At 33.1% G+C, this 143,888-nt stretch overlaps 15 protein-coding genes and 1 pseudogene across 18 annotated transcripts; 7 read left to right on the top strand and 9 right to left on the bottom strand.

The window, feature by feature from the left end:
* Positions 1-28,596: 28,596 nt before the first annotated feature.
* LOC128039624 (uncharacterized serine-rich protein C215.13-like) lies at positions 28,597-30,481 on the bottom strand. The gene is made up of 2 exons (XM_052627795.1): positions 29,813-30,481; positions 28,597-28,819 (listed from the first exon to the last, which is right to left on the bottom strand). Exons 1-2 carry the CDS (start codon positions 30,346-30,348, stop codon positions 28,795-28,797), a joined length of 561 nt encoding a protein of 186 aa, XP_052483755.1. The 5' UTR covers positions 30,349-30,481; the 3' UTR covers positions 28,597-28,794.
* On the top strand, positions 30,347-32,769 carry LOC128039834 (uncharacterized). Its single transcript, XM_052628499.1, has 2 exons — positions 30,347-30,357; positions 30,411-32,769. Exons 1-2 carry the CDS (start codon positions 30,347-30,349, stop codon positions 32,767-32,769), a joined length of 2,370 nt encoding a protein of 789 aa, XP_052484459.1.
* Positions 32,770-46,007: 13,238 nt separating this feature from the next.
* LOC105796563 (glycine-rich cell wall structural protein 1.8) lies at positions 46,008-48,353 on the bottom strand. Its single transcript, XM_052628492.1, has one exon. The coding sequence runs from the start codon at positions 48,351-48,353 to the stop codon at positions 46,008-46,010; it is 2,346 nt and encodes a 781-aa protein (XP_052484452.1).
* Positions 48,354-51,057: 2,704 nt separating this feature from the next.
* Positions 51,058-54,282, top strand: LOC105796562 (uncharacterized). The gene has a single exon (XM_052628491.1). It carries the CDS (start codon positions 51,058-51,060, stop codon positions 54,280-54,282), a length of 3,225 nt encoding a protein of 1,074 aa, XP_052484451.1.
* A 3,196-nt stretch (positions 54,283-57,478) lies between these two features.
* On the bottom strand, positions 57,479-61,535 carry LOC105796567 (uncharacterized). 4 transcript variants are annotated; one of them, XM_052627967.1, is made up of 11 exons: positions 61,352-61,535; positions 61,153-61,236; positions 60,831-60,926; positions 60,646-60,721; positions 60,448-60,543; positions 60,253-60,326; positions 60,075-60,153; positions 59,803-59,957; positions 59,269-59,359; positions 58,701-58,908; positions 57,479-57,946 (listed from the first exon to the last, which is right to left on the bottom strand). In XM_052627967.1, exons 1-11 carry the CDS (start codon positions 61,403-61,405, stop codon positions 57,877-57,879), a joined length of 1,083 nt encoding a protein of 360 aa, XP_052483927.1. In that variant the 5' UTR covers positions 61,406-61,535; the 3' UTR covers positions 57,479-57,876. The 4 variants fall into 4 exon arrangements, with proteins under 4 accessions (XP_052483927.1, XP_052483929.1, XP_052483930.1 ...); XM_052627969.1 differs by having other exon boundaries at positions 57,479-57,945; positions 59,803-59,940; positions 60,046-60,153; positions 61,352-61,532; XM_052627970.1 differs by having other exon boundaries at positions 57,479-57,945; positions 58,760-58,908; positions 59,803-59,940; positions 60,046-60,153; positions 61,352-61,532.
* A 2,387-nt stretch (positions 61,536-63,922) lies between these two features.
* Positions 63,923-66,406, bottom strand: LOC105796074 (classical arabinogalactan protein 9). The gene is made up of 3 exons (XM_012625710.2): positions 66,182-66,406; positions 64,684-65,355; positions 63,923-64,304 (listed from the first exon to the last, which is right to left on the bottom strand). Exons 1-3 carry the CDS (start codon positions 66,246-66,248, stop codon positions 64,270-64,272), a joined length of 774 nt encoding a protein of 257 aa, XP_012481164.1. The 5' UTR covers positions 66,249-66,406; the 3' UTR covers positions 63,923-64,269.
* A 3,333-nt stretch (positions 66,407-69,739) lies between these two features.
* On the bottom strand, positions 69,740-71,524 carry LOC105795599 (40S ribosomal protein S5). Its single transcript, XM_052627966.1, is given in 5 exon segments — positions 69,740-69,933; positions 70,055-70,258; positions 70,422-70,451; positions 70,453-70,676; positions 71,214-71,524. Coding segments are annotated over 5 exon segments (618 nt in total). The 5' UTR covers positions 71,319-71,524; the 3' UTR covers positions 69,740-69,878.
* A 5,580-nt stretch (positions 71,525-77,104) lies between these two features.
* On the top strand, positions 77,105-83,595 carry LOC105796561 (26S proteasome non-ATPase regulatory subunit 1 homolog A). Its single transcript, XM_012626304.2, has 13 exons — positions 77,105-77,480; positions 78,193-78,262; positions 78,952-79,057; positions 79,263-79,374; positions 79,451-79,619; positions 79,808-80,283; positions 80,380-80,515; positions 80,599-80,847; positions 81,078-81,298; positions 81,386-81,644; positions 81,788-82,020; positions 82,114-82,633; positions 82,948-83,595. Exons 1-13 carry the CDS (start codon positions 77,326-77,328, stop codon positions 83,269-83,271), a joined length of 3,030 nt encoding a protein of 1,009 aa, XP_012481758.1. The 5' UTR covers positions 77,105-77,325; the 3' UTR covers positions 83,272-83,595.
* A 1,102-nt stretch (positions 83,596-84,697) lies between these two features.
* On the top strand, positions 84,698-85,237 carry LOC105795598 (uncharacterized). The gene has a single exon (XM_052628490.1). The coding sequence runs from the start codon at positions 84,698-84,700 to the stop codon at positions 85,235-85,237; it is 540 nt and encodes a 179-aa protein (XP_052484450.1).
* A 2,738-nt stretch (positions 85,238-87,975) lies between these two features.
* LOC105796560 (uncharacterized) lies at positions 87,976-89,495 on the top strand. Its single transcript, XM_052627965.1, has one exon. The coding sequence runs from the start codon at positions 87,981-87,983 to the stop codon at positions 89,280-89,282; it is 1,302 nt and encodes a 433-aa protein (XP_052483925.1). The 5' UTR covers positions 87,976-87,980; the 3' UTR covers positions 89,283-89,495.
* Positions 89,496-105,652: 16,157 nt separating this feature from the next.
* LOC105796556 (protein PHR1-LIKE 3) lies at positions 105,653-108,861 on the top strand. Its single transcript, XM_012626300.2, has 6 exons — positions 105,653-105,987; positions 107,153-107,229; positions 107,413-107,467; positions 107,995-108,073; positions 108,156-108,225; positions 108,317-108,861. Exons 1-6 carry the CDS (start codon positions 105,798-105,800, stop codon positions 108,755-108,757), a joined length of 912 nt encoding a protein of 303 aa, XP_012481754.1. The 5' UTR covers positions 105,653-105,797; the 3' UTR covers positions 108,758-108,861.
* Positions 108,862-108,989: 128 nt separating this feature from the next.
* On the top strand, positions 108,990-111,665 carry LOC105796553 (uncharacterized). Its single transcript, XM_012626297.2, has 3 exons — positions 108,990-109,854; positions 109,940-111,276; positions 111,404-111,665. Exons 1-3 carry the CDS (start codon positions 109,197-109,199, stop codon positions 111,461-111,463), a joined length of 2,055 nt encoding a protein of 684 aa, XP_012481751.1. The 5' UTR covers positions 108,990-109,196; the 3' UTR covers positions 111,464-111,665.
* LOC128039711 (cytochrome P450 CYP749A22-like) lies at positions 111,646-113,710 on the bottom strand. Its single transcript, XM_052627959.1, has 5 exons — positions 113,355-113,710; positions 113,044-113,267; positions 112,745-112,971; positions 112,290-112,668; positions 111,646-112,195 (listed from the first exon to the last, which is right to left on the bottom strand). The coding sequence occupies exons 1-5, from the start codon at positions 113,626-113,628 to the stop codon at positions 111,755-111,757; spliced, it is 1,545 nt and encodes a 514-aa protein (XP_052483919.1). The 5' UTR covers positions 113,629-113,710; the 3' UTR covers positions 111,646-111,754.
* A 2,504-nt stretch (positions 113,711-116,214) lies between these two features.
* Positions 116,215-119,467, bottom strand: LOC105796558 (cytochrome P450 CYP749A22). The gene is made up of 6 exons (XM_012626303.2): positions 119,368-119,467; positions 118,549-119,106; positions 118,224-118,447; positions 117,373-117,605; positions 116,915-117,293; positions 116,215-116,835 (listed from the first exon to the last, which is right to left on the bottom strand). The coding sequence occupies exons 2-6, from the start codon at positions 118,808-118,810 to the stop codon at positions 116,398-116,400; spliced, it is 1,536 nt and encodes a 511-aa protein (XP_012481757.2). The 5' UTR covers positions 118,811-119,106; positions 119,368-119,467; the 3' UTR covers positions 116,215-116,397.
* A 13,235-nt stretch (positions 119,468-132,702) lies between these two features.
* Positions 132,703-134,699, bottom strand: LOC128039710 (cytochrome P450 CYP749A22-like; annotated as a pseudogene).
* A 3,844-nt stretch (positions 134,700-138,543) lies between these two features.
* On the bottom strand, positions 138,544-140,508 carry LOC105796557 (cytochrome P450 CYP749A22-like). Its single transcript, XM_012626301.2, has 5 exons — positions 140,201-140,508; positions 139,893-140,116; positions 139,589-139,821; positions 139,139-139,517; positions 138,544-139,042 (listed from the first exon to the last, which is right to left on the bottom strand). Exons 1-5 carry the CDS (start codon positions 140,472-140,474, stop codon positions 138,602-138,604), a joined length of 1,551 nt encoding a protein of 516 aa, XP_012481755.2. The 5' UTR covers positions 140,475-140,508; the 3' UTR covers positions 138,544-138,601.
* Positions 140,509-143,888: the final 3,380 nt, after the last annotated feature.

Here is a 143,888-nt window from a genome sequence, read left to right as displayed (position 1 = left end):
CGAAGTGGCTAACCTCGAATTGCACTTCAACTATGGCCCTAACCAAAATCTACAGAAAATGATGCTCATGTGGCCCACATGGCCTAGCACACACCCTATGGCCCACACAGCCTACTTAGCCTAGCTTATGTGACCCACACAGCCATGTGGCATCGATAGTGAGTTTTTTGATTTTGCCTTGTTCATTAATTTTCAAGATTATCATCATACAGCTGACTATTTCTGAAACACGACGTTACAACACACTTTCAGATCCTAAAACAACAATCAAAATAACTAATTAGCAACCATATCAAATCCGGATTAATCACTCAGCCTTTACTCGATTAGAGTATTCGATCACAGCCGTTAGGGCTTGTCTACCATAGCAACAACATACCCAACAAGTCCTTAAACTGTAGTATAAGATTTCTTACCCAAAGGCGCAACACTAACACTCAATTCACCGACGGAGTGTCTGTCACAAAATCTCCACCTAATAGAACATAAAACAATTAGATCACCCGATTGGCCAATTAATCAAAATCATATATCTATCACCCTTGGAGAGAACACGAAAACAAAATTCCTAAATGAAATACGTGGAACTTACCAATGATAAATCGACCGTAATGAAATGTCAAAAGAGCAGGGGACAGCCAAAAGAACTCTAGGATTAGCAATAATGTAATCAAAGGTAAGAGGAAAGTAGAAAAGAGAAGGAAAAATGACAGAAGGGATTTTTTCCCAGGAGTCAGTATAGCAAAATGGAAATAAATGAACATGGGAGAAGAGGAGAAAGAATAGGGACGACAGAATGAGAGAAGTGGGAGAGAGAAAATCGTGAGGGATTGTTTTGGGGAGAAAAATTAGGAGATTATCTCTCCAGTCGCACAAACTCCTTCCTTGATATCATCAAATTAGGTTGTTTTGAATTCAAAATCTGACTCAAACAATGAGCATAATGAGCATGGACAACACAGCAAAGAGGAGCAAAAAATAATTTCATTTTTTTCACGCCACAAGATTCATGAGACCAATTGATAAGCTAAAATTTTATCACTAAACCAACAGGCTTATCCTTGTTAACAAACTAACAAGAATAAAAAGATAACCCTTACAAGCCAAGTCAAATATGGATTCAAAAATTAATAAAAAAATTTTGAAGGAAAGAGAATTGAACACAAGACCTCAAACACATAACTAAAACACTTCACTACTAAACCAAATCAAATTACTTCACAGATTCCTACAACATTTATCCCAAAAACAAGACGTGACCACTCTCGACTTACTAACTAAATTTTTGCTAATCCGATTTTTGAGATGTGACAAATAAGATAGAAAATTTCAAATTAAGAAACTATCCTAAGCAACTAGTCCCATCACCGAAACATGAAACTTCTATTAGTGTAAATCGACGTCCCATTTTGAAAATAATTTTCTATTAAGATTGAAACATTGATAGTTGGCTAGATGATTCAGATTTCACTTAATCATTTCTACTCAAACAATCACATTTTCCAATTTTAATTAATTATTATTGCCATTATTTTACCACCTATTTTTACCGAAGCAATTTTCTAAATAAAATTTCAATCTACTTATGATCAAAACATGCATCAAATCCTAAGAATTCATCCGAGTTTGATGGTTTTATAAATTACTCCCCAGCCTGAAGAATCTTATTAATATCATCCTTGAACAAATAACCAATTATTTTAGTCTCAACTTAAGATTTTAACTATACACAAATATGACTACAAATGATTATTATTTTAACAACTCACATGATATATTAAAGTAATAAGGTAAACATTTGATACTTTTTTTAATTCTACAATCAAAATTTTAAATTTATCATGTGTTCTATTTATTTTTTAATTTTTACTACACCTTATATACATTTTAAATCAACCCAACCTTACCTATGGAACTTTTAAATTTCACTAGCATTGAACCAAATATTTTCCCAAACAATAAATACACAAATATATAAACCAATAAGCTCGAGTAAATATATAATGTATTTGAAATGGATAAATATATATACCCCAGGATCTGTAGGCTAAGATTCAATCTAGATAAAGCCAAAGTGCCTAAAAATGAAAAAGTTGGGTTGCTGGTGGTGGTGGGACGAACTGCTTCCTTTATTGGATCGATTCACTATTGTCGAATCAAATTGAATTTGGTTCACCTAAATCCAGTCGGCTCAGACTGACTCGGGAAGCTTCACCCAAAGCTTCAAAATAGTGCATTTAGCACCTCAGAAGAAAATTAGAAAACCTCCTTTGGCTAATATGCTAAATGAGACACCAAAATGATCCACTTTTCCTCCGACTCCTCCTCATTCTTTCGAACAAGATGACGAAACTTGAGACTAATATTTCGAACAAGATGACTCTGATCTAGCTTTGGTGACCACTTGATCGTCTTGGTTTCTAATATGCTTCCCTCATCATCTATTGTCCTCTTTGGACCGCCAGGACTTGAATGAAGACTACGATTGACTCCAATGAAGCATTGGTCGAAAGTAGTGGTTTCTTTGTCTCCCCTTTTCATTTTTCTTCCTTAGATACTAACTTTGGTTTTTTTTTAATTCCATCTCTTCCTCTGTTGCAGGTTTAGGTTCCGGGGATTGTGGGTTATACGGGTTGCAATGATATAGGTAGGGGTGTTCATTTGGTTAACCGACCGACCTTTCAAAATCTTTAACGGTTAACCGAACCGAAATTTTTTTGGTTAATTCGGTCGGTTAACCGAAAACCAAAAATTATATTTTTTTATTTTTGGTTAAAAATTAACCGAATTAACCGAATTACCTAAATTAACCGAATTGAATCCCTACATAATTAAATTATTTTTAGACTTTTAGACTTTAGTTTTAGTTTTAGTTTTAGAATTTTATTTTTATTTATTAAATTATTTGTAATTTTTATGATTGGGTTGGGTTGAATACTTGGGTTTGGATTGGGTTTAGGTGAATAGTGGGCCTATTTATATATTATAATTTTATTTATTAATTTTTTCGGTTAAACCCAAAAAAATCGGTTAACCGACCGGTTTCGAACCGAATTAACTGTTAACTGAAAAATTAAAAAATAATTAACTGACCCCCGACCGAAAAAATTCGGTTAACCGACCGATTAACCGAATTCGGTCGGTTAACTGAATTTTTTCGGTTTTACCCGAATTTTGCACACCCCTAGATATAGGCTTGTAACCCCCCAAAATTCTTTAGTTTCTGGATTTATATTTGTGTTAAGTAAGGTGATCTTATTTAGTGGTTAAGTATTATGTTTATATGACCGAAGTTCTGCCTTTTAACCCTTTTTCTTGAATTTTGGTATTTTTATTTCATCACCTACTTGTCAATGTTAAGGTTATCTTTAATATTTTGTGAACGGTTGGTAAGAACGAGCTTATTGGTTTGATGGTTAAGCATTTTCCATTGCTGATTAAATTCAAATTTTTAGTGGTCGGATAGGATAATAAATTATCAGATTTGTTAGGAATGAGTAAGTTAATATTTTATTTTTTTTTGAAAAAAAGGAAAATATCCCTAAAATTACTCCCCAAGTTTACTGTCGAACTCCCCACAATTGTCATTCTCTGCATTTTCTTTTTTCCATTTTTATTTGTTGTTCCCCCCACTCCAACATTTTTCTTTTTGTCTTTTTCCTATTTTTTCAATTTTTGAAATTTCACTATTTTCGATTCCTTTGGCCGTTGTTTGTTTTTGCCATACCTCAGTTGTGTTCTCTGATTCTATACTGTTGTCTTCTGCACCATGCTTTTGAGTGTGTAGTTCGTATTTCTACCTTTGTGTAAGTATCAAATATCGTTCCTTTGTAATACTATTTTTTTTATCTCTTTTCATGTGCAAGATAGGTGATTTTGGTTATTCAATGTCTTCATTTCAATTCTTTCCGCGGATCTTTTAGGTGACGATTGTGGAACGAGTAACCCTCCGATGAATTAGGTGCTAGTTGTTCATTTTTTCTTCGAGGTAAATGACCAATTGCCTTTGTTACGGGTTGATTCTTCTTGTTAAGGCTGAATGTCTAACGCTTGTGGCTAAATTAATGATTTGGATTTGAAATTTCGTTGCTAATCAGCTTGTTTTGAATGCTAGTTTTAGGGTTTGGAAGTGTGCCATAGTGTCATTTTTCAAAATCATTAGGTGTGTGACCTAACCCTACAAGATTTATGTGTGTGGCGTTAACTCAAAATTTCATAAAATAGTGAAAAATTGAAACTGTTGATGTCACACAGCTGTGTGAGCCACACGGTCGTGTGTTTGGTTGTGTACCAGGTTGTGTGGGCCACAAGTCTGGTCCGTTAGTGTGTGTGGGCTACAAGAACATGTGGGCTTGTTTTGAGTAGATTTTGTTGGGCCTTGCTTGGGCCGAATGTGGGAAATTTTGGAATCTGATTTATGAGTATCCTGTCAGTATGTTTGACCATGTTAAGCCGTAACTCTGTATGTTTGTATATTGTTATAAGTATGTTTTCGATCAATAAGACTCAGGGAAAGGTAAAATATTATGCTTATGTTCTATTAACTTTTATGTATGAGTACATATGGCGATATGCTTATTATGATTTTGCATATGTATTGGGGTGGGATATGATTATGTGATGAAGGAAGTCCAATTCTGGCAGTTTATCTGCACTATAATTCTGGCGGTATACCTGCACTATATATTTTGCCAGCACAGCTACATATTATGGTGCGATGAATGGATGAGTTCTTGTAGTCCTATTTGGTGTGATTGGTTTGACGGAGTTGGTGTGTAATGGATGGGGGTATAATTTTCTGTATGACATTGCTGTGCTAAGCATGTTATAATTTTTGTTTTGTTTGTTTTGATATGTGCATATGTGCATAGTTATGTAATTTGATTATGTTTATTTGTTTCTGACTGCGGGCCAAAGCACACACTGAGCTTTATAGCTCACCCCATTTGTTTAATAATTTCAGGTAATCCTTGAACTTAGGATCTAAAGGCGAACTATATTTGTGGTTTTGGGATTTACAAAGTATTTAGTTATTTAAAATTCAGCATGATTTCTGACAATTAAAAATTAAGCTCTCAATTTTCAAAGTTAAACAAGTCTAAGAATTTTTTCGCTACGAAATTTTAATCGGGAATATACATTTTTACAAAGTAAGTAAATAAAGTCAATTGCATGGCATTTTAATTAAATTGTGTTTTATAAGATGACATTTCAAAACCCTCTTTCACACCTTTCGACTATCAAATTTTCTTACCAAAAGATTAAAGCAATTTTTTATAAAAATTTTTACTTTAGAATAAGTATGTTTTGAAAACAAACGATCTAAGTTTTGATATAATAATGTAACTTTCAAGATCCAACCATAACATTTAGGCTGGGTTTGGGGTGTTATAAGGCTAGTTTCTATTGTAGGTCTAGGTGGTTTAAGGACTTGGGGTTGAGCAGTGTTATGGAGGTTGATGGAAGGTGATAGTGCTTGAGTGGTGATGGTTGTTTGTGTAATAGAGATGAAAATGAAGGCTACAATTGGGGGATTTGCGGGTTCAATAGTGAGTAATGGGTGAGTTGAATAGTTGAGGATTTGGCTAATGGAGAGAGGGTCAAAGGTGAAGGGTTTTGTCTTCAGATGAGCTTGGAGATGGTGGAGATTAGTAGTGTTGTGAGTGGTGGCTTAAGGTGGTGTTGAAGTTGGTGCTGGGCATAGTGATGGCAGGGATGATTGTGGTGTATGGTTGGAAAGGATAAGGTGTGGGGATTTAAGGTTTTAAGGATGATAGATGTGAAAGTATTGAAAGGTTGATAATGATGAAGGTGAAAGTGATGATGGATTGAGATGATAAGTACCTCGCCTATTTAGGTATTATTACCTTTACTTCACTATGTCAATACTTCATTGATGATGTCCTCACTAAACGCAGTATTTTGCCAAGGTCGGGTCTCATGGACATATGTATGCATAACATGTGAAGCACTCTTTGATCTACCTCATCAATGATAGGTGTTGGATCTTCCTTTGCATAACTCATATGTGCGACATTGTCTAGTCCCATCGCCACCTATTTAGAAAGGTACTATGGTTCCTAAGTGGCAAGACCCAAGTCTAAGATATGTTCGACCTTACCTATAAGTACTTGTCTTTAGTCTTTGGAAGGGGCCTCCTGCTTCTCTATTTGTCCTTTATCCTTCACTAAGTCTAACAAAACCAAAAATATAACCTTTATTTTGTGGCTCTCAATACACTCTCCACTATTTGAACCGCCACTTCTTCCTTCTACCTTATATTCTCTTAACAATTTGGCACAATGAGCATGGATTGACATGACCTTTCTAGATTAGAATGTCCCCGAAGATTCGAATATTACTACATATCCTTCTACCTAGCATGTTGACTAAACTAGTAACTTGTAAATAGCTTACCATCCATTTATTGATGTTTATGGAAGCTGGTATCACCAACAACCTTGGCATACCGCCAACATTGACTCTTTTCCCACCAAATATTCGTCTAGTACCCGTATCTATTGAATAAGCCACCCAAAATTCTCACTCCAACCTTAACCCCTATTTGCAACAAGTTTTGGAATTATAGAAGCAAATGAGGGCCCCGAGTGGTCAAGTGCTCTAACAGAATTTAAGACACGAGCAACAATACCAATATTACCAAGACCAACTTCAACAAAATAATAAGACAATAAGGGAACCAATTAAGGGTAGGTCAATGCCCTTTTTCTCCTTTACCTCTTCAATTTCAAAATTAGCAGGATGAAGCTATTTTTTCTGTAAATGCTAAATTTTTTAGGCATAACTGTAACAACCCGGTTTTGACCCTAATCGGAACAGTGGTTTCGGGACCACAAATCCGAGTTTGAAAAATATTTTAATATTATTTTATGTGTTTATTATGTGTGAATTTATTTGTGTGAAAATTTCGTGTGAAATTTTATCGTTTGTGTGCTCGATTTTATAAAAGGACTTAATCGCGTAAAATGCAAAAGTGGCTAGCAATTTGTTAAAGTGCTATATTGCCATGGCTTTTATAATGTGGGTCCTTATGTTGATATTATAACATTGAAATTTTGAGTGGACTTTTATGGACATGGTTAGTTAATTATTAAAGTAAAATCATTAAGGTTAGTTTTGTAAATTAGTTAAATATGTTAATATAATAAAACATAAAATAAAAGCCATGCATGTTATTATTTTTTTGGCCGAATGTGAGAAGAAAAGAAAGTCATTTACCTTGTTAAGGTTTCGGCACTTTCAAGTTTGGATTAAGGTATGGATTTAGTTCAGTTTTTGATAATTTTTATGTTTTTGAGATCATTGCTTTGAATACTTTAAAACCCATGTCTTAATTTTGTGAATTGTTGATGATTTTGAAATGTGCCATTGATTAATGCTTGAACATTGTGATGGTTGATGATGAAAAATGAAAGAAATGTGATAGATTAACATGTTTTGTTTTTGAATTTTTAGTGAATTTGAGAAATTAGAGCTAAATTGTGAAAATGAATTTTTGAGGGATTAAAATATGAAATAAATGAAATGTGTGGATTTGTATGAAGACAAGGAATATTCGGCCCTAGCTTAGTGTGGGCAAATTTTGTGTATTTTGTGTTTTGTGCAAAAAGGACTAAAATGCAAAAAGTGCAAAATATTAGGGGCAAAATGGTAATTTGCCCATTTATGTATTTTTGGACTTAATTGAATGTTTTGATGAATAAAAAGGTTAAATTTGATTATGTTTAGATCAAGAAACGAAGAAAACGGATTTGGATCGGGGAAAACGAAAGTAATTGAATAGTCGATCGTGTCCGCTAATATCCGAGGTAAGTTGACTAGCTATTTAATGTTAATAATTCAATATATATATATCTATGTGTATGAATATCTAATGTATTTTTATGTTAAGGTATAAAAAAATATACTTTGATTAATTAAGTTGATATATGGATGGCTTATATGTGTACACTTATATTCGGCGATATTAATATAAGTCTAATTAAGCTTTGGGATTAAATGTAGTTAAGAATGGTGCATAGATGGATATAATTATATATACGTATATCTATATGTTTGAAACTTCATTTGGAAATATTTGATGATATGAGGGCTATAATTGCAAAAACAATTTTCGAATATGTATATCTATAATTAAGTATAATCTTTGAGTTTGATTAAGGGTATATATTGTATATACTTAAATAATTTTGAATGAATGTCTCTGTGTGAATTGAAGAATATATATATGTATATTTTGAATAAGTTCGAACATATTTCAAAGTTTAAATGTTAAGTATATTTATATATATGGAAATATCGAATAGGTAATAATATACATATATAGTTATTTCAGTATAAGTGTAAGTATATGTAAAGTTTTGTATTAAATTTAGTTAAGTAGCAGGATATAAATATGTGTGAGTGCTTATGAAATTATTAAATGTTTGAGCTGAATTAAAGATAAGATTTACAAAATCTTCATTGATTGATTATGGTGTACTACGAATATGTGATTGTTGTAAAGAATTATTTGAGAAAGTACTTTGTATATGTGAAATGAAACTTTCAAGTTTAAAACCTAGCAGGCTTAAGGCCGGTGAAATAATTCGGACTTTAAGTCTAGTAGGCTAAGTGCCGGTGATCTGAGTCAGGTTATCAACCTAGCAGGCTGATCTGAACCAGGTTATAAACCTAGGAGGCTAAGTGCCGGTGATTTGAATCAGGCTATAAGCCTAGCAGGCTAAGTGCCGATGAATATGTTAAATTAAGTGATTATATGCAATTGATATATATATATATATAAAAATATATAAATGATTGTGGGTTTTATATAATGGATAAGTATATGAACATTTATTTATATGTATTTGATGAGCATATAAATGTTTGGATCTCGTGTTTAGTGAATATACACATATATCAATTGTTATGGAAATTGTTGAATATACATGTATGCATTCGGCACATGTGGATTAGAAATAAACATGTGCATTTGTTTCATGTAGATGATAAGTAAAAATATAAGCTTTTGACATATGTATTTGAAAGATCATAGATATGCATTCGATGAAATGCAAATGATAAGTATATTAGAAATCAATATATGCAATTAATGATTATGTCTGTAACTTGATTATAAGCATATAATGTTTATACATATGTTCGTTTATATGTATTTTAGATATGCTATAAACTTACTAAGCGATAAAAGCTTACTTTGATTGTTTTTGTCCATTTGTTTTATAGATTTTGGAGTCACGTTACGAGCTCGAGGATCATCAGCATAGTCTATCACACTATCGACTTCTTTTGGTATTTTGTTAAAGTTGAACTCGATCTTATGGCATGTATAGGCTTGAGTATGTTTTTGGTTAGTTTTGGATTATAAAATATAAATAGCCATTCGAAAATGGTTTAATTTCCATGTTTGTGACCAGTTTGGTTTAAAAACGGCTTGTTCATGATCATTTTGTTTAAATTGGGTTTTATGTGTTTTCGAATGTGTGCTTTGTTTAGTAATGCCTCGTAACTCTAATCCGGCGACGGACGCGGGTCGGGGTGTTACAGTAACCCTTGCTTAGAATACCAACCAAAGAAAGTCAATATTTAACAACACTTGTTGTAACACACCTCGCCCGACCTGATCACCGAGTCTGAGCTACAGGATGCCACATTCATTGTCGGAGCAACTACCGTCAATTATACAATAAATATCATTCAAACATGCAATTATATGATAAACACATTTACACACTACACCAAAACAGGCTTTTAGCGGCATTTAAACAAAAAATGCCTCAAAAGATAGAGTTTTAGCGGCGCTTAACAAAAAATGCAGCAATAAATGGTTATTAGTGGCGCTAGAAAAACAAACGCAGCAATAGGCCTTCATTAGCGGTGTTTTCTTTAAAACGCCACAAATTTTTTTTGCAAAACGGCTTCGTTTTTTGGTTATTTTATTACTTTTAGTGGCGCTTATTAAAAAACGCCACAAAAGATTGGGATATAGTGACGTTTTGAGAGAATTGCCGGTAAAGATAAGTAATTTGATAAAAAAATTTGAGCAAAACGAAACCGTTTTATTGTTTCCTTTTATTGCTTTAGTGGCGCATTGTAAAAAAAGGCGCAAAAGATTGGGATTTGGCGGTGCTTATTAAGAAACGCCGCTATAGATCACTAATTTGTGGAGTTTCTTTTAAAAACGCCGTAACAAAACTAAGCAAAACGGCTTCGTTTTATTTCAGTATATTGCTTTAGTGGCGCTTTAAAATAAACGGCACAACAAGTCGTGGGATTAGCGGCGCTTGACCGAAAAGCGCCGCAAATATTTCAGCAATACGATATCGTCTGCTTTTCTTCTTTGGTGGAATGTTCGTTAAAACGACGCCGCTTTTGATTGTCTCAAAAATGCCGCAAAAAAAGAAATAAAATTTTAGGTTTTAGGAATTAATATTTAAGTTTTATCGTATACGGTTTGGGGTTTTAGGGTTTGTGGCACAATATTTATTATTTTAGGATTACAGTTTTGTGTTCTGGGCTTAGAGTTTAGGTTTTGGGGTTTAAGGTTTAGAGTTAACATTTTAGCGTTATTATCGGGTTAGTGTTTACGGCTTATAAGATAATGAAATTTACTGTGTTAGGGATTGATGTTTATGTTTTACGATTTAGCGTTAATGATTTAAGGGTTACGATGCAAGGTTTCAATGTTTCAGATTTATGGTTTATACGAGTTTAATATATATATGTTATATATGATGAAACAGTTTAATATTGTATACGAGCATTCGTTTGTTTTCTAAAATAGAGCTTAAATTTAAAATTGTAAGACATTATTGGGATAGTGTCAATAATTTATAAATTTGAATGTTGGTAGTATTTAAATAATACATATATACTTACATAAAATGGAAAATATTTATTAAGATTTGTACAATAAAAATAATATGTTAAATCTGTGTCATATTTTTAAGCTATTTTAATTGAAATAAAATTAATAATTTCATATTAATGCATCAATTTAAAATAATGTCATAACATTTATCCAATTTTAAAATCTATTAAAAATAAAAATACTTATAAATAATGACATATAAAAGATTATAAAAACTGAATAATTAGTGGCGTTTTAACTTAAAACGCCGCAATAGATAGGATTTAGCGGCGCTTAAACAGAAAATGCCGCTATAGAACAGGAATTTGCGGCGCTTCTTGTAAAAACGCCGCAAATAATATAGCAAAACGACTTCGTTTTCCTTTCAGTATATTCCTTTAGTGGCGTTTTGTTATAAAACGCTGCACATAGTTCTGCAATACGACATCGTCTGCTGTTCTTCTTTGGTGGAAAGTTCGATAAAACGATGCCGCTTTTGATTGGTTCTAGTCGTATTAGCGGCGTTTTTAGCAAAAACGCCGCAAAAAAAGAAATAATATATTAGTGTTTAGGGATTAATATTTATAAATAATCGTATACGGTTTGGGGTTTTAGGGTTCATTGCACAATGTTTATTATTTTAGGATTACAATTTTGACAACATGGGTTTAGAGTTTAGGTTTAGGGCTCGGGGATTGGGGTTTAAGGTTTAGAGTTTACATTTTAGTGTTAATATCAGGTTAAGGTTTACGGCTTGTAAGATAATGAAATTTACTGTTTTAGGGCTTGATGTTTATGGTTTACGGTTTAGTGTTAATGATTTAAGGGTTACGATGTATGGTTTTTGCGTTTCAGATTTAGGGTTTATACGACTTATGGTTTAGGGTTTACTGTTGTGGGTTTTAGTGTTTAATTACTATTTTGATACAAAAGTCAAAAAAATTTCAAATACTTTATGTTTTGGACTTCTTATTATGTCATTATTAGGTTTAGAACTGACAGGATATAAAACATATATATATATATATATGCATGGTACGATATCATATATATATATATATATGTTATATATGATGAAACAATTTAATATTGTATATGAGCGTTATCGAGTTGCTAAAATAGAGCATAAATTTAAAATTGTAAGACATTATTGGAATAACGTCAATAATTAATAAATTTGAATGTTGATAGTATTTAAATAATACATACTTATATAAAATTAAAAAATTTATTAAGATTTGTACAATAAAAATAATATGTTAAATCACGTGTCATATTTTTAAATAATATAATTGAAATAAAAGTAATAATTTCATATTAATGCATCAATTTAAAATAATGTCATAACATTTATCCAATTTTAAAATTTATTAAAAATAAAAATACTTATAAATAAAGAAATATAAAATATTATAAAAATTGAATAATTAGTGGCGTTTTAACTTAAAACGCTGCAATAGATAGGATTTAGCGGCGCTTAAACAGAAAACGCCGCTATAGAACAGGAATTTGCGGCGCTTCTTGTAAAAATGCCGCAAATAATATAGCAAAACCACTTCGTTTTCCTTTCAGTATATTCCTTTAGTGGCGTTTTGTTATAAAACGCAGCAAATATATTTATAAATTTTAATATTGATAGTATTTAAATTGATAGTATTTATAAATTTGAATATTTATAAATTTATTAAATATTTATAATTCAAAATAATATATTAAATCTGTACCATATTTTTAAATAATATTATTGAAATAAAATTAATAATTTCATATTAATGTTTCAATTTAAAAGAATGTCATAACATTTATCCAATTTAAAAATCTATTAAAAATCAAAATACTTGTAAATAAGGTGAATATTTAGTGGCGTTTGTAACCAAAACGCCGCAAATTCTAATTTAATAATTGAACAAAACGGCGTCGTTTCATTGACGAGTTTAGGGTTCAGTGGCATTTTTTCTCAAAGCGCCGCAAAATCTGTAAGATTAGTGGTGTTTTCCTTTGAGCGCCACAAAAATATTAAAAACTAAACGGCGTCGTTTTGATGGGATATCAGTTTTGGGGTATATCCCCGCACCCAGCCCCAAATCCCCTTCTTCAGTCAAATCCCTAAGTGTTTCAGCAGTATCTCCGATTTCCCCTCATTCGTTTTCTTCATCTCTTTCATATTTCTGTTTGGGTGTTTCACTTTCTTGCAAAAAAACCATTAAAAAGTCTTCATACATTCTATTTGTTGAAAACATTTAACATTATTTGCGGCAAAGAAGAGGGAGAACGTCGAGGAACATCATTTAAGGTTCGAATGTCAGATTCTGCATTCTGTGTATTTATACATTAGGTTTTGTCGTATTTTTTTATTTTGATTTTGCTTTGTTATTGGTTGGTGATACTGGAATTAAAAAAAAATTATTCTCTATGTTTAGGGTTTTGCGGTCTTCGACTGTTTTGTTCATCCTCCTGAAGGTACATTACTGCTTCGATTGTTCATTTATTTTGTGAATGGTTTCATTGGTTAGGAACTGATTTTAAATTGTTTGTGTTTAGGGTTTCATTTCAATGCATTTCATTGCTTTCATTTTAGTTTTCTTCATCGTTCTGAAGGTACAGAACTCATGCTTTCATTTAATTTCATTGCTTTCATTATCAGTGTAACGGGTTAAATGGCTTGGACTAAATGTTAAGATTCCATTTATTCTCTGTTGGTGTCGGTGAAATCATTTGGTACTGTTTTTTTAGTATGAAATTTTGATGCCTAGTTTAGGGTTTAATTTATTAATTTATAAAATTGTTCTGTTAAATGTGGTGCAGCCGATTACATTTCCAGGTAATGAATTGGATTTTTAAGTTGAATTTTATTACGCCATGTTGTTTTTTAGTATGATTTTTAAGTTCGATATATATACTCTTTGTTTGTTTGTTATAATTGTCTTTCATCCATTTTGAATTATTGTTTTGAGTGATTATGACATTTTTTAATCTTAATTTTCATGTGGATTAAATCCAACCTCTAATTGATTTTACTACTTAACTGGGGTTTGTCTATTTCCATATGTTTTTCTCAGTTACAAGTTATCACTATTTCTTAATTTAATAATGTGTGTTAAAATATAATGTTGGGTTCCACTTTCATTTTGTGGTTTGTAAACTATGAATTCGGTTTGTAAACTTTCGATTTATGGTTTGTAATCTGATTCATAATCTGTCCGTTTACAATTTGCTTAAATCACAAGATGTACCTCATGTGTTAGGTTTTATTTATTTGAAATGAAATATTTTACTTAATTGGTAACAGTTTGCAATGCTTAGAAAATGAACACAGAATTTTCATAGTCTCTCTAGCATGTTAATATTTTCCAGCAGCAACTTAGAAAGGAATATGGTTTGCTACATTCGTGCAAAAAAACGCAATCATTCGTGCCAAAAACGCAATAAATTTTGGACAGAAATATTATATAGTAAATGTTAAAATTTATATTCTTTTTATATATTACATATATTAATATGGATATATAACCTATATTTCAATTTTTGTAATAATAACATTTTAAATTTAAAAAATAATTGTAAATGATAATTTAATATCTATTAAAACCAATATTTTTAATATATCACCCCATATATGGTATGGGTATATAACCTATATTTAAAACTTATTACTATAAAATTTATAAGTTTTCTAAATAATTATAATTATTGTTTTAATATCTATATAAGTTTTCTAAATAAGTTTTCTAAATTTATTAGTATTAAATTTATAAGTTTTCTAAATAAGTGTTCTAAATTTATTAATAATAAAATTTATTAGTATTAATTTTATAAGTTTTCTAAATAATTATATATTTTAAAACTTATATATTTTATAATATATATTGTTTTAATATACATAACCAAAATAACACAAATTTAACAATCATATGATAACTTATATATAATTTTACATAATACATAACTTACACAATCATTTGCTTACGTAATACCAAAAAAAAAATGTTATAAACTCATAACTTACATAATAACTTATATATAAGCTTGCATAACTTACATAATAACTTACATAACTTATATATAAGAACATAATAAATTACATAATACATAATAATATAATACATAACTTATATATAAGCTTGCATAACTTACATAATAACACATAACTTATATATAATAACATAATAAATTACATAATACATAATAACATACTACATAACTTATATATAAGATTGCATAACTTACATAATAACTTACATAACTTACATAACTTACATAATACACCACTTACATTCTACACAACTTACATAACATATACATAATCTGAACTTACATAAAATACAACTTACATATCTTACATAATACATAACTTACATAATACAACACTTACACAACTTAAATAACTTGCATAATGCATAACCTACATAACTTATATAACTTTCACAAAATACAACTTACATATTTTACTTAAAACTTATATAATACATAACTTACATAATACAACACTTACACAACTTAAATAACTTGCATAATACATAGCCTACATAACTTATATAACTTACATGATACAACACTTACATAACTTACATAGCTTACATAATACATAACTTAAATAACTTATATAATACATAACTTACATAATTTACTTAATACATAAATATATATCATATCATAACTCATTTAATTTTAAATATAAGTGAACAACTTACGTACCCTTGTATTTTCTGGTGAAAATCAGACTTCAACAATTAAGAAATGGACCGGTCTTGGATTAATTTGTCAAGGGTAAGCAACAGTTATCGAAATGGAGTTCAGAGTTTTCTAAATTTTTCATTTCAACATGCAAGCCAAGAGAACATGATTCTTTGCCTGTGTAACAAGTGTGTCAACATAAACTGGCATTATCGTGAAGTTGTATACTAGCATTTAATTGTTGATGGGTTTGTTCGGGGTTATAAAAAATGACTTTTTCATGGAGAATGCCCACCTAGTACTTCTTCTTCAATGATGGACGTATCTTATCCTGGTCCTGCTTACCATCAATCCGTTGCAGGGGATGACATGGAAGGTATGTTGCGGGATGCATTTAATATGCACAGCCATGGTTTTCAGTCGTTCCCAGCTGACTTTGTGGCATCTGATGATTGTAATGTTGGTGTAAATGCTTTTACCGAGCCGGGAATAGGTGTACCTCATGAAGAGCCGAATGGAGAAGCGACGAAGTTCTACGCACTACTTAATGAGATGAACAAAGTACTATATGAGGGATCAAAATTCTTAAAAATGTTTTTCTGTATTCGCCTTTTCCAGTTAAAATGTTTAGGAGGGTGGACCGAGAACTCTTTAACAATGCTGTTAGAGTTTTTGAGGAATATGTTTCCGTTTGCAAAAATCCCTCAATCATGCAAAGATATGAAGAAAATGATAAAAGATTTAGGTCTTGGGTACAACAAAATCCATAGTTGCCCGAATGACTGCATGTTGTATTGGGGCGATCGGAGAAACCAATAGTGCTGTCATGTATGCGGCCAATCACGTTGGGTAAATAAAAACACAAAAGATGGGAACGACGATGAAAATGATGCACAACCAAGAAAGAAGCTAGTCAAGATTTTACGGTATTTTTCACTGATACCAAGGCTTCAAAGGCTTTTCATGTCGTCGAAGACAGCGGAGTCAATGACGTGGCACCATGATGGATGAACTGATGATGGATTATTAAGGCATCCGGCAGATTCTTTAGCTTGGAAATCATTTGACAATAAATTTCCAAGCTTTGCAAGCGATCCTAGAAGTGTGAGGCTTGGCCTAGCATCTGATGGATTTAATCCTTATAAGATCATGAGTACTGTGTACAGTACTTGGCCAGTAGCGCTTGTTCCTTACAATATGCTTCCATGGATTTACCTGAAGCAATCTTCCCTTATCTTATCTATGATTATCCCTAGAGAGAAAGGGCCCGGGAATGATATCGACATTTATTTACAGCCACTTATTGAAGAGTTAAAACAATTATGGGCTGGTGTCGAGACATACGATGTGCTGAGAAAGGAGAACTTTAATTTACGTGTAGCTTTGATGTGGACCATTAATGACTTCCCCGCTTATACCAATTTATCCGGTTGGAGTACCAAGGGTCGTTATGTGTGTCCTTGTTGTGCTGCACAAACATGTTCACAATGGTTATACAATGGGAAGAAGTTCTCTTACATGGGGCACCGTCGGTGGTTATTGGAAAATCATAGATTTAGATTTCAGAGTTCAGCATTTGACGGTACTGAAGAGTTCAGAGAAGCTCCTTCGCAGACAAGTGGATCTGAAATCTTGTTAATGTTGTAAGATATGAATTTCAGTTATGGGAAGATGAACCTACTGGCAAACACGCAAAGAAATAGAAGATCAAATGATGAAGCTGATGATGACTCCGATAAAGAGGATGATCCTAATGAGGCGGACTTGTGGAAAAAAAATAAGTATTTTTTTAGTTGCCTTATTGGGAGCATCACCTTTTACGACACAATCTTGATGTTATGCATATTGAGAAAAATGTCTGCGAGAATATTGTCGGTACAATTTTGAATGTAGACGGAAAATTAAAAGACAATCTTCAGAGTCGACTTAATTTAGTTCACATGGGAATTTGACCTGATCTTCATCCGAATCTACTTTCGAATGGGAAATATTGGTTGTCGCCTTCTATTTTCTCAATGTCGAAGACGGATAAAGAAGTGTTTTGCATGGTGTTGAAGGATATAAAGGTTCCGATGCGTATGCATCAAATATATCTCGATGTGTTAGTGTTAAAGATCGAAGACTATATTCACTAAAATCACATGACTATCACAACTTGATGCAAGATTTACTTCCAGTTGCTCTACGATGTTGTATTTCGAAGAAGGTGACGTCTTGTATAATTGAACTATCCAATATAATGAAAGCTATATGTGGCAAAGTTTTGGATGTTCAAGAACTTCAGAAGGTACAAGATCGAGCCGCTTTGACTTTATGCAACATGGAAAAAATCTTCCCACCTTCCTTCTTCACAATTATGGTTCACTTGGTAATCCATCTCTCGCATGAACTAATTCTTGGTGGACCCGTTTTCTATTGATGGATATATCCCATAGAAATGTGTTAATTACAATTTTTAAAATTTTCCTTCATTCACCTATATGCCTTTAATTACAACTTTTGATAATGTTGTATATCGTGTTTAGGTTCCTATCCAAATTAAAGTCTTACTGCCGCAACAAGCGTTATCCAGAAGGATCGATTGCTGAAGGCTACTTGGCAGAGGAATGTATGACCTTCTGTTCAAGATATTTGGAAGATGTTGAAACAAGGTTGAACATACCAAATAGAAATGCTGGACTCACGGATCATAACTTCGCCGATACTTATTTGTTCCAAAGTTTTGGAGAACCAATCGGCAAAGTTAAAATTGCAGAATTAGATGATTTATCGTGGGTACAAGCACATCGATATGTTCTGTTTCACCATGAATCAATGGAACCTTTACGCAAGTAAGTTGTAAAAAATTGATAAATATTCATCAATTAAAAATTGTTTATATTCTAACAAACTAAACATATTTTTAACATAGTGAGTACAAACAAATATTGAGATCTCGTTCGTGCTCCCGAAGAACACAACATCGAGATATCAATAAGTTGTTCACAGAATCTTTTCATGAATGGTTAAGCCAAACGGTATGCAATTGGAGCTTTCATTGACAAATAATAATGTTTTCTCATAACATTTTTAATTACTCAGTTTACTTTCCATTCAATAGGTTTGGAGTGGGAAGAACATCACCGACGAAGTTAAATGGCTTTCCCAAGGTCCAAATCGGGTGGTTAAAAGATATAGTGCATTCCTCATCAACAGATTCAGATTTCATACAAAATATCGCGAGAGATTGAGGAGAACGCAAAATTGTGGAATAGTTGTTAATTCCTCAATTACAAGTTATGCTAATGCTAGGGACAATAATCCTGTCGAGGGAAATATGGAATATTTTGGACTTCTTACTGACATAATTGAGTTGGATTACTACGGCAAATGGAAAGTTGTCTTATTTTGAGGTGATTGGGCCGATGTTAATACTGCTCGTGGAATTAAGCATGATCAATTTGGTTTCACAGTGGTGAACTTCGCTCGATTGATTCATACAGGACAACAATTGATTGTTGAACCGTATGTATTTTCTTCTCAAGTCAAACAAGTTTTTTACTCAAAAGATCCAACTGATGAGGGTTGGTACGTTGTACTCCGTAACATCCCTAGAGATTTGTTTGACATGGGCAGTGGAAGTAGAGATGGCATTGATGACAGAACACAAACTTTGCCCTTTCCAGAACAAAACTTAAATGAAAACATACCTAGTACTAGTACACAATTTCAATGGGTCCGCCAGGATACGGATGAAGATATTTACGAATTATAATGTAGTAAGCTTTTACGATTATTTAATTATATGTAATATCATAATATAAATATTGGTCTTATTATATATTTCAACTATTTTATATGTCCTATTATTGTTGTAATTGTATACTAAGTTTTCAACTATTTTATTTGTATTGCAGATAAAATGCCTAGAAGAAAAGTGTGAGGGCTAAGCATTGTTCAAGGTACTCTAAGCTCGGCGGAAACAAACAGCACTGAACAACAGACTGCTATTGGATCTTCGAATGTTCCGATTACACCTGAGGAACCTATAGAAGTTCAAAGTAATCTAACATTTAATTTACATGCGTGTTGACTTATTGTTTATTTATTTTTAAAATTCTTATATTACAATATAACATTTTTCAGCTGAAAGTGGTGGGATGCGGAGAGTTCGAGGACGTACGTTACTGAGGGATTTATACGAGCTAGATCTAGTCGAGCGTGTCAATGTATACAGTAATAGCTTTGGTCAGCCTGTTGGATCAGAAGCTCACCTTTTAGTAGGATACTTGGGCATTCTAGCACGAAATGCAAATATGTCGCCAATTAACTACGAGTCATGGCATTAAATGCCCGAGAGTAACAAGAACCAAGCTCTCGATAACATTAAGGTAACAAAACGTTAATGTCATTTATAATACTTGGGTTTAAGTTTCATTTATATTTACTTTCTTAACTTGTGTTTTTTGTAGGTGAGATTTGCTCTAGAGGTCTCCGATGCTTATGTAAAGAAGGCATTGGGAAAAAGATGGAGAGACCATAAGAGCACTTTAAAGAAAGACTACTTTAAGGCAAAAACAACACTCGACGAGAAATTACAAAATGTCCCACCGGGAAAGCTGAGGTACCAGTGGGAAGAGGTCGTTAGATTTTGGACTTCGAAGAAAGGACAGGTATGTGTTACTACAAAAATCTTGTAATTATTTTGGTTTATAGTATTTACTAATTAACGTACTAATAATTTCATAACGTAGGATCGTGAACGAGTTGGAAAAATTAGTAGGCAGAAACAAAAATTCACTCACACAGCTGGGTCGAAAAGTTTTGCTTGTGTAGCTTAGGCCGAGGTATTTTGAATTTTTTAATACCATCAGATATTTATTACTTTCTATCAAATGATATTTTTACTACTGTATTGTAGGAGTTGTCGTCCGGTCAAAAAGTTAGACGCCTTCAACTTTTTGACATTACACATAGGAAGAAAGATGGAAACCCTATGACTCCTGAAGCTGCAGAAATTATGGTACGTTTGCTTAATACAATTTGACTTGTTTTAATTATTTTTAGTGTTTATTTTCTAATGTTTTATTTCATTTCTTGTAATGAAAATATTGTTAATTTATGTTGCATTTGCTTTTTTAATATATATTGTGTTCCTAACTATGTGATTTATTTATTAGGAAAAACTAAAGGATAAAAAGGCGGAGTACGAAGAGATGCCTTCCAGTGATAGTTCTGTTCATATTGACGACATTGATAACCGGATTATCACTGAAGTTTTGGGTCCTAAAAGGTATGGTCGAGTTCGATTTCAAGGATCTTTTGTTAACCCATCCCAATATTTTGGATCCAGCTCGTAACAATACATGCCTTTAGGGAGTCAGACTCAAGCTGAAGTTCAGAGGTTAAGAGACCAGATGGCTCAGATGCAAGCGACAATAGTTGAGCAAATTACACAACTTAAAGCGGAGACAGCATCGAGAGAAGCTGAGATTGAAAAAAGATATGAAGAACTCTAGCTACAATTTAAAGCAGATGCAGCAGCGAGAGAAGCTGAGGTTCAACGAAAGTATGAAGAACTCCACTTGCAGCTTAAAGCAGATGCGACAGCGAGAGAAGCAGAGCAGCGTAGAAAGTACGATGAACTCCAGCAGTAGCTTCAGAATATGATGAAGATGTTTCAGCAACAACCGCCGTCTTAGACTATCGTGTAAATATTTTTATCATTTTGAATTTTAATTATCATTTTAACTTTTAACATTTTTGTAAGAATAACACGAATTTTATTTTATTTCTTGATATTTATTATATATTATTCATTTAATTTCTAATATTATATAGATTTATTACTTTCGGTTGGTTTAGATTTGGTTTTTTCTGATTTGTTTTTACAGGAGGGCTGAAAATATAGAAAATTTTCTTTTACAAATCTGCCAAAATTAGTGGCGTTCTTAAAAAAAATGCCACTAAAAGTCATGGTCTTTAGCGGCGTTTGTAAAAAAAACGCCGCTAAAGGTCATGGTCTTTAGCGGCGTTTGTGGGAAAAGCGCCGCTAAAGGTCATGGTCTATAGCGGCGTTTGTGGGATAAGCGCCCCTAAAGGTCATGGTCTTTAGCGGCGTTTGTAGGAAAAGCGCTGCTAAAGGTCATGGTATTTAGCGACGTTTGTAGGAAAAGCGCCGCTAAAGGTCATGGTCTTTAGTGGCGTTTGTGGTATAAGCGCAACTAAAGGTCATGGTCTTTAGTGGCGTTTGTGGTATAAGTGCCGCTAAAGGTCATGACCTTTAGCGGCGTTTATTTCTAAAAACGCCGCTAAAGTTAGCGACGCTATCATTAGCGGCATTTTTGGCTTTAAAAAGCGCCGCTAAAAGCCTGCTTTGGTGTAGTGACATTATGATACACAATCAAATCTGAGCCTTAATTGAGCTTATGAAAGCTTTTTTGTTGACCCAAGCATGAAATAGGATCAAATTAAAAAGTTTTAAAACTTTAGGGCAGACATCATGACACCACTTCCTCCACGTTTTGACGTTGCCAAAACAATATGTCACGTCGTGACCTTAGGCCACTCGACGTTGCAACATAACTCATTGTCGGTTGACGTTGTGACAAGAAAGATAACTTATCTGGACAATGACTTTATTTTTGGCAAAGTTTAAGTCATTTGGTACCTATTTCAAAAATCTCATCAAACCTACACATCCTGCTCAACAATTCACCATTTTTACTTGAATTAAACCATACCAAAACATGTCAAAATAAATCTGTAACAGCCCGATTTTAGGTCTAGATGGAATAGTGATTTCGGGACCACAAATCCGACAAGGAAAAATTTATTTTAAAATTATGACATGGGTTGCATTATGATAGGAAGGTTGCATGAAAATAATGATATGAACATTTTATCGATTTAGTGATTAATTAAGGAAAGGACCTATTTGTATAAAATGTAGAATTTGAATTCTAGAAGCTAGAAGGGTTAATTAGCTATGAAATTTTAATACCCCGAAAATTACTACAGTAAGAAAGTAAGATAATATCCTTGATATGGTGAAATAAGGAAATAAAGTGATAAAAAGGTAATTGAGTTATGTCAACATTGGAAAGTATATTATGACATATTAATTCAAGAAAGGATTAAATTGCAAAAGTGAGAAAAGTTTTGTTACCCAAGAGTAAATACTCAAAATTTGAGGGGTTAAAGTGTAAATATGAAAATTTGAAGGACCAATAGTGTAAATATTTTAAGGGTGGAATAATCTAGAAACTAAGGAAGATGGATGAATTGGGACCAAATTGAATAGATGAAGAATTATGAGGGATTAAATTGTAATTTTACCAAATTAAGTGATGACTCAAGGATGGAATTTTAAAAGATCTAGAGGGCAAAATGGTCAATTAGAAGAAAGAGAAATCTAGAAAATAATGATGATGTTGGAGATATTTTAGATTAAATAAATGAATATTAGTTTATTAATATTTTAATTTGATTTTTAAATGATATTTTATTATTTTATTATTATTTTATTTAGTGTATATATATGGAAGAAAAGATGAAGAATCATCATCTTCTTCCCCATGCAACTAACGTATGACAAGAAAAGAAAGAGAAAACTTTCTTTTCTTTACAATTTGGTCCTTTACCAAAAATTCACCATTTTCACTTAGAAACTAAAAGAATTTCCATATTCATCAATAGAGAAAGATAACAAGGAGACTATGGGGAGCTAGAATATCAAGTTAGATTCAAGAAATAGAAGTTGGAGGAGGAGAAAATCAAGTTAAAGATTGAAATCAATGGCATAAGGTAAGAACATCAAGATTTTATATACTTTTGAGTTTGATATTATTGAAAAGTAGGAAATTAATGTTAAGGTAGAGTTTCATTATATAAGGTTCTATATTATTATGTTAGTAACGGAAATAAGAGAAAGTGATGGAAAATATTGAAGAGAAAGGAAAGGAAAGTGTTATAAATTTAGTTATCAACATTTTACACTAAAACAGTTTTGAGACAGCAGCAGAGTCTGAATTTGAAAATCTATAAAAATAGTATAAATGGAATTACAGGATGAAAAAATATGAAATTAAAGCTTATTGAGTCTAGTTTCTCATAGAAGAAAAGGTGTAAGCAATGAAATTGTAAATTATGAGATATAATAGGTTTTGTGAGATAAGGTCAGAATGATTTCGGGTTCCCTTGTACTGAATTTGGAAAATCATCAAAAATTGGATAAAAATAATTAGAGGCTTAAATTTATATTTTAAAATAATTAATGAGTATATTTTCAATAGAAACAAACGGTAACATCATTCAAATTCTGTACGAGGAGATAATTAATTTTTAGTGAAGAAGGGTCAGAACTGTCAGACAGCAGAACAGAGATGACTTTAAAGAATAAAATGTATTTATTCGCTAAACCAAAAATTCTGAAAATTTTATGGTAAGAATATGTGTGAGTATAGTTTTAGAGAAAATTAACAGATCTTAATTTGAAATTCTGTAGCTCAAGGTATAAATAATTTAGTGACTATGACTCAAGTGGACAGCTTTGAATGAATATATAAGTAAATGGTGAAATTATAGATAATGTTACCTATAAGCATGTTATATACATTAAGGATGTGGAATGGAGAGGAGGAGGAGGAAAATATATGATTATTCAACTAGCATGATTTTTCATTAAAATGGCCAATTTACATGTTTTACGTTCAGGGACTAAATTGAATAAATGTGAAACTTTAAGGGTAAATTTGTAAAAATGTCAAAAAGTGACCAAATTGCATGAAATGAATTGTTTTATTATTTAAATTAGTAAATTGAATGAAATATTAATTTAGATCAAGATTGGATGAAAATTGAGAAAATAGAAAATTACCAAAATGTCCCTAAATTTTGGTATTTCTGCAATTTAGCCTGGTAAGTTCGTATGAACTATATTCTGTATAATTTTAATTAAAGTGAATTCTATTTAATGGTGAATATTATATAGATATGTGTTTTATTATTGAAATTGAATTATTATTGGTAATATGTACAATTATTAGATGCAGTGAGATGATTATCGGAAGCTCGATTGTGGTTGGTAGGAAATGTTGCATTATTTATATTGTGAAGAATTATAAAAGCATGTTAATAATTTGAAAGTTTTAATAATTAATGGAATTTTATAACTCGATTTAATACGTTTACAAGTGTATGTGTTCTGGTAATGCCTCGTACCCTATTCCGGTGTCGAATATGGGTAAGGGGTGTTACAAAACCATTTAACCATTTTTATTCAACTAATTCAATATAACTTCAATTTAGCACAAAACATGCCATTTAAACTTATTCAATTATAAACCATTCAACCAACCAACTAGCTATTCAAAAATCAACATCTTATCTATGCTAAATAAATTACTATTACTATCTAGCAGAATAACGATGTGTGGCATGTGTGTAAATTGCTTAACGGGTGCTTTTTAATTATAGAGAAAAGTATAAGAGTTTTGGTTGAGTAAGTCCTAAATAAATAATATTATTTTAATAGAAAATACAAACCTACTCTAATTAGAGTAGAGGTGGTGGTGGCATGCCCTTGTATTATATTAGGGTTTTCACCTTTCACATATTATATGAGGGCTAGTTTGAGTCTCTCATGTATTGGGTCCAATTATATGTGTTTTTTGGACTTTTTGTCCAATGCTTATAATTTTATCAAACCCAAATTTATTTTCTATTACCCAATATAAATATGATTTATTCGTTTAATTTAATTAATTAATTTCTCAATTAAACAATTTTCTCAACCATCTTCTAATTCTATTAAAGTCATAACAATTTTACCATAATAGAATATATGAGGAAATATATTTAATTTCCGTATTCAACAAATTCATCTTGACTAATTAATTTAATTTCATCTTGAACTTCAATTGTTTAATTATAATTACTTTACAAGTCATTTCTATACTTAGTGAGAAAACGCATTCATTGCAGATAGTGATACATATGATCTATTTATTACTTCATCATTTTCATTCATTTCAAATAATTGGTTTTACATGTAATTCTTTTCTGGTTATGTCGAGCTAGCAGAGGGACTAATTGGACATATTTAATTAAGGCTTAAATAATTTATAATTAAGTTTTGGCTGGTCGCCTATTAACATTATTTAGTCACGAATTCTTTCAACTAAAGTATCGTGGCTGAGTTCTCCCATATTATATACCATTATAAAAGTTATTTAATACTTACTCGTCCAATGGTATTGTCATAAGTGTGTTACCCTCATGTGATATCATTAATCTATTTAGGATAGTGATGGGTGTCGATTCCACCAATATAAACCTACACCTAATTTGCAATTTAAGCAGTATAGGGAGTAGGGTTGATCCCTCAGAGACTGGGTTTACTGCAAATTGTTGCTCTCTTGACCAGATTTATGTCGGGGCAGTTTTCGTGCCCAAGAAGTTCGGGGAGATAAAATTTGAAACCTGAAATAAATAAATAAAATGTGTAAAAAGTAAAAGTTGAAAATAAAATAATAAAAAGTAGTTAAATAAATCTGAAGAAAAATGAATTAAACTAAGCTCAGCTTCAGGCATGGGTTTTTCCTCGTCTTTGAACCGATCCTCGAAATTAGATGAACTCCTCTTTTCCAATAAGCTAGTTATAGCTACCAAGGACGCCTCGGACACCAACTCTTTCTTGTGTAAATTAGTTATGGAACGTCCTATAACTAACCCTTACCGATCGAACAACTAACGAAACGTTCGTGAATTTAAACTCCGGCAGCTTTGTGTTCTAGAGGAGCCTAGCTTGAACCAATGCCCTCAACCGCGTGGGACATTTAAATCCGGTTACTACTTCCCTTGACGGAACCAAACAGTAATCTCCACTTGGCACGCCAATGTGTTCACAGAAAATCGATTAGACAATCGATGCTTTCAAAATTCCAACTGTACGTCTAACCACACTAACTCAAAGGACATCTTTTTTGACTTAGTGTTGATTTGACTTTGTGAGTTGACAAAGTCATACTCTTAATCTGAAGAAATAATAAGTACTAGAATTTAGGAGTCAAATTGCTTGGGTTCGTAACTCACGTATCTTGACGAAGTTAACACCGACCTAAAGCTGAAATGGATACTTAATAAAAAAACTTGGTAATTAAAAACTTGATTAATGACTCAAGACTTGATGATAAAATGAGCAGTGTAGTCCTCTATTTATACTAGTGACTTTGCTAAATTAAGAACCACTAGCCATAGAAAATTAAAGAAATAAAATATTCCATGATATAAAAAATCCCTACATAATTTCCCACTAAGTCAACAAAAATTTCAGCTAATTAATCTTGGAAAAATTCTGCTTTGGCCCACCTTCTTTGCTCATTTCTTCAATCTAGCCCAATTGTTTCTCTTTTGACCTCAAATTGCACCCCTGCACAAAATTCAATATAAACATGGAAAAATCAGTGGTGCACTGTCATAAATTAACCAATTTAATTACATAAAATATGTAATTTTAGCATTTAATCAGACAGTGATACATGCAATCTATTTCTCTTCTTTTTTTTCATTCATTTCTATTCATTGGCTCTACATGCAATCCGTTTTTGGTTATGTCGAGCTTGCCTCCTATTAATTAAGGCTAAAATAATTTATAATTAAGTTTCAGCTTGCCTCCTATTACTTGTAACATTATTTAGTCACGAAATTATTCTACTAAAATATCATGACTGAGCTCTCCCTTAATATATACCATTACAAAAACTACTTAATACGTAGTCGTCCAATGATTTTTTCATAAGTGTGTTACAAAAGTTATTTGGTACCAAATCCGAGCCAACCCTAAATTTCTTTTCGGGGTATTATTGCCTCGAGCTTTTTCACCTCTATGTTGCATGAAATTTCAGTATCTCAAGCTTTTCCTCTTTCGTCGAATGAGAGCAAAATGAACTCTTCAACTTCTTCGGTTGGCAGCTCCCAACTATGGCCAGAAAGTGTATCGACTCCTTTACACTTTCACTCAGAATCGATTTAAGCTCTGTGTCAATTGCTACTACTAAATCTAAGACTACTGCTACGTCAATTAGATTAGAGACTACTTCGTCCATATTCAATTCATCCCCATGATATCCGATTCCAAACTTTTGCTAACGTCTATCATCTAATTTAGGGTGGATGATGATATCGTGGTCCTAGGGATCAAAGTTGGGAATATCATGCACGACCTCTTCCCTTGGAGACAATGTCTCGGATATGTGTTGGAGCATCTTCCTTATTTGGGCCATCATATCTGACAAGTCCAATAATAGCTTGAAGTTGGATGACTTATTAGTTTCGCATGAGGGTACCTCATACGAATCACCAAGAGGCTTGTCTAAACGTTTGGACATATCATTGTCTTGGTCATATGACTCAAAAAGAGGTTCATATGAATACTCGTTTTCTCCACATCCATCGTCATCACTCCATTGGTTTGTTGAGACTCTGTTCAGCCAACTTGATTCTTGGTTATCGTACAACTTATCCCATATCTTGCCTTTATACCATTTGTATTTTTCATCGTCAAACATATCCATGATTAGATTCAATAGTCAACAAGGTAACTAAAATAACAAAAATAATGAAACAAAAATAAAAATTAGAACACTATCTAACTTGTTTGGCTTTCGACTAGTATTATTTTACAAAAAAATAAATTTAATAACAATTATCACCGTCGTAATCCCCAGTAATGGTGCCAACAACTTGACTGCCTCCCTATGTGCGAACATCCAAAGTGTAAAATCGTGCAAAAATATAAAGATAAGAGTTAAGTGCAGTTGCTGCAAGTGTACAAGTCAAATTGTAATATAAATGTGTTACAATAGAACTCTTGGTAAGTATTCTAAGGATTGTACCAAGGGATTGTAGATTGAAGAAAATCACTATTAAATCAATTACCAAAAATAATTACTAATATGATATAGTTATGAATTAGTAGTGCTAACCCCAATTTAAGATAAAAATAATAAAACTAATTAAATTAACTAAGACCAAATCTAACCCTAGGTTAAGTTATTCAGATTTGCCTATTCCTAGTTATTAATTACTACCCATGATTGGCTACCAAAAACGAAACTGATTTATCCAAGTTATTCATCACATCGTCGCGACATCCCTGTCCTCCACGTCGTGATGTCGCCCCTGCTTCACCCTTGATTTCTTCTGTCTTCGGTGTTACGACACTAGTGGTCTTATGTCGCAACATGGGCAATAGTTTTAGCCCGAGTTTACATCTTTAACTCCCGATTTGACCTACAAGACCATGGAACTTTATTTAAGTATCTAAAGTATAATTAAAAACGACTGAGAAGCATAAATTACGACTTCAAGTATGACAACATGAATATGTACTAAAATGACTTGATTTAACTACTAAACAAACTAAAATTATGTGAAAAAAGGATGTAAATAATAGTGTAATTCGTGACTGATCAACTTATCAAGTCACTACTCTCAAAACTTGCCTCAACGCCATTAATAAAAGAAAATTAAATTCAAACTTTAAATTTATTTTTTCAAAATTGAACAAATAAATAAAAATAAATATTAATTAAATAAACAATGTAAATGTAATAAAATAAATATACAAAATATGTTTGGAAATATTATTGGGATGGAAGAGTAAATTAATTAAATAAAAATACTAATGAAACATAAGCTAAATGTTGAATCCTTTAACTATTATGGAATCCTCTAAACACACTTTTTCTTTATTTGCTTTTATATTTCTTGATAAAATCAAATTCAATATTAATGGAAAAGTATGTACTATTTTTGTATAGTTGGTTGAGGAAAAGAATTAGAACAAATGTAGTTGAAAAGTTGAGTGGTTTACAATATATTTAGAGTGAATGGTGCAACGATTTCTTACTACCTTGCTTTCCGCTTGACCTTTTATTCATTCTCTTTATAGATTCAAGCTCCCACTATATATTCTTCATTTATTAATAAGGAAACCAACCAAAAGCAGAAGAAAACAAAAGAGTTTTAGATAGAAATTTTTCAAAATATTGAAGTTATATTCACCTTAGAAATCAATTATTTCAAGTCAAGTTCCAACTATGCCTTTAAATAAGATGGGTCATTTTACGTATTTTGTTATAGTTATTATTTTGTGTCTTCTTTTTTTGAATGGTCCTGCAATTGCTAATGATCATGATGTTAATGGAAATGAAAATCACCATCCACATGTTTATAAAGAAAGGCTAAAAACTAAAGGGAGTAGGAGGTCTTTAACAGTTTTACCTATAGTAGCTGGTGCACATACTGTACATCAAGGTGAGAAGGCCGTTGCTGGTGCTGCTACAACTGATAAAGCTTTCCATGGGGGTGGAGGAGCAAAGGCTGGAGTAGGAGGCGAATTCCAGAGTAGTGGAAACATTGTTGGTGCAGGAGGAGGAGGATGGGGAGGAGGTGGTGGTAATGGTGGTGCAAGTAGCAGTGACAAAAATGGAGGTGTAGGTATAGGTGGCCATGCTGGTATGACTGGTGGGGGTGGTTTTAAGTTTGGGTTTAGAGGTGGAATGAGAGCAGGACTTGGTGGAAGTGGTGGCGCTAATGTTGGTGGAGAGGCAGGAGGTCGTGCCGGAGGTGTTGGTAATGGTGCAACTAGTACAAGTGCAAGTCTTAATGGAGAAAAGAGTAGTGATGGAAAAGTTAGTGATACTAATAAGATTGAGGGTAAAGCTGGTTTTGAAGGTAAAGTAGGAGGACAAGGAGAAGTTGGTGGAAATAGTGGTGGAAGTGGTAACACTGGTGATGCTGGTAAGGTGGGAGGGCATGGTGGAAGTGTTGACAATGGTAATACTGATGCAAGTGGTACTTATAATGGTGAAAAAGGTAGTGATGGCAAAGCTAGTGCTACTAGTAAGGGTAAAGATAAAGTTGGTTTTGAAGGTAAAGTAGGAGGGAAAGGAGACGATGGTGGAAAAAGTGGTGGAACTAGCAGCACTAATGTTGTTGGTGGAGGTGTTAGAAGTGGTAGTACTGATGCAAGTGGAAGCATTGTTGGTGTAGGAGGAGGGGGAAGGGGAGGAGGTGGTAGTGGTAGTGGTGGAAAGGGTGGAGATGCAACTGCAAGTGGACATGCTGGTATGGCTGGTGGGGGCGGTTTTAAGTTTGGGTTCAGAGGTGGAATGAGAGTAGGATTTGGTGGAAGTGGTGGCGCTAGTGTTGGTGGAGGGGCAGGAGGCCATGCCAAAGGTGTTGGTAGTGGTGCAACTAGTACAAGTGGTAGTATTGGCGAAACAAAGAGTAGTGATGCTAAAGCTAGTGACAACTTTAGTGGTTCTAGTGGGGTAAAAGGACAAGGTAGAGGAGATGGTAGTGGTAATATAGACGCAAGTGGTAAAGATGAAGCTAAAGCTAAAGCTAAAGATGGAGGAAATTTTGGAGGACAGGGAAAGGTCGATGAAAATAGTGGTGGAAGTGACAGCTCTAGTGATTCTGGTGGGGTAAAACGACAAGGTGGAGGAGATGGTAGGGGTAATATAAATGCCAGTGGTAAAGAAAAAGGACAAGGTAGAGGAGATGGTAGTGGTAATATAGATGCAAGTGGTAGAGAAAAAGGACAAGATGGAGGAGATGGTAGTGGTAATATAGATGCAAGTGGTAAAGATGAAACTAAAGCTAAAGCTAAAGATGGAGGAAATTTTGGAGGACAGGGAAAGGTCGATGAAAATAGTGGTGGAAGTGACAGCTCTAGTGATTCTGGTGGGGTAAAAGGACAAGGTGGAGGAGATGGTAGTGGTAATACAGATGCAAGTGGTAAAGAAAAAGGACCTAGTGGAGGAGATGGTAGTGATAATAAAAATGCAAGTGGTAAAGATGAAGCTAAAAATAAAGGTGAAGTTGAAGGAAAATTTGGAGGACAGGGAAAGGTCGATGAAAATAGTGGTGGAAATGACAGATCTAATAATTCCGTTGAGGTAAAAGGGCAAGGTGGAGGAGATGGTAGTGGTGATACAGATACAAGTGGTAAACAAAAAGGACAAGGTGGAGGAGATAGTAGTGGTAATACAAATACAAGTGGTAAAGATGAAGCTAAAGATAAAGCTAAAGTTGAAGGAAAATTTGAAGGGCAGGGAAAGGTCGATGGAAATAGTGGTGGAAGTGATAGTTCTAATGATTCTAGTGGGGTAAAAGGACAAGGTGGAGGAAATGGTAGTGGTAATACAGATGCAAGTGATAAAGAAAAAGGACAAGGTGGAGGAGATGGTAGTGGTAATACAAATGCAAGTGGTAAAGATGAAGCTAAAGGTAAAGCTGAAGTTAAAGGAAATTTTGGAGGACAGGGAAAGGTCGATGGAAATAGTGGTGGAAGTGACAGCTCTAATGATTCTGGTGGGGTAAAAGGACAAGGTGGAGGAGATGGTAGTGGTAATACAAATGCAAGTGGTAAAGATGAAGTTAAAGGTAAAGCTGAAGCTGAAGGAAATTTTGGAGGACAGGGAAAGGTCGATGGAAATAGTGGTGGAAGTGACAGCTCTAATGATTCCGGTGGGGTAAAAGGACAAGGTGGAGGAGATGGTAGTGGTAATACAAATGCAAGTGGTAAAGATGAAGCTAAAGCTAAAGCTGAAACTCAACCTCAAGCTAAAGCTAAAGATGAAGTTAAAGCTGAAGATGAAGCTCAAGCTAAAGTTAAAGATGAAGCTAAAGCTGAATCTGAAGCTAAAGCTAAATCTAAAGAAGAAGCTAAAGCTGAAGCTGAAGCTAAAGCTGAGGCTAAAAGTGAAGCCAAAGCTGAAGCTAAAGCTAAAACTGAAGGAAAGGCTGAAGCTGAAGCTGAAGCTGAAGCAAAAGCTGAAGCAAAGGCCGAAGCAAACACCGAAGCAAAGGCTAAAGCAAAAGCTAAAATAGGAGGACAAGGAAAAGTAGGTGGAAATGGTGGTGGTGGTGAAGCTAAAGCTGAAGGAAATGCTAAAGCTGAAGCTGAAGCCAAAGCTGAAGCCGAAGCAAAAGCCGAAGTTGAAGCCGAAGCAAAAGCCGAAGCTGAAACCGAAGCAAACAACGAAGCAAAAGCCAAAGCAAAGGCCGAAGGAAAAGCTGAAGCAAAGGCAGAAGCAAAAGCCGAAATAGGAGGACAACGAAAAGTAGGTGGAAATGGTGGTGGTGGTGGTGGTGGTAATGTTGGTGGTGGTTTTAAATTTGGTTTTGGAGGAAAAGTAGAAAGAGGAGGAGGGTTTAGTGGAGCCCACTAAACCACAATCCAAATAGAGAAATTTTCTTTACGTATTTTCACAAATAACATTATTCGGTCATTTGTGTTTCACTTTATTTTTTATTTAGTGAAACCTTAAATAGGAGATCTTGTTAATCCTTGCATGCTATGTATAAATAATTTGTACCACGTATCTTCTTAATATCAATGTCAAATTTTATTTTAGAGAATTTATTTCTACTTTTCACTTATCCCTAAATTTATTACTATAAAAGGAAACCCCAACGATTATTTCGTTATTATTTTCTTTGATATTTATTATTTTAATTATGTTTAAACATATTTTGTGTGCAAAGAAACTTTTACTACGCTTTTATACAAGAATGAAGATGGGAAAATGGATAACAGAATTTAAACCCATTTAAGTGACTAACAAATGCTTTAATCATGGATCTATACAAGTCAAGGCTTGTTGCATCTGTTATTATATTAGTTTAGAGAGATTATATTGTTTTGCCTTTTTTACAATAGCCATAACTCATTACAGCTTTTTTGGAGGTAAAACTCTGATGTCCTTTGACCCTTTCCTCTTCTTTTGTTGATTATTTCAACCCATCAACCCAATTCACTAAAAACAATCTTAACAAATTGGCATCCTCGGTGGGAACCTTAAGTAAAAGCTATGGATTCTTCGGCCAAGCAATTTGGCCAAACTATTACCGGTCCTCAAACCCTTGAACCAAGATTATCCTGTCAAACAACCATCTTCAGTTGTCCAATGCTTCTCGGGCTACAAATCCACCTCCCATACAATTGTAGGAAATACTATAATCTACTTGTCTACCTATCTCGTGCCACAGTCCGTCTACTCAGAAATATCGTTAGCTTATTTCATTAGCTGGGTAAGGCCTACCAAGGATACAGCATAACCATTAATCTACATCGCCAAGTCCATTCATCAGGTATCACGGTTGCTCAAACCTGCAGCGGGTAATCCTCCTCAGCTGCAACCAATCTTGTAATCTTGAGAGCAGGCACTTTACTAGTCATATACAATCCTCCAGATGTTAGTCGTTTTTCATGGATATTCTAACAATCATCCATAGCTAGTACAATACCATCAGCTTCACAGCAACTCGATCCCACTTATAATATGCATCGCAGATCCTGCTCCTATCAAACGCATTCGAGGCGCAATAGAAATCACTAGATAAAATGCAAAAGAAATTAGAGCAACTCTTTCAAATCCACACACACACACAAAAAAAAAAACACCTCTACGCATCTCAAAAAACGTGCTAGACCTAATGAAAGCTCGACTTCTACCATGGATCCTTCACATAGAAAACCCAGAGTGTATTACAACCATCATTGTAGCAAAGGACGAATACTATTAGCTTAAAGCTGGTTATCTTGTAGAACAAGTTGCAGCCCTAAAGCAAGAGCTGAAGAGCCTCAAACAACCAATTTGGAATGAGTCTAAATGGTTAGATGCAGCGCATAATCTATTATCACTTGTTATTTGACAAATACTAGTACCAACCAAAGTAGAATTTTCATTAGACATTTGCAATAGCTCATTTAATCGAGTCAATGACCTGAATCACTTTCTAGCGATCCACAACCTTAGGAATGTCCCAGACTCCATTCAGCACCAAATATTCCGTACTGCACTTAAGGGACCAGCAAGTTAGTTACGGTACTCTGTAGCACTAGGGTCGAAGATGAACTTTGATCAATTTAGCAGAAATTTCATGGTGCACTTCAGCAGTTGCAGAGTTGTCTCAGAGCATCAGCAAGATTGATGTGAGTTACAAAAAATCAAGAGGAAAGACTACATAGTATATCAAGTGATTTTATGCAGCCACGCTAGATTTAAAGTATTTAAATAATGAAAGCATTTATTTTGAGAGTTAGGCATGGGCCCTTTGTCTATGCCCTTATGGACACACAACCAACTGGGCTCTATCATATGAAAATGGTATTTGCTAATCTCAAGATGAGGAAGTTGAGCTTGCCAAATGAAGAAGTAAGAATGTAGACTAAAGCCAAAAGAAAGACAATACCATTCAATTTTGGGTCATGGGGTAACATTCTTCCCTAGTTTCTCCATTTTTGCTCAATGAATAGCCAAAACAACTCGTTCCTTCTCAGCTTCTCTTACCAAATTGTTAAAAAAACCCTTAACCATTCCAAATAAGACAACAGGTGCTGTAAAGATCCCTGCACCAACATTTGGAAATTCTACTGCATATGCTTAGTTCTTGACCAATAATGTGTGTGAAAATATAAATATACACTTACTCTGTTAACGAACTTCATGGGCGATCTAGGAGTAATAGTTAGATCAAGAGAAAGAACCCTTCAAATCTAACTAAAGCAATACTTGCAAACTTCGAAAGGATTAATTTCACAAAAATGGGAGTGATCAAGGAAGTAAGTGACTTGACGTGCTTCCTCACCAGAAACAAGCAACTGCACATTACATTTTTTATTCCAGCATGCACTAACACCCCACTCCACACGAGAAGACTTTTTAATAGAGAAATTTGCGACCTTGTCCATTCAATAATAGTCTTTCAGGCCTACAAACATACCTAGCTGGACTTCATATTATATGAAATTAAATGGGGGATTAACCTAATGGAAGGATTCCACCCCATCTTGCAACAACAAATAAAGTAGATCAGTAGTATGTTTTAACCCTTCGGCAAAAGTTTTTTTCGATTCGTACTATACAAGTTCAGTAAATCATATTAGAATGGGTGAAGTGGAAAATGGAACCCCTTCGAAAATATGTGGAAAAAAAAAGAGATTATTGTCTCTCTTAAAAATCCTTTAGCAGTTTCTACCCTCAGCAATATAGTCCCCAAGAAGGTTTGGATCATGTCCCAAGTTCTAATAGATTCCAAGTTTATGGAACGAGGAATAACATTGACGACCATCGAAGGAGACATGTCCTGATAAGCTTTAAAATATGAAGTAGGGAAAAGAAGAAAGAGAGAGAGAGAGAGAGAGAGAGAGAGAGAAATTTCATAATTTTCGTATTCTGCTTTGCTGTTTACAACACTCGTTTAAAAGGACAACAGAAGAAAATAAGGAAAGAAACAAACAAAATAATGGTTCCAAAGTTGGTTATTACATAAGCTGACTCAGACTAAACGCTCCGTTTCATTAAGTTCCAAAACGTTACGTTTAAACTAGAACTCCAATGCACCCCGTTTAAACTAGAACTCCAATGCGCCCCGTTTCACTTACAGCCAAAACGCACCGTTCTACTGTTTAACTTTTAAGCTCATAACAATTACTTCCCTCTAAAATAATCATTGTCCTCAAGGATCAAAATTTGGAAACTTGACTTTGATCTGCTCGAAAGATTCACATCTGGCATCCTCAGGAAATGTATTAACCCATTCTACCAAAACCTTAGGAGCTGCTTGATGCCCTTTTCGTACCATGTGACGATCTAAGATCCTAGCTGGTTCTTTGATCCATGCTCCACTAACATCCACAACAGGCAGCACATTCTGCACAGGAGCTGCTCCTATATGCTTTTTAAGTTGGGAGACATGAAAGGTGGGATGCACTTTAGAACCAGGAGGAAGCTGTAGCCTGTAAGTAACTTTTTCCACCCGAGCTATTACTAGAAAAGGTATAAAATACTTGGGAGATATCTTCTAGTTCCATCTTCTTTTAACCGAGTGTTGCCTATATGGTTGTAGTCTTAGGTAGACAAAATCACCTTCCTCAAATTGTCTTTCAGTTCTATGTTTATCAGCCTATTGTTTCATTCGATCCTGGGCTCTTTTTAAACGGAATTACACCATTTTCCTAGCAGTCTCCCTTTGTTGTAAGGTCCTGTCCACATAATTATAGGAAAAGCTCCTGCTAAATAGGGTACATGATGTGGGAGAGGTTGACCATAGAGTGCTTCATATGGGGTGGTATGAATGGCCAAATGATGAGTGGAGTTATACCACTGTTCTACTAAAGGAAGCCAAAAGAGCCAATCACCATGCGTCTCTTCAGTCATACATCTCAAATATCCCTCTAAGCATCTGTTTAACACTTCTGTTTGCCCATCAGTTTTAGGGTGATATGCAGTAGAGAGATGCAACTTAGTTCCCACCCTCTTGAAAAGGTCTAAAGTGCTGACAAATCTTGAAGATGTGATTCAAGTATTTCTGAGCCACAGTCATGGCTGTATAGGGATGAGATAAGGCTAAGAAGTGTCCGAATTTAGTAAGGCGATCAATCACAACCAAAATTACAGATTTCTCTTTGGTGTTTGGAAGTCCCTCGATGAAATCCATGCTAATAGAAGATTAGGCCCTGTCTAGTATTAGTAGTGGCTGTAGCAATCCTGGTTCGGCTAGAGTCTTATATTTGCATTTTTGGCATGTGGGACATTCTTTAATCCATGCCTTAACATCTTTAGACATCCCCTTCTAGTACAGTAGAGAAGCCATTCGATTTCTGGAAGCAGAAACACCAAAATGACCTCCAATAGCACTAGCAAAAAAATGTTGGAAGATGGCCCTCCTAATTTCCTCATCATTGCCTACCATTATCTTCCCTTTTCTTCTTAGGAACTTCCCATCTCATGCATACTTGGGGTGTGATGATGACTGATTCTAGACTTCTGCACACAGTTTATGCAGTTTAGGATCAGAAAAATAGAGGGCTTGTACCTTGCTTAGCAGTCAGAAACCACAGTGACTTTTGTCAATTGCCACAGTTGACCAATAGTGATAGAATTTACTCTCGAGAGTGCATGAGCTGTAGCATTGTTTGACCCTTTTCTGTAAACAATTTCGTAATAGTATCCCAACATTTTTGCCACCCATCTTTGTTGAAAAGGGGTGATGGCTTGTTGGTCAGACAAAAACCTCAAGCTTTGATGATCTGTTCTAATTTTGAAGTGTCTCTCTACCATGTAGGCATGTCATTTCTTGACTACCAACAGCACAACCAACATTTCCTTCTCATAAATTGAGAGGTCCTGGTGCCTTACCTCCAACTTTTTGTTGAAAGAGGCTATGGGTTTGCCCTGTTGCTGAAGCACAACTCCTACCCCTAGACCTGAAGCATTTGTATATATCCACCATGATTTCCATTTGCAAATTGGGAAAAGTAAGTATAGGGGCTGAACAAAGGGCCTTATTAAGTTGTTGGAAAGCTGAGGTGGTTTGCTCATCCCACTTCCATGCATTCTTTTTGAGAAGATTTGCGAGTGGCCTAGCTAAGAGACCATAGTTCCTTATAAAATGCCTATAATAGCCAGTAAGATCTAAGAAACTCCTTAAGTCCTTGATACAAGTAGGTGCTGGCCTGTTTGCTACACATTCTACCTTTTCTTTGTCCATGGCCACAGTTCCATTAGCTACTACATGCCCTAAATACTCCACTTGCTCGGTGCCAAAACAAAACTTGCTTTTCTTGACATAGAGTTGATGCTGCCCTAGTATCTTAAAAACTACTCTAAGATGCTCCAAATGATCACTCAAATTTATAGAGAACACTAAAATATCATCAAAGAAAACCAACACTATTTTTCGCAAGTGTTGTTGAAAATGACATTCATGAGTGCTTGGAAAGTTGAAGGAGCATTAGTGAGGCCAAAGGGCATCACTAAAAACTCATAATGCCCTTCATGAGTTTTGAAGGCAGTTTTGTGGATACCAGCTTCATGCATTCTTACTTGGTGATATCCTAATCGAAGATCCAATTTTGAGAAAATTCGAGCATGGTTTAACTCATCCAATAGTTCTTCAATGATGGGAATGGGGAACTTATTTTTAATAGTCAATTGATTTAGAACGGGAGTCAACTTTAAAAACAAAAATGGAGTCGCCACCAATCTTTTTTGAGGTGTGATTGGGTCACCTTGAGATTTTAATAAAATATTTTGCTTTACTATAATAACAATTTTGGTCTACAAAATTTAAGAAAATAGGTTCAGGAGTTGGTTACGCATGAGGAAGGGTTAACACCCTCGTAACGCCCAAAGTTGGTACCGAATTGATTGTTTAATGTCTCAATGTCGAAAATTTGAAAAGATTTTAAAATACGATCCTCTTTAAAAGAAAACTTGAATAAATTGGATTGGATGATAAGACCCTCTTATTTCAAAGAAGTAAAATGTCACACTCAGTGAGTTAGAGTGCAACATTTCTAGTCCTCGAAACTAAGTTTTTTTTTTTTAACTTTTAAAACTCATGCATTTAAGTTTGAGAAGAATATTTGGTTATTTAGGTCAAATGAAAAATCAGAACTCAGTAATTTAGGGTTCAATTTCTCAAAATTTTAAATACTGAATATTGCCTTTATTTTTAGAAATCCTTACCTCAATGTAACAAAATGTCCCATCTAGTGAGTTAGGACGCAACATTTTTGAATTCCGGAGATAAATTTGGGTTTGAAATTTTTACGTTTTGATTTAAAAGGGATACTTGGTTTTGTAAATTCAATGAGGAAAATTGAAGCCCAGTAAGTTAGGGCCCAATATTCTCGAAAATTTTGGATATCGAGCATTGCCTTATTTTGAAAACTTTTGCACAAAATAATTTTAATGCTTTAATGAAACAAAATATTTTTAACAAACAAAAGGCGATGGAACGTTAATGAATAACACGGAACAATAATTAGAAAGCTAAAGTATATTCTAATGAGCATAAATAACCAATAAATACAAATAAGCGACACCATACCCACACGAGCAATAATCTCACATCACACATAATTATTTTCATCCACATTTGAAAGCTAGTAGTAAAGCTAATTTTAAAGGAAATTCTAAGCATAAAACGATGTATACATGAGAATTTGAAATAAAATAGAAATAAAGTCTAAAGAGTACACTACATAAAATACTAATATTTAAATGAATGGCAAAGTAAATGATAAGAAAATTAAAATACCTAGAGTAATACACATATATTAATTTAAATAAATAATAACTTATTATACATAACAATGTATATATATAATAATATGTAAGAGTTGAAATAAGCAAAGTATGGGCTAAAGTAAGGTTTTAAGAAGAATAAATTTTACATATATATAAAAAATAGGTTTTCGAAAAGAAGAAATCGATAATTAGTAATATGAAGTAGACAATATGTACATGAAACAAAATACCTTAATATGAATTATATGGTTATATATAAAATAACATTGCAAAAATATTATTATATAAATTTTTAAAACAAAGAAGTACGTAAAAGTGAATTCCAAAATATGGTATAAAATAAAATCATAAAATATATATACAAATTATATTGAATTTAGCGATATCTTTAAATAATAATACATAATGATTTTAAAATAATAATATATGATAAGTTTAAAACTATAGTATATGATAAATTTAAATAATATTAATGATAATTTAAAATAATAGCATATTATTAATTTTAAAACGAAAATGTATGGTGGACTTAAAATTTTAACATATGAAAAAAATGTATATATAAAAGTGTTAGATAAATTGAAAAAAAATAATGTTAATAATAATAATTAATAATAAAATATTAAATAACAAAAAGAAAGGATCAATTTGAAATTAAAATAACAATTTAGAGGCAAATCTGAAATGCATAAAAATGAAATGGACCAAATAGTAAGCTCGAAAAACAGTGGAGGGTTAAAAGGGAAATTAATCCCCTGCCCTCCAAAACGCTGCACTCCACTTTGGACCAAAATGAAACCCACAGAAAAATACACGGCCACAATTTAAAAAAAAACTACATTGAAATACGGTGCAAAAATTGAGGGACTTGATGCGCAAATATCCCTCTCCATACCAGAACACACGAATCTAGCCATGTCTGGGTTGGGTCATCAGGTCATTAGCCAATACGGCGCCGTTTTGAGGCCACTGAAACAGCCCCTAAACGATGTTGTTTCATACTCACTATAAAATTAACATTATGTTTCTAAAACATTCATTTTCTGTTACTCTTTAAAAAAAAATCAATCTTAGCTTCCTCCGCTAGGGTTTCTAAACTTTTTGGCTGTCGCCGTCAGTCCCCTCCGTCACCGACGCAATCCCACCGTAAACAGTGGTCGAGGCTACACCACGCTTGGCTTTTTAGCCCGTTTTCAAGCAAGACTAAGGCCCGATTCTTCATTGCTTAAAAAAAGCACTTTTGACTCCAAAAGCACTTTTGAAAGAAAAGCTGTGAAGAACAAGTTACTTTTGGCTGAAATTTTTTAAAATACTAATTATAAATATTTAATGGTTACATTTAAATATTTAAAATATAGTTTATATATTCTAATCAAATTTTATAAATAATATTTATTGCTTAAAAATATTTAAAATTTATATTTCATATATTAAAATATTAACAACAAGTTATAATAAATTTTTTATATTATTATTAAAATATAATAATATTAACTAATTTAAATATTATTTAAATTCATATTTGTTACTTTATAATAACATGTCTAAAATGGACATTTTGTTTCTCAAAAGCACTTTTTGACAGCAATGCTAAACACTCAAATTTTAAACCAAACTTTTCAAAAGCACTTCTCAAAAGTACTTTTTCACGGCACTTTTCAAAAATACTTTTCAAAAACAATAAAGAACTGGCCCTAAAGGTAAAGCACTCCACAACGCTCTCTTTTTTTCTTTTAGTTCGTAAATAAAAAATAAATTAAAGGTAACGAAAGAAAGAAAAAATTGGAGATCGAAAAATCACTTTTTGAAAACCTTGTTATTTTTTTCTTCCGTATTTCACTGAATTCTTATCCCCTTTTTACAACTTTGAATCGACATTTTATAGCCAAAATCGTATGAAATTACAGCAAATAAAATAAAATAAATCTATTTTGTTTTTCGTTGGCCCTTTTTGTTATTTTGCTTCTCCTTGCTTGTTTGTTGCTTCGTTCGTCTTGCAGGTACACAGCTGAAGGCGAGACGCACGTGGGGGAGGCTAGCGCACGGCGGTGGTGCAGCAAGCGCAGAGGGAAGCCTGGACTCGACTGCGACGTAAGGATTTTCAGAAACCCTAGAAGCTTCTGGGGTATCCCTCAGATTTGGGCTAGGGTTTGGGCTTGGAATTCGGGTTTGGGTAAATGGTTTTGGATTAGTGAATTTTAGGCTTGGATTTTGGGTAGTTGGGTTTGCTAATGTTGGGTCATACGGGTTTGTTGTATTGGGCTAAGTATTTGGGATTTAAATTGGGTCTGGTAAAATTTTTGTAATTTGGACTGTTTATTGGACTTTTAATAATTTTTATTTATTTATTTTTTATTATTTTGGTTTATTTATATTTGTTTTTCGGTCGGGCAAATTTGGGCATTACACCTATAATCTATGCAAAGCCTCTAGCTTCCATCTTTTTTATTCACCATCACTATTGGAGAAGCAAAAGAACTTGTGCTATCCTTAATCACCCCTGTGTGCAACATCTCATGGAAGATCTTTTCTATCTCTGACTTTTAGATGGTAAGATATATATAGGGTTTAATTTTAACCACTACACTCTCATCCTGCAAAGGAATTCTATGATTTTGGGGCCTTAGTGGTGGTAAGTCAGTAGGAGTGCCAAAAATATCAGCAAATTCTTTTAGAAGCTTCTGTAAATCTTTATGTATAGATAGAGACGATGTGGTTATTGCAAGTTGAGCTGTGGAAACCATGAGTATGGTGTAAGGGCATAGAAGCTGATTATATATAGGAAGACTCTTATTAGATTGAGTACTTGTTGACATGATTTGTATACTGCTAGGTAGAACTCCCTTTAGAATGCACAAACCTTCACCTTGACCAAACTGCATTGTCAAAGAGCCAAAATTCCAAGTGATGGATCCCAAAGAGAGTACCCATTGTATCCCTAGTACCATATCGCAACCCTTTAGTTGCAACAACATGAAGTCTGTGACAAACTTGAACCTTTGAGATTTCCATTGAACATTCCTGCAAGTTCTCCTGGTCATTAAGCTCATTTCATCTACCTCTGTCACTTTGACCTGCTCCTGCTAACAGATAGGTAATGATAACTTACTCACCAACTTGAAATCCATAAAATTATGAGTACTGCTCAAATCCACCAAGACAATGTCCTTAGCAGTTCATACTAGAGCTTCAAACCTCATGGTGTGTGGGCCTTGGGATCTCTTTATGGCATGAAAGGATACCACTGGGTCTTGAGGTTGTTCATCAAGAGGAGGATCATCTAGATGTTTAGTGTATATTTTTACGATAATAAAAATGTAATTTTGTCATTTTAATAATCGATATTTTTATAATTTTTAAAAGATTAAATCAATTTTAACAGCAGTGGTTAAAGTGTAATTTTACTATTAATAATTTAAAATTTTATAAATTATAAAGAGCCTAAATGAAAAATTTTCCATTTTAGGGGGATCAGAGCCCTTGCTAGTCCCCTAGTTCTGTCACTGGTTATAAGAATCTCACCTATTTAGGTTTTGCTACCTTTAGTTGTTCATGACAAGATTTCGTCATCCGCGACCTCGCCAAGAGCAACGCTTCAACAGGGTTGGGCTTCATGGACATACGTACTTTTAACATTTGGAGTTATAACACCTAAAATTTTTAATACAGTAAATGTTACTGTTTTGAGACTCAATGTAGTGAAATTATGAGGGAATTTGAAACCAAGTGCAGTAAATGAAGTCTTAATGAATTAATTTGATTTTTGAAAATTAAAATTTACTAGAATGATTGTGAATATGAAATTTTGATTTAAGAGATCTAATTGTAATATTTGAAAAGTATGGAGACTAAAAGGTAATTTGACTAAATTGAGGAAATAGGAGTTTATAATTATTCTTGGTCGTGAGAATCACTTTATAATATGTATTAATATGATGAATATCACTTTTAAAACTAAACTAGAAAAGATGGGAAAGTTTAGGGATTGAAATGTAGTTGTTCAATTTTATTGAGAAATATCATAAATGCAAAATTTTGCATGAATAATTACCGGTTATGGGTGATAAGTGTAAATTATGGAAAGTTTGATGTATTAAGTGCCATGAACGAAATAAAAATTGTAGGAAGTGGGAAAGGGACTAAACCGCAATTTATCCGTAAAAAGGGTATTTTGATCCTTTCACATGTAATTTATGTTAGAATTATTATTTGATGAGACCGATATTGAGTCATTGGATGTGATTAAAGCATGGACATTAAATGTTTTAAAATAGGTTTTTCTTTCTTGTGCGATTATTCTTATGTTTTATAGAATTGCTATTATTTAAATAACAATTGAATAAAAAATTACAATGTATATTATAAACAATAAGATATAATTTAGTTGAAAAAAATAGTTGTTATAAAATGTAAATTAAAATAATTTCATTATAAACACTAAAAAATTTAACAAACGTTTTAACAATATTATAATTTCCATGAATGTTAAACTATATATACATCAAATATATATGATAACAAACTTAAACAATATTTATATTCTTAAGTTAGCCGTAGTTAATGTATATGCATTTAAATTAATTTTATATCTAAACAAAGAATGCTAAATATTAATATTTAAACTATTGAAACTATTTTGAAAATAAAAAAAAAACTTTGGCCTACCTTAAATGATTGAAATATGTGTAATGTGCCTCATATTTACAAGTCGACGTCTCGACAAGGAAGAGTTGGCGTTGTGACGACGTCTCGATGACACGAAGAATGGCGTATCGACGAGGAACATGCGACGTTGTAGCGTGGCGACATGTTTCCCCATTCAATCGGGTTTTTTTCTCCTAGTTAAACTCTGATTAGTTTAGGTTATTTTAGTCGTATTTAATCTATGAATTTAGCCTATAAAAGGGATTGTTTTAACCTAGAATAATAATAATAATCATTATCTTTGAGATTGAGAGAGTTTTGTGAGTTTTGAGGAATTTCGAGTTCTAGCCAGAGCAATTTGTTCTTTCAGGATTTAGGATTGTTTGTTGAGATTATCTTCATTTTGTACTCTTTCGAGTTTTTTTCTCATATAGTGAAGTATCTTTTGCCCGTGATTTTTTGTCCTCTTTTTTCGGAGGAATTTTTCCACGTAAATATTTATGTGTTTAATCTTCTCTACTTTTACTTTTATTTTCTCGTTGCATATATAGGTCAATCCCCAACAAATCGGTATCAAAGTCTGGTTTAGCTTTCGCAGACCGACACGTTCAGAGATGACAATGAGGTTCGAAATCAAAAGGTTCAACGACTACACAAATTTTAGTTTATGGCAAGTTCAAGTGACAACAATTCTAGTTCATAATGGCTTAAAAACGGAATTTTGTCTGTAAATCCAACTTCTTTGCATCATTATCCAGTACATGTTTAGGACATCCGTATATCCTAAAATGGTTTAGGTTGAGCTTCTTGTTGTGCCACATTTTGTACGGAGTTTTAGATGCTGACTTGGTTGGCACATCATTCAGAATATAGCAAGTTGTTTGTAGAGTATATCCCCGAAAAGATACTGGCAGTTATGAATAACTTAACATTGAACAAACCATGTCAAGTAATGTTTTGCTCCTTCTCTTCGTCATTCCATTCAATTGTGGAGTTCTAGATGTAGTAAGAACTTATCTAATAGATATTCCCCCACCTCGATTAGATCTAGGTGTCTTAATTGATAAACCTAATTGTTTCTCCACTTCTGCACAAAACTCTTTAATTTTTCAAAAGTTTCACTCTTGCGGTGCAGTAGGTAAACATATCCAAATCCAAAATAATTATCTATAAAAGTTATGTAATAATGATAAACTCGATGCGCACTATGTTTTGTATATTTAAAAATATAAAAAGAACATGTGAAATAAAACAAAGGTTTATAAATTTTAAAACACATTTTACATGTTTTAAATATATATTTCGTTGTATTTAAAAATATTATGCTTTTAATTAAAGAATTATATATTTCAAAATATTAGAAAACAACATGCAATAATAGGTCAATTGAATATATAATCTCTTTGAGTTAATACAATAGAAATGTAATGGAAAATTCTTGGACATAAAATATGTATAGACATAATTAAAACAAAAAAACATGAAACAAAGTAGCAATGAAAAGAATGAGGTTTTTTCTATAATATATAATAACTTTAGGACTAAGTGAAAATTAAATATATTCTACATAATAAAGATTGACTTTGATATTAGGAAGATACGTATTACAAATTTCTCACAGGATTAAAATTATTTTTTTACAGAAAAAAACAATAACAAATAACCAATCCTCTTTTTTATAAGGATATATTTAGTAATTAAAATTTCTTTGTTTGGATTGTGGATTAGTGGCTTCCACCAAACCCTCCTCGCCCTTCTACATTTCCACCAAAACCAAATTTAAAACCGCCGCCACCAGCAAAATGCATGTGACCACCACCACCACCTCCACCATGCCCTTTAGCCCCACCATCAACATTATTGCTACCACTTCCACCACCACCACCACCACCACCACCAAACTGCATATGACCACCACCACCTCCACCATGTCCTTTAGCCCCACCATCAACACTACTGCTACCACTTCCACCACCACCACCAGCAAAACGCATGTGACCACCACCACCGCCGCCAAAATGCATGTGACTACCACCACCACCACCATGCCCTTTAGCCCCACCATCAACACTACTACTACCACTTCCACCACCATCTCCACTAGTTTTTCCTTGTCCTTCTATTTTACCTTTACCTTGAGCATTAACTTCAGCTTTGGCTTCAGCCTTACTAGAGGCACTAACTTTGCCGTTAACATTATTGCTACCGCTTTCACCACTATTTCCACTTGCCCTTCCATGCCCTCCTATTCCAACTTTAGCTTCAGCATTACCTTTTGCTTTAGCTTCAGCTTTTCCTTCAGCTTCAGCTTCAGCTTTAGCTTTAGCTTCAGCACCAGCTTTAGCTTTGGCTTCAGCTTTAGCTTTAGCTTCTGCTTCTGCTTTAGCTTCAGCTTCGGCTTTAGCTTTGGTTTCAACCTTAGCTTTATCTTCAGCCTCAACTTTAGCTTCGGCTTCAGCCTTAGATTTAGCTTCGGCTTCAGCCTTAGATTTAGTTTCAGCTTTAGCTTTAGCTTCAGCTTTAACTTTAGCTTCGGCTTCAGCCTTAGCTTTAGCTTCGGCTTCAGCTTTAACTTCATCATTACTATTAGCACTAGTTTTGTCATCATTAATTTTTGTGCTACCTTTTCCTTCTACCCCAACAAAAGCACTAGAGCTACCACTTCCACCACTATTTCCATCGACCTTTCCTTTTCCTCCAACATCTCCACCAGTAACACTAGTGCTGCCACTTCCACCACCCCCACCAACTATACCACCACCTGCACCTCCTTGCCCTCCTATTTTACCTTTAAACCCATCTTTAGTTTCACCCTTACTAGTAGCACTAGCTTTTTCATCACTACCTTTTTCACCGTTATGAGTACCATTTGCATCAGTACTACCACTGCCAACACCTCCACCTTGCCCTCCTACATTACTAGCAACACTAGTGCTACCACTTCTACCACTATTTCCACCAACCTTTCCTTGTCCTCCTACTTTACCTTCAAAACCAACTTTAGCCTCGCTCTTACTAGTATCACTAGCTTTTTCATCACTACTCTTTGCTCCGCTAAGAGCACCACTTGTACTAGTTGCAGCACTACCAACACCTTCGGCATGGCTTGTGACCCCTCCACCAACATTAGTGCCACCACTTCCACCATTATTTCCACCAAAGCCTGTTCTCATTCCACCTCTAAACCCAAACTTAAAACCACCCCCACCGGCTATACCACCATTACCGTTTCCGTGCCCTCCTACTTTACCTTCAGACCCATCTTTAGCTTCACCCTTACTAGTAGCACTAGTGCTACCACTTCCACCACTATTTCCACCAACCTCTCCTTGTCCTCCCACTTTACCTTCAGCAGCCATACCACCACCACCACCACCTCTTCCTCCTCCTCCTCCTGCGCCACCAATGTTTCCACCACCTTGAAATCCGCCTCCTACTCCTGCGTTTGCTCCTATTTTACCTTCAAAACCAGCTTTAGCCTCACTCTTACTAGTATCACTAGCTTTGCCATCATTACCCTTTGCTTTACTAAGACTACCACTTGTACTAGTTGCACCACTACCAACACCTTCAAGATGGCCTCCTGCCCCTCCACCAACATTAGTGCTACCACTTCCAACCCTGTTTCCACCAAATCCTGCTCTTATTCCACCTCTAAACCCAAAATTCAAACCACCCCCAGCAGCCATACCACCGCCACCGCCGCCGCCGCCGCCGCCACTTGTACCTCCACCACCACTACCACCACCACTGCCACCTGCACCTCCACCACCACCACCACCACCGTCACCTTTTCCACCTCCGCTTCCTCCTGCTGCTACTCCTCCTGCGCCAGCAACATTTCCACTACTTTGAAATCCGCCTCCTACTCCTATGTTTGCTCCTTCACCACCATGCCAAGCTTTACCAGAGGCCTTTGCACGTCGATGTAAAGCATGTGCACCAATTATTAAAGGTAAAAGTGTTAGAGACCTCCTATTTCCTTTAGTTTTTAGCCTTTCTTCGGAAACATACGGATGATTGTCATTTTCATTAACATCATGATTATCAGCAATTGCAAGACCATTCATAAAAAAAATGCACAAAATAATAACCATAACAAAATATGTAAAAAGACCCATCTTATCTAAAGGCATAGCCGAAAGTTAACTGACAAAGATCTTACTTCTAATGTGAATATAGTTTTAATATTTTGGAAAATTTTAATCTAAAACTATTTTTCTTCTATTCTTTGGGTTGGTTTCCTTATTAAGAAATAAAGTTTATATAGAGAGAGGTTGAATCTACATAGAAAACGAATAAAAGGCCGAGCTTAAAGCAAGGGTGTAAGAAATTATCAACTACATTTGTTCCCATTCTTTCGCTCAACCAATAATCAAATTTGATTTTATCAAAAAGAAAAAAAAAGGAAAAGAAATATAAAGGGAAAAAAAAAGAAGTATATTAGGTGGATTGAAACACCTTATCTTTTATATACACTATTACCTTGGTCTTATGTAATAATTTATCTATTTAATGATTTATATTAATCTATAATAATTTATAAAAAAAATACTCTTAATTTTACGTTGAAAAAAATACTCTTAATTTTAAAAAAAAAAATTTTGAAACACTTGACTGGTATTATATATATAAAAAGGAAACAAAGAAACAGGCCTATGGCCTGACAAAAGAAAATCCAGAAACGGGCAGCAAGTGTGGGCTTAAAAACCTACTAAATTCAAATAAACAAAATAAAAACAAAACTTGTTCTTATCCTAAACCAGTCAAGTCAATAAAGCTAGACACCACTTTTACCATATCGTTTCAAATCCACCCACCAGCCATTATGATAGCAGATTCCCAATGTTACTTTTTCTCTGCTACCTTTTATTGCAAAAGAGAGACATTTCATTTTTTTAATCCGGTGGTTTTGGCCAAAGCCTATCCTCTCCAGCGCACAACGGACCATTTCTGGGATTCCCCTCTCCAGGTAAAAGCTTTCTCCTATCTTGAGAGCCTCCGTTGCAATAGTGTGAGCATAGATGTTGTTTACTTTTGGGATAAAAGAAAACTCGATCTTCTGGTATCTACTTTTCCTACTTTGAATATCTCTGATTATTGCTCCAATGACCGATCTATCAATAATAGAACTTTGACACTTCTTGATAACCGTTTTTGAATCTCCCATAACTTCAAGTATGTTGATTCCCAGACTAATACCTAGTTTTACTGCTTGTAATCCTGCATATGCCTCTGCTGTAAATGGATCTTTTATGTTGGAGTGATGAACTACCTGCGACGCCAGGATTTCTCCTTCCCCATTCCATGCTATTAGTCCCGATGTCGATCTGAACGTCTGACGGTCAAAAGCCGCGTCAAAATGAACTGTTGTCCTTCCCCTTTTGAAAATCTGGTGAAACTTATCCGAAGAGTGGCGAGTAAGTTTATCTCCCTTTGTTGCTTCAAGTTCTGAAATATAGCTTCTAACTTTCCTTGCGATTTCAGCTCCTGACACTTTCTTTTTATCATATACAAGTTGATTTCTATTAAACCAAATAAACCAGAGACCACAGCAGAATATTCGAAGTTGCTCGACATTTCCCTGTCCAAAGACTCTAGTAAAATACTCTTAATTTTTTGTATTATTCAATCGATATTAAAAATAATTTATTAATATATCACTAATTATTATGTGAAAACTGTATAAAATGTTTGTTATGCAACAATAACAAAAATAATATTAATTAATTATTGATTAACATACTAATATATTAATGAGATGTTAATTTAGTTGTACCTTTTAAAAGTTCTAAAAAATAACATCATCAAATTATGTTCATATATATATTATTGGTTTTATCTTTTAGAATTATTATTGGTTTTTATTTTAGTTTATATAGTCTATAAAAATTAAGAATAGGTAAACTCAGTCCAATTGTGATGCTCCATATCCGGATCCAACGGATGGGTTAGGTTAGGGGTGTTACACGATCTATCTTATGGCATATCAATTATATCCAACTCTACTCAAATAGTTAATAATGTAACAACCATTCAATTTTGAATAAAATTCAATTTCACAATTCATCATATTCAACCTATCAACCAAATAGTCATTCCATATGTATAATTGCGTGAATCAATGCAATTCAAAATCAATTTCATATTTCCATCAATTTACACTATTTTTAATTTTATTCAATTTAGTCCCTATCTAAAAATAAAACATTTTGATGACAATTCAATTAAAATAATCGATATCAACTTACCTTAATATCTTACCATGCTATGTAATGCAATTTAATATAATGTGAATAATATTCAAAAAATTTTGTCCTTTTAGCCTACTCATTTAAGATATTCCCTTGGCAAGACAAGGGTAATAACTTAAAAGACCAAATAATTAAAGCTTAATTGATATACTTATTCTCAATTTTATTTTATATGATTATATAATGTATTTAACTTAATAATTTTAACATGCCAAACCCATTTATCTTTCTTTCCCTTTTCTTTATTTTGATAAAATCAAATCCAATTATTGGTTGAGCAAAAGAATGGGAACAAATGTAGTTGATAATTTCTTACACCCTTGCTTCAAGCTCAGCCTTTTATTCGTTTTCTATGTAGATTCAACTTCTTCCTATATAAACTTCATTTCTTGATAAGGAAACCAACCCAATAAATAGAAGAAAAAGAGTTTTAGATTGAATATTTCCAAAATATTAAAACTATATTCACAATAGAAGTCAGATCTTTGTGAGTTAACTTCTGATTATTCTTTTAGATAAGATGGGTCCTTTTACATCTTTTGTTATGGTTATTATTTTGTGTGTTCATTTAATGAATGGTCTTGCAATTGCTGATGATCATAATGTTGATGAAAATGACAATCATCCATATGTTTCCGAAGAAAGGCTAAAAGCTAAAGGAAACAGGAGATCTCTAACACTTTTACCTTTAATAATTGGTGCACATGCTTTACATCGACGTGCGAGGGCCGCTGGTAAAGCTTGGCATGGTGGTGAAGGAGCAAACACAGGAGTAGGAGGTGGATTTCAAAGTAGTGGAAACATTGCTGGCGTAGGAGGAGCAGCAGGCGCAGGAGGTGAAGGTGGCGGTGGTAAAGGTGTAGCTGGCGGCAGTGGTGGTGGTGGAGGTGCAGGTGGCAGTGACGGTGGTAGTGGTGGTGGAGGTGCAGGTGGTGGTGGCAGTGGTGGTATGGCTGCTGGGGGTGGATTTCATTTTGGGTTTAGAGGTGGAATAAGAGCAGGATTTGGTGGAAATAGGGTTGGAAGTGGTAGCACTAATGTTGGTGGAAGGGCAGGAGGCCATCTCGAAGGTGTTAGTAGTGGTGCAACTAGTACAAGTGGTAGTCTTAGTAGAGCAAAGAGTAATGATGGCAAAGCTAGTGATTCTAGTAAGAGTGAGGCTAAAGCTGGTTTTGAAGGTAAAATAGGACCAAACGCAGGAGTAGGAGGCGGATTTCAGAGTAGTGGAAACATTGTTGGTGCAGGAGGAGGAGGAGGAAAAGGTGGTGGTGGTGGTGGTGGTGGTGGTATGGCTGCTGAAGGTAAAGGGGGAGGACAAGGAGAGGTTGGTGGAAGTGGTAGCACTAGTGTTACTGGTAAGGTAGGAGGGCAAGGTGGAGGATTTGGTAGTGGTAGTATTGATGCAAGTGGCACTCATAGCGGTGAAAAAGATAGTGATGGAAAAATTAGTGCTACTAGTAAGGGTGAAGCTAAAGATGGGTCTGAAGGTAAAGTAGGAGGGCACGAAAGCGGTAGTCGTGGTATAACTGGTGGGGGTGGTTTTAAGTTTGGGTTTAGAGGCGGAATGAGAACAGGCTTTGGTAGAAATAGTGGTGGAAGTGGTGGCACTAATGTTGGTGGAGGGGCTACAAGCCATGCCGAAGGTGTTGGTAGTGCTGCAACTAGTGCAAGTGGTACTCTTAGCGCAGCAAAGAGTAGTGATGAAAAAGCTAGTGACACTAGTAAGAGCGAGGCTAAAGTTGGTTTTGAAGGTAAAGTAAGAGGACAAGGAAAGGTTGGTGGAAATAGTGGTGGAAGTGGTAGCACTAGTGTTGCTAGTAATGTAGGAGGGCAAGGTGGAGGTGTTGGCAGTGGTAGTATTGATGCAAGTGGTACTCATAACGATGAAAAAGATAATGATGGAAAAACTAGTACTACTAGTAAGGGTGAAGCTAAAGATGGGTTTAAAGATAAAGTAGGAGGGCAAGGAGGTGTCGATGGTGGTTTTAAGTTTGGGGTTAAAGGCGGAATAAGTGCAGGCTTTGGTGGAAATAGTGGTAAAAGTAGTGGCACTAATGTTGGTGGAGGGGCTGGAGGTCTAGCCGAAAGTGTTGGTAGTGGTGCAACTAGTACAAGTAGTGATCTTAACCGAGCAAAGAGTAGTGATAACAAATCTAGTGATACTAGTAAGAGTGAGGCTAAAACAGGTTTTGAAGGTAAAGTAGGAAGACAAGGAGAGGTTGGTGGAAACAGTGGTGGAAGTGGTAGCACTAGTGTGGCTGGTAAGGTAGGAGGGCAAAGTGGAGGTGTTGGCAGTGGTAGTTCTGATGCAAGTGGTACTCGTACCGGTGAAAAAGGCAGTGATGGAAAAGCTAGTTTCACTAGTAAGGATGAAGCTAAAAATGGGTTTGAAGGTAGAATAGGAGGACAAGGAGGTGCAGGCGGTGGTGGTGGAAGTGGCAGCACTAGTGTTACCAGTGGAGGTGTTGGAAGTGGTACTACCGGTGCAAATGGAAAATTTAGTCATAGTGGCAAATTTAGTGCTTTTCATAATAGTGAAACTAAATCATCTCGTAAGAGTGAACACAAAGCTACTTTTGAAGGAAATTTTGGAGGAAAAGGAAATGTTGATGGAAATAATGATGGAAGTGGCAGGTCTAGTGCTTTTGCTGGGGTAAAAGGAAAAGGTAGAGGGGATGCCAGTGTTAATGCATATGTAAATGGTGCTCATAGTAGCACAAAAATTAGTGATGGCAAAGCTAGTACTAATAGTAAAGATAATGTTAAAGCTAAAGCCAAAGATAATGTTGAAGCTGAAGCTAATGCCGAAGCTAAAGCTAAAGCCGAAGCTAATGCTAAAGCTAATGCTGAAGCTAAAGCTAAGGCTGAAGCCGAAGCTAAAGCTGAAGCTAAAGCTAAGGCTGAAGCCGAAGCTAAAGCTAAAGCAGAAGCCGAAGCTAAAGCTAAGGCTGAAGCCGAAGCTAAAGTAGAAGCTAAAGCTAAAGCTGCGGCTGAAGTCGAAGCTAAAGTTGAAGCTAAAGCTAAAACTAAGGCTGAAACCGAGGCTAAAGCTGAAGCTGAAGCTAAAGCCGAAGCTAAAGTTAGAGTAGGAGGACATGGAAATGCAAGTGGAAATAATGGTAAAAGCGGTAGCAATAATGTTAATGGAAAAGTTAGTGCTTCTAGTGAGGCTGAAGCCAAAGCTGAAGTTAATGCTCAAGCTAAAGGTAAAATAGAAGGACAAGGAAATGCTAGTGGAGATGGTGGTGGAAGTGGTAGCAGTAGTGTTGATGGTGGGGCCGAAGGATATGGTAGAGGCAGTGGTGGTGGTTACATGCATTTTGGCGGCGGTGGTGGTGGTCACATGCGTTTTGCTGGTGGTGGTGGTGGAAGTGGTAGCAGTAGTGTTGATGGTGGGGCTAAAGGGCATGGTGGAGGTGGTGGTGCTGGTCACATGCAGTTTGGTGGTGGTGGTGGTGGTCACATGCATTTTGGTGGTGGTGGAAGTGGTAGCAGTAATGTTGATGGTGGGGCTAAAGGGCATGGTGGAGGTGGTGGTGGTGGTCACATGCAGTTTGGTGGTGGTGGTGGTGGTCACATGCATTTTGGTGGTGGTGGCGGTGGAAGTGGTAGCAGTAGTGTTGATGGTGGGGCTAAAATGCAAGGTAGAGGTGGTGGTCAAATGCATTTTGCTGGTGGTGGCGGTTTTAAATTTGGTTTTGGAGGAAAAGTAGGAGGAGGAAGGGGGTTTGGTGGGGGCCACTAATCCACAATCCAAAGAAAGAAATTTTAATTACTAAATATATCATTATAAATAAGTACAATTGATTATTTGTTGTTGCTTTTTTCTGTAAAAGAGAATTTTAATCTCTCATCATGTGTAAGAAATTTGTAATGCGTATCTTCCTAATATCAAAGGCAATATTTATTATGTGAAATATATTTTGTACTTTTCACTTAGTCCTGAACTTATTATATATTATAAAAAAACTAAAATATGTAGAAATGTATTATTAAAATTTATAAACCTTTGTTTATTTCACATGTTCTTTTTATATTTTTCTTTCTTTTCTCCCTTCCAACACCATATTGATGACTGAATATCACCTGCCACATCAATTATATTCAATATTCATGTGCCAAATAATGAAGATATAGGTTAAAAGCATTCGAAATTTTGATTAAATTCACCAAAAATAACATCTAAACTAGAGTTGATCATGGGTCGGGTCAGGCTTCAATAGAATTTTTGGCCCGTTTTCTAGGCTCAAGCTTGACTCAACCCAAAAATTGGGATTAAAATTTTACTCGAACCTAACCTGACCTAGGTCAAAAAAAATATTACCTAAGGCTCGTTCTACTTAGAAAATGTTTTCATTTTTTGTCCAAAACCTATTTTTCGAATCTATATTTTTTTTTAAACCCTCTCACTTTTCAGACTGACTTTCGAACGTGGACAGGTAACCCAACCCATAATCAAATCTAATCTAAATTGAGTAGTGAGACTATCTCTCTCGCATCACACCATTATTAAAATTCACTAAATACTAAATTATGTTAGAAAAGTAAAAGAATGTCAATTTTAAAAATATAATTAATCAAATAATATGTTTTTTTAAAATGTTTCAATATAAAATACATTTTTTTATCATGGATCAAAGAAAAACATTAGCTACTTATTACTCCTCAATTTTAGATTATTTATTTTAAAAAAAAAAGATATCAAATAAATTAACTGAAAAATGCATTATTTTACCTGTAAAGTAAAATATTGTGTAGCAAAGAATAAAAAAATACAAGTAAATTCTATAATGATGGTTTAGGACGAATTTCGATGGGTGATGTGTTTACCTGCGGTTAGTGTAAAAACAATGGTGGCGGTGAGATTAGATATTGTAGCGATATTGTAGCTTGAGACAAAAAATAAGCTAAACGCATTGCACTTCACCCTACCGTCCATCCAAACTCACTCTTAGTAAAAATATGTTTTTAGGTAAGATTATATTCTATCTATCAAACAACACAATTTTAAATTCTAACCAAATTATCTAAAAAAAGGTAACCAAATGAATCAAATAAAGTGCTGTAATATATTCAATAATGTGCAAAGTAATTTTATATTCATGCAATCTTAGATCCCTAAATTTTATTAATTCTCAAATTATATTCAACATACAAAACATAATATCCTATATATAAACTTCATTTACTTGGCGTCCAAACAATTTGCTCAGTCATAATAAGTTTAAGTAGCCATAATATAATTAAAAGGAAAATGTTACATTTCGTACTTGCACTTTTATAAAATATCCCATGTGGTACTTCTACTTTGAAAATGTCCAATGGGGTGCTTGAACTATCAATTTATGTATTATTTGGTACCTATACTTTTATAAAATGTCTAATGTGGTACCTATATTTTGAAAATGTCCAATGTGGTATCTTTACTTTGAAAAATCTAATGTAATACTTAAACTATTAATTTCGTATTATTGTGGTACTTGGAGTTAACATTGTTAGTGAATGCTAAACCAATCAAATAAAATTTAATATGTGGAAAATTTTTTTTCCAAAAACATCAATTCCACATAAATAATATATCATTGTTTGAAAACGGTATAAAACAAAAGGATTAAACTAAGTTAAGTTTTTGTAAAAATAACTAAACTAAATCACATATAGGAATAAAAAGTAAATACTAAACTTACATAAGCAAAAATATCATATTCTCCATTAAAGTAAATATTAAAATCATATTCTTCAAGAGTTACCCATTTGAAATCAAGTTTCCTCCGTATGGAATTCTAATTGCAAAATTTTTATCTTGATTTTCACCAAATTTTCTTTCAAAACTTCACCTTCTCAGTTTGAGATAAATCCAAACATTTCAAAAGCAAAATTTGGAGAATATCATGATAATCAAAATCAAGTTATTCAACCTTCCATTCAAGCTAATATATTAAGTGTACAAATTTTGAAAAATTTTAGGGTTTTAAAAATTAGAGAAATTTTAAATTAAAATTACAAGCTCAAATCTATAACTACTTTGCTCTTCAAATCTCCTTGAAGAAAACTCCCAAGCAATGGTATTGATGTTTTTTAGGTTAAACTCATGCTGTTTAGGTTTAGTTATTTGTTTTCATTTAATTTAATTCCATTTTTTTTGGTTTTATTTAATTTTATATTATTAATGTGGAATTGATGATTTGGGAAAAAATCCATATGTCAAATTTTTATTGGTTGATTTAGCATTTCTTAAGGTAGTTAATTGTAATAATACACAAATTGATAGTTCAAACACCACATTGAATATTTTCAAAGTATAAGTACTACATTAGACATTTTACTAAAATAGACACCAAATAATACATAAATTAATATCACATGAACATTTTCAAAACACAAGTACCACATTGAATATTTTATAAAAATATAAGTACCAAATATGACATTATCTCTAATTAAAATAAATAATTGAACTCTTAAAATATCATAAATTAAAGTTCAAACTTATTCCAAAATTGATGTAGAGCTTCAAAACTCATAATTCTCATATCCAAGCACTCTACAAAAGAATTTTGCTTGCACATGCTCAAATAAAATTATGATAACTTAAAACTCTCGAACTTGATATGACACATTTCAAAATACATTGGAAAGCTAAAAGACAAAATCGATCCGTAAGTAGACAACTCAACTCAAAAATGTCCAAATCCTATCCAAAAATACATTACAAATTGGTTAATATTCCAAACTTGAAAAACAACCCCTTGAACATCCAAATGAATTGATTTTACCCCATCCAAGCATGTATAAAAATGTGAAAATAGGAAATATTATTAAACATACCAAAACAAAAATCCTTAACAAATCTTATTTTTATTTCTTTGAAATGACTACTTCTAACCCTGAATATCACTCAACTTCTTAAATGAAACTCTGTTAATATATAATTGTATAGATTGTACAACAATGTTCCTTATTGATGAGCAATTTTATTACATGGAATTTCAAATTACATTATTATTAACGAATTAAAAAAAACATAACATAACATTAACAACTTAGTACGTAAAGGTGCAATCTTCTAAAAATCAAATGGATAAGGCATAACCTAAGTGGTTCAATCTTACTCTCTCTCAATGGCACTCCCTTAGCCAAATGGTATCCCATATGGCCCAATTTGTACTGATGCAGCTTTTTGGGTAGCTAGTTTAACCAAACATCATTGAATAACCAATGAATGAAACAGGTTTATAGATGATAAGATATCCCTAAAATTTCCCTCTATTAAAAGATAAATCATACCAGGCCGCTTCTGAGAATTCAAAAGTTCATTGTACTTTGCCTTATATCAGCTTTAGTCTAGCTTGACATTTGAGTACAAAAGTGTGTCTCTCGTCAGTGGCATATTGAGAAGGAAGTAAACCTGCAGTGGTAAAGAAAACACCTATTAATGTCATGTTTATGAACAAGAAAAGATAATCGATTGAGTAAACAGTCTTACAGCCACAGACAATAATGTAAAGTACAGTTTCATGAGAACTCCTAAATCAGTCAACAGAATAGATAATGTGAATTTCTTGAACAATGAGAACATAGACCATAATCGTCACCACTGATGATCTAGAGAGTTTTTATTTTTATTTTTTTGAATCTTCTCCGAAAGCGCTCTGTTGCTTTCTCTTGGATACTACCATCTTGTTGGCAATCAGTCTTCCAACCCACCAAGTCCTAAGATCTTTTTTTAAAATCAGAGTCCAAAGAAACAATGAAAACCAGAATCCATCAAATCGATACATATTTTAAGGGAAAAGGAAAATCCTACTCTTTGGTTGGTGCTTCAGACAAAAGAATACAAAGTTCAGTAATGCATGCAATGCTTTCCGGATATTGGAAGGATGAAAAGGATATTTGATAGAGACAACTCCGAGGGGAAAAAATAAAAAGTAAATGTGTAAATCCAGACAAAACTTTGTCTAACATTTTCTATTGCTGGAAAAACTGGGATAGAGGAAATCTCAATGTTCCTCCAAAGGTTAAGGGTTGTTTGGTCTTATGCCATGGGATTCTAAAAATTTCACCGAACTTCAATATTACAGTTAATGCTAAAAAAGCACGCTAGAAGTTGTACCACATAGTGTTTGGCATCCAACTTAATGAATATATAAAATGGATCTTAACCCCAAGAGAGTTGCAATGAGAAGAACAACTCCAGTTATCCAAGCAAGGGTCCTTCTAACCAGCATTTGTGCTGCAAGAGTGGTATTAAGAGAGCTTTTTGTTTCTTCCAACCAGCGCGGAGATGGACGAGAGGTGTACATCATGTTCATCAATGTTTTGGATTCTGGTTGAGGTACCCCATTAAAGAGAATAACCCCCACAATATGACCTGCCCAATCATCGTTTAGATTCATTAAATAAACTGGAAGCCAGGATTGAGAAGAATGGTGATAGAAAGACGAATGCTTTCAACAACTCAGGAGATGGGCATTCACCACAAGTTTTGAGAATACTGTCATCAGCAAAAATGCATACAGACTTCCACATTGGCATGTTCAGTTTCATTGTTGCAACATATGTATATATGCTTTCTTTATAAGAAGTTTCAGTGTGTCACAGTGTCCTTGGCATTTGTATACAGAAAGCATGTAAATAAGGGACACAAACTGGAATAGCTGCATATTACTCTTAATTTAGTAAAATGAAGGTCTTTTTCCAACAACAACAGAGTCTTAAACATAATACCAACCTTCATAAGTTGTCTGCAATGAATCAAATATCCTGTTAAGTGTCGCAAGCAGAAGCCTCATTCCTTGTTTATCAAAACCATCAGTGTCATGCTGCACAAACAAAGAATTTTATTTTTTGGAAAAATTAGAAGGATTTGCAAGGAAGTAACTGATTAAGAAGCAAAGAAAAACAAAGGCAGTACAGACATTAACAATGCATGAAAATACATAACTATATAGACATATAGAAAGGTTATAGCTAATCTAATAATGTAAGTTAAGCAAAGTTAAGCAAAGTCAAGCAATCATGGCAGGTAAGAATGCCATTAACATGAGTTAACGTGTCAGAGGGTAGTTACATATCAGTTTTAACCTAAAAGAACTGCCTTCTCTTCCTCATCAATGGATTAACGAATTTTACACATGGAAAGTGGGCTGAAAAAATCTACTCGAAACAGCCACCAATATATTTTCAGGCAAGACATTAATCAATAGAAACAAAATAATAATAGTTAGTATTTGTCAAATCCAAATTAAGTGTGTAGGTTTAGTACCTTAATTCCATAAAATGAACCCATTATTAACTCAGCCGGTCTACGCAAAGTCTGTGACAAATCTTCATGCCTCTCCATTGCTTTCCTTATATTGCGGTACAGAGCAAACAGTTTTGATGCAAATTCCCTGTGCACTTTCTGCAAACAATCAAAACCTAAAGCTCTCAATGATGTAAATAACAATTCAAGACAAAATACTACCAATAGTGGTATAACAGTATCAGTCAAAAACAATTCATAAACCTTTGACATATGAAGATTCATGTTATCACCATTTGCCAAGGGAATAGTCAATACTCCATCCAAGGGTTTTGTAACATCAGTAGCATATGATCCACCCAACCAAGATGCCTACACATAGATATAAAACCACTGTCACATGTGTATAAAAAAACAACCTGGAAGAAAAACAACACAAATATCAAATAGAGCCTAGAATAAAAAACTAACAAATTCATTGATCTCTTCTTCACAGTAGTCCCCTAGAGGGTGGTCCAAAGAAATCATGGATAAGTCCTCCTCATCTGCAAGAAAATCAATATAATGAACTGCTAATGAACAGATACACTAGAGAAGAAATATAAAACGCAACAAAAGTTGTGATTACAATCTGCTAGTTTTACATCTTAACAAAAGGTGAAACACCTGGAAACAATATGTCCGCTTTACTTGAACCAAGATCAACACTATTCTTCAAGGCTTTGCTGAAGAGAGCATTCTTGGGTTCGACAACAAGAGGATCTGAAGACAAAAGAGCATTCGTTTAATCAAAAAGCAGAGGAGGGAGTAGAGGAAGAATTAATAAGAAAAAAGAGAAAAATATACGGGAAAAAGTGAAGGTACCATCAATTCCTCCGACTTCAAAAATAAAAACAGCGCGAGGTCTATCAAATGGATTAGGAATGAGAACCTCATTCAGCTGCAAAAAGCATGAATATCTTTGAACCAAGTCTTCTACAATATATAAACACACATATATATGGAATATTAAAAAAGAACTATCCGGAACTGATAACTAAAAGAGTGACCTTAGATGAACCAGAAGCTGAAAGCGTTACAGTTGGGGCAACACCAAGCAAGACTGATACGGCTGCACCAACTTCCGGTAATAGTATTGACTCCGACTGTTAAAAAGTTATCAGTACAATCTTTAGTATTAACTAATTCAGAAAATAATAATAACAAAAACAAAAAAGATGTTATACATAGTATTAAGACAGAAGATTCTATACAAATTTAAAAAATTTCTGGTCAAATTAACCAAAACCATCCATAATCCCCTTGATACTTAAAATTCACCATAAAATTACAAATTAATGAATTGAATTAGAGGGAAACGTTTTTAAAAACCTGTGCGAGATCGTTGGTGGATTGTGCGCGAAGGAATTGATGAGTTGAACTATCAATGAAGAAAACGGATCCATTAGATTCAGCCTACGGCAACAAATCAGCAAAAGAAAAAATTCAAATCAATTAAAAAGAATTTATTACTATGAGATCAAAATTGTGAGCGGAAAAAATTGCGAGCGAAAGAAAAAATAGAGAAAACCTTAGAAAATGAGAAGAGAAGTAAGGAAATTAGGAAAAGATGGAAAATCTTCATTATAAGAGGATAGATTGTTGAGAGAGTGAAAAAGAGTGTTTCGCGATCAGAGGATGAAACGAAGAAGACGAGCTCAAAGGGAGTGTTTTTTTTTCTCTTTAATCGTTCAAAGCGACGCCGTTTGTTTTAGGAGATAAACCGGTGTCATTATTATATTGGGATGAGCGGCGAGGCTTTTCTCGGGCATTTAGAGGTCTAGAGATGACTTGGGGTGAGTTTGAATAGCGGTGTGTTTACCTGCGATTAGTGTAAAAATAGCTGTGGCGGTGAGATTAGATATTGTAGCGATACTGTAGCGTGAGACAAAAAGTAAGCTAAATGCACCGCACCCAATCGCCCATCCAAACCCACCCTTGGTCTTCATGACGATGCCTCGAGTTATTGTTTAAATCTTTTTCCCTTAACTTCTTAAAAAATACTTTAGTGGTATCTGAATTTCTTGTAGATCAAGTTGATACTTAGAGCAGGTTTAGATGTGTGTTGTGTTTATATATGATTAGTGTAAAAATAACGGTGATGGTAAAATTAGATATTGTAGCGATACTATAACGTGAGACAAAAAGTAAATTAAATGCACTGCACCGCATCTCACCGCCCATCCAAACCCACCTTTCAATTTGTCTTCCATCACCCAAATTGGTACTTCCACATTAAGATTGTTATTTTTTATTGACATGACACTGAAAACTAATCCGATGGTAACATGTGGTAACCTCTTAGTATGTCATGTGATGGACATTAATTAAAATTTTAAAAATATTTAAATGAATAACACAATTATATTTTTTATTCAAATCAAGAATGAATAAAATATTTTTCTGAGATTTGTTGAAAAAAAATTTCAGATGGGAATTTCAGTAGGATGTGAGATGGGTAGAAAATGAAGAAAAATAATTTTGTATATTCCTGGAATCATTGAATAGCCATTCATTAGAGATGACACTGAATTGCTATTCAGTGTTTTTAAGTAATGAGGTTGTAATGGCTATTCAATGGAATAGGTTTTAAGCAAACCAAACAATTGAATGATTTTGTTGTGTTGAATAAAGTAGGAATGGCTCTGACTTTAAAAATGGTAAGTTAAAATAATTTTTTTTTATGTACCTACCATTAAAATTTTTATCTTATCTGATTGGATGGTGCCAATTGTATTAATGAACCACTAATATTGCGCCATGTGTATTAAAAAAGAAAAAAATATTTAATTTAAATTATTTTTCAATTTCCTTTTAATATTTATTAATTAAAAAATAATTAATGAATTCAGTTTTTCAATTTTATTTTTCTTAATTTTTCATTCGTCTTTTCTTCTTCTGCTCCCAACATGATCAGCCATTCAAGTTGTTTTTAGAGATTGAAACGAAATAAGCTTTCGGTTTTGATCGAAATCTTGATTGAAAATCAAGAAATAGCTAAGAAATTAATGGAAATTTAGTTTTTTTTTTGGTTGAGAAATTATTGTTGCTGATGTAATTATTATGAATTTTGTGTTAGTGTTTATCTTGTGTTTAGCATACTATATGTGGGGTGTGCCTTGTATCTATCGGACTCTTTGCAGACACTTAGAAAGACGAATGACGAACAACAAACCAAATAAGGCCCAAAACAAACCTGACGTCACAATGAGGAGCGTCAGGACAATGTGACAACATTGAAACAACGAAGTAGAGACGACGTCGTGACGTGTTTCCCACAAACACCAGGTTTCTTCAACCAATTAAACTCTGTTATCTTTTCTCAATTAAACTCTGTTTAGTTTAGGAATATTTTAGTCATATTAGGACTTTAATATTAACCCTATTTAGAAGGTTGACAGAATATCTCTTACGTGAGATTTGATGGAAAGTTTTGGAGAGAGTTGTTGAGATAACTTTGTATTCAAGTTTTGGATTTTGCTCATTTAGGTTACTTTCTCCATATTATACTTTTCGTTTATTTTCTTATTAAGTGATACATCTTTTACCCGTGATTTTTATTCTCTTCGAAGAAGTTTTCTACGTAAAATTTGTGTTCAATCTCCTCTATTTTACTTGTCCGTTACTTCTACGGACCGATTCCCAACACTATATTTCATGACAACAACTATGAGCAAAAATTGCAAATTCAAATTTTCTTCCAAAGCAAGAGATGGAAATGGTATGCAACGAATTTTCATAAAATGTTTATATGATAATATTACATCTAATCATATTAGACATTAACTTATCAACTACTAATATTACATATTAGTTTATACAAATTTTTAAATTTTTTATTTTTCAAAAATCGACCCACAATAATTTTTTCTCTCCAACTCAACCTCCTCATATATGTAATTATATAAAAAATAGTCTTAAATTCAAGTGAAAGGATAACAAAATATAGCACACAAACTAATACACAAGCAAATAAATCATTGTAATCCCCTTTTATTCATTATTTATGTATATTTCTAAGAGTTTACAACAAATAGGATCTCATTTACGAAAGAAAATTTTCCAAAGGCAAAAACTATATAATTATACCCCAAAATATTGAAATTTTATTTTATTTTTTAAAATAAACTTTATGATTTTATATACTTAAATTTATATACTTTTATTATACTTAAACAAGTCTTAATGCTTATTTTGTTTGGAAAAAAATCATTTGACTACAATAAAACAACAAAAGACTAATTTAACTATAATAATATAGTTTAAAAATAGATTAATTTGAAGGACCTTTTTATAGTTAAGCTTTACAAAATTTATGTTTGGGTGATGGGAACATGAGGGAAAATATATATTGTTTATTTGAGGGAAAAGAAAAGAAAAAATGAAGAGGGAAAGAGAGATCAATCTTCTAGCTTAGCTGCCATTAGAAGGGCATGTATCTTCCACCAATCAATATTGATACTCAAAATGGCAGCCATTATAGCCTGCTTGGCACACCCAAAAAAAAAAAACCAAGGAGAATTAGTTAATATGATTACATGGAAGATTTCAAGCAATTGAAATTTCATGAGATAAAAGAAAATAATGATATTAAAAATAAATAATACATATATGTGTGAAAAAGAATATGCAATATGGGTTTCATTTAATTTGTAAAACTATATAAATATCAGTAATAATATAAATATTAAAATATATAATAAGAATTAATTTTTTATTGTAGAGGGGAATCATGTAGTTAAATGAAAGAAAATTTTGATGAATTTTGAAAAATTATTACTTTGACTTTATTAATAAATTATCTCAACCCGTAAACAACTCTAATTGCAAGTTTGAAACTCGAATTTGAAGTAAGAAACTGACTTGGATCAATAGCGACAAGTATGGCAGTGCCTCCAAATTCACATGAACCACCATCAAGCTTAGATTTTTGCCAATAACTATTGAAGGCATAGGAAGCATGTGCAAACAAGCTATCAGGCTGAAAGCACGACCCACTAGGCTGAATCGAATCACAATCTGCTCCAGCCGCACAGGCATAATTCATAGCTTCTTGAATGATTGGGTCAGGCACCGAGGGCTTAGCTACGCACCACAAGGCTGTGGTTGGAGCCATGTTCGGAGGTGGTGGAACCGTTGGTGGAGGATAGACAATGGGTGGAAAAAACACTGTTGGACTTGGATTAGACTCTATTGGAGATGGTGGGCTCAAAATGGGCCCCGATGGGCTCATTGGTGTCGGTATTGTTTGTGGTGGGCTTGGAAGTACTCCTGGTGGGTTCGGGCTCAGAACTGTCCCGGATAAGCTCGGTGGAGGGGGAAAGTACGGAGGAGAATTTAGAGGAGGGAGAGAATCAAAAGGTGGCAAAGAAAATGGTGAACTCACACCATAAGGTTGAGTATTGGAATTATCAGTTGGTTGTTCCATCACTAAACTCATAAGTTTACTCATTAGCTGCAATTTGTTTGTGTGCTTTATGACTGAACTTCTTCCATGTTTCGGATCTTTCATCATTCCCATTGATGTTCTTGCATCTGCTCCAAAAAAAAAAACAATGGGATTCACAATTAATCAACATCACATTTTTCCATTTAGAAATATAAATTTTATTGTTTAAGGTTAAAATATGCTCCAAAGTTCATAGCTCTCTTTGTACGTTCGAGATTTAGTCCTTCTATTTTTATTTTTAAGAATTTAGTCTCTCTACTTTTCATATTTCAAAGTTGAGGTTCATTTGCCAATACCATTTTTGAAATAAAAAGAATACTTTGTAGCTATTTAACAAAAAAACAACGTTAATATCAAGGGTGAAGACAAAAATTTTGTTTTGAGGAACCGAAATAAAATTATAAAATTTGAGGGACAAAGCTAAAATTTACATTTGAAAAGGCTTAAATTAAATTATTAACTTTTGAACAGGGCTAAGTTTTCAAATTTCTCATTTTATCAAAGGTTAAAGGACTAAATAGAAGCTCTTAAATTTTAGGATGAGCTAAAGAATAATTTATCCATTTGGCTAAGGGGCTGCCCCTGCCCCGACTATGTCCTTGATGATTATGAATTTAAATTTAACAAAAGAAATTTTAATTATGATAACAAGATTGGATTTTAAGTTCTAAATATACTAAAAATATTGTGAGACCAATGCTTAATTACCAAAAATACGTAAAAGTTAACATGAAGTTAAATGCAACAATGTATAACACTAACAAACACTATAGAATTTTGCTCCTATTGATTTTCGATTTAGTTAGAACTCAATATATCTATCGGATATTAAAGGGGTATGAGACAAAAAAAGAAAAAAGAAGCAAAGAATCAAATCTAATATAATCTATAATGTAACAAAACTGAGGTTACCGCAATGTGTTAACAGAGTGGCCGCCATTGTTGAATAGAGAAGGAGCATGCAAATCTTGCTTCCCATAACTCAGTTTTCAGCAATGCCAAATGACAAAATAAAAAGCCTGAAAACAAAGCAGTTTTAACTTGGTTCAAATTCCGAGTCACTACCAAAAATTACCGAAAGAGTAGAAGACTGGCAAAGAGACATATATAAAAGCAGCCCCTAGCGGAGAGAAGTGTAGAGTTTACAAGCCAAGGCAAGGAAGGCGACAAGTGGCTTGTTCGCCCATTAAAGATTTTATTCTTCACCATCTTTTTAGAAAAGAAGTTGATTAATTGAACCAAGCTTCAAGCAAATTTATTAATTTAGGTTAAGTTTTGCTATTAGTACTTATACTTTAGGAATGTTGTGGAGTTAATTATTGTATTTTAGTTTGATTCTTTTCTAGTCCATGTATTTTCTGAATTTTATAATTTCGGTCTTCACCTGACAAATAATTGTTAAATTCATTGAGTTAAGTTATGCTATTTTCAAAATCTGATGCAACAAACATATTATTCCATGTGTAATGCCATGTCAACTTGTTATTTTCACATATTACTCGCTAAAAATCCAATTAATGGATTGACGCATGTTATCTGCATCAAGACTAAAATTGAAGAATGTAGACTAAATCTACAATTGTACGCATTATTAAAATTTGAAAAGTAGAAGGATAAAAATTAACCAATTCAAAAAGTACATAGACTAAAAATGACCAAATTTAAAATATAGAGACTAAATTTTCGTAATGTATAGGAACTAATAGCAACATACAATAAGATTACATGATACTAATACACGAATATGTCAAAATGTAAATATGAAGAACACTAAAAAAAGAGATTAAAAAGTCGATTTAATCTTAGCTCGATTAGCATTAGTATTATTGCCGATGTAGGAGGACATGGGTTCAAGTGTATTGAAGAGCATTATTCTCTTATTTATGAGTTGAGGAGAGACTAAGAGTAATTTTAGATATTGTATAAAAATACACAGATATAATTAAAACCCATAATGAAATTGAGTTAATATTTCAAGTGTTTCGTTAGATGTTGGTGTTGGGGCATGCAAATTTGGCATATATGCTTGCCTTCACATCTCAAAAAATTCAAAGTTAAGGTTTTTATTTGCCCTTTTTGTCTTGCTTGCTTTCTACTCAAAGCTCCCACTTTCTTTCCATCCTTCTTCCTAATTCACACTCATTTGTTTGTGTTGGAATATTTTGGGGAAATTACCTTATAGAGTCATTAAACAAACACAAAGTTAAAAAGATTTTGATGTGTGTTGTATTTTATAATTTACTTATTTTGCGATATTTTTTATAAGTTTTGTATGATTGATATTTTAATAATTTAGTCCTCATATTTCATGTTTCATTCATGGAAATCATACATATCTAGTTTGGAGTTAACTATTTGTTTTATGTAAAAAAAAATTCAACTATTAAATATATATTAATATAAACTATATTTAAGATAGATATGATAGAGATATCGATTGATTCGAAATTTTACATGTATGACAAGTATACTTATATTGATAAATTCAACAGTTGAAAAATGTTAAAATATCAAATAATAACAAAAATTATATTTTTTTGTGAAAGAAGAAAACGTATAAAATAATACTAAAAGTTGATTTTTTTAATTCTTTAGATGTTACTTGAATGAAAATGTCTAGTTAAAGCATTAATTTATAATTCTTATCTTAGTTTTAATCAATATATAATTATTACACTAACTAAGTGATAAATTATTCTAAAATAATAAGTGTAATTTAATATAAATCCAAAGTCTAATTAAGTGATAATAACTATAACACTAATAATTAAAATATTATTAATAAAATATGAAAAAGCTTTCAGTTTGCACTTCGTTCCTACTTAATGTTCAAAACAGTTTTGTTCTATCTTCTGTTGGAATAGAAGTTGGGACAGAACTGAAGAGTTTGAATAACAAGTCCAAATATAAGTGAGTGAAAAAGATAAATAAGAAGAGAATCAACACTGTGATAGCCCGAAATAGTGCCTAATCGGAATAGTGGTTTCGTAACCATAAATCCGAAGTGAAATAGTTTAATTTTATAAATTTTTATTAGTTACTGATTGATTGAAATATTGTGTGAAAGTATGGATAGAAAATTTTAATGATTTAGTGCCTAATTGAATTTTTAGGACTAAATCAAGAAAAATGCAAAGTGTGTCTAATTAGTGATTAAATGACTTAATTGAATTATTGCATGAAATTGGAAGTGTTTATGTGGAATTAGACCATAAATTAGTGTTATGGACACAAAAGGGTATTTCTAGAAAAATATCTAAGTAATGGGTCAAGGGCATTTTTGTCCAAATTGGGAAAAAGACAAAATAAAGAGAAAATAAGGGCACGTTTGGTTCGTTGTATTGGATTAGAGGTGTAATGGAATAGAGGTGTAATAGCAAATCAACTGTTTGGTTGAATGTAATGGAATAGAGGCGTAATAGTAATCTTGTGTTTGGTTGAATGGAATAGAGGTGTAATAGCATACTGGAAAAAACTAAAATGACTAGAATACCCTTAGCATAAATTTGTTTTGGTAAATGATTATTGTTATTGTTATTTAAATTTTAATAAGATTATTATTATCAATAATAAATAATTTAATCATATTTAAACATAATTATTATTAAATATATTTTAATTAAAATATAATTTAATAAAATTCTTAATAATTAGCGAAATTTATTTTGGTAAATTATTATTGTTATTGTTATTTAAATTTTAATAAGATTATTAATATCAATAATAAATAATTTAATCATATTTAAACATAATTATTATTAAATATATTATAATTAAAATATATAATTTAATAAAATTCTTAATAATTAATATTCTCATATGAATTTACTCAAATCATAATATATGATACTTGTAAAATATAAATTAACATAATTATTATTAAATATATTATAATTAAAATATATAATTTAATAAAATTCTTAATAATTAATATTCTTATATGAATTTACTCAAATCATAATATATGATACTATAAAAGAAAATTTGAAAATATATAATTTGAAAAATGTTTGTTCTCGATGAACTTCCAACTGAAACAAGCCAAACAACATAAGCAGTATTAGAACGGGGATTATTAAATTGACTTTTGTAGTATAAAGTTCCAAAATTTTTTTTCTGTATCTGTAGATAGAAAGAATCATGTTCATAAAACATATAAAATTTGACGTTGATGAACTGCAGTCTCTTCCATTGTTAATGCAGGTTGAAAGGCTTGATTTCAATAGTGTTACGACATTTGTATTTAACTTCAAACAGAAGTTTGTACAATTGCTCCAATTAATATTTTTTTCTTTGCTTCTATTGGCTGGGTTAGAAATTCATAACAATATTTTTGAAAGACTTGTATAATTTCATCTGCTCCTCAATTTGATTTCTTCCTTTAATTGTCTCTTTTTTAAGTACTAATTATCAGCAACAGGCAGGGCGATTTAATGTGGTCAAAACAACCACATCAAGCACTCTCATCTCTTTGTCTCTTCAATAACATCTCAACTTAAATAACGGAACATTCATATTATGTTCGGAACACAAAATAGGTAACTTATAAAGTACTGAATAAAAAACAGAAGTGTCCACTGCCATGGTTTATCAAAGTCCTACCAATTCCTCAACGATTGGCCTTGGCAACTCTCTCGATTTCGTCCTTCTTCTTGATGGCATAGCTGCACAAACAACGCGAGAATGATGAAGCAAGCTGTGGTAAATAAATGGGATTGCAAGGACAGTTCCTAGTTTCAAAGCAAAATAAGGTTCAAACACGGGAGTTCAAAGGCTGTTATTTACCTGTTAGATGATCCCTTTGCTGCGTTAATAAGCTCATCAGCCAAACATTCAGCGATAGTTTTAATGTTTCTGAACGCAGACTCACGAGCACCAGTGGTGAGGAGATAGATGGCCTGATTCACTCGACGAAGAGGAGAAATATCAACAGCCTGACGCCTCACAACACCAGCAGAACCAATACGAGTAGCATCTTCACGAGGTCCACTGTTATATCAATCAAAAATCAACAAGGATTATCAAAGATTGATCCAACAAAGATAACCCAGAATTGGAAGATGTTTTAATTAACATCATCTGCTACTTTAAAGATTAAAGTCAGCTAGTGATACATTTGAAAAAGGAAATTCTTAAAGGTCATATAGGCCACCTGTTGATGATGGCATCAACAATGACTTGAAAGGAGATAAATAATTTCCATAGCATGCTTCACAATCCTGACTGCCATAAGTTTCTTTCCATTGTTTCGGCCATGCATCATCAATGAGTTTGTAAGCCTCTCAACAATGGGGCACTGAGCCTTTCTAAAACGCTTAACTGAGTACCTCCCAGCAGTGTGTGGCACATAGGTTGCATGTTTGGAAGGTTGAACACCAATGTAGTCACTCAAAGAGATATCAGAAACCTAAAATAGATAAATCATTCACATCAAGGACCAGGGCTAACAATTGTAGTTATCAAAGGGAACAGCAAGTTGAGGAACCTAATTCTTTCGAATCTTCAGGAGTCTTTAAGCATTCGAAAGACAATCTAATACGATCATCTTATCCAAATAATCTAACCTAAAATTAACCAATTTCTTACAAACATGAAGACAAACATTTAGGATTAACATAAATTGTCAATCTGAATATCAGTAACATCAAAGACAACAAGTAAAATCTTCAAATCAGAGAACAACAATATATATGTTCAGTCACAACAAGATGATCTAACAAATAATATCAAGTTAAAAACAACATGAACGATTCTCTACGAAAACAGAATCCCTGTATACAATTAATTAGTCCTAGTAGATCCACTCGACTTGAAAAGACCAAAAAAATAGAGAACATGCTAAAACGGAACATTTCATATAAAATCTAGAAAAAACAAAGCCAAGAGAATGAAAAAAGAAATGTATGCATAGAGAGGCAAAAGGGGGAAAAAGAAAAAGAAATACTTGAACTTCCTCGAAGCTCCAGCGATTGAAGAGCTTGACGTCAGGGTGAGACTTGGTTGGGTCTTGCAGTGAGGCGTTGGCAGGGGCTGCAATGGCTGTCGCCATACCTATGATAGATGCCGCAAAGAGAGAGAACCGAAGTGCGGAATGAGGAAATTAGAAGACAAAGGCCTTTCTCTTATACAGTTGCAGTAACCTGGAGACCCAGAAGCGGATGAAGCTAGAAGGAACAGAAGAGAAACAAAGGGGATCGGGGGAGGGTAAAACAGGGAGGTTTGCTGAAGCGTTAGCTAATCTGGGCAAAAGAGGGGGAATAGAAATCGGTGGTTTTCACCGATTAGGAAGGTAATGGATTACACGCGTATTAGCAATACATCAAACCAAACGACGGAATAGAGCCGGATTAGGTGGGGCCCACCGATTAGGGGTGTATTGGCTATGCCAATACACCAAACCAAACATAGTGTAAGTGTCCATCTTCTTCAAAATCAGAAGCTTGCTATCGAAAGTTTCATGTTACCATAGCTAAGGTTCTTGATTTTTCTAAGCTCAATTGTAAGTGATTTCTTGCCCCGTTTTTAACTATTTTCGTATTTTTATGCTTATTGATGCTTGAATTTCATGTTTCTATTATTTAATTTAAATGAAATTAAAGTTTAAAAATTGACCCATTCATGATATAATTGTAAATTGATTAGTGATGTTAGATAATGAATGTTTGAAGTGTTAATTGCAAGTTTTACTAGATGAATTTTGATGAAAATGTTGAAAAAGGGCTAAATTGTGAAAGATGGTAAAGTGTGCATAAAGTTGTGATTTTGTGAAATTGAGGGCTGTTATGAGCATGAAATATGATTTAGTGAAGTTTGAAATTTAAGAATTTAGTGACTTTTATTTTTACGAGCTTAGGGACAAAAGTGGAATTTTTGAAAAGTTTTGGGGAAAAATGTAAATTTGCCAAAATGTTGTGTATGAATTGTATTTGAATGAAATGTTGATAAAATGTATTAAATTGTGTTAATATAGATCAAGAAAGAAGAAATAGTGCAAGTGATCGGGGAAAAGAGAAAGTTATCGACTAAATTACAAAAATAGTCGTTTTGCATCCGAGGTAAGTTATGTGTAAATAATAGTAATATATTTTATAAATTGTGAATTTTATTTGATATGTGAATCAATATTGAATGTGGAAGGAAAATTGTTCATGAATTATTCAAGTGATAAAGTGTTTAAAATAAAGTGTTAAGTGTAAATTCCCGGTTGAACTTAGGAATAGAAGTGGATACAAGTGACATGTCACTAGAGATCAGTGTTACAGTGTTACAGTGAGTCCCGGGTGCTTGGTGATCTAGCATGTGTTGCAGACACCTGACAGCTTGTGTGAGCAGGCCCGTGGACATTTCCAGTATTATTGATCAGTGGTAGCTTCGGCTACGTTTCAGTGGTAGCTTCGGCTACATAACAGTGGTAGCTTCGGCTACATTTCAGTGGTAGCTTTGGCTACATAACAGTGGTAGCTTCGGCTACATATCAGTGTTGCACTTATGTGCTAAATCTCTACGTATCTGTGTATATTCCGAGTGTTCAACGGGATTAATAATGAATTAAAGTGAATATGAAATGAAGTGTGTATGCAGGTACAATTGAAAGAATAAGTATATGTGATAAAAGTTAAGTGTGAAAATGTATATGCAAATGAATTGGTAAGATTGTGCATTTGTAAGTGATTGAAATGGCTAAGAAATGTTTTGATTAGTTATATGTTAAAAGTGTTAATTATTAAATAAGTACCTATTATTTTCATATAACTTACTAAGCTATTAGTAGCTTAGACCTTTCTTCTTTTCCTTTGTTTTATAGTGATTTGAACTTGGTCGAATTGGGGATCGTAGGAGCTCATATCACACTATCATAATCATCTCGGAAATTATGTGCTTTTCAGAATGTTTAAAACTATGGCATGTATAGAGTCTTAATCATTTTGAGTATGTTCATATGATATGGCTAAGATTAGCTATTGAAATGGTTAGTAAAAATTATGTTTTGGGTGTTATGTATGTTAAATGTTAACTAATTCAAAGAAGCAGTTTCTTTGATAGCAGCAGTGACGTGAATGTGAAAAATCACCATAAATAGTATAAATGGAATTAGAGAGTGAATTATATATGGAATTAAATCTCATCAAGTCTATTTTTATATGGAAGAAACAGTGTAGGCAAAGGAATTCTGTATTTTGAGATATTTTAATTTTAGTGAGACAGGGTCAGAATGGTTTTTGAAGTCCCCTGTTCTGACTTTGGAAAATCATTATAAATTGTAAAGAAATAATTATAGGTCATAATTTATATTTCTAGATTCCTTAGTGAGTCTATTTTCAAAAGAAATAAATGGTAACCTTATATGAATTCTGTACAAAGAGATAATTGATTTTTAGTGGCAAGAGGTCAGATCTGTCGAGCTGTGAAATAGGGGATACTTTAATGAATAAACTGTACTAATTGGCTAAGTCAAAAATTCTGAAAATTTTATGGTAAGTAGGAATATGAGTCTAGTTTCAGGGAAAATTTACAGATTTAAATTTCGAGTCTCGTAACTTGAGTTATAAGTAAATTAGTGACAGTCGCGCAGGTGGACAGTTTTGTTGTGAAAAGTGAATTTAATTTTAAAAGCAAATTTTTATGCTCCGAATTGGTAAGTTAAATTGGATGACATCTCGTACTCGATTCCGGCGACGTTCTCGGGTAAGGGGGTGTTACAAACACACTATATTTGTTAACGCAGTTTGGATTCACCAATTCTATATGGACGAAACCTCGCTCAGAGAATGATTTTATTCAACAATTCATATGGTATAACCATTGGTTAAAGCTCAATCTACCATCTCCCAATAGATAATTGCAGCCTCAAAATTAAGCCCAAATTGTGACAAATCACCTTCTCCCCAAGTATCTCATTTACATGCAATATCTCTCTATAAAAATCCCTAACAAAGAGTGTTTAAACATACCCCTAAAATGGCTAAAGAGGAAGTTAATCATAAGTCATTATTACATGTTTAAATGCTAATATTATCTCGAAAATTATTCAAATAAAGCTCTTTATAAAGTAGCTTTCCATCAACTTCAAAACTCGCAAAAGATGAGGATAAGTATAACCTTTTCAAGCATTTCAAACTACTCTACCTCTTCTCCAAGTTACATAAGTAGATGATGATGATGATTATAGAAGGTTGGGCCATGAACTATCTCCACATCTATTGCTTTAACGAGATTTAATCAAAAGTTAAACATGCAAACACAAAGACTTTGATTGTTCTAAACTAGCTTGCTCTAACTTTAATCAAACATGAAATGGGACAAGCAGTCAAAGTTTCCAACAATCGCAAATAAAGTGAATTAAATAAAAACTCCTCCTAAGAGTATGCATCACCAATTGTCTTGCTTAAACTCCTCGTATTACCTTGAGTCATCAAATCTTCACCATGCACCATGCACCATAAGGCAGTTTATTGTTGCCATTATTATTTTCCCTATTTTCAAAGATGTCAAAAAAAGTTCTTCTCGCCTTATGATATTCTCTAAATAATCTCAACAAAATGCATAAACATCTAATAAAGTAATAGGGGTTAAGAACAAAACCAAGCACAACCACAAACCAACTTCAAGTTTGAAAATAAAACATGTAGGAAGTGATTTCATCACTACAACCAACAAAAGCAGCAACCAACAACCAAATCAGTAGCATAATTGTTGATATCATCTTTTCCACACGCCAGTTCATAACATAGTCTTACTCTCTTTTCGAACGAGTCTCCCTTTATCATTTATGGCCTTAAGAAGATTGATAAGAGCCTTACTTGCTTCATCTATATGAAAGCTTGCACCATCAGTATTTGATTCACCTTCATTGCTCGAGTAAGAATTTTCCATCGAAGACAACTTTTTTTCATCTTACTTTGTTCCACTTCTTGTTATAACAAGATTTAGGATAGTCTCATTTTCTTCAGATTTTCCTCCAACTTTATCATCATCTTCATAAAAAGTATTCTTGTCAAAAACCTACCCTCAATCATCCCTTCAATCATATATATCATCAACATATTTCTCTTGAATAATTGTAGCTATAGCCTTGAGTTTGCTCAAATGAGAACTTTGCTTATCCCTACTAGCATCCACCATTGGAAACTTATTATTTGAATTGTCATCAGACTTGATTCAACACTAGGCTTTCTTCACCCTCACATTTTATGTCAAATTGTTTTCTTCAAAGAAAAAGAAAGTAACATACTCTTTTAGAGAAGAAGAAAAATCATGTGAGTAAAAGAAAAAAAAATAGTTTAACCCAATGTGACAGTATTTTGGTTAAACACAACCTCACTCTTCAGGATGATAAAAACCCCTTTATATGCTCCAAAATTATCTAAAAAAATATAGTATTAATGTCATAAATCACAAACAGTTTAAATCAATCAAGCAATAAAGCCTAGTGATCATCATCAAGTTACCGACTGTAAATTTAGCCCATCATATGGCACATAATTTTCAATATAGCATGTCCCCAAGATCTACTTCCAAGCCATTAGGTGTTGCTCCGCTCAAAAACATTACATGAAATCAATCATCATAAGTCAATCAATGTATAACCAAAGATCAATAGCATAGTTACTTCCCTTACTCCATTCTTTGCTTGTATGTTTGCATCAATTGTTATTCAAGGGGATGAGGTGCTATCAACAATAGTCACAATAGGTCGAGTCCATTCATCTTCAATAGCTTCCCAAGCTGTAACATCAATGGGCAAGATAAAAGCCTCCATACTAGCTTTCTGTAGACATAGTTTGACGAACATACAAGCAATAAGGTTTGTGAGGCTAGCTTCCTTTTCTCATGGGCTCGATTTCAACAAACCAAACATTGGATTGTCTTCAATAACTTTTGAAGCCTACTTTGAATACTAATTGAAAAAGACTTTGGTTTGCACTTCTTTCCAACTTAATGGTCAAAACAATTTTATTTTATCTTCTATTAGAACAGGAGTTAAGATAGAATTAGAGAGTTTGCATAACAAATCTAAAATATAAGTGAGTAAAGGAGATTAGCAAATAAAGAATCAACACACAATATTTGTTAGCGCAATTCAGATTTATCTATGTTGGAACTTCACTCAGATAATGATTTTATTCAACAATTTATCCGGTATAACTATTGACTAAAACACAATCTACCCTCTCCCAATGGATAATTACAACTCCAAAATCGAACCCAGATAATTACAAATCACTCTCTCCAAATAGCTCTCTAAACACACCCCAAACTCAGGCAATACCAAATAATTTCAGTTGTATTAACTTTTGTTTTATAATTGTTTTTTAATTAAAAAACGTTTTCAAGTATTTAATTAATTTTATTAATTTAATATGACAGCACTAAAAATATCCGTCAAGCTATTTAGACAAAAATTAATATATTTGAAGTTAATTAATGAAAAAAGTAAAATTATAAGGAGAAATTTGAAGAAATCAAAAGACCTAATCGCGTACTGAATTTTAAAAAATATATATCACAAATATTTATATTTTCTTTTATTTTAAAATTTTAAAATTTAGGACAAATAATTAATATTGTTAATTCTTTTTATTAAGTTTATTGATGTAATATTTTAAAAAAAATCATAACTAGTAAAATTAATAAGTTTAAATTTAACAAAATAATTTTAATAGTATTAAAAGTAAATTTAAAATTTAAAATTTAAAATAAAATTCTAAAATAAAATATATATTTACAAAAATAAAAATACACAGACTTATTTTTTACTTAGAAGAAAAAAGTCGATTTCTTTTCCTTCAACATAATTATATTATTGTTGGACTCTTCGACCAGATTCAAAGTTCACTATAAAAACAGCTCCTACAGTTTTTAATTTCCTTTTCCTTTTTTTAAGCAAACATTTTCATTTTTTTAAATCTCCGTCGTCGCTTCCTCGTTGGGGTTAGTATTGGTACCGTCGACGGTTCACTTTTTCCGGTGAAAGTTACCTTAAGTAAAAAATCTTCTTTTTTATTACTGAAGAATCCCTTCGAAGTTTGGATTTTGATTTTGGGGAAAGTATAGTAATGGCGGCATCAGCGGCGACGATGGTCAGCTCGGCTGGTGGCTTATTAGCGATGCTTAACGAGAGCCATCCTCAGTTGAAATTACATGCTCTCACTAATTTAATTGGGTTCGTTGATCAATTTTGGCCCGAGATCTCCACCAGCGTTCCTATAATGTAAGCTTGATTTTTTTTCTTCTTCTTCTAGTTAGCTGGGTTCAGGTTTTGGTCTGATTGGTGGGTGGGAACATTGAAGAAAATGAAATTCGATGTTTTGGTTTAGCTACTGTAGGGAAGAGTGAGAGGTTAGTTTGAATTCAGTAAGTTAAGTGCGCAAATTTGGAATTTTGGTATGCTTCGGTTGTTTCATTTGCTTGTGGAGATTGGGGAATGTTTCAAAGTTTTTGTTTTCCGATTAGGTTTATCTGGTAAAGGGTGAAATTTAAGATTCAACTAAATTATAGCAATTTTTTGGGTATATGTTATTGATTGCTTTAGTCAATCTCTATGTTCTGCAAAAGATATATAACTTTCAGATTAGGAAGAACTTAAAGAAATTATCTATATGTATTATTGCGCAATATGTATGTGGTGGGTTTTTGCTTAGGAAGTCTTTAACTTCTGATTGAATAAAAACAATGACTCTGGTGGCTTTTAAATTTTTCCTCTAAACTAAGTTCTTGTAGTCTAATGTATCTGTTTTGAGTTGGGGAGGAAGGGGGAGAAGGGTGGGAGATGCTTAGGTTTGTCTTCATTTGTATGCTTACGCAGATTTTAAGTTTATATAGCACAATGCTTAGATGGTATCTAAATTATGTGGCCTGTAACGGGAGTGTGATTCCATATGAGTTTCAGATGCTAATACTGATATTATGCTTGTCTTTTTCAGAGAAAGCTTATATGAAGATGAAGAATTTGGCCAGCATCAGAGACAACTTGCTGCGCTTCTTGTCTCAAAGGTCCTCCTCTCTTGTCCTTCTTAGTCTATGTGTATGCTTGTAGGTGTTGCTTGTGAAGTACCTTAACTTTGTGCTTATTACGATTCTTGTGCAGTTATGTTAAGGTATGTGCCTAGGTGTTGCGCCATAGTGTCTAGGTACATTTTTTGTTGAGGCCAATAGGTGCAACAAGAAGTTAGCCTGATTGATGTTCTCTTTAATTTATCTAATTCTTAATGTTTTCATTAACTACCTGTACTACTAACCAAGGAATAGTATCAAATTATCATCTTCAGTTTTGAGACATGAAACCAATTTCATCAGTACAGTACCTGTATTGGTTTGAAATGGTACCAGTATCATACCATTATGATTTTTGTACCAGCCCATTTCAGTATTACCGGTCTCTGCCAGATTTACCAGCTTGTTATGGTCAATACTGGTTGGTAATAAGATTTTGATTATCTTTTTCTTCTAAAAAAATAACTTATTTGGTACATTTACTGACAATGTCTTTGTATACAAACTTATGTAAAAATATAAATTTCATTGGACACTATCATGTCAAAACAATGCTGCAGTTTGGTTTCGGGAACACTGTTTGCATTTACAGTTTGTACATGAGAAGTGGTAGAAGTAGATGCCTTCTTTATAATCTTATTTTACTTGTGGCCTTTTAGTTATTTGGTTTATATTGTTCTTTCCATCAGGTTTTTTATTACTTGGGTGAACTTAATGATTCGTTGTCTTATGCTCTTGGAGCTGGCCCTCTTTTTGATGTTTCTGAGGATTCTGATCATGTGCATACTCTCCTTGGTAAGAACTTTGTTTTGTTTGATACATATTGTGACCTTAATAACAGTTTGATTAATTGAAATCTATTAGTATGTTGATTGTGATTTTATTTTGCTGCACGTGGGGTTTTAGGAAACCCTAAATATTTGCTTGTTGATTATATTATATTTCTATTGTTTTGAATTTGATATACCAACTAGTTGACTGGTCATCCTCTTAATTTCAGCCAAGGCGATAGATGAGTATGCCAGCTTTCGGTCAAAGGCAGCTGAATCAAGTGATGAAGCTGCAAAGGTTGACCCTAGGTTGGAGGAGATTGTGGAGAGAATGCTGGATAAGTATGTACAACATGCTTTCTTATCTGATCGAATATTTTTGGAGTTAGTCTAGGTATCTTACTGTTGTTTTGTCTAGGTGTATTATGGATAGAAAATACCAACAAGCGATGGGAATTGCAATTGAGTGCCGGAGACTGGATAAACTTGAGGAAGCAATAACAAGGAGTGAAAATGTTCATGCAATCTTAGCATATTGCACTCATGTTTCTCATTCTTTTGTATATCGCCGAGAATATCGTCGTGAGGTAAGGAGGTTATTTTAGTAGTCCATAAAAGTTCTGTAGTTTGTATAAATGCTATCACCACTATTTTTTTCTTTTTTTGACATTTTTTATTAGAATATTTTGTATTCCTTTATTAGTTACTCTTTTCCCGGAATTTTAGCGCAAATTCCACCAGATCTGTAATGCCAGTTAATCTTTGATTCTTGCAGGTGCTTCGGCTTCTTGTTAAAGTGTACCAAAAACTGCCTTCTCCTGATTATTTGAGCACTTCTCAGTGCCTAATGTTCTTGGATGAACCTGAAGGTGTTGCAAATATATTGGAGAAACTTCTCCGTTCTGAAAATAAGGAGGATGCTCTTTTGGCTTTCCAAGTTGCATTCGATCTTGTGGAGAATGAGCACCAGGCTTTTCTGTTAAATGTAAGAGATCGCCTTTCTGCTCCCAAATCTCTACCTTCAGAACCAGTACAGCCAGGATCCACCAACCCTGCTCCAGCTGAAAATGAAAATTCTACTGCTTCAGAGGATGTTCAGATGACAGATGGGTCTTCTGCTATTACTACAAATGTTCATGAGGCAGATCCTAAGGAAGTTATGTATGCTGAGAGGCTGATGAAAGTCAAAGGAATTTTGTCTGGGGAGACCTCGATACAGTTGACTCTACAATTCTTGTACAGTCATAACAAGTGAGGCATCAGCTTCTTTTGTATTATTCTCTGATGGAACTATATTCTTATTGTATGTCTTTCTGAGAACTGTTAACTGATTGTGATTTGTCTTAGATCGGATCTATTAATTTTGAAGACAATAAAGCAGTCTGTTGAAATGAGGAATAGTGTTTGTCACAGCGCTACAATCTATGCTAATGCAATAATGCATGCTGGAACAACTGTGGATACATTCCTGAGGGACAATCTGGTAAAAACTTGTCTTCCTCGATCTTTATTCACACCTTAGGCTGATTATCATATTGTATTTGCTTATTTTACGGATATCATCAGGACTGGCTGAGTAGAGCTACCAATTGGGCTAAATTCAGTGCAACAGCTGGGCTTGGTGTTATTCACAGAGGACATCTGCAGCAAGGCAGGTCTCTAATGGCTCCATATTTGCCCCAGGGTGGGGCTGGAGGTGGTGGGAGTCCTTATTCTGAAGGTGGGGCATTATATGCTTTGGGTCTCATTCATGCCAACCATGGTGAGGGCATTAAGCAATTCCTTCGTGATAGCCTACGCAACACTAATGTTGAGGTATATGATTTTCTTGGCCTGTGATAGCTTCTTTTTCCTCTCTACCAAGAGGCCTGTAAGTAAAGAGATGCTAAAGTGCGGACTTCACCCTACTTGAAAGAATACATGGTTGTCAATTTGTTTTTTCTTCCCTCTGGTCCGTTTGGGAGAGTTGAATTTGTCCATTGTTGGAGAAAGTAGCATTGCCCTGAAGTAAGTGTGAAATATAACATCAGATGCTTCTTATGCAGGTTATTCAACATGGTGCATGCCTAGGACTTGGTTTGGCAGCTCTAGGAACTGCTGATGAAGAAATCTATGAAGACATCAAAAGTGTGCTTTATACTGACAGTGCTGTTGCCGGTGAAGCTGCTGGCATCAGTATAGGTTTGCTCATGGTTGGAACTGCTAGCGAGAAGGCAAGCGAGATGCTTGCTTATGCACATGAGACGCAGCATGAAAAAATTATCAGGTAAAGTTGGGGTTTTGCGATCTTGATATTAAGCTCGGTTTATCCTGTTAGTGATCTTTACTCTCTGTTGTTTCCCTTTGGTTTCAGGGGTTTAGCATTAGGGATTGCTCTTACAGTATATGGAAGGGAAGAAGAAGCAGACACATTAATTGAGCAGATGACTCGGGATCAAGATCCTATTATCCGTTATGGTGGTATGTATGCATTAGCATTGGCCTATAGGGGAACTGCAAACAATAAGGCTATTCGTCAGCTGCTGCACTTTGCTGTATCAGATGTGAGTGATGATGTTAGGAGAACTGCTGTTTTAGCACTGGGGTTTGTCCTTTACTCAGAGCCAGAGCAGGTAGTGCTGTTTTTACTCAGCTGTCTGTGATTGATGTTTTTTGCACCTTTTCCCGTCTTGTTCTAGCTGTATTGTAGGTTTGGGTCAGTCGTTTGGCTATGAATTTGTGAATATCTCACTGTTTTGTCTGGTCAACACTGCAGACTCCTCGAATTGTCTCCTTACTGTCTGAGTCTTACAACCCTCATGTTCGATATGGTGCGGCACTTGCAGTGGGTATTTCATGTGCTGGCACTGGATTGAGTGAGGCCATATCATTGTTAGAACCCTTGACATCAGATGTTGTTGATTTTGTTCGCCAAGGTGCTCTTATTGCGATGGCTATGGTCATGATTCAGATCAATGAAGCAAGTGATTCTCGTGTCGGGACATTCAGGTATATATCATCATCTTATGTTGTAATTAACATTCTTTTCCTCTGATGTGTGGTAATTCTAAATATACATTGCTTTATGTCTCCCTAATCTAGGCGTCAACTTGAAAAAATTATACTGGATAAGCATGAAGACACAATGAGCAAGATGGGAGCAATCTTGGCCTCTGGGATCCTTGATGCTGGTGGAAGAAATGTAACCATAAGATTGCTTTCCAAGACAAAGCATGACAAAATCACTGCAGTCGTTGGTCTTGCTGTTTTTAGCCAGTTTTGGTATTGGTATCCCCTCATTTATTTTGTCAGCTTGTCATTTTCACCTGCAGCCTTTATTGGACTGAACTACGACCTGAAAGTTCCAAGGTTCGAGTTCTTATCACATGCAAAACCTTCACTTTTCGAGTATCCAAAACCTACTACTGTTCCCACCACGACATCAGCAGTCAAACTTCCAACTGCTGTCCTGTCAACATCAGCAAAGGCTAAAGCTAGGGCTAAGAAAGAGGCGGAACAAAAGGCAAATGCTGAGAAATCATCTGGGGCAGAGTCCTCATCTTCTGCTTCAATTACTGTGAAAGGGAAATCAAGCAGTGAGAAGGATGGGGAAGCTATGCAGGTAAGAGTCATAAGTTATCCTTGTTTTGTGGCTATATATATATGTATATCATCTATATATAGAAGTCTTATCTTTTATTGTACTAATAACTTTTGTCTGGTGGGAGTTTTGAGAACTGGTCATTTTTTCAGTTGCTTTGGTGATTTAAATATAATTTCAGAATATTAGAAATTTTTATACTTGTCATTGGGTTGTGTCAGGCATTAGGCTAAAATTTCATTGAAACCAAAAATAAAACCACCAAATTTTACTTCAAATGCATTGTTGTCTAGTGTTTTTGATTCATGTTTTGATTGAATCTTTCAATTGGATAGGTTGATGGTCCTCCCGAGAAGAAAGCTGAGCCGGAGCCATCATTTGAGATTTTGACCAACCCAGCAAGAGTGGTTCCTGCTCAGGAGAAGTTCATTAAGTTTCTAGAAGACAGCCGATATGCGCCCGTGAAGTTGGCACCATCAGGGTTTGTTCTTCTTAGAGACCTGCGCCCTGATGAACCAGAGGCACTGTCCCTAACAGATGCGCCTGCATTAGCAGCATCTCCAGCGGGTGGATCAGCAGTAGGTCAACAGAGTTCCTCATCAGCTATGGCTGTTGATGATGAACCTCAGCCCCCTCAGCCTTTTGAGTTCACATCCTGATTTTGCCCGGATTTTGGGCTGGCCATAGTTTTTAGAGACGAACAGTGTTTTGTCACATTTGCTACTTTAGCTCAGGAATTATCTAGTAATTGGTTGCATTTTTTCTTCCAAGAGATGAGAGATGAGAGATGTTTCCTGTTGTAATGATTACCCTTTTGTGCATGACTCTGCATTTTAATTGCTGCTGCTGCTCCCATTGTTTACTCTTCTTTACTATTTCTAGGGAAAAAAACTGTTATATAGATGCTCAACCATGAGGGTGAAAATTGCAGCTGAACCAAATTTCCTCTAAATCGACAATATAGAATCGACTTTTTTTGGCAAGTTAATCCACATTATTATTATTTATTATTTTGATGTGAAATTGTTAAATCTATTAATTTATGTTGTTTATTGCCTTTAAAGTAATGAGATTTCTCCAAAAGGCTATTTCAAAAGAATGAAAATTTAAAATATTATAAATTTAAGATTTGAAAATGATATGCTATGGTGTTCAGTATTTTTATTTTTTTAATTTATTAATTGATTTTAATTTTGGGTCATATGTATAAATTATTAGTTGTGGGTAGAAATTATAATTGGGTCTGGATAATGGGTAAAGAATTTATATTTTGAAAAGAGTAAATTGTACCAAGTATTCTTAAATTATGATTGTTATTTAAACTTCAAAATATTCTAATTACATTCTTAAAATTGTTAATGTTATATCCATAAGCTTTTTACGTTATTAAAACCGTTAATTTAACTGTCAAATGAGACCTAAAAATGAAAATTTTAGAGAAATAGAATGTGTATAAGTTTTAAAAATAAGAAACAAAATAAAGTAAAATAGAAAAGAAAAGAGTGAATAATTTTAAAACATCATTTTACAATATTCATTTTTTCTAAAATATGTCACATAAGATCTAACATTTCATTTAATAGTTAAATTAAAGATTTTAGTTTAGAGATTAATTAAAATAATTTGAAGTTTAGGAACCTTTGGGATAAAATTAAAACTAGAGAAATAAAACGAAGTGAACAAACGGTACGCATTGAATTAGTTAAACGGTGCGGATAAGGGACGGGTTAAATGAAACGGTGCACTTAAGGGAAAATTAACGGCCTGATCTGTTACTGTTATTTTCTGATGATGAGAAATGAAACGTGGAGAGCAAGCAACGAAAATTTCCCAAGAAAAGTATCCTCTCCTATTTCCTTCCTCCTTTTACTTTCCTCTCATGTTTCTTTCTTTATTTTCTTAATTATCTCTCTCTCTCTCTCTATATTCTTAGATTTCTTTTGCTACTTAAAACGTGGGCAAAGCATCAACATATTCCTTTCTTTAAGATGATCAAAACCAACACCCAAGAAAAGAATCTACTAACCATGAGGCCTGGAATAGTTTGATGAAGCAATTTCATTTTTGTTCTTCTTCTTCTAAATAATGTCACAGTGTCTGAGAGTTGCAAGGAAAGAGATGGAAATTCAACATTTCAGCCATCACCATCCTTTGGTCTTCATCCAAGATCACAGTGTTGCAGCTCTTTGCCTCGGGTGTGAGAAACCTGTAGAGGGCTGGAGCTACGGCTGCAGTCAATGTGAGTTTTATCTTCATAAGGGATGTGCTGAGTTAGAGTTAGCCCCCCAGATTCAGCATCCCTTCCACCCCAAACACCCTCTCAATCTTTTGCCAAAATCACCTTATCCTTCGGTGTGCGATTTGTGTGGTAAGGACTTTGACGGATTTGTTTATACTTGCTATGATTGTAAGTTCGATCTGCACATCAATTGTGCTTTGCTTCAATCATCCATTGCTGCAAATTTTCCTAATTCTTTGCACCCCCATCTGTTGTTCTTCATTCAAAATCCTAACAAGGAAGTCGAGCCTGATTGCTACGTGTGTCAAAAACCAATATCTGGTCCATTTTACCACTGTTCAGATTGCACTATCCATTTAACCTTCATAAGGAATGTGCTGAGTTAGAGTTAGCCCCCCAGATTCAGCATCCCCTCCACCCCAAACACACTCTCACTCTTTTGCCAGAATCACCTTATGGGGGCGCAAACTGTTGCAATTTGTGTGGTAAGAAGTTTCAGGGATTTGCTTATAATTGTGGTGCTTGTCAGTTCGATCTGGACATCAATTGTGCTTTGCTTCAATCATCTATTGCTGCAAATTTTCCTAATTCTTTGCACCCCCATCCATTGTTCTTCATTCAAAATCATAACAGGGAAGTCGAGCTTGATTGCTCCTGGTGTCAAAAACCAATATCTGGTCCATTTTACCACTGTTCAGATTGCACTTATCCATTTAACCTTCATAAGGAATGTGCTGAACTGCCCCTTGAGATTCAGCATCCCTTAAACCCCAAACACCCTCTCACTCTTTTTCCAGATTCACTTTACCCTTGGGACAAAAACAGGTGCCATTTGTGTTGTAAGGAGTTTCGGGGATTTTCTTATAATTGTGGTGCTTGTTATTTCGGTCTGCATATCAATTGTGCTTTTCTTCAATCATCCTTAAATACATTTAACGACTTAAATTTAACTTTTAATCCTTAGAATTAAATCCTTAATTTATGTATAGTTCATATATTAATAATAAAATTTAACTTTTAATACATATTATATTATGATACATTATTGATGTGGGTAAAAGAATATGTAAAATAAATTTTATAAAAATCTATATATTAAAAACAAATGAACCTTTGGATTATATTCCATATTATTATAAATTTTATGAAAAACAATCTTTATAATAATAGTAAAATTTTAATTTTAATAATTTTAAACTAATTCATATCATCCAATCAATTAAGTAGATATGCTTCTTAACTAGTTTCTAGTTATGTATTTCACCTACAACTTAAGAATGATGCATTTGTAATTAATTGGATTTGGTCACAGCTTGTACTAAGATCGATTCAATTAAAATTGATGATTTGATTGGTTTAATCGCCAATTTGATTGTTATAATATTAATCCAAAATAGTTAATAAAATATTTTATTCTAGCATAAATATACATTTTAATATTTGAACTTGATTTCAAGGTTCAAATTAGTACTTAAAGTTTAGGGTTTAAATAAGAGTATAATGCACTTCAACACACTCAAACCCACGTGATTTTACGCTCTTAAAATTAACAATTCAATTTAATTTAGTTCTTGAACCTACAACTTTGAAGTTTGGCTCTCAATAATTTATATTTTACGTTAATCATTTTTATTAAAATATTTTAATTTCGATTTTGTTTCAAGTGAGCAATCGATCAATTCAATCTAATCCAAAGAATTAACAAACTCTTTTACGAATCAAAATAGAACCAAATTCTCTATAAAACCAACAAAATCAAATTGATTATGAATAATTCACTACTCTACCTATGATTGAATTACTAAATAATATTGGCAAAAATACTAAATAAATTTTTTTGTAAATATAATTTTAATATTAATTTTTTCTTTCACTCGTGGATATGACAAAATTCGCTATTTGAAATTGAAAGTTGATTAATTTGATTTTGGATTTTCAAAATGAAAAGAAATTTACCAGACCTCCAACATACTCAACAAAACTAGAATCGACCCGTTAAATTGCCTTAGTCAGTTTGACCCGACTATTGCACACCCTTAGTTTTGCTCCCTGAATGTATGTGTACTTGTTAACATCGGGACTGATATCATTGGAATGAAACGTGGAGAGCAAGCAACAAAATTTTCCGAAGAGAAGTGTCCTCTCCTACTTTCTTCTAATGTTTCTTTCTTCTTTCTTTCTTTATTTGCTTAATTATATCTATATCTATGCTTAGAATTTTGAAAATTGGGCAAAGCATCAATATATCCCTTTCTTTATGAAGACCAAAACCAACACCCAAGAAAAGAATCCACTAACCATGAGGCCTGGAATAATTTGATGAAGCAATTTCATTTATTTTCTTCTTCTTCTAAATAATTTCACAGTATCTGAGAGTTGGAAAGAGAAAGAGATGGAAATTCAACATTTCAAACATCACCATCCTTTGGTCTTCATCCAAGCTCACAGTGTTGCAAGCAAAGCAGCTCCTTGCCTTGGGTGTCAGAAACCTGTAGAGGGCTGGAGCTATGGCTGCACACAATGTGAGTTTTATCTTCACAAGGGATGTGCTGAGTTAGAGTTAGCCCCCAAGATTCAGCATCCCTTCCACCCCAAACACCCTCTCATTTTTCTGCCAAATTCAGATCGTTATTCACGAATTTGCGATTTGTGTGGTAAGAGATTTGGGGGAATTTGTTATCGTTGTTTTGATTGTGACTTCGATCTGCACATCAATTGTGCTTTGCTTCAATCATTCATTGCTACAAATTTTCCTAAATCTTTGCACCCCCATCCTTTACATTTCATTCAAAATCCTAACAAGGAAGTCGAGCCTGATTGCCACGGGTGTCAGAAACCAATATCTGGTCGATTTTACCACTGTTCAGATTGCACTTATCCTACATTCTTTAACCTTCATAAGGAATGTGCTGAACTACCCCTTGAGATTATCACCCCTGTGACCGTAAGCATCCTCTTACTCTCTTGTCACAACCGCCTACTCATCCCCAGATATGTAGTTGCTATTTGTGCAGAATCCAATGGAAGGGGTTTGTTTATTCCTGCTCTCTATGCAACTTTGATCTTACAATTGATGATGTTCTTTTTTCACCACCAACAATCACAGTTGCAAGTCATGAACACCCGTGGATGCTTGTATCTACAAAAATATACTTTCTTTGTGATTTTTGTGGCACTGACGGAGATCACTTCCCCTATTTCTGTGCTACATGTCACCTCATTGTCCACAAGAATTGCATTTCATTGCCACTTCACATCATGATAACACGACATCATCACACGATTTCTCTTTCGTATTCTTTTCGACCGAATCAAGTTGAGGATTGGATGTGCAAAATTTGTTACGAGAAAGTTGATATAAGCTATGGCCATTACCGTTGTCCTGCTTCTCGTTGCCGTTATATTGCTCATGCACTTTGTGCAACTGATAAAGCAATTTGGGATGGAACAATTATGCCGAAAGGCTATGATGAGAGGTCTGAGGAACTGGTGGATGAACCTTGGAATTTGAATACTGATGTTGTTGAACAAATTCGTATTGGAGAGCTAATGGTAGCAAGTGAGATCAAGCATTCCTATCATGATCATAATTTAAGACTCACCTTTAGTGGGAAGACCAAAGATGATGATAGTGAGTGCGATGGGTGCACGAGACCTATATCAACTCCTTTTTATAGTTGTGAGCAATGCAAGTCCTTTCTCCACAAAGAATGCGCTGAATTGCCTAAAGAAATGCCACACCCATTTCACAAGCATTTGCTTACTCTCGTGAACTCACACGGTGAGTGTGGTTATTCATGGTGCCGTGCTTATCGTCGTCTGTATCAAGGATTTAGCTACAGATGCTACGACGTAGATTGCAGGTTCGGAATTGACATTCAATGTATGTTATTGTCGGACACCTTGAAGCACCCAAGTCACGAGCATTCACTCTTTGTTGTCCACAACAACGAGGGAACGAGTTGCAGTGCTTGTTTCAAAAGACTATACCCGTGGGAAGTTGCATATAGGTGCATGAAGCGCTGTGATTTCAGTTTAGATGTAGGTTGTGCAACACTACCACTCACTGCTTGGTACAAGTATGACAGGCATGCTCTTACTTTGACTTTTTCTGATGATTCTGAGCCTTTTCAACTTTACTGCGATCTCTGTGAAAAAAAAAGAAAGCCAAATCGTTGGTTTTACTACTGTGCTGATTGTGATAACTCTCTTCATCTCAATTGTGCTATTGGGTATCTCCCATATATGAAGCTTGGGAAAAAATTGAAAGAATATTGGCATAAACATCCATTCACTGTTGTGAAAAACATCTGGAATTGCCCTCTATGTAAGGTATGTGGTGAGGTTTGCAATGGGCAGGCCCTAGAATGTAAAGAATCTGAATGCAATTTTACCGTCCATTGGAATTGCCTTTGGGATCTCCGGGAATGATATACCACTCAAGTTGAAGAAACAGAGAAGCTGCAACATCATAGGTGTGTGGTGTTGTGTGGAAGGGTGTAGGAGATTTGGTAAAAATGGGTGATGGCCTTAGTTGTTGTAATCTGCATTATGTGATGTTAATGGTTGTTGTTGGAGCAGTAGAAGGTTGTGTTAGATGAAACATGATTTGTAACCACACATCTTTTATCTTTCACTTTTCTATTTGCTTCTTATTGTTTCGTCTGTTAAACTACTTTAAAAACAAACATTTGATCATCTAAAAATATTGAGAATGAACAGCTGCTTTCTAGCTTTCGAGAAGAATTTTTTTGGCTTTAGGGTTTGAAAAATTCTCAAATTTAAAAAAAAAAATTTAAGCCTTTGTTAATTTTTTGCACTCAATACTTAATTTTTCAAAATCCATCACAAATGCCCTAGAAATTAAAAAAAAAAATTAAGTAGTACTTAAACTTTCAAAATGCATTAAAAACACTCTCAAACTTTTTCAAAAAACGCAATTAAGACCCTTCTTTTTTTTTATACTCAATTGAATACTTAAACTACCAAAATGCCTCAAAAATGCCCTTTGGCAGTTAAAGTTAACAGCTCTTAATTTTTTTCAGTTAAAACTACCACATGTCACCACCACGGCGTGACATATGGTAAAAAATGATAAAAATTAATAATTAATAATTAATTATAAAAATTATGACTATATAAAAAATATTGAAAATTAGAATTTTTTTTATAAAAATAGTAAAAAAATGTAAAATGCATTAAAAACGTCTTTTAACCATTAATTTTAACCGTTGACCATTAAAGTTAACGACTCTCAGTTTTTTCAATTATCACGTGCTGCAACATAGTATGGCATGTGGTGAAAAATGATAAAAAATAAAAAAATAAAAATTATAAAATGTTTCTTTTGGTACGATAATTTTTATAATTTTTTTACAAATTTTATATTTCTTTACATTTTATATAATTTTCTTACAGCTTTATAAAATTTTACAAATTTTTTTCTATATTTCTATATATTTTATATTTTTACAATTTTTATAAAAATTTAATTTTCATAATTTTTATAATTTTTATCGTGGTTGTGACACGTGGTGGTTTTAACGAGAAAAATTAGGGTAGTTAATTTTAACAATCAACTATTAAAGTTAACGATTAAAGGGCCTTTTTATGTATTTTGACAGCTCAAATACATAATTGAGTACAAAAAAAAAACTTAATTATTTTTTTAAATTTGAAAACGGTTTACACCCTAAAACCAAATATTTTTATTATCACAACCACGTAATATTAAAAGTCAACTTAATTAATTTATTTCACCAACACTGTAATAATGATTATTTTTAATTTATTTTAACTGATAGTTAAACAACCAAATTTTTAGGCATGATGACTTTTTAAACCTCCAACTTTATAAAAAGAGTTATTTTAGTCCTCCATTTAATTTTTCGCCTCTTTTAACATTTAAATTTGTGTTGTTTGTTAAATCACTCTAAAATAGATAGAAAAGTTAACATTTGTTAAATTTGCTAACGTTACATACACATGATGAATTAATTTTAAAATTTTAAAATTTTAAAAATTCAAAATATTATCTTTTTAAAATTATTATAAAAGTATAAAATATGAATAATATTATTTAATATTTTAAAATATTAATTAATTTCTAACGTGGCATATATGTGGACTGTCATATCAGCAAAGTGAACAAATGTTAATTTACTTATTTATTTTGAAGTGATTTGATAAAGAAAATACAAGTTTAAAAGTTAAAAGAGCCGAAAAATTAAATAAATAGTTAAAATAACTCTTCTTTTTTTTTGCAAAATTGAGGAAAAAAATCATTATACCAATCATTTATGACTGAAATATCATTTTGAACCAGGCTTCACGTATCTGTTTAAACCCAGAAAGCCCATCATCACCAAAATGAAAACCCACAAAAATAGTAAGCTAGCTAAGCCATTATCCAACTTCTCCATTTCCCATTGAAAAGAGAAGCAGCAGCAGCTGGCCTCAGCTAAGTTACAAATCAAAGGAGTAGGAAGAAGAAGAGATGGTTCCAGGGTGAGGCATGTGTGCCAAAAGGATAGTTGTAGATGCATGGCATGACATGCTGGGAAGACTGGCTTCCATATTGGGCAAGGAAAGTAGTATAACATGGGTAGTTCAAGAAAAATGATGAGACAGCGTAACATGGGCGTGTAGCATAACACCGATGATAGAGCAGAAGTTTTACATGGAAACCGAGAAACATTATCTACTCGCTCTTTAAGTAGCTCGACCTGTCTTACAATGCTTGAGCATGTGACAGACAGTCAGGGGCGGAGCCACGTAGAGGCCCGGGGGTCATAGCTTAAATTCTTTTCAATTTAATCCTTTATAAATATACTATGACCTTCCTAAAAATATAAATAGGCCCCCAAAGTTTAAGATTTTTGTAACTTTCCTCTTTCTATATATATTTTAGTTCTCTTAAAAATATAAATAGACCCCTTCAATATTTTTATAGTATTAAATATAATATTAAAAAATTTATTCTTGATAAAAACAAAGAGAAAATCTTCTCAAGAAGCTAAATTACTCATGATGACTTTTGAATAATATTTTTATTAAATAATAATAAATTAATGTTTATTTAATATTTTACTTAAAATAATAACATTTTATAAGTAATATAATAATACATAAAAAAAGATGAAGAGACCTTTATCATCCTTCTTCATATTGGTGCCTAGCAAGAAAAGAAAAAATTCTTCATCATTTTCCTCCAAATTTTAAGTATAAAGTATGTTTTTCTTCAAACATTTCATATATTTTGAATCTTTGAAGCTTGTTTTACATATATTGATGGAAGCTTATAAAATTAAGTGAAATGTGTATGTTTTGGATGGAAAATGATTAGGAGACGGTTTCTAACTTGTTAGAAGTGTAAAAATGAAACAAAAATAGTTAGATAATGTTACATATAGTAAGTTTCGGTCAAAGTGAATGTGAGGAAGAAAACATTGGTTATTTTGTTTAAAATTATGTCAAATGATAGCTTATGAAGCAATGAGCATTCTGGTGAAAACGGAATAAAAAATGATTTTTTTCGAGTTGAAAGTTATGTGAATTTCGGATCAGAAAACTTAAGTTGTCAACTTGATAAATCATGTATATACAAGTTTGTCATTAGTAGTTGATTTACTATATCTAGCTATATTAATTTTATTTTGTGAATTTTGAATTATTTAATTAGTATTTAAAATAGTATGATTTCAATTATAAAATTAGTAAATTCTTGATTTTAAATTGAATTTGAATATTACGATGTATGATTGAACAAGTATAAGCATGAGTATATTTAATTAAAAGTAAAAATCTTATATTATGCGATTTATGATTTGAAAATGAAATGAAATTGAAACGAGAATGATATGAAAATCAAAATGGAAATGGATGTTACAATTATTTTACTTTTTTTTTTCAAGTTGATTTATAAATTTACATAGCACGTCTAATTTTAACTTATCCCTTCAAAATTAACATCTGAACTCCATCACTGCGGATAATGTTAAGGTTTCATTGTATGCCATATGTAGACCTGATCATGGGTCAGGCCACTCGGCCCGGCCAAAAAGCTTGCCCGAAATGTGAGAGAGTATGAGCAAAAATATAGGCCCAAAAAATGGGCTTGGACAAAATAATAAAGCCCGTTTAAAAAATGGGCCGGGCCTCGAGTAAGGCATTTTTTGCCCCAGCCCTCCCCGAATTCACTAAAGGACAAAAAAATTTGCTCTTTTTTTTAATGTTATTTTCTTATTGTTTTCTCCATATTTTGCTACCATTTTACTATTATGTTGCTACTATTTTATTGTTATTGTTTGGATATTGTATAAAACTTATTTTATTGTTAATTTTGTTATTATTTTAAAGGTATTTGTTAATTTTGTTATTAACCCTTTGTTAATTTTTTGTTATTAAAAAAGGGTCGGGCCTCAGGTAAGGCATTTTTTGCCCAGGCTCAGCCCGGCCCTGCCCGAATTCACTAAAGGACAAAAAAAATCTGCTCTTTTTTTTGTTTTCGAATGTTATTTTCTTGTTGTTTTCTTCATATTTTGCTACCATTTTACTATTATGTTGCTATTATTTTGTTGTTATTGTTTGGATATTGTATAAAACTTATTTTATTGTTAATTTTGTTATTATTTTAAAGACATTTGTTAATTTTGTTATTATTTTAGAGGCATTTGCTTGTTAAGTTGCATTTATCTTAGTGTTATTTAAGTCTACATATTTTTTAAAATTTATTTTCAATTTGTTGGGAAATATTTATTTTAATATTTTTAGTATTTTTATGTATTATATATATTTAAAAATTATATAAAAATTAATATGGGTGGGTTAGGTTAGACCAGGCCGAGCCTGAGTTTTATCATTTTTATCCAAGTCAGACTTGAGTAAAATTTTTAGCCCATCTTTTAAGTCGGGCCCAGGCCTAATAAATGGGCCTGAATTTTTAATTGAACCCAGACCATGACCACCTCTAACCATATGTATTCATTTGCAAATTCAATAATTCATTTTAATCCCCCACAAGTGATAGATATTTGTAACTTCTGTTGTAAGTTTGTGGTAATATGTGTTGGTACACATTTTAGTACAATACTACCGACAAAGCAATAAATATTGAAAATAACGCAAGTTGTGATTTTTCATTTTATATATATATTTATATTAAGGGTGGGAGTAGGGATGTACCTATCTAAATTGGAAAATTTTCATTTAGGTTATTTAAATTTTAAATTAATAAAATAGAATTATACTTTGGTCTCTCTAAAAATAATTTAATTTTTAAAAATTATAAAAATTAGATTATTAAAATGATAAAAATATTTTTTATTATCATAATTTAACTAGTCTTCTAAATTAATCTATGGAAGGTCAAACCATGAAGGTGTTAGTTTGGCTTTTCAAATTTTTTATCATAAATGATTTAAAATACATTAATATAGAATTTTAATTTTTCATATGATAAAATGAATATATATATATATATATATATATATATATATAGAAGCGTTGATAGATCAATAATTGATGTTTATAAGTGAAGTAAAAATTATTAGGAGGTTGGTAGTTATAGGAGAAGCAAGTCTCAACCAGGCATAAATCTAGACAAGTGTGTTCAAATTGGCTATTTTTCATGTTATTTTTTATGGCTATATTTTAATAATATAATACCAAAATAATATATATATATATATATATATATATATATATATATGTGTGTGTCTGTGTCTGTGTCTGTGTCTGTGTGGTAAGATGTTCCTAACCTTACCTTTTTTTTTTAAATATTTTAATAATGTCTATCCAACAAGGTGGCTTTCCTTTTGCAAGCATACTTTAATCATGCCTCAAATATGCATTATTATGATATACTAATCATTTTAAAAACAATTAATGTTTTGTAAAAATTATAAATATTTTTTTGGTAAAACAAAAACTAAAAGAACTTAAATTTGTCCTACAATATCAAAACCACAATTTATTTTGTCTCTATCAATGACATTGAATAAATCGGCAGGAGTTGTTGTCAACACGTTCACTCTCACCTTATCAGTAGAGACCGATTTAGCAATCTTGTCAACAACACAATTAGCCTCCCTTAAGATGTGTTTAACCACCCAATGTTTTTTATGTTGTAGTAGCTTTTGGATTCGCCTCACCAGAGCAGAAGTTGAAATAGTTGGAGTGTCCGTTCTTAGTGCTTGGGCGACCTCGAGATTATCTGTGTGAATCAAAATTCTCTTCAATCTTTGTTCTTTTAGAAGGATAAGACCATCCAAAATAACCTAAAGTTCGACATAAAAAACAGAGTAAGTTTTCAAGAAATGATTAAACCCCATTATCCATGATGGGTTATGCTTAATAATATGATAGGGTTATAGGATACTAAAAAAATAAAACATGACATAAAATGATTTATATAATGCAAATTAGTAATGTATTAAATTTATATAAATATACAGCATTTTAAATAGGGTAAATTATCAAAATAGTCATTTTTGTTTCCCTCAGGTTATATTTTAATTACTTATGTTTGAAATATTATGTTTGAAATATTATGTTTTAGTCACTTACGTTATCGTGTTGTAGTCACGAAACGTTAATTTTCATTAACGGGGTAACGGTAAGCTGATGTGTCACGTTAAATCATCATTTCAAATGAAAATTTTAGGTTAAATTGTACAATTGGTCTCTATATTTTCTCATTTTGAGTAATTTATTTTTTTCTTTTACGTTAAAAGAGATGAAAAAAGGAGAAAAAGCAGAGAGAAGAATAAGAGAATGAAAAAAAAAGAGAAAATGGGGGAAAGTTAAAGGAACATAAAAGAAAAAAATAAATTGCTCAAAATGAAAAAAAATATGAGAACCAATTATATAATTTAACCTAAAATTTTTGATTGAAATGATGATTGAACATGCCACGTCACCACGTTACACCATTAACGATAATTAATGGATTAGTGAAAAATTTTTACAACACGTTAACATAAATGACTAAAACATAATATTTCAAACATAAGTAACTAAAATATAACTTAAAGGAAACAAAAGTGACTATTTTAATAGTTTAGCCTTTTAAATACCATCATAATACAACAAAATACATATTTATCAAATTTAGTAATTCTGTTTCAACTAGAAATTAGGATTTTGGCATAAATATCACCAATTTTTACCCTCTTTTTTAATTTCAAATTTGATTTTATATAAAAAAAAACCATTGAATTACATCCCATTCAATTTTAATTATTAGAAATGAAATTATTATTTTTAAATAATAATAAAGTGTGATAGTTGCTCACCTCATCCCTTAACTATGTGATCGGAGATTTGATCACTGCTCATAAGAATGGAGCATATTTCATAATCAACCATTTATTTATTTGAAAAGCACTTGCAGCAAGGGAATTAATCACTGCTACCAGAGACAGATCCAGAATTTTACTCCAAGGAGGGCAAAACTTCTAAATTCGAACGGCTTTTTTTTAATTAAAAAAGTGTTAATTCTTCTCCGATACTTTTTTTTCTTATCAAACTAATCAATTTAAAACATGAATGATTTAACTATAAACAAATTAAAAGAAAAAAATTACACTATATAAAATTTAATATTTCTTTCCAATATCCAAAAAGAATAACTAATACTATACGAAAAATTTCATAAAATTCATTATAATTCCAAAATTAAATTAAAAAAGCATAGCCTTAGTTCTATTCCTCAATACTAAGCATCCTATATTGCACATTCATTTTTTCGTAAGATTGAACTAATAACAAAAGGTTGAGGAACCGATTGATCATTATTGCTTTCTAACACCCTTTTCTTTAAAAAAATTCGATCTTTTGTTGACCATAATTTAATCAAAAATCTAAAGAATGTAATAATATATTAAACAACAACATATTAGGAAAAAGAATAAGCTAAATAAAGAAAGAACATAATTTATGCAAAAAATATTTTTTGAGAGATCTTTTGCGTAATGAGTCGAGAAGAAGATAATTCCTCGGCAAGACATACAAATTAAAATATAAGAAAGTCACTAACCTAATATGTATGTGTATGGATCAAATCAATTACTTCTAGAATTTGACTTTAAAATCCATGTTAGGCCTTTAAGTTCTGTCTTTCAAGACCCATCATACATTATTATTATTATTAAAGTTATATAATTAAAAACTAAAAAATACAATGTTAATATAAAGCATAATCTTTTGACTTCATGACAAATGTTATATAATGTGGATACCAAATTTAAAATACTTTATAATTTATATATAAAATTTAAAAATCTAAAATTTCAAGTACTCTCAAATCAATCCCTAATTACTCCCGACGATAAATACCTTTATCACAACTTTTAATAAAAGTGTAAAACAAAATAAAGGAGCAAAACATAATATCAAAATTTAATCAGATCCAATGTAACTATCAAATATCAAAAATTAGTTTGATGGGGATTGTTAGTAGAATAAAGGGTGGGGGGCAACTTTGTTAACATTTCCGAGCAATAAATGCGGAAAGCTGTGACAATAAAGTGAGTCAAATTTTGTTGTGATGTCATTTCTGCTTCACCAATTTATTTGCTGTGCATGACATGCAATCACTTTCTTTTTTTGTTCTTTTCATAATTATGATATTAGTTTTATAATATCTAAATACTAAACCTATTTCACACCAATTATTTTCATGAATCTTATTTGCATTTGAAATATAAACGAAAACTATATATTCACTAAAGAGTTAAAAGACAGATAGTACACAACACATGATAATTCATATTATTATTTTTCGTTCAAAATATTTACATAAAATTAATATATATTTTTTGAATTATAATAATAGGACAAAATGTAAATAACAAATGCGATTAACGCGATTCAAACCCGAATCACATCTGGAGTGATGAACACTTTTTATCATCAGGCCATCACATAAGATTCTAAAAATTGATATATTTTAATTCATATTAAAAAATATTAAGATACTTTTATGGTCATCCATCATATTTATATTATTTTAAAATTTTATATTATATTTAATTATCATATTAGAAAAATCCCATAGAGCCGAGCAAGTGAGCAGTCCAGTATTATTAAACTAATATGAGAAAACTGGTAGGCTTTCTGTCCGAAAGTCCATTGTCAGCTTCCCACCTCATCTACTCCACTCCCTCCTTTGCCTGCCTTCTTTCAAATAATATAATATATAGATATAGATATAGATATATTATATGGGTAAATTATTCATCATTGGATTATTTGAAATTTTTTATTTAAGTTATTAGGTTGTTAAGATTTTTTAAAGTTCGGCTAGCGAATTCCAAGTGACTATTCTACAATCGGTACGGTGGATTAATACTCATCGATAAGTGAAAGAACATACCTTATATCCAAGTAATTAACAATCAATGTTGAAATTTTGAAAAGAAAAAGCTGTTTGGATTTTGATTCATAAATTTATAATGTTTAAAGCTATTTTATGAAGAAAAAAAAACCTAAACTGTAGAAGAGAAAGGAAAGATAAGTTTTCAATTGGTACAAACATTGCGAATAGAGAAGGTCATACAACAACAATTTTAACAATCTAATGACTTAAATGAAAACTTTAGAATAATTCAATGATCATTTTGTAACTTTTTAAAGTTAAATGACCAAAACGTAAACTTACTAATAGTTTAATGATCTTGAGTGTAGCTTACATATATATATATATATATATATATATATATATATATATATACATACATACATTTGCAAATAGTAAACCATGAAGCTAACTCAAGTCCATAAATTGACCTAATTATCAACAAGCGCATACTCTACTCATCACATGAATGATGTGCTTTCTCCAATGATGCAACACAAATAGAAAGAGAAAGGTGAAAGTTATTTCAAAGGAATTTAACAAGGACACAACTTAGCTAAAAGAAATAGAAAATAAAATAAAGTTTTGTTGATGCAAAATTTCAACAAGGGAGGATTACAAGAAGGAAAAGGTGGTCGAGCTTGAAATGGTTCACTCATGTAGGGCGGAGAGCATTAATGATTAAGGTGAAGGGGAGAAGTAATGGCGATCTCCCATGGTGGAAGAAGAAGCTAAAGGATGTTTGTGGTGGCTGAAGAATGGATGAGTGGAAGAAAACTCCCTATGCCCTAATACCAAGAAGTGTATATAAGCTATTCAAAAAAAAAAGTGTATATAAAGGGGTCTTTGGTAGGACCAATGTTGTGATCAAGATATTTATGTATAACAAGTTTTTTTTTTCGTTAAGAGAGAAAACTAAAGAATTCTTTATTTCTGAATAATCAAAATTGAATTACATAACTCATCTACTACCTTTGTTATACATAGTATATTTGCTACCAGGTTACCTCCATCAAATGCCATCAATTCCATCAACATACCTCCGCTAATAGAACTATTCAACCAATACCTAGAGAACACGTGAGCTGCTACTTTTGAGTAGGCAATTTATATTGATGGAACGAGCATCACTTGTACCTCCATTAATAGTACTATTCAACCAATACCTAAAGAACACATGAACCACTACTTTTGAACAAGTAATTTATATTGATGGAACGAGCATTACTTGTCACCCGCATACTCTACGATGTCATATTGCCCCTTAGCTAAAGCTCTTAAAGAGACTATAATTAGGAACCACCACTTGTCTCCTTAAGTATACATATGTATATACCCCTTCTCACCTTTAAGAAGGGATAAATACAACCAACCTCATTCAGCTGTCACTCAATTCTCTCATCGAACCTTCAAGTCATCATCCTCTCCTCTTTTACCTTGTTCATTATTGCCTTCACCTAATGGCTCTTTGCCCCCTAAGGGTGAACTAACCTTTGTTTCATCACCACCGTCTCCTTTACCCAAGTACTTGATATCTACAATTAGTGTGGTGAGTGTAGGTGACATGGCTCATTCAACCACTAGTGTCCTTGATATCGTAGAAGAAAGAGGCCAAGACCAGAAACAGCAAACTTAGACCTAAACGCGAGTAATGTAAAACCAACCTTAAACCAACATCATGAAATATCAACAATTTCAACAAAATCTTCCCAAGATCCTTAGCATCCTTATAACCCTCAGCACTCTTACTATGGAAGCCGCCTACAATATTACTAGTATTCTTCACCCTAGTATTATCCACCCTAGTATTGTCCCCAGTATCATCACATTAATATTAGTGTCTGTTAGGGTGAATAGACCTCTCAAAATTATTATTCAAACTCATAACAATTCACGAAAATGCAGGAAAAATAATGAGAGTGTTAGAAGAACAACTCTTTACACAACAAAAGTTCTATCGAGAGTAGTAGAACAAAGAGATCAACCAAAGAAATAAAAGAAATGAGAAAATAATTGAAGAATTAAAGGTTAAAAGGGAACTTCAACTACAAAACCCCCTATCTAGGAAGAAGAGATGACCTAATCAAGGGCAAAGCCAGAACAATTTTTTAGGAGGGGCTGAATGAAATTTTAATTTTTATAGTCTATATCTTTATATTTTTATAGTCTATAATTTTTTATAGTCTATATCTTTATAATTTTAAGGGGCCAAAATATAATTTTACCTTTACTAATTTAAAATTTTAAAAAGATTTAAAGGACCTAAATGATAATTTTTTATTTTAGGGGGCCGGGGCCCATGCCAGCCCCTTCTAGAATCGCCTTTGGACTCAGTTTTACTCCAATAGGCAACATAATCAACGATGTGAAGATAACCTAACAGACCAACCAAACCGACCACAAGAGTAGAATCAACAAATGCAAGAAAATCTATTTGAACTGATTGGAGTTAATATGATATTATATAATTACTAAACTACTCGTAACCTCCCCTTTCCATCCATAAGTTGAAGGACAATGTCCACTTAAGCGCATTCAAATTCATGTTCTTCTTACGGTTGTTAAAAAAGCGATGCCAATTGAGTTGAAACTTAATCAACCAAATTAATACAAAATTAATTATATATTGAATCATAGAAATATTTATAGAGAGGATATAAAAATTAACTTATTTACTCTTTTTTCTATTGTTAGAACTTATTTACTCTTTTTTTCTTATGTACAATGTGTGGAGACACGTATTCCCACCGATCTCAGATGAACGTAAGTGGCCGTCTGTATCGCTTACTCTGTTTAAGTTGTTACCAGATATATAATTGCATCGCAAACCAAAAGATCGACCTTGTTCAAGTAAAATACGTAACAATATGAATATCTGGGAAAGAACGAACCAATAGAAGTTGTGCAGATGGTGTAGGAACCCATGTTATACAATTTGATCTTGTCCAAATCGAAATAGTTAATAGTTGTTGTAATAAAACTATGTTGCATTATTTCTATTTTATTAAAAATATAAAAATATTACTTTATTTAAAAGAACTTCTATTTTATTAAAAATATAAAAATAAGTTACTATTAAAATATTAAAAACAACTTTTATTTTATTAAATGAAATAATATAAAAATAGTTTGTACAAATATATTAAAAAATAAATGTTGGTGTCGGTCGGAATCAGTGCCACATGGGGGTCATCAACGGTTACGTGCTGGATTTCTCATTGGTTCAGCTTCCGGCGGAGGTTGTGGTTGTGGGTGTTGGGAGGATGACCCACCTTAATAGAATAAAGAATGCTGAGGTGTTTGCATTACCTACGATGGAGGTGTTTGAATCCCATAAGGTGATAGGGATTGGTAATGAGAAGAGCTCCCCGACGACGCCTCGTGTGACCCCTCCTATGACGGCAGCCTATATATCATCGATTGAGTCTGAGTCATAGAGAAAGGAGATGCACCGGCCATGCATTCCAACTTGGCATAAGACTGGAAAAAGGAAACATATAAGGGTTAGGATACATATAAGGGCTAGGATACGCACCTGGCATAATCTGAAGATGCTGTGATGTAGGTGTCGTCAGTTGAGGCATTACACCCGGTGATTGTGTAAGCACTATTGATGGGCCCGTGCCATCATCCATTCTCCTTAGATTTAAAGGGCCTGTCATTTCTTTTCGATACGAATTTTCCGACACCTCTGCTCTTCCGACAGTAAATATATCTTGCTATGGATCCTAAACCATGGTATGTAATCTGGCACGCACGCTAACTCTAGAACGATGATCGGTTCCCTAGTAGGTATATGATCATACCGATTTCTCACATTTCGATATATTTCGACCAAAATACCGACCAATTCGTATTTGATTACTGTAAGTCAATTTTATGCTCATCATCAAGCACCTTAGGTGCCAAGAGAATCGGTTGTCGAAATCTAAATTACTGCAACACTCTATTCGTCTGGTGTATCTCCACGGTAGCATAATTGACCAATGAGACCTTCACATGCCAAATGTTCGGATTTTGAAACTATATGAACATGATAAAAATATTAGTTATATACATAATACTAAATACTAAATACTAAATACTAAATATAAAACGACTATTTTATGTATATATGTTTTATTTAATACTTACTTGCACTTCCAAACGTTGGTCTAATAGAAGTCGTATATCTTCAAGAGCGGTAGGTATTCCAACATAACTCGCCGAATGATTCCACCTAATTAAATAATTTTTTAGCATACAATTTTATTTTAAATCTATGTAATAATTGTAAAATCTAATATGAATTTTACCTAGTTATGAGTGAGAATGTATATGAGTGGTCCACTCGAGGACGTAAAAATAGAAAGTGAAACCTAGCCCATTATTGTAGTAGTGATAGGCAATCTCTGATTTTGGCTTTAGTTGGTGGCATCGCCCCGTACAGCTCTCAGTACAATATTGCCAACACGGCAGACCCTTAACCAAATTCGCCAGCTGCTCTAAAATCAACGAGTTTCAGTAGCCATATCAGATGTACGAGGTTTCATGACAAGTCCGGCATCAGATAACCTCCAATCATCTCAAGAATATATGCCTGAGCATATCGTATTCTTTCTACTTCAATCGAATCATTCCTCGGCTTCGAGAATATATCTCATAACCAGCCCATCTCGATCCAACCTCCGTAAATATTATCCGGAATCGCACCTAAAAGATTGTAGCATAGGCTCCCCAATCAGCAGATTGAATAGACCCGGTGAGTGCGGACCCATCCATTATCAATCCCAATTGTAACTGCACGTCCTCCAAAGTGATGGTACACTCTCCGTATGGAAGATGGAATGTGTGCGTCTCGGGTCTCTACCTCTCTATCAACGCGCTGATGAGTTTCGGGTCCAACTTGCACCCCCGGCCTATAGTGGCCAGGTGCCAAAAACCTGCTTCCCGCAAGTAATTCTCTATCAACGGTGATGGAGAACCAGACATATTACGAATATAGCATTGTAACACCCGATCTAGATACTGTTATAAAAAAATATAAAATAAAAATTAATTAAAATTACATAAATGAAAAAAATATTAAATAATATTGAAAAATTAAAATTAACCCTTACCATTCTCATTTGTTCGAAGGAGATATGATTATGATCGAGACAAATTAATTTCCCGGCCATTGCTAACACGATCAAATATTTTTGAAATTATAAAAAAATACTAATTCAGAAAAAAATTAAAGAGAGCTTTTTTCCCAAAATTAAAGAGAGCTTTGAGAAATTTGAGAGAAAATTGAAGAAATAATATGTGAAAAATAGGAGGGGAATTTTGTCGATTTTTTTTACCATTGGACCCCCAACGGTCAAAAAATCAAATAGCCGTTGGGGAAAAAACACGGGCTAATGCTGAATTTTCCTAAAATTCCCCCCAAAAACGCTCCTATGTAGACGCGTTTTGCTGAAATCGGCCCTTTTCGGTAAATAATGAAAAAATTAGCCCATTTTCATAAATAAAGTTGGAAATGGGCCTTTAATGGTAAAATGGTCTTCAAATACACTTTTCTATTTTTAAATTCTTCCATACGTGATAATGAATAAATATAAGGTCAAACTTATATATAAACGTAGATTTAATGTGTAATTTGATACATAAATTTTAATTTGATATAATTATACATATAAAATTTTGATTATGATTTAAATTTATAAATAAAATTTTAATTTTGATTTAATTATACACATTAAAAATTATATTGATTGAATAAATATAATGATTTGAGTATTGATATGGTGTGAAATTAACATATTTATGTATTTTATTTAGATAAATTTTTGGGCACAATGCTAATAATTTTGTATTTATTGTCTAATATCTATGTAAGTGCAGATAGTGCAAATCCAAAATGTCGAGAACAAATTAAAATATGAAATCACATAGGAATAATAATTTGACATTTTTAAAATTTTAAGATTTTATTATTTTTATTTAAATATTATTTGTGAATATATTTATTAGGAATTTAATTAAAATTAAATTTTATATCTTATATTTTATTTAAATAAAATCTATCTTTTAAGAAATTGAGTAGAAGTAAAATCTAGGTACCAATTTCAGCTTAAAAAACTGAAAATTGGGGAACAATTCACGTCCTTGCTTTTGCTTTTGGTTTGGGAAAAGAAATCAAATTTATTTTATTTTTAACTTCATTCAATTTTAATTCTTTTGTTTGATTTCATCTAAATTATTTTCATCTAAATTATTCGAGTCATATTTAACTTTTTTCATTTGAGTACTTTTTTCGGTTCAAGAGATAAATAAGATTATCCCGTAGTATTATTTTTAGCGTTGTTTCAAGAATAATTCTTTTCTTTGTACATGATTGAAAATGATATATAGGTGATACAATTAATTCGACATCGAATTACTTTATTAAAAAAATAAGTTGACACAATTTGATTGAGAGTACAATTGGGTGACTCCTTGAAATCATTAATTAGAATTAGGTTCTTCTAGTTCGCAAAGTTGCCGATGGATTAAATCGTGGAAGCATCTTTCGGGGTCGTTTGTTCGATAAAGGTTAATCGTCGAGCGCTTGCCACAATTAATTTACGATTAAGGAATAATTAGTAGTTGGGACATCTTCGATCACTATAACTACTTATCAGGGAGCGAGAATACATCCATGGTCCATGATCAATTCTGAGATGTCTTCACTGAGGCTAGAATATTCATCAATTGAGTTTATTTTATCTAATTTCAAATTCAGTTTTTATTTACTGTTTTAATGTTCTTCGATTTTTATTTATTTAATTTCGTATTACTTTAATCCCTTTGTTTATTTTAGGTAGGATGACAAGAGTTGTGGACATGACATTGCTCACGAAATGCCGTAGTTATAAAAAGTTTGAACACGGTCAAACCAATCCCAATTAATCCACGTGGGATCAACCCTATTCCTTGTATTACGAATCTTATATTCTATTTTTAAGTGTATAATTATTTTTAGTGAATTCACATTATGTATATAATATGTTCACATAAAATAAGGTTATTAATATAATTTATAAAATTTAAATTAAACTAATATTTAATATATAAAATTACATAAAATTAAAATTTAAACAAAATTTATAAATAAATTTGTTTTAACTTTTAATAATTAAAAGATATGGAATTTCTCACGACAGACTCGTTAATAATTCAACCTTATTATTTATGCACACATGGAATGAATAAAATAAGAACAACGAATTTTTTATTTTAAATTTTAGATGAATTTAAAAATGTATTTATTTAGTATAAATAAGAAAATGGAAGAGAGAGAGAGAGAGAGAGAGACAGAAAGTGAAAGACAGACAAAGACAACGACAACGACAACGACAAAGAAACAACAACACATCGCTGTCCTAATCTCTGCATGCCTCAATTTTCACTCACTTCCCTATTATATTTCTGTCTCTCTTTCTCTCTCCATCTCTTCCCATCTTCTTCCTTCTCTGACCAGTTTTGGGTCACCGAGAGAAAGGCCTCAGCTCATATTGTTTTCATCGATTTTCCTCTGCATTTTCCATCACTTTCTCGGGAAAAAAAAAACAGAAAGTTTCAGAAGAATGTACTCGGGTATTCGGTCGTTATCGTTAGATGGATGTGTGGGGGATTATCAAGGGTCGCTTGATGGAACCAACTTGCCTGGTGATGCTTGTTTGGTCCTAACAACCGACCCCAAGCCTCGACTCCGATGGACGGCCGAGCTCCATGAACGTTTTGTCGATGCTGTTACTCAACTCGGCGGCCCTGACAGTAAGTTTTTGTTTCTGGGTTATCCTTTCCTTTTACTTTTTGCTATAAAAATGTGATTTTTGCTTGTTTTTATTTGTTTTTATTTGATTGGGTCATGATAATGTGTTATATTAGTGGTAATCAAAGTTCCTTTTTAAGAAATAAAAAATAAAAATAATCAGCTTTTTGGATTTTGGGTACTTTAAGTATCTCTTCTCTATAGCTTTTAGTTCTTGAAATATGGGTTACTTTTTTTTCTTTAAAAAAAAGTATTTCTTTGAGATTTAGTCATTATGTTCTTTGAGACATTGATAGCATTATTTTTGGCTTTTGAGAACTGGCCTTTTGAACACTTGGGTTTTAAAGTTAATACATGTTATTAATTTGTATTTTGGTAATTCTAGTTTCTATATTGTCTTTAAATTTAGTTTCATTTTGATCCTCCTTTTGATTGTTGAAAAAGATGTGTTGTTACCATGTTGTTCATGTCATCTTTGATTTTTATTACAAGCCACAATTGTTTTTTCTTTGTAATGTTTGGTAATGATTTAGCAATCATGTTTTCTATTGGCACACCATTTAATATCGTTGGAAAATGGATCATGACATCTTGGAACTTTCTTTATCTCATTGCCATTTTCTTGTTCTTTCTATCATATATCTGCCAATTCTATTATTTTTTGACCTCTTGTTTAATATTTTATTGCCATGGATTTTCTTCTTATACTTGTATGAACCACATATATTTGCATAAACACGTAGGTTCTTGTGCCCACGTTATGTTTCTGGGGGTACTTATCTAGCCATACAATACGACCAATAGGACAAAACATAGTTTTGGAGCCATTAAGTTCAATAATTTTGGTCTCCATACTTTCCAGTTGGAAGACAAACTTGAGCAAACTGTGGTTCTTTGTCTTGGTCTGCAAGAATAATCTTGGTATTAGTATTTTCTTCCTTAAAAATTATGCCATAGGATTATAGCATTGTAAAAAACAATTGTAAAAATATCATACATGCTTCTCTGTTTTAACTTGGAGTGATACAATGTGAACCAACCTAGTTGATTAACAATGGCATTTTAAGACTCGACCTTCATGTCCCCTTCTCTTATGTCTTGTATGAACTGGCATTTTGTTGTTGTAAAGTTATGAATCTTGATGTAACGTCTTGAAATGCATTGCAGAAGCAACCCCTAAGACTATTATGAGAACAATGGGAGTAAAAGGCCTTACCCTCTATCACTTGAAATCACATCTTCAGGTTCGCTGTTACCCACATCAATGGTCACGACATGAAGTTGTTCCCTTGTTATATTAGTGCTTTCATGCCTTTGCTCGGTTTGAACTTTTATGTGCACCCATTTTTATCTGTATGTGTTTTTGTTGGGAGGAGATGGCTTTACCGGCTAAGCTAATTGAAATACCGTTGCCTCCGTTTTTGCAGAAATACCGACTAGGGAAACAATCTGCCAAGGAATCAACTGATAACTCTAAGGATGGTAGGAGACTCATTCTCTTTAAACTATTAATTAGTTTATTCATTAATGAATATGGTAACTTCTTCCTTTTACCTTATTTTAGTCTTCTACCTTTGATTGGCTCAATGAGTCATGAGCAAGTACTATCACAATTTGACTATTTCAACTCTGTCAAGAAGAGACTGTTGACAAAATGTTTCTATCATATGCGACCGGTTTACTACAAAGTGAAGAAACTGCACATAGGAAGACATTAACTTTTTTCCTTTCTGGGGTACTTATAGGCATGGGTTTGATAAATCATCAAAATTTGCTTCCAAATTTTGTACTAGAACTTTTTTAGTTATGTGCTCTTCAGGGTTTCATAAAATTTCCGAAATTGTTTTTGAACTTGGTTTTATATGATTTTCTCGTTTCTGCCATGTTTATGTGGTATATTGGTTCTCGTTGGAGGTCCAGAGAATTATTTTATGTGAACTGATAGATGGCAGATAATTGTTAGACATATTCTTAGTTGATTGATAAAAGTATATTTCTTGGTGTTTCAGTTTCCTCAATTGCAGAAAGACAGGACACTGGCTCATCTACAACAGCATCTTCGAGAATGGTTGCGCAAGACGTGAATGAGTATGTTCTTTTTGCTCTTGCTTGATGGTCTTGTTAGCTTTCTTGAATTTCATATGAATACTGGATTCCATCTTCCGAACAGTGGTTACCAGGTTACTGAAGCTCTTCGAGTGCAGATGGAAGTTCAACGAAAACTACATGAACAGTTGGAGGTTGGTCAGAATTCTGGTCACCTCATAATGATGTTTGTCACCCTTGTAGTTACACATTTTTTTTCTGCACACTAACGGTTTCACTTAGCAGGTACAACGTCGTCTTCAACTCCGGATTGAAGCACAAGGCAAATACCTACAGTCAATACTGGAGAAAGCTTGTACAGCACTGAATGATGAGGCTGCTGCTTCTACTGGTCTAGAAGCAGCCAGAGAAGAACTTTCCGAATTGGCTATCAAGGTATCTAACGATTGTCAAGGGATGATCCCTCTCGATAACATAAAATTGCCTTCCTTGTCTGAATTCACTGCAGCTCTAGAGAACAAAACTGCTTCCAATATGCCAACCCGAATTGGTGACTGCTCCATTGAAAGCTTCTTGACTTCCAGCAGAAGCCCTTTGTCACAAACGGGTGTCGGGTCACAGGCCGTTACAATGAAAAGGCCAAGGCCCCCATTTGGTATCGGTGACCCTTTTCCCTTGGGTGGCATAAGGCAAGAAATAGAGTGGGTAATGCCTAATATTAGTTGAGTTGTAAGACATTTCCATCTTAGAAATGGTACCTTCTCTTATTATATTTTCTTTTTGTTTTACTCTTCTGTCTAGTTAATCTAAAATGTAGTTTTTTTTTTCAACTGTATTATCATTGTTCTATATATATATATATATATATATATGCTAAGAGCTGATCCTTTTGAATATGGGGTTACCTAAAAATTCGAACTGAATCGATTCAATTATAATTCGACCATAAATGCCATCCAATTCAATTGGTCAAAATAAAAATAGAAACTTTCAGAAAAGAAGCCCGCTTTCTCTCCTATTCTTCCTCAACCTTTATGTTGATTCAAGGACCAAATTTTTGATGAGTTTTTTAGTCTCAAATGACTGAGATAATCAAAACCAACACGGGGTGAGTTACCCGGATTGTAACTATCTGTTCCAAATACGAAAACTTGGTACTTTTTCAATGGCATGCAATGTGATGAATTCATGGACATTCACTGGTATTGTGGGTGCTTTCCTTGATCTATTCATAGCTTATTTATATCTTTGTGGATCAACTCTGGCTTATTTGGCTTCAAGATTTCTGGGTTTATTTGGACTGTCTTTGCCTTGTCCTTGTAATGGATTGTTTGGGTACTTGGAAAAGAAAAATCGTTTCCAAGCCACGTTAGTTCATGATCCATGCCTTAGAATCTCACCTGTTCAATATTCTATTATGAAAAGACTCCCTTTTGATGCTATTTGGAACAACTTTTATGATGATGGAGAAGATGACGATGATGATGAGCTACGCAATAGCCAATTGAATTCGGATTATTGGCAGGATGGGAAAGTAGAAATGGAAAGGGAAGCTTCTTCTAGTTCATGGAATGGGAAGAAGAATACTTTTGTTGGTGTGAAAAATGGAAACTTTGGGCAAATTCATAAATGGAAAGGGAGGCCTAAAGTTGGTATTAGGCGACGCAAGAGAATTGATAGTTTTCTTGGTGGAAAAGTTTCATCTTCTCCAAATGATCCATTGGTTTCCATTACGACACCAACTGGTTTCAATTCTTCTGCTACTTTTGTTAAACTTGGCAATGATGTTACCGAAGAGAGTACGACTCCGGTTCATTCCGAAGGTGATGATCTTTTACGAAACCTTCCTTTGGTTTTTTTATTATGTTCATTTCAAGTCTAATGTGTTCATAGTTCTGTACTTTTTAGATGGCAAGGAAACTGCAAAAGATATTGGAGGGCCTAAGCAAAGTTTTCAGGGTTCACAAATGGATTATGACTCTTTTGCTGAGAATAAATCGGTGGATGAAAAGGAAATAGCAATGGCTATCAAGCGCTCGGCATCGGCTCAAGATTTTGATGGCGGCAGAGTCTTGGGACAAGCTCTCGATGAAGAGCACGCTACTTGTGCTGCTCTTTACATTGAGCTCGAGAAAGAGAGAAACGCTGCTGCCACTGCTGCTGATGAGGCTATGGCGATGATACTACGTTTGCAAGAAGAGAAGGCAGCCATTGAGATGGAAGCTAAGCAGTACCGGAGGATGATCGAGGCGAAATTCACATATGATGCTGAAGAAATGAACATTCTCAAAGAGATCTTATTAAGGAGAGAAAAGGAAAAGTATTTCTTGGAGAAGGAAACTGAATCTTACAAGCAAATGTTATACGGGAAAGAGCAACTGGATGCTGATATGTATGATACTGCAGCCACGCAGGAACCAGGGATGTCAAGTGAGTGGGAGCTACTGCGAGTTCAGCAGGTCAATGACTTGTTCAGAGAGAAGGACAAGACGAAAGTTAACATCGATTTTGTGGAAGGGATAGCGGTCACCGAACTCAATGAAGCTGCTACCTTTTTGAGTTCCAGTATTGAAAATAGTGATGCACATATGTTTAGAAGTGACGATGAGATTAATGCCATTGTAGAAGATAAGGAGCAATGCAACGAAACCAATCCACACCAACATTTGGCACTGAAGACAACCGAGGCTAAGATGATTTTCCCATACAACAACGAAAAAGTGGAGAATCTCGGAAAAGGTTTACATAGATCAGATTCTGGTTCTGATTTCCGTGTACTCGATGTTCATGTCATTAACAACGCATCAAATGTGAAGAACAAAGAGGGTGAAAAAAGAATCGAGAAGAAGTTGATCGGTGTTTCCTCAAACTCACCTAAAACATGTGATAATCAAACCATCGGTGGGATAGAAATTGAGCCTGGCAGGAAAGGAAACAGTTCGGAGAGATTGGAAGGATTACCACCAATTCATCCTTCACGACCGAAATATTTGCATAGAAAATCGAAGTCGGCTTTTGATTATGAAAGGTTAAAGATTGACAATGAAGTTGGGTGGCTCAGAGAAAGGCTAAAGATTGTACAACTGGGAAGAGAGAAGCTCAACTTCCCTGCGGGCAACAAGGGAAGGGAACAAGTTGAGTTGCAAATAATGGAAGATATTGCAACTCAGCTTCGAGATAGACGACAATTAACCGAATCGGGGAAGGCTCTACCACAGGCACCATTGCTCCCTCCATCTTCTAAGGTGCTCTTTTGCTCTCTACACGATCAACTCTATAGGATATTTATTATAGTTCCTTAAAATAAACATAAGATATTGAAGATGTTGAGATGAGCACCATTAATTTATTGCTCTAGCTGTATGATTTCAGGTAATGTCAAAGAAAAGACATAAGCAAAGTGCTTCTTTAGGAGGATTAGGAAGCATTTAAAAGGGTGATTGGTACCTCGGTTTGAAGGTTTCGATTTAAACGTTCATACAACTGCACTAGTAAGTTTTCTGCAAAAAAATGTACTTGTTAAGCAAAAATTTTATGACTTACTAGCTCTGCAGGTTCCTGACTGAAATGAGCTTATGTTGATCGTATTATATAATTACTGGTTGACATATAAATTTTATAGAATAATAATAATTATTTTTCACTAAATTTTGACTTAAACAAGTTGAAGGTGAATACATAATAAACTTATTTAAACCCCGAATTCTTAGCAGCTATGTTACATTACGCATCGTTATGCAGTGACTCGAGTATTACTTGAATTCCATGTTGTGGTTGAACGGTGATATAAGGTATTGGTGAGTGGACATAGGCAGGGGAAAGGGAAATGGTGTAGCGTTGTAGAATCATGGAGAGTGCTATCTTCGCTTCTGTGATTGCAAAGTTCATACCAACACAATTCCGAGGTCCCAATCCAAAGGGACAAAATGCACCTACATTGTAATTGATAGCTTTGGCAATCCCTTCTGCGAATCTCTCTGGTTTAAAAAGATGTACCTCATCTCCCCATAGTTGAGGGTCATGGTGAGCTGCAGAATGTACAACTAGAAGATCTAGATTAGCAGGCAAGACTAGCTTCCCTAACCGAACTTCTCTTTCAGCTCTTCTCATCATGGCAATTGATGGACCATACAATCTTAGAGTTTCGTAAATAATCATGGTCAACTGTTTGCAGAATAAAAATGAATCAGATTACAATTAAAGAATTTAATGTACTAAAGGCATAGTAATATACACCAGCTTTTGACAGTCTACTTACGATTTTGAGTTTAGAAATGTCTTCAGAATCTGGAATTTGGTTACCAAATATCTCAAACACTTCTCTTCTTGCTTTCTCTTGCCAGTCTCCATGAATTGCTAAAAGGAAGACCATCCATGCAAGTAAGGAATTAACAGTATCTTGTCCAGCAAAGTAGAATGTTTTGCACTCATCCACCAAGTCTTCCATTGAAAGCCTGTTATTTTTGTCTGGATCATGATAGGCTTTTACAAGTAATCCCAGAAAATCATTGCCGAAGCTATTGGCTTCTCCGTTCTCAACTTTGTCTTCTCTTTTCTTAACAATCTTCATCACACAATCTTGTATTCCTTTTGAAAGTTCTTCAGACTCTAGCATATCAGCAGATTTCCATAACTTGCTGTAAAAGCAAACCAAGGTCAGCTATGTATTGACAAAAACTGAGGGATCAGTTAAGCTTTTAGAAGGGAACATACTTGATCAAAGGAGTATTCGAAAGATTTCGGCTCCTAATTATTGACAACTTGTTCAACATGTCAAAAATCTTCTCCCCTTCCAAGTAACTGCTACCGAAAGCTGTTCTGGATATCACTTCCGAGGTCAATAATCTAAATTCATGATATACTTCTATCTCTTTGCCTACATAGCCTTTCCACTTTTCTAGCATTGTTTCAACACTAGCAATCACAGCTGGTGTCATGTTCTGCACAATCAATCCTTCAACATATATAAGAAAGATTTAGACAACTAATTTCACATGTTTGGAGTGTTTTACCTTTAAGCTTTCCCCATGAAAAGCATAATTCGCCAACTTCCGTTGCTTCACCCATTTTTCACCCAGAGCTGTCACAAGCCCATTCCCAAATAGCCCAGTGAGAAAAAAAGTAGGCTTCCTTTTTGGAAAAGTTGTCACACTATGTTTCAGAACCTCGTTGACAAGTTCAGCTTCCGTAATCACCAGTTCAGGTCGATTACCGTCCCAAGCAAGATAATTCCTCCCTAATCAAGCAATAAACAAAAAAAGGGTCCATTTTTTCTTAGAACTAGAAGATCGAAACCATAGTGCAAAACATGCATAGCTCTTACCATATCTGTTGACACATGAGTAAACATGTGGCTGTACTCTGGGAAATATATCATGTCTTAAGGCCATTGGTTTGCTTAAGGCTTCCATTGTCATTTGGGCAGCTTCTTTGTTGTTGCCATGGATGAAGGTGTAAGGAGGGCCTTTGATTCCCTGTGAACTCATCATATGCTGTAGACGGAGAGGTCTCCATAAGTAATCATAAAGGAGCTTTACAAAAGCTACGAGGATGAAACAACATGGAAAAAGAATTGCAAGCTTCGTCAAGGCACTCATGTTCGTTTTCTCCCAGCAATGAATTGAAATGGTGCTTTAGCTTTTGCGTTTATAATAGGTTGACAGGTACCACATAGTAGAGGAGATAATTAGATTTATTTTTCTTTCTTTCTTTATTTCTCAATTTTTACGGTCTTGACAATTATTATTTTCAAGTTCTCACAAGTCACAATCATGACCATAATCTACACATATTTTTTGGACTTCCTTTGTTAACACGTGGGACTGCTATTGGTATTTTTTTTTTTACTATGGGTAATTTTCTTTTTACAATAAAATTATAAAATAATCATTCAATTATTAAAAAATATTGTTTTAGTCAGATAACGATTAAATGATTAACGGAAAGATAGTGTGACAACTTTTAAATTTAGTATAATAGTAATTTTAATTCTCAACATTTATACATTGTGTCAATTTAGTCTTGATTTTAAAAATTTTAAAACCCTCAATATTTACATATTATGTAATTTATTCTTTTATAATTTTGCTTTTCTTTGTGAACATTTTGCAAAGCTAGAAATCAAATTTATCAGCTAAATTTGATTGAAAATATACCAAAATGGAAATACCAAAAATTCAAGATAATATTTTTCATATTTTCACATTATTTTAAAATTAACCTTCAATGTCACAAAAGAAAATAAAACTACAAAAGGACCAAATTACACAATGTGTAAATGTTGAGGTAAAACCTTTAAAATCCAAACTAAATTGATACAATGTATAAATGTTGATGGCTAAAGTTGTTATTATACCAATTTTAAAAGCTATCAAGTTTTCTTCCTATTAGTAATTTAACGGTTGATGACCAAAATGAATAAGTCGAATAGTTGGATTTTCATTTTGTAATTTTTCATAGTTGGGTGATCAAAAAGAAATTTACAAGTAGTTGAGTGACTACCAAGATAGTTTATCCTTATATTTTTACATTATAGAAAAATAGTTAAATTTTAGTTTTGGTCCTCTATTATGCCAAATTTTAAGATTTAATTTCTATACTTTAATTTCTAATATAATTTCGTCTCTATATCTATACTATTATTTAAACTGTGACTAAGTTAGTATTAAGAGTCAACCGGACACTAACTCAATAATAGATATTACTAAATTACACTTACATATTTGAAATAAGTTATATTCTTATAAGGGTACTTTCGTTTTCTTTTATACAATTTTAAATAAACCAATAAATATTGCAGATAATTAGATTTGAACCATGCCATTGATATGCATAAAACCTCAACTTTAACACTACGACCAAAACTTCATGTTTATTACTTTTGTTTATTTTAATGTTATTACACAAAATTTTCACCCACATTGTTAGTATTTATATTCAGCAACTCAGTTAATTTAAGGAAATTTAAATAATTTCAATAATTCAAGGAAATTTGAATAATTTCAAATTATTCCCTTATAAATGGTAAACTTGCATATGGTTTACAAACATATTTATTTTATTTTATTTTTCAACATAAAATGTTTTTAACAAATTAAATTAAAATCAGTATAAATATATCATAAATCATAATATAAACTATCAAAATTCTAAAAATTAAAAATTTATATTTTTACTCTTTCAAAGGTTATAGATTTTGCAATAATTTTTAATAAATAAATGTAATACATTTTTAATTGATATATACAATCAAAGCCGTGCATCGTACAAGATAACAAACTATTGGTAAGTTTCTTTTTTAGTCACTCAATTATGAAAAGTTGCAAAATGACTACTCAACTATTTGATTTTATCTTTTTTGGTCACCCGTCGTTAAATGATTAATGAAAAGAAATCGTGACAGCTTTTAAATTTCACATAATAGCAATTTTAACCTTCAACATTTATACATTGTGTCAATTTATTCTAGATTCTAAAAAAATTTAACTCTCAATATTTACACATTGTGTAATTTGGTCTTTTTTGTTGTTTCGCTTTTCTTTGTGACCATTTAACCTAAAAAGCTAAAAAAACAAATTTATTAGTTAAATTTGACCCAACATATACCAAAACGAACCCTAAACCCTAAATACCAAAAATCCAAGATAATAGTTTTATTTTTTTTCTTATTATTTTAAAATAAACCCTCAAAATCACGAAGAAAGGCAAAATTACAAAAAAGACCAAATTGCGTAATGGGTAAATATTGTGGGTTAAATTTTTTACAATCAATACTAAATTAACACAATGTATGAATGTTGAGGGCTAAAGTTCCTATTATACAAATTTTAAAACGGTCAAGTTATCTTCCCGTTAGTAATTTAATGGGTGGTGACTAAAAGAGAAAAAGTCGAATAGTTGAATGACCATTTTATCACGTTTCATAGTTAGGTGACCAAAATAAAATTTATTAATGATTGAGAGACTACCAATTAACCAAGTTAATTGGGGTTTTAAATTTTTTAAATCATTTTGGATTTAAGTAAATAAAGATTTGGGTTGTTTGATTCCAGTTAATTTCAATTAGAATTATTTAGATTTTTATCGAGTTTTTCGATTTGAGACATTTTAAATTTTTTGAACCAATGTAGTAATTGTCTTGTGAATTTTTTTTTGCCTCAGTTTCCAATAAAATTGATCAACAATAATAAAAACAAACATTTTTTATTGGTAGCATGTTTCGCCATCTTGGAAAGTAGTAGCTACTTGCATTTAATTATGTATAAAGATGGGCATAGCTAGGAATAGGGAAGGGGCTGCAAATGCTAGAACCTTAGACATATTAAATGTCTTCCATACACGAACTAACTATATTAAGCCCCTAGTTCTTAGCAGCTATGCAGCGGCTCAAGTATTATTTGAATTCCATGTTGTGGTTGAATGGTGATAATAGCTATTGGAGAGTGGACATAGGTAGGGGAAATGGTAATGGTGTAACGTTGTAGAATCATGGAGAGAGCAATCTTGGTTTCTATGGTTGCAAGGGTCATACCAACACAAGATCGAGGTCCCAATCCAAAGGGGAAAAATGCAGCTGCGGTGAAATTGGTAGCTTTGGCAATCCCTTCGGCGAATCTCTCCGGTTTAAAAAGATGCACATCATCCCCCCACAAGTGAGGGTCACGGTGAGGTCCAATATTTAGAGACAGAATATCTATATCAGCAGGCAAGATAAACTTTCCCAATTGTCCTTCTCTTGCGACTGTTCTGGGCAGGCCATGTGAAGGACCATACAATCTTAGAGTTTCATTGATGATCATGGTCATCTGTTTGGAAAATAGAAAAACATGTTAGATTACATCATGTTGATGCCAATTTGAATTTCCAGTTAGATAGTTTGCTTACTATTTTGAGTTTGGCAATGCCTTCGAGATGCGGATTTTGGTTACCAAATATGTCAATCACCTCTCTTCTCGCTTTTTCTTGCCAATCTCCATGGATTGCCAAATGCAAGACTATCCATGCAAGCAATGAATTAACATTTTCCCGTCCAGCATAGTAGATTGTTTTGCATTCACCTACCAAGTCTTCCAATGAAACCCTGTTTTTATCGTCCAAATCATGATAAGCATTTACTAGTAATCCCAGAAAATCAGTGCCGAAGCTATCAGCTTCTCCACTCACAACATTGTCTTCTCTTTTCTTAATCATCTCCATCACACAATCTTGTATTCCTTTTTCGAGTTTTTCAGATTCTAGCATATCAGCAGGTTTCCATAACTTGCTGTATAAGCAAACAAAGGTCAGCTCTCTATATAAAAAATTAAATCCATAGGGATTAACTAAGGTTAGGGGAAACATACTTGATGAAAGGAATCGCAGTCTTGTGAATATTTTGACTCACAAGTATTTTCAACTTGTTCAACATGGCAAAAATCTTCTCCCCTTCCAAGTAATTGCTACCAAAAGCTATTCTGGAAATCACTTCCGAAGTCAAGAATCTAAATTCATTATACACTTCAATCTCTTTGACTTCTAGGCCTTTCCACTTTTCTAGCATGGTTTCAACACTAGCAATTATTGCTGGGGTCATGTTCTGCCCAAACAACCCTCCAATATTTAAGTAGTAGCAACATAAGATTTAGTCAACAATACAAAACTTCACCCATATATTACAGCATAATTTCAAATTTAATTATCAACATTTACATTTATTTCTCAACTTAGTCTTTATTCTTCTTTGAGTTAAATTTGATTTTCAATTTTTTATAAAAATCGAATTTTACGCTCAAGCTTTCAAAAAGTTGAATTATTGCTTCTGATGAAAATATTGATTTCAAAAGAGTTGAATTGTTATTTCTAATGAAAATATTGATTAAAATATTAAAATTTTATATATTGCAGCCCTATTGACTATTTAGAGGTACTCCATTCTAATCTTTTGAATATTTATGAAAATTTTATATTATTTTGAATTTTGAATATTTTAAAATTTTAAATTATTTATTAGGCGTGACATATAAAATAAATAGTGTTATATTAGCATGAAGCATAGGTGGACTCTTTTTTGAAAAAATAATGATTAAATTCAATTAAAAGAACAAAGACTAAATTGACAAAATATATAAATGTTAGAAGGAGTAAACTTCACATGCTGTGTATGTATAATTCTTATAAATTAATTACAACTAATTTATAGATTTGGAGGATTTACCTCTAGGCTTTCCCCATGAAAAGCATGATTGGCCAGCTTTCGATGCTTTGCCCATTTTTCTCCCTCAATGAACGCAAGCCCATTTCCCAGTAGCTTCGCACCAACATCCGTAAGCTTCCTTTTCTGAAAAATTGTCTCACTATTTTTCATAATCTCTTTGATCAATTCAGGTTCTGAAATCACCACTTCAGCTCGAACGCCATTCCAATAAACAAAATTCTTCCCTAATCACACAACAAAAAACAAAAAGTGTCCATCTTTTTCTTAAAGCTAGATAAGCAGAAGTTATAATAAATCATGGTGAAAAAACAAGCATCCACTTCACCATATGTATTGATCCAGGAATAAATATGCGGTTGTAATCTGGGAAATAAATCATCTGTCAAGCCCACAGCTTTGCTTAATGCTTCCTTTTTCATTTTGGTAACTTCTTTGTTGTTGCCATGGATGAATCTGTAAGGAGGTCCTTTGATTCCCTGTGAATTCATCATATGCTGTATACGAAGAGGTACCCACAGGTAATGATAAAGGAACTTTGTTAAAGCTATGAGGAAGAAACTCCATGGGACAAGAATTACAAGCCCCATCACGCCAGTCTTGTTTTCTTCTCGTATTTGTAGAAGCCCAAATTTGCTCGGCCCACCAGAGAAAATAAAACAAATAAGCCCACTAGCCCATTATCCAAAACAGAAACCCAAACCCCCTAACCTACCAGCCCAATGGCCCAACATGGCCCAAACATAACCCTAGCCCAAAACTAAGAAAAATTTTCAGCCAAAAAACCCTAGGCGCCGCACCTAGGGCCTTCGGTCGCATCACCTCTGCCTCCTCCACGTGAATGGACGCACACCCCAAGGTTTGACACGGTTTTGCCGCCGGTCACCTGCAAAAATGAAAGCAACAACAGTAAACAACAGAAGCAAGGAGGATTTTTCTTTAATCTTTTTTTTCTTCGTTCTTTCGGCTATAAAGCCGGATATGTTGTAAAAATGTAAGGGGGACACCGATTCTAAATAAAAAAACAAAGAGATCGAAACAGATTCAAAAAAAAATCAAGGTCCTTTATTCGATTTGTTTATTTATTCATTATTTTATTTTATTTTTATTTCAAAATAAATAGATAAATAACTAAAAGAAATTTTACCTTCAACGCCGCGGACGGAACCTTGGGCCGATAGGGATAATTTTTGAAGAGAGTGGAGTGTTTTTCAGGTGTTTTTTTTAAAAGAGGAGAGAAATGAGATTTTTTGGAAAAAATTTTGGCTTAAATAAATAGCCTATTGATACGGCGACATTTTGGGCAAGTGCTCCAGGCGCTAAAACGACGCCGTTTTGGCTTCCCCGACCCGCGCGCGACCCGACCCGCCAGGGGATCCAGGCTTTTTGACTTTTGGGTTATTTACCCTTTTAGTCCTTCCAAATTTTATTTGTTTGCAATCGAGTTTTTTTATCTTTTAATTTTTCCTTACAACTTTAATCCTGTTTCATTTTAGTCCTACACAAAGTGATGCGTTTTGGAGTACAGGATATTTACTACTTCAGTCCCTCTGTTTCATTCGCGTAGTGTAATTCGGTCCTTTTCCTTATTTTATTTCTGATTTATCCCCTGAGATTTTGTTTTATTTTTAATTTAGTCCTGTGATTGTTATTATTATTATTATTATTATTATTGTTATTATCATCATATTTATATTTATACTTGCTATGTAAATTTTAAATATATGTATCTTATTATATTATTATTATATAATTGCTTATATTATATTATATTATATTATTTTTATTTTTACTTCAAATTTTGCTATATATATACATATATACATATTTAATATTTACATACATGTACACGCTTACATTTATATATATATATATATTATAATTTATATACATGTATGTATTTATATGCATATTTTAAATTTATATATATATACATACTTACATATATCCTCTTTTATTTTCATAAATATATACACATATTTATACATATTCTTTATATTTTAAAATATACCCCTCTTTTACATATATAGTTTTTATATTTCATAATTCATATATACATACATATTTTTCAGATATTTTATAATTCACATACATATATATCCACATATATTTTTATACTTCATAATTTTAATACACATATATATATCTACTTTATATTTTTTATAATTTTGTTCATCTCTTTTATTTATTTATTTATGTCTTTATTATTATCTTAAAAGAATGTTTTAATTTTATTTACTTATACTTGTTATTTTGCATGTTATTAATTTGTCCCTTTTTATTCCTTCATTTTTATTTGTATTATTTTTACACTATCGCATTCAATATTGCTTTGTACGCATATAAACTCGTGTTTCATTTCTACTATTTCGAGTTAAATTAATTTATCTCGATGCATAAGTTTCGACTTTCAAATAAGCAAAATCTCGTGTTTAGATTCAAGAAGGTCGTACACTAACTTACTGGGTTTCGATTTTCACAATAAATCCAAATACACGAATCTTTTCAAACTCAAGTTTTAAATGATCTCGGGAATTAAGAAAAGATCGTGTCCTAACGTACTGGGCATGATCCCTTTTTTAAATTCGAGATAGCTAAATATCTTTTAAATAAGTAAATTTTCGGCATTCATTCGCGCATCGGGAATTCAAAGACATTGTGTCCTAACTTACTAGATATAATTCTCTTTCTCGATTAACATGAAATATGCCCTTTTCCGAAAATTTTCAACATTTCAATAAATGATCGTATTTTAAATCTCTTTAAAGTTTTTAATCTTTGACACTAAGACACTAATTAATCAACTAGGTACCAATTTTTGGGTGTTACGAAGGTGCTAATCATTCCTTGTACGTAACCGACTCCTGAACCTCTTTTTTTGAATTTTGTGGACCAAAATCGTTGCTTTAATAAAATGAAATCATTTATTAAAAACAACCACTTTTCGAGGTGATCCGATCACACCTCATCAAAAAGGATTGGTGGCGACTCCCATTTTCGTTTTCATCTTTAAAATCAAAGTCGACTCCGTTTTTGTCAAAAAAATGGTGTCGACAATATTTGTTTATTAAAAATTTTTAAATAGGGTTGTTCAAATTAAATGCGGCTAATGAAAAGATATCTCTATTACTAACCGCAAATTAAGCAAATACAATTCAACAAACAGTCGACTTTCTTTGTATTAAATCAAACTTTCCTAACTCCTCTACAACTCTATTTTGCGAAATTAGAGATTAGAGTTAGCACCAAATCCAACGGCCACCTTTGTGTTATACCCCTATTCCTGCTAGTTGGTCTGCTGATGCCAACTTGTCAACTCTATGTGGGAAATTTGGTACTACGCCACGCAATTCGACTCTCCTCATTTTTTTCGCATTTTTTCTAATCATGAAAGAGATTTGCATCTTGTTTTTTTTTTCATAGTTATGTTGTAGATTTGCGGTTAGTAAAGAGGCATCGGCTATGACAGTCTAAATCCGTTGAAGATTTCGAAGCCATCCGAAAGCAAAAAATGAGGTGCCCACCAACCATGTATTTTAAAGACCACGAAAAATTAGCTCCATCAATCATTAAAGTCGAAGGTTAATAGAAATCATGATTCAATATGATGATTGAATTTCTTAGTATATTAGATGATTTGCTGAACAACCAGCTTTCTGTATTTATACAGATTTTACAAGTCCAGTACCTGCTAACTAACACTAGTACCAGTTATCAACTAACTAACTGCTAACAACTAACTATAACTGTTAACTACTATTTTAAAATCTTTAATATGCCTCCAGCTACTTGACCTCTGCTGTTGGTTCTCGTTTGGAAACAACTTTGAGACTCGACCGAAACTTTGTAAACATAGGAGCAGACAAGGGTTTTGTGAAGATATCTGCTACTTGGTTCTGAGCTGGAACATGCCCCACAATCAACTATCCAGCAGCAACCTTTTCCCTAACAAAAAACAGATCCAACTCCACGTTCTTGAACTTCGAATGCAACTTTGGATTGGCTGACACAGCAACAGCCCCAGAACTATTGCACCACACTGTAGCTTTCTTGGAAGGAACAACATGCAACTCAGACAACAGAGACTCGAGCCACACGACCTTAGTAACTGCATGAGCAAGTCCGCGATACTCAGCCTCTACAGTGGACCTGGAGACGACCTGTTGTTTCTTGGACCCCCAGGCCACAGGATTACCACCAAAAAATACACAGAACCCAGAAGTAGACCGCCTATCGTCGACATCCATCCCCCGGTTCGCATCAAAAAACCCGACTAGGTCTAAGTTGACAGCAGTAGTAAAATGAAGACTATACTCTATAGTGTTTTGAAGATATCAAAGAATTCGTTTTACAGCTTTGAAATGCTGACCAAGAGGCTGATGCATGAATTGACAAACTTTATTTACAGCAAATGTAATATCAGGCCGAGTGATAAAAACATACTGAAGTGCACCTACAATGCTCCTGTAATCAGACTCATTATCAATAGCACTGCCTTTATGTTGAGATAAACGTGTTGAAGTAGTCATGGGTGTAGGAGAACCCTTTGCACAATCCATTCGAGCCCTCCTCAAAAGGTCAAGAACATATTTTAGTTGACTCAAGAACAACCCATTTGTAGTAGACTCGACTTCAATACCCAGGAAATAACTAAGTGACCCTAAATCCTTCAAAAAAAACTTTGTATCTAAAGCAAGGACAAACTCATCAATGCTACTTTGATGACTACCAGTGACAATTATGTCATCAACATAGACCAATACATACAGCAATTCACCTCTAGTTCTCTTGACAAATAACGAGCCATCTGACTTAGCTAACATAAATTGAGAAGAAAGTAGGAAGTCTCTAAGTTTGAAAAACCAGGCTCGTGGTGCCTGTTTAAGGCCATACAACACCTTCTTTAATCTGCATACCAAGTTCTGACTACCATGTTGCTGCTCAAAACTAGGAGGTTGAACCATGTAGATCTCTTCAGTTAAGTTGCCATTAAGGAAGGCATTATTGACGTCAATTTGCCTTAACTACCAGCCAAACTTCACTGCCAAAGCTAGAACAACACGAATTATGGCTGGTTTTACAACTGGGCTAAAAGTTTCATGAAAGTCAATTCCAGTTTCCTGGAGATAACCTTTTACCACCAAACGACCCTTATATCGAGCAATAGACCCATCCGAGTGATGCTTAAGTTTGAATATCCACTTGCACCCCATAGCTCTCCTATTGGCAGGTAGTGGAACCAAATCCCAGGTGTTGTTCTTCATCAACGCATCATACTCTTGTTGAGCAGCTCGAGTCCATTCCTTAGAAGAGAAGGCTTTATCGATTGTTCCTGGTTCAGGAACATGCAGCTCAGTTGTAAAAATTTGAGGTTTGATAATACCATTTTTGGCCCTGGTTTACATCGGATGCACATTGACAGAAGGAGCAAACATTTCCTTAACAACTGGAGTACTATAATGAAAACCAGAACCTGCTTCAACTTGAGGGGAAAGTGATGAAAAAGAAGGTGCAGATCGACTACTGCTATCTATAGCAAGTGAAACAGACAGACCAATAGACCCAAACTGTAAACTAGGAGAATTACCAGATCCAAGCTGAGCAGAATTAACCAGATTCAAAGGTCGATCTACAGGCATTACTACGGGAACATGAGACTGTTGACGCAAGAACTGAGATTGAACTCCACGGAGATCCGAAGTACTAGCTGAGCTGACAGTCTTCTCAAAAGGAAAGCATGACTCATCAAAAACCACATGTCGAGATATAAACAGCTTTCCACTATCATCAAGGCACTTGTAACCCTTGTGATGGGACTATAGCCAAGAAAAACACATGGCTTAGATCGAAACTGCAACTTATGAGAGTTGAATAGACTAAGATAAGGATAACACTGACAACCAAAAACTTTTAAGTACATGTAAGCAAGCACAGATTTGTACAACATCTCATATGGAGCAAGCACAGATTTGTACAACATCTCATATGGAGACTTTCCATTAAGAACAAGTGTTGGGAGCCTGTTAATGAGGTGAACTGCAGTGATAAAGGCATGAGACCATAGATGTATAGGAACATTTGCTTGAGCCAACAATGTCAGGCCAACATCCACTATATGTCTATGTTTTCTCTCGACCAAGCCATTCTGCTCTAAGGTATGCGGGCAAGAAAGGCGATGATGGACTCCTAATTGAGACAAGGCTTGAGGAAAAGGCCAAAACTCTCTCCTCGAATCAGTTTGAAGCACTTTCACCTGATAGCCAAATTGAACTTCAACAAACTGTTTAAGATGTAAAAATTTTGCAAGAGCCTCAGACTTATGTTTAAGAAAATAAACCCAAGTAAATCTAGAGTAAGCATTAACAAATGAAATATAGTAAGAGTGTCCTTCAGAGGTTACAGAAGCTGGTCCCCAAAGATCAGCTACAATGAGCTCGAAAAGAGTTGAGTACACAGTGGAAGAGGGGAAAAATAGAGCTTATGAATTTTTCCAAGCTGACACGCAGAACATACTGAGTTTAGCTGAGAATTCTTGTCAACGATATTACATTTTTGAAGTACTGTAGCAACAGTTTTATTACAAGGGTGGCCAAGTCTTTGATGCCACAAATCAAAAACACGATTACTGGAAACAGGAGGTGCCAAACTAGTAACATGAGCAGTGGCAGGAGAGGAACCAACAATGTTGAACATTTGGAAGGTAAACAGATCAAACTTGTACAGGCCATTATGCATGTGACCACCAATAAAATGCTCCCTGTCTTGACATCCTTCACAAAATAATGCACAGGATGAAATTCAAAATAAACTTGATTATCTTTTGCAAATTGAGCTACAGACAGTAGATTTTTACAAATGCGAGAAATATATAGGATATTTTCCATCCGAAACACTCTACTAGCAGTTGGAAGAAGACCTGAGCCAATATGAGCTACAGGCACTGACACTCCATTCCCCATGTAAAGCTTGTGGTTACCTGTATATGGTGTTGCACCCTGCAAATTATCCAAATCATTAGTAACATGGTTGGATGCTCCTAAATCGGGATACCACACGGTTGAAGAATTCGGAAAACATGATCTTTGGTTGGAAGTAGCCGCAGCACCAATATAAGTATTCATATGAGAACAGCATTGAGGTCCTGCACAAGAAGATTTTGAAGGTTCCTGAAACTAATGACAATGAGCCTGCATAGGCTGGTGAGACACACCTTCAAAATTTTCATCAAAATGATAATAACACTTCTGGACAGTATGACCAACTCGCCCACATAATTGACATTGGGTTTTAGTATGACTGAACTTCCTTCCTCGACCTCTGCCTCAAGAAAACCTTCCATTTCCTCTGTAAGAAGTTCGAGCACCCCTATCACTTTTACTGATGGTGTCATCAGTATTTCCACGCTGTTGAACAAAATTAGCCTGAAAAGACACATTCGAAAGAAGCTCTTGTTGTCGAGCTTCACAATCAGTGAGCATTTCTGCAAGAAGATCAAGAGGAACCTTCATTGCAGAGGCCACAATCTTAATCGACTCAAACTTCATAGGCAGACCAGCAAGAATAATACTTATTCGCTCTTATTTAGAAACATCATTACCTGTAGCTGTAAGTGTATCACACAAACTTTTAATCTTTGCCAAGTATTCTTTCATAGTCAATTGACCCTTTTTCTGAGAGTATAACGAGTGACGCAAGGTAGAAACTGTCAAGTTTAACTTTGAAGCGAAACGATGAACAACAGTATTCTAAACATCGAAGTTAGACCGAGCATTAGTGAGATGAACCAAGATCTCATTACGAATAGTGGACAACGGCCAAGAGGCTAATAACTTGTCTAGTTTTTTATGAAACAAGAAGTCAGGATTGGGAGCAAGTTTACCTTCTGCATCAGTAAAGATTGTGGAGGAATGCTAACCGTACCAAGAACAAACTCATGGAGGCCATATCCTTCAAGAATCAACAGAACTTGTTGCTTCCACAAAAGAAAGTTACGCTCACCAAGTTTCACTGTATCATGTTTAGGGAATTGTTGAATCTTTCTTAAAGAAGCAGTGTCAGGACCAAAGAAAGAACCATATACATGAACTGCGTTGTTAAACGATTGACGATTCTCAATTTCATTACCAGAAACAGCTTCAGTTGCCATAAGTAAAAAAAAAACTTTATTGTTATGGCTCAGATACCATAGTAGAAATCATGATTTAATATGATGACTGAATTTCTTTGTATATTAGATGATTTGCTGAACAACCAGCTTTTTGTATTTATACAGATTTTACAAATCCAGTTACTGCTAACTAATAGCAGTATCAGCTATCAACTAACTAACTGCTAACAACTAACTATAACTATTAACTACTATTTTAAAATCCTCAAGGAAGGTGCACCGTTAGGACGAGAGAAAGAGTTGATTTCAAGATTTTTGGAGACATCGGAATATATTGGGAGTGACACAAAGATGTGCTATATCATTCGTCAAGGGTTTGGCAATGGTTGAGGCATATATGATGTTGTGGTGACGTAGAGATTAATTTCCATTTTGTTAACACTGACGTGGTAAGGCCAATTTGTTTTGATTTTTTTAACATCAACATGGCGGGATAGAGATTGGTTTGATTTTTTCAAGATTGGCGTGGTAAGGTGAACCACATTCGTGATGACCAAGGTGGATTTGTTCTGAATGGTAAGAAGAGCTTTTGCAACTTCAACATGGCTAGAGGAAGACTCATTCTAAACTTTGCAACCTTAACATGGCCAGAGACTTCAACATGGTGAGGGAGGATCCATTCCAAACTTTGCAATATTAACATGGAAAGAGGACTCAATCCAAATTTTGTAACATCAATATCGGGAGTAACTTTTGCAACTTCTACATGGTAATAAGTGTTGGATCTAGAGCCCTAATTGTATTATATTCGTTTGTATATTTGTATTTTTTCAAACAAATTAGTTTAATAAAATTATCCATAAAATATATTAATACCTTTTGTATATTATCCTCAATGGTTTTTGCATGCAAAGTAAAATGAAAGCAAATATTGACTCATTCAGTGGTGAGAAAATTTTTTTGGGGGGCCGGAATTAAATTGTATACTTTTACAATAGTAAAAATACAATTTCACCATTTTAATAGTTTATATCTTTATAATTTTTAAAGGATTAAATCAAATTTTTATTATTTTTAGGGGGCCAAAGTACAATTGTACCATTACTAATTTAAAATTTGATAAATTATAAAGGGCCTAAATGAAATTTTTTCCATTTTAGGGGGGCCAAGGCCCTTTTAGCCCCCTGGCTCCACCATTGGACTCATTGGTGACCTAACGTTTAACTAATACTAAGTTGTTTTACGTGGTTTGGATCGTAATACGAAAAAACAACTTGTATTAGTAGATGAATCTAAACATGTCATTTGTTTGATTAGAAATGAGCAAACCAATTGAAAGATTAATATGTCATCTATCAAGTCCAATTGAGGAGATGCTTTTTCTTGAGCATTGGAGAGAATGACTCCTAGAAGATAGAGACATAAATGTAACTAACTGGATTGACAGTACATTAGACAAAACCTAAGTAGAATAGATCTTGAATTTGTTTATGTATTTATTCACTTGTGACATTTATAGTGTGGCATACCTTAATCCCGAGTGGATGATGAACTATGTATGCGTGACTCATATATTTTGATGTAAGTAAAAGCTTGAATTTAAATAGATAAGGAATCGAAAGCTAATGTGTTGGATATACGACTTATATAGTATGTAGCATAATTCACAACAGTGAAATTTAAAACCCAATAAATAGGTAAATGATATCCTCTCATTGGCATTACATGATAGATGAAAAGTAAACGTGGTCACGGGTCGTTTGTCTTTATGATGAATTACTTAATTACTATTTGATAGTAATTAAATTTTCATGAAGGAAAATGTAATGATTACAATGAGATAAAATAGGATTACATTCGTAGAACGAGTTTATCCTAAAGAGATTAAGGATATCTTATGAGGGTTACACACGTATGATAAGATCATTGGATGAGTATTGATCAAGTAGCTTTAGTAGTGGCATGTAATTAAGGAGAGCTCAGTCACAATACTATAGTGAAATTACTTCGTGACTAAATAAGTTCATAATTAATAGGCGAAAAGCTAGAACTTTATAAATGATTTGAAGCCTTAATGATATATGCTCAATTGGTCCCTCTGCTAGCTCGTTGAAACCAGAAATGAATTGCATTTAGAATCAAATGAACAGAAATGGATAGAAATGATAAAGTTAGAGGAATGTGTTACACTCGAAAATGAATGTGATTTCTCACTTAGCATGGAAATTACCAGAGAATTAATTCAAGTTTTTAAATTATTATTTTCAAATAATTGAAGTTTGAAAATGAATTTAAATTAATTGATCATTGTGAATCCATTGAATATGAAAATTAAATATATTTCTTATAGATTATTTTATGGTAAAGTTGACATGACTTTAACAGAACTAGAATTGAGTTGAGAAAATTATTTAAATTTATTTAATAAAAAATATTTATTTTGAAAATAGAAAAACATGTATTGAGTTGAATTAAATTATAAAGTATTGGGTTAAAAGTTTAAAAAACACATATAATTTGACTCAATACAGGAGAGACCCAAAATCCCTCATAATATGTATGATGGGGTGGCACACCCAAATTAAATATTAAGGTGTGCCACCCCTCTCTCCTAGTAGAACTAAGGGACTAGTTTTTCTCTCAAATAAATATTATTTGTATTCTACAAATTCAACCAAGATTCTTTTATATATCCCTATAAATAGATGGCACTGGTAGGACTAAAATAACATAAGTTTTCAATATTGTTATTCTGTCCGAAAATAGTGAGAATTTATTTCTAAGTATAAATTATACTTTTTAGGAATAAAAATTCAACCAGATTCTATTAAAAGAGATATTTACTTTCCTACTGAAAGTAAAGAAAATTGTTTCTGGTTTTATGTTTGATTCGTGATTGTTTCAGCCCCACACCTGAAGTGATTTGTGGTACTAGAATAACAGAGAAGGTTGTTCGGTTGAAAGCTAAGAATGTCTAGGATCCGTCTCGCACAAAGCACAAGTACTTTTCGGGAAAAGTCTATTGCTATAAATATCACAAACCGACTCAATTTTTAAAAAGTTTAATTTTTCATTGTGACAGAAAACCATTTTTAAACTGGATTTTATCCAACAAGAGGAGGGCACATTCCAAACTGTGTAACATCAACATGGCCATAGATAGAACTTGTGACACCTATGAGAACAATCTTGAACTTTGCAACTTCAGCATGACAAGAGGTACAACATGTTATAAAGAAAGTCCACCCCGGAATTAGATGCAGTAAGAAGGTGAAAGATGACCTATGCACACTAAAGATGATCCATCTAGATTTTAAGGATGGTGAAAGATAACTCACTCATCACTTTTGGCAACCAAGGAAGATTCACCCCAAATTTAATGCATCTAGATGATGAAGAAATTTGCTCAACTCTTTGTAGCATCAATAAGGTGGGAAGTCTAGTCAACCCTTAGTAGCATCAAGATGGTGGGAAGATTCGCTCAACACTTCAAAGCTTCAAGATGGTGGCAAGATTCTCCTAACACTTCAAAGCATCAAGATAGAGGGAAGATCTGTTCAACATTTCAAATCTTCGAGGTGACTGAAGATCAAATGTTGATGGGCTTAAATCAACACAAAAATGTTGGAAAATCAGGTCCGAAAAATGCAACAAAGAATAGGTTTAAGGGAAAATTAGAGTTTTAATTTTTTTCCAAAAACAAGAACTTGATTGTGTTATCTAAAATAATAAACACTTAATCAAAATCGTACATTTATGATTCGTCTAAAATGAACACTTTGACCGAGTAGTTTTCTCTGCTATCCTCAAGCTCACGTCTATCGAGTGTGGGCTCAATTCGAATTAGAAAAATTTTCACAAAATTACTAGTGGGACAATTTTGTAATTTCTCTAAATTTTTAGAGTCAAGTTGTAAATAACAAGAATATCTCTAGAAATTTTCTAAAATATTTTTTTTTCAAATAATTTTCGCTCTACTTTTTTTGAATTCAAGTGTGTGAGAATAATGACCCAAACTCTCTTTATATATGGAGAGTTTAGAAAGAGTTCAACTAGGACTAGAATTAATCACATTAATATTAGGTTAATAAAATATTATCTAGATAAATACTAAATTAAATATAATATTAATATCTAGATAAATATTAAATTTAATTTAATATTAAATTCATTAAAACAATATTATCTTTGGAAAAATTAATTTGAAATCAAGTTGCTTAGTAGAGTCCTACTAGGAGTCTAATTTTTCCACTGCTCTACCACCAAAGAACCACCACCGCTTACCATCTGCCAGTCGCCGGTTGCTGGATTGCCCCTGTGCTCAATGGTGCCTTTATCGATGCCACTTCCCTTCAGCACCTCGAACCATCACCGTTTTGCCCGAATGGGCCTGGTCAGTTCGGCTGCTACCGGTTTGATTCGGGCCAGTGACGGTTCGACCAATTCGGTCTAGCCACCGGTTGGATTGTTGATCCAGTTTCATACACTGGGTCCAATTCAACCATTTTTTGGGTTTCAGTCTCTGGTTTTGGTTCTTGGGTCCAATTTTTAAGTTCAATTATCCATTTGACCAATTGTTTGACTTAAAAATTGATTTTTAAAAACATTATATTTATTTTAATTAATTTGATTAATTTAATTTTACTTGATCAAAAGTTATTTTCTCAAAAATCAATAAGATTTTCCAAATTATTTTTTCAAGAAAATTATTTAATCAACTTCTCTAATTGAACAATTCACACAACCATCAAATTTAATTCCTTATCGAATAAAGCGACTCAATTAAATTATTTCCAAAGTTGTGGAATTTTCTTCTGATTCAAATGCAGTCTGATCGAATTTTTGTTGAGCTAGCGGATGGACCAATCGGACATATACAATTAGGTTCGAGTAATTGCAAATATGTTTAGAAGCATCATTTTAATAAGTCACAATTTACTTAATCATTGAGTTAATCCACAATAAGTACCATTATTGAACACTCCTTATTGTATACTATTTACTAAAGTAGTTCATCAAACTACTTTGTCTAATGACCTATCACCATGTGTGTTACTCTCATATGATATCTTTGATTCCTTTAAGTTAAATTTGTTCACTCAATACAGTCCTATTTTATCTCATTGTCACCATTGTGTCTTCTTAATTAATATAATCATTGTCAACTAATGACTATGATAAATTACTCGTTAGAGAACACGCAACCCATTTCCACGTTCCATATTTATCAATCCACACAATACTAATGAGAGGATATCGTTAACTTTTAAATTAAGCTATGAATTCCATTGTTGTTAGTAAAGTCATGCCATATACAAGTCATGTACCCAACATACTGACTATCGGCTCGATCATCTTTAGAGTATAAGCCTCCATTTATATTAAAGCACATGAGTTACATACGCATGGCTAGTCTCAGGATTTAGGTAAGTCATACCATGAACGTAACAAGTGAATTAATTCACAAACGAATTCGGATGTATCTCAACTTGGGTCCAGTCCAATGTATCTTTCTTCTAATTAGTACATATATGTGATCTACTCGTGGAGTTAGTTGCTCCAATAGCCAAGACTAGTCATCTCACCAATTGAAATTGTAGACGCGTCATAATTTCTTCTAAGTATTTGAATCAAATTCTAACTTTGATTCTTTTACGGGATTACAAACTCGTTTAGATTATCTACTGAAATAAGTTGTCTTTCTTGTAATGTAAATGTTCTTACAGTGCTACTATCAGTTCAAACTTAGACAATCAATGATCTAATATTATTACACAAAAGTTTTCACCCATATTGTTAGTATCTATATTCACTAACTCAAGAGTTAAATTATCAAAATGCTCTTATTTTAACAAAGCAATAAATATCAATTTGAAGGTATTTTTATCTTTTATATAAAATCCAGGAAAAATACATACTTATAATAGGATTTAAACCTAAGACAACATAAAATATGTACACTTCCAATTTTACCATTTCAACCAAAGTAAAAATTAATTTTTATGGCATCTATTTTAAATAAATATATTATATAATTGTTTTCAGAGAGTTACATAATCTAATTTTGTTGTTGTTAATTGATTCAAATAGTTAATATGGTTAACTTTTCTATCAAAGTGTTAATTTGAGTTTCAAATTATTTCTAAAATATTTTGGATATAGTTATTTAGGACAAGAATGACACTCACATTCATGTAGATTTCATATTATTTTAGTAGATAATCTTATTTTAGAGAAATTTCAACTCAAACTATAACAAAATACAGTAAAAAAACAAACCCAATAAGTAGAAAACATTCTAACCCAAGCCATCCCAACCCAACATTCTCTAAACTCATCGGGATCATTTGCGCAAACATCAAAACTCAAAACAAGTTGAAGGTGAAAGATGAATTTATTGGATTGCAGCTTTGCATATTAAGCATCATTACCCAGTGACTCAAGTATTACTTGAATTCCGTGTTGTGGTTGAACGGTGATATAAGGTATTGGTGAGTGGACATAGGTAGGGGAGAGGGAAATGGTGTAGCGTTGTAGAATCATGGAGAGCACAATCTTCGTTTCCATGGTTGCAAAGTTCATACCAACACAATTTCGAGGTCCTAATCCAAAGGGACAAAATGCACCTGCATTGTAATTGGTAGCTTTGGCAATCCCTTCTGCAAATCTCTCTGGTTTAAAAAGATGTACATCATCTCCCCACATGTGAGGGTCATGGTGAGGTGCAATATTTTGAACCAAAATATCTATGCTAGCAGGCAAGACTAGCTTTCCCAACTGCACTTCTTTTGTAACCCTTCTTGGTAGGCCATTTGGTGGACCATACAATCTTAAAGTTTCCTAAATAATCATAGTCATCTATTTGAAGAATATGATTATGTCAGGTTACATTAAAGAAGATAAATAACTGCAACACGATATTGTATTGAAAGAGTTTCACAGTTTACTTACAGTTTTGAGTTTAGACATGCCTTCAGAATCCGGAATTCGGTTACTGAATATCTCAATCACTTCTCTTCTTGCTTTCTCTTGCCAATCTCCATGAATTGCTAAAAGGAAGACTATCCATGCAAGTAAGGAATTAACAGTATCTTGTCCAGCAAAGTAGAATGTTTTGCACTCATCCACCAAGTCTTCCATTAAAAGTCTGTTATTTTCATCCGAATCATGATAGGCATTTACAAGTAATCCTAGAAAATCATTGCCGAAGCTATTGGCTTCTCCATTCACAACTTCGTCTTCTCTTTTCTTAACAATCTTCATCACACAATCTTGTATTTCTTTTGAAAGTTCTTCAGACTCTAGCACATCACCAGATTTCCATAACTTGCTGTAAAAGTAAACCAAGGTCAGTAATATGACAAAACCGAGGGATCAATTAAGCTTTTAGAGGGAACATACTTGATCAGAGGAATTCGAGTTTCGAAAAGATTTCGGCTCCTAATTATTGACAACTTGTTCAACATGTCAAAAATCTTCTCCCCTTCCAAGTAACTGCTACCGAAAGCTGTTCTGGATATTACTTCCGAAGTCAATAATCTAAATTCATGATACACTTCCATCTCTTTGCCTGCATAGCCTTTCCACTTTTCTAGCATTGTTTCAACACTAGCAATTACAGCTGGTGTCATGTTCTGCACAATCAATCTTCCAACATATAAGAAAGATTTAGACAACTAATTCACATGTTTAGAGCGTTTTTACCTGTAAGCTTTCCCCATGAAAAGCATAATTCGCCAACTTCCGTTGCTTCACCCATTTTTCTCCCAAAGCTGTCACAAGACCATTCCCAAATATCCTACTGACAAAAACAGTAGGCTTCCTTTTCGGAAAAGTTGTCACACTATGTTTGAGAACCTCGTTGGCAAGTTCAGGTTCTGTAATCACTAGTTCCGGTCGATTACCGTCCCAAGAAAGATAATTCCTCCCTAATCAAAAAAAAAAAAAAGGGTCAATCTTTTCTTAGAACTAGAAGATCGAAACCATAGTGAGAACAACATGCATGGAATCTTACCATATTTATTGACACATGCGTAAATATGTGGCTGCACTCTGGGAAATATATCATGCCTCAAGGCCATAGGTTTGCTTAATGCTTCCTTTGTCATTTTAGTAGCTTCTTTGTTGTTTCCATGGATGAAGCTGTAGGGAGGTCCTCTGATTCCCTGTGAACTCATCTTATGCTGTAGACGGAGAGGCCTCCACAAGTAATCATAAAGGAACCTTATTAAAGCTACGATGAAGGAACAACATGGGACAAGAATTGCAAGCTTCAGCAAGGCACTCATTTTTCGTCTCTCAACAATGAATGGAAATGCTCCTTTAGCATTTGTATTTATGGTGAATTTAGGTTGACAATTATTGCATGGTAAAAGAGATATTTAGAATTATTTTATTTATTAATTTGCCTGCCAATTTGTAGGTTCTTTGGATATTATTTTCTGGTGCATATCATTTTAAAATTAATCGATAAGGTATTTGGTTCCGTTATTACTTTTTCTATAATAACTTTATTTATCTGTCAAAATTTTATTTTTTATAGAGAGGCAGCAATAATTCATATAATGAAAAAATAGAAATTATTGTAAGAAAAGAACGAGAAAACTTGATAGTTTATTCAATAGATATATTTCATTTCATTTATTGAAAAATTATTTTCATTTAATAAAATATGAGTAATAGGCTTTTCATGTGGAATTTAAATATTTTAGTTAAGATAATTTTTATTTAATAAATTATAGTTAATAGGCTCGTTTATATGAAATAACTCTAATTTTACTTAAAAATTTAATAAATAATGTACTTTAAAACTATGGTTATTGTTGTTACACGTGAAAAATTGTTATAGAATGTTAAAATAAAACATAAAAATTGGTTCTACTATAAAATTTAGTTGTTATTAAGGGCGGTTATTATAAAGAGGGTTGATTGTATATATATATGTGGACTTTTTGTTAACACAGTAAACATCATCACCCTTTTTTATTATAAAATGATTAAATTTTATTTGTGGTTCTATTATTTTTAAATTTGAAATTTAATCTATATACTTTAATTTCTAATTTGATTTTCTATTTATATTTTTATAACGTTATGAATTAGTTCGAATAGTTAATATAGTTAATTTTTATTAAAATGTTAAATGGTTACGTATAATTGAAATAATACTCTAACAGTTTTAGAGACTGAGCATGGTTTTACCTTTCTTTTAAGTTTGCCTTGGGGTTTTTTTTTTAATATTATAGTCAATTTTCAGTTTGACCCTATACTATGTTGAAACTTAAAAATAATATATATTTTAAATTTTAACATAATTTGACCCATCTATTTTTATAATGTTAATATTGAGTCTAAATCATTAATATTATGATCTATTTCAATCAAAATGTTGATGTCAATGTTTCTTAAGAATGCTATTTCCACCAAAAATTATTTCATCCTGAAAAGTTTGAATGAGTGTTTTAAGAAAAAAAATTCTATTTAGTATTTTCAATTTTATTTTATTATTACATGATGACCAAGTGAATATATATATATTTTAAATTCCAAAACGTCACACCAATGAATTTAATAGAGGAATTTTAACGGTGATAATAATGGGTCCTGAATTTTAAATCGAAAAGTAGATAATTAAATTATTTAAAATAAGAGTATGGAAACTAAGTTCCAAAACGTCACACCAATGAATTTAATAGAAGAATATTAACAGTGGTAATAATAGATCCTAAATTTTAAATCCGAAAAGAAGTTGATTAAATTTCTAAAAATAAGATTATGAAGACTAAAATTCAAATATCTGAAGTGTATGTCTTAGATCATATTTTAACATTTAAATTTTTCTTTATAGTTTTAAAAATAAATAATCAACCCAATGCGAAGCGGGACGACCTTAGAAAATTTTGAAATTCATTTTAGACCATTAATTTTAAAAAATTAAATCAGGCCCCAAATTTGGAATTTCTCATTAAACCTTTCAATGTTTTTAATAGATCCTCTAAAATTTTTGTCAATCTCATTAAACCTTTTAATTTTTTTTAAATTTTAACTAGACCTAACATAATTTTTATAAAAAATTAAGTAAACCTTGAATTTTATTTTAACCTCAAGATGTATGGAATCATATTAATTAGGCTTATTTGGCCTTCGTATTTCTCACTTTCTCCTAAATTAATATTTATATTTTTTTCTCAATTTAGGTCTTGAATTTTTATTTTGTAAATGTTTTTGATATTCAAGACACGTGACAATCTTAGATCGTGACATGTGAAAATGGTGATTTCATAAAGAGGTCATAATATTATTTAAAAATATATAAAAAATATTAAAATTTTAAAAATAAAAAATATATTAAAATTTAAAAATAAAAAAGTTAAATTAAAGAAAACAAACATATATTTAAATTCTAATTCGACTTTCCCAATACCTTAAAACCAATCTGTTTACTTTTCTTTCTTTTTCTTCTGGGGACGAAACTAAGAGCCCTAAAATCTTTAAAGAGTATATAGGTGATTTCATCATTGACAAGGGAGACCCGCTCGATCCCTGTTGCACCGTCCACCATTCTAAGGTTTCTATGGGTGCCATCTTTACAATTCCATTGTTTTTCCTTCTCTTCATAAAATCTCTAAAGGGACAGTCTTGAAAGAGTAAATGAAATTGGGATTAAAGATTGATTTCGACAGGTGCCTGTAAAGATTAAATGTAAGAGATTTTTAAAACGCACTTCATTTGGATTCTAATGGTATGCAAGGTAGAAAAATAAGAGGCAGCAAGGGTGACAACAACCATGGCATGCAGAAAAATAATGGCAGCAAGCATGCATGGCAGAAATATAAAAGCAAGGTGGCAACAAGCATGCATGGTCTTGAAACAATAATCATGCAGGCCAAATAATTGTGGTAAGTAAGCAATTGGGTATATTATTATTGTTGAATAATAGTTTTAATTCTTATGCAATTTAATCCTTTAAATTTTTGTATATATAAATGCACAAACTGCTCATTCTCCCAACATTTTCTTCTCTCGTTTTCTATTTTCTCAATTACAACATATATATAGATGTATCAAAATCTACCTTAAGTGTTAGATATTTTTATGATTTGTGCATTTTATACTTTTTATACTTTTATGTTTTTTAGGGTTTTTTAAGACATTAGATTTTTTAAAGTAAAAAATATTTTTAGTGTTAGTTTATTATTATTTATATTATTGTAGTTATATTGATATATATTATTTTTAAGTGTTTGAAAAATATATTTTTTTTACTAGTTGTTTAAATATTATTATATTCTTATTTTTATGTGTTCTTTTTCTTTGTTTTAATTTTGTAGTATGGTTTTTTTTATAAAGTATTTGTAAAAAACTTGTATTTTAATTATAAATTTGATTATAGATTTATGCTTATGGTGATATTTTAGTGGTCAGAGTCTTAACTCGATTAGCATCGGTATTGTTGTTAGTGCAGCAGGGCGTGGGTTCGAGTGCACTGAAGTGTATTATCCTTCTATCTAAGGGTTGAGGAGGGACTATGGATAGTTTTAAGTATAATAAGATTAATGTTAAAAAAAAGTGTGGAGATAAAATTCAGATACTGTGAAAATGGCTAGTGGTGGAAATTTGTTGAAATTTGAGGATAGACTTCTTTCGACAAATGAAGATGAATTAGTAAAATCTTGTATGTCTAAAATAGTCGAATACAATATAATATTAACAACTAAAGTAAAATGGATTGTTGGTAGATAAGTCTTCCAATTTTGATTCGATCAAACATCTTTGATCCAATGGATTTGATGTACTCAATCCGATACAATTCTCAAAATATGTTTAGTGAATTGATTCTCATTGATAGGCTAAAATCATTCCACAAAATTAACATAGTCCAAAGATTCGATTCAATAAATTGTTAAATTTTCAAATATGACAAGCTATTTTGTCGTAGTGGTGAAGGAAGTGGCAGTTCCCTCGACACATTGTAACAACGTCAAATATTATTAAATAATATTAACAAATTATTATTAAATAATACTTCTGTTATCTACATATACTTTAATGGTGGTTATAAGTGGTGGTTATAAGTTGGGTGTTGTTATTAGTAAAGTAAAAGCTAAATCGTTAGACTTTGTTAAGCAAAATTTTGGTGACTTGGTAGCTTTGTTGGTTCCCAATTGAAAGGAGCTTATGTTAACCACATTATATAATTACTTGTTGACATATAAATTTTATAAAATAATTTTTTCACTAAATTAAACTCGGAATTCTTAGCAGCTATGTTACATTACGCATCATTATACAATGACTCGAGTATTACTTGAATTCCGTGTTGTGGTTGAACGGTGATATAAGGTATTGGTGAGTGGACATAGGTAGGGGAGAGGGAAATGGTGTAGCGTTGTAAAATCATGGACAGCACAATCTTCGTTTCCGTGGTTGCAAAGTTCATACCAACACAATTTCGAGGTCCCAATCCAAAGGGACAAAATACACCTGCATTGTAATTGGTAGCTTTGGCAATCCCTTCTGCGAATCTCTCTGGTTTAAAAAGATGCACATCATCTCCCCATAATTGAGGGTCATGGTGAGGTGCAGCATGTATAACTAGAAGATCAAGATTAGCAGGCAAGATTAGCTTCCCTAACTGAACATCACTTTCAGTTCTTCTCATCATGCCATTTGATGGACCATACAATCTTAGAGTTTCATAAATAATCATGGTCATCTGTTTCCAGAAAAGGAACGTGTCACATTGCATTAAAAAAATTAAATAATAGCTGCAACAAAATATTATATTGAAAGGGTTTGACAGTTTACTTACGATTTTGAGTTTAGACATCTCTTCAGAATTCGGAATTTGGTTACCAAATATCTCAATCACTTCTCTTCTTGCTTTCTCTTGCCAATCTCCATGAATTGCTAAAAGGAAGACTATCCATGCAAGTAAGGAATTCACGGTATCTTGTCCAGCAAAGTAGAATGTTTTGCACTCATCCACCAAGTCTTCCGTTGAAAGCCTGTTATTTTTATTCGAATCATGATAGGCATTTACAAGTAATCCTAGAAAGTCATTGCCGAAGCTATCGGCTTCTCCATTCACAACTTTGTCTTCTCTTTTCTTAACAATCTTCATCACACAATCTTGTATTCCTTTTGAAAGTTCTTCAGACTCTAGCACATCACCAGATTTCCATAACTTGCTGTAAAAGTAAACCAAGGTCAGTAATATGACAAAACCGAGGGATCAAATAAGCTTTTAGAGGGAACATACTTGATCAGAGGAATTCGAGTTTCGAAAAGATTTCGGCTCCTAATTATTGACAACTTGTTCAACATGTCAAAAATCTTCTCCCCTTCCAAGTAACTGCTACCGAAAGCTGTTCTGGATATCACTTCCGAAGTCAATAATCTAAATTCATGATACACTTCTATCTCTTTGCCTACATAGCCTTTCCACTTTTCTAGCATTGTTTCAACACTAGCAATAACAGCTGGTGTCATGTTCTGCACAATCAATACTCCAACATATAAGAAGATTAATTAGACAACTAATTCACATGTTTGGAGAGTTTTACCTTTAAGCTTTCCCCATGAAAAGCATAATTCGCCAACTTCCGTTGCTTCACCCATTTTTCACCCAAAGCTGTCACAAGCCCGTTCCCAAATATCCCAGTGAGAAAAAAAGTAGGCTTTCTTTTCGGAAAAGTTGTCACACTATTTTTGAGAACCTCGTTGACAAGTTCAGGTTCTGTAATCACCAGTTCAGGTTGCTTACCGTCCCAAGCAAGATAATTCCTCCCTGATCAAATTTTTAAAAAAAGGTCATTCTTTTTTTAGAACCAGAAGATCGAGACCATAGTGCAAAACATGCATGGAATCTTACCATATCTGTTGACACATGAGTAAACATGTGGCTGCACTCTGGGAAATATATCATGTCTCAGGGCCATAGGTTTGCTTAAGGCTTCATTTGTCGTTTTGGTAGCTTCTTTGTTGTTTCCATGGATGAATGTGTAAGGAGGTCCTTTGATTCCTTGTGAATTCATCATATGCTGTAGACGGAGAGGTATCCACAAGTAATCATAAAGGAACTTTATCAAAGCTACGAGGAAGAAAGAACATGGGAGAAGAATTGCCAGCTTCACCAAGGTACTCATTTTTTTCTTCTCTCAACAACGAATTGAAATGCTCCTTTAGCTTTCTATTTATGGTGAGTTTAGGTTGACAATTATTGCATAGTAAAAGAGAGATTTAGAATTATTTTATTCAATTTGTAGGGTCTTGACAACTAATTTTTCGTTTTTATCATTTTAAAATTAGAAATTTACTTATTTATTTTTTTAAAAAAAGAAGCAACTTTGAACGTGTAAACAACTAATTAATTTGTGAAAGTCAACTGGTGCAGAATGCGACTTTCATGATCTTTGAAGATCATCTTCAATTGAAGTCCTAGATTTGTATCATTAGACAATTTGTATCTATTGACAATTTGTTTTCATTAATATTATATATATTAGTATAATAAATTAGAAATTTATTTATTTAAATATATTAATCGACTGACATGTTCGATTAGATCATTATAATCAATTATGGTGTGAAATATAAAATATTATATAAATATTTATTAAAGAATTTAATGATTTTCATTTTATAAAATTCTTAAACGTTGCTTCTTTTAAAAAGATGATTTATTTAATTTTCATTAGCGAATTGATGTAAAATATACGAGTATTAATTCTCACTTCAAATCATGATAACTAATAAAACTCAAATAAAATAAGTTCCAAAATATAAAACATTTTCTTATGAATGAGTATTGTACAGAGTGATCGAATTGAGAGAGATATTGAGATAAATATATGCATTTCGATTAGGGTTGTATTTTATGGTTACGATTTTATTATATATGTCTTTTCCATTTCGTCGAAGATTAATTTTACAGTATAGATGCTTATGATTAGGGGTGAGCATTCGATCGAATCGAATAGAAAATTTTTGAGTTAATCGAGTTTTCGAATCTCATTTTATCATCCTAACTTTATTTGAAGTTTTCTCGAATCGAGTCGAGTGAGATGAAATTCGAATTGAATCGAATCGAATATATTTGTTCGAGTTAAAATTTAAAAAATAATTTTGGGTTCTTGTAACCACTGTCACCTATCGTAATAAAATTTGTCCACCTTAATCAAATTTTTTATTAACTTTCATCACCTCATAATTTATTTATTAATTTTTTATATATTGGTTAGCTTCTTTGCTTGCTTAGTTGTTTCAATTGTCTTGATTCTTGTCACTATATATTTTAGAATTAAAATATATTAAATGTAAAAATATGATTTTTAATAAAAGTTATTTTAAAAATAAAATGTGAAATTGATACCAATATAAAATTTTAACACGAATATTTTATGGCATAATTAATAATTCAATTTTAATATAAATATTCAATATGACTAAATAATTCAATAATATAAATAATATAAAATGTGAAATTTAATTTAATAATATAAATAGTAGATATAAATAAAATTATTACTATTTATGTTTAGTGATTTTTTGGATAATTTTGATTTTTATTTGAGAGTAAAGGGTGAAAAGTAAAAGTTTAGGGGGAAAATAAAAAGTTTTAGGGAATAAAAGTTTGAGGGAATGTAATTAGGGGGAGTAAAATTTTGGAGGGAAAATATTAAAAAAAATTGGAGGGGGGAGGGTTTGGGGTAGATGGGAGGTGGGATGGGAAGGGAATAAAAGTTTTAGGGGAAAAGTGGGAAGGAATAAAAATTTTGGGGGAAAATAAAAGGTTTTGAGGGTTTTTGGGAGTAAAATTTTGAGAAAAAGTAAATGGGAGAGTAAAATTTTGGTGGGAAATTGATTTTGGATAGATTGGGGGGTTGGGAGGGGAGAGGAGTAAAAGTTTTGGGGGGAAAGTGGGAAGGAGTAAAAGTTTTGAGGGAAAAGTAAAAAGGTTTAGGAGTTTGGGTTAAAAATGTAAAATATTATAGTTTGATATTCGAATTATTCGAATTCGAAAACTCAACTTGATTCGAATTCGAAATTCGAAAAAAAATTCGACTTGATTCGAATAACTTGATTAACTCGAATAACTTGATTCGTTTAACTCGAAATTCGAATTTTTTTTTCAATTTTTTCGAGTAGAATCGAGTTTTGCTCACCCTACTTATGATCTCCTCCTCTATGCCTTGCGGTAATGATTCCTCTAGCATTACAACCTTTACCATAACAATACTATCCATAGATCAAATTATTTCGTGGATTAGATTTCACTTGACTGACTACGGCTCCATTGCATGCGCCCGTGGTAGAAGTTTTGTATAAATGTATCGCCATGCTACTAAATATTTTGATTTAAGTTCTTTTCGTTCTAAGAGATAGAATAGAATAATCCAATTGAAGCGTAATGATCATACAGAGTCGATAACTATTTATAGCTATTACCTTGACAAAAAAATAGTTACATATACATCAATAAATAATTTTTTTGACATTTGTCGACATCATTTACTATCTCAACACACAAGTGTCGGCATTAGCTGCATTTGGAGGCTGTACGTGTAGAGTGATTTTGGCATTTGGGGTTTCCTTGATTTCTTTATTCATTATATACTAATATTTTCATTCCTTTGAAGATCCGTTGTATGATATATGTTGATGATGTGGATTTCAACTTTGTATTTGGATATTTGTGAGCTTTATCTTTTTTGTATCCAATCATAATATATTGATTTTATTCTTTTAACCTTTAATTAAGTGATTTGAGGTTGAATTTTCGCTCATAAAAAAATATTTTTCATGATTAATTATAGGATTAATCACTGTTATTAATATTGAATATTTTAATTACGATTAAGAGAAATAGTCTTAGTATATAACCTCTACCTCCCTCAACAATTCACTCTCCTTAAAGTCTCAAACTTGCCTTTTTATTTTTTTTGGTGGCCTTTACTTTAAATTTGTTCATGAGTCGGGTTATTCAGTTCAATTTGAAGGTCTGCTTGAAAAGTGAGAGAGTTTAGGTAAAAATATAGGCTCGAAAAATGAGTTTGGCAAAAACAGAAGGCATGTTTAGAAAACGGATTAAGTCTCGAGTAAGATTTTTTTTGCCAGAGCTCGGCCCGAATATGCAAAAAAGAAACTGCCATTTTTTTTACTATTTTCTTGCTATTTTCTGGTTGTTTTTTTTTTCACTATTTTATTACCATTTCATAATTATGTTGCTATTATTTTTTTTGTTATTAGTTGGATATTGTATAACTCTGGTTTTATTATTACTTTTGTTACTATTTTAGAGGTATTTCATATTTGTTTGTTAAGTTGCACTTATCTTAGTGTTATTTAAGTATACACAATTTTTTAAAATTTATTTTCAATTTATTAGAAAATATTTATTTTAATATTTTAATATTTTGATATATTATATTTTAAAATATATATAAAAGATAATATGGGCAGACTGAATCGAACTTAAATTTTAATATTTTTATCCAAATTAAACTTGTGTAATATTTTAAACCTATTTTTCAATGGAATCGGAATTAGATTTTTTGTTG

Source organism: Gossypium raimondii, chromosome 3, assembly GCF_025698545.1.
Source record: "Gossypium raimondii isolate GPD5lz chromosome 3, ASM2569854v1, whole genome shotgun sequence".
Taxonomy (NCBI): Eukaryota; Viridiplantae; Streptophyta; class Magnoliopsida; order Malvales; family Malvaceae; genus Gossypium; species Gossypium raimondii.
This window is presented reverse-complemented; position numbering and strand designations above follow the sequence as displayed.

What these genes read in the sequence shown, in the direction of transcription:
- LOC128039624 (XM_052627795.1), bottom strand. Translation starts at nt 30,348, where the DNA reads ATGCCCTCCCACCTTACCAGCATCACCAGTGTTACCACTTCCACCACT. An exon ending in ATGTGCACCAGCTACTATAG is followed by an intron (nt 28,820 to 29,812) that starts GTAAAACTGTTA and finishes ATGGTCTTGTAG; the next exon opens with GTCAAATCGGGAGTTAAAGA.
- LOC105796557 (XM_012626301.2), bottom strand. Translation starts at nt 140,474, where the DNA reads ATGAGTACCTTGGTGAAGCTGGCAATTCTTCTCCCATGTTCTTTCTTC. An exon ending in CTCATGTGTCAACAGATATG is followed by an intron (nt 140,117 to 140,200) that starts GTAAGATTCCAT and finishes AAATTTGATCAG; the next exon opens with GGAGGAATTATCTTGCTTGG. An exon ending in AGATGTCTAAACTCAAAATC is followed by an intron (nt 139,043 to 139,138) that starts GTAAGTAAACTG and finishes TTCTGGAAACAG; the next exon opens with ATGACCATGATTATTTATGA.
- LOC105796553 (XM_012626297.2), top strand. Translation starts at nt 109,197, where the DNA reads ATGGCATGCAATGTGATGAATTCATGGACATTCACTGGTATTGTGGGT. An exon ending in GACTCCGGTTCATTCCGAAG is followed by an intron (nt 109,855 to 109,939) that starts GTGATGATCTTT and finishes TGTACTTTTTAG; the next exon opens with ATGGCAAGGAAACTGCAAAA. An exon ending in TGCTCCCTCCATCTTCTAAG is followed by an intron (nt 111,277 to 111,403) that starts GTGCTCTTTTGC and finishes GTATGATTTCAG; the next exon opens with GTAATGTCAAAGAAAAGACA.
- LOC105796562 (XM_052628491.1), top strand. Translation starts at nt 51,058, where the DNA reads ATGGGTCCTTTTACATCTTTTGTTATGGTTATTATTTTGTGTGTTCAT.
- LOC105796556 (XM_012626300.2), top strand. Translation starts at nt 105,798, where the DNA reads ATGTACTCGGGTATTCGGTCGTTATCGTTAGATGGATGTGTGGGGGAT. An exon ending in AACTGATAACTCTAAGGATG is followed by an intron (nt 107,468 to 107,994) that starts GTAGGAGACTCA and finishes TTGGTGTTTCAG; the next exon opens with TTTCCTCAATTGCAGAAAGA. An exon ending in GTTGCGCAAGACGTGAATGA is followed by an intron (nt 108,074 to 108,155) that starts GTATGTTCTTTT and finishes TCTTCCGAACAG; the next exon opens with TGGTTACCAGGTTACTGAAG.
- LOC105796074 (XM_012625710.2), bottom strand. Translation starts at nt 66,248, where the DNA reads ATGGGAAGCAAGATTTGCATGCTCCTTCTCTATTCAACAATGGCGGCC. An exon ending in CACTCTGTTAACACATTGCG is followed by an intron (nt 65,356 to 66,181) that starts GTAACCTCAGTT and finishes TTTTTGGAGCAG; the next exon opens with ATGCAAGAACATCAATGGGA. An exon ending in ACTTGTCGCTATTGATCCAA is followed by an intron (nt 64,305 to 64,683) that starts GTCAGTTTCTTA and finishes TGTGCCAAGCAG; the next exon opens with GCTATAATGGCTGCCATTTT.
- LOC105796567 (XM_052627967.1), bottom strand. Translation starts at nt 61,405, where the DNA reads ATGAAGATTTTCCATCTTTTCCTAATTTCCTTACTTCTCTTCTCATTT. An exon ending in AAGAAGAGATCAATGAATTT is followed by an intron (nt 60,154 to 60,252) that starts GTTAGTTTTTTA and finishes ATCTATGTGTAG; the next exon opens with GCATCTTGGTTGGGTGGATC. An exon ending in CTCATTGCAACTCTCTTGGG is followed by an intron (nt 57,947 to 58,700) that starts GTTAAGATCCAT and finishes TTTACCACTGCA; the next exon opens with GGTTTACTTCCTTCTCAATA.
- LOC105796558 (XM_012626303.2), bottom strand. Translation starts at nt 118,810, where the DNA reads ATGGGGCTTGTAATTCTTGTCCCATGGAGTTTCTTCCTCATAGCTTTA. An exon ending in ACTGCGATTCCTTTCATCAA is followed by an intron (nt 117,294 to 117,372) that starts GTATGTTTCCCC and finishes TTGCTTATACAG; the next exon opens with CAAGTTATGGAAACCTGCTG. An exon ending in GCATTGCCAAACTCAAAATA is followed by an intron (nt 116,836 to 116,914) that starts GTAAGCAAACTA and finishes TTTTCCAAACAG; the next exon opens with ATGACCATGATCATCAATGA.
- LOC105795598 (XM_052628490.1), top strand. Translation starts at nt 84,698, where the DNA reads ATGTCACAGTGTCTGAGAGTTGCAAGGAAAGAGATGGAAATTCAACAT.
- LOC105796561 (XM_012626304.2), top strand. Translation starts at nt 77,326, where the DNA reads ATGGCGGCATCAGCGGCGACGATGGTCAGCTCGGCTGGTGGCTTATTA. An exon ending in GTGGAGAGAATGCTGGATAA is followed by an intron (nt 79,375 to 79,450) that starts GTATGTACAACA and finishes TGTTTTGTCTAG; the next exon opens with GTGTATTATGGATAGAAAAT. An exon ending in TACGCAACACTAATGTTGAG is followed by an intron (nt 80,848 to 81,077) that starts GTATATGATTTT and finishes CTTCTTATGCAG; the next exon opens with GTTATTCAACATGGTGCATG.
- LOC128039711 (XM_052627959.1), bottom strand. Translation starts at nt 113,628, where the DNA reads ATGAGTGCCTTGACGAAGCTTGCAATTCTTTTTCCATGTTGTTTCATC. An exon ending in TTCATGGGGAAAGCTTAAAG is followed by an intron (nt 112,972 to 113,043) that starts GTAAAACACTCC and finishes TTGATTGTGCAG; the next exon opens with AACATGACACCAGCTGTGAT. An exon ending in ACATTTCTAAACTCAAAATC is followed by an intron (nt 112,196 to 112,289) that starts GTAAGTAGACTG and finishes TTCTGCAAACAG; the next exon opens with TTGACCATGATTATTTACGA.
- LOC105796563 (XM_052628492.1), bottom strand. Translation starts at nt 48,353, where the DNA reads ATGAATGGTCTTGCAATTGCTGATAATCATGATGTTAATGAAAATGAC.
- LOC105796560 (XM_052627965.1), top strand. Translation starts at nt 87,981, where the DNA reads ATGCTTGTATCTACAAAAATATACTTTCTTTGTGATTTTTGTGGCACT.